Genomic DNA, 144179 nt, shown 5'->3' with positions numbered 1-144179 from the left:
ATGGTATTTTCATCCGACCTTGGGCTATTACATTTCTACTGGTCTTGTTTAAGGATGGAAACCGGTAGGGGTGTCAATTTAGGACCAGAACTGGAAACTGGAATCGATCTGGACCGACAGGAATCGGAATCGGACCACTCAATAGCTTATTGGCACAGATCTGGTCCTAGTGATATACTATCCATCTGGGTCAGTTCTGGTCGGGGTCTCCCAACGGTTCTAGAACCGATAGCCCATTAAGGATCCAGTAGCATCGGAACCGTTGGAACTGGATGATATGCAAACAAATTGAACGGAAAATTAGAAGTATAAAACCCTAAGGCTTTAAACCCTAATCTATTACTAATATTACATTGTTTGGGACTTTTAACTGACGTTCTTTTGTTGCTCTTTAAGTCGTTAGTATATGAGTTGAGTTTGAAACGAAAATTATGAACTTCTAAAGCTGTCTCTTTATTTATATATGCTTCAATGTCTTTATTTTGGGTTCTACAAGGCTATATCTATGTATGATTAAGCTCCCGTTTTCCTAGAGAAACTCTCATTGTCCTTGTTTAGGGCTCAATAATGTTTGAAATCGATTAGGAACCGGAACTAGACCACCCATTAGTTAACGGTCCTGGGTCTCAGATTTGGATCTGGTAAGTTTATTGGTCCACTTATGGTCTTGACACCTTAGAACTGGAACCGCTAAAAATCCGGGCCGATAATCAAGAACCGGACCAATTGACAACCCTAAAAACCGGTGAGTTTCCACAAAGGTTTTGCTCCTTGGCCTGATCTGCAGACCCTAACTTTCTTGAACCTCAACCAGAAACTGACCCACCAACAAGTGGTACTAGGAGCGAAAGCTTGCTACGGCAGGTTGGGCTGATGCGGGAAGTAGCATTAATAATGGGGAAAAAAATGGAGTGCAGATTGTATCAATCTAATGGTGCAGTCAGTTCATGACTTGCAACCTACAAACAAATTTTTTTTTTTTGCTTGAAAGAAATTATCGATTTTTTTTGGGTGAATGGAAAATGCATTAAAGAGAAGAGAATATATAATACTTTTTTTTGATTAAAAAAAAAAATGCTAACAAAGGGGACAATTACCCCAAGGAGAAAACAAAACAAATTATAGAAGACAGATTTGAAGACCCAAACAAGAAAAAATATGCCGGTTGGCATATGATGAAATCAAAGCTCTCTACGGATAAGAAGTAATGGTGTTCGAATAGTATCAAGATGTAACCTCTACCTTGGGGCTTCAGAGAGCTCTTTTCATAATTTTTTGGAGTGCCCTTTCTCAAAAACTTTATGGCAACAATTTTGATCTCTTCAAGATTTGTTTTGGATAAGTAAAATCCTTTATTGAGAAAAAGAAGAAGAAACATATAGGGAAGGGAGATCGAACTCTAGAAACTACTGGAGGGCCCCCCCAGAAAACAACAGCCCAAAGGCTTACACAAAAGAAGGACCAATGGACACTCTAGACAATATTAGGGGTGTCAATCAATTGGGCTCGATCAGGTTTAACCAAGCTTGAAGCTTGCACCGTGACCGCCATTTAAATAATCAGGCCAGGCCTGGCTATTATCGGGTACTAGAACCGGGCCGTAATCAGGTTTACGGGGCTATGGGTCTGTTTAAATCTAGACGGTCTTTAAACAGGCTTTAAATGGTGCAGCCCTAAAGGGTTGGGCTAGCCTCAGAATTGAAAAAAAATTATTGGAAAATCAGAAAAAAAGAAAAGAAAATTAGTTCTTTGCTTACCCAAAAAAAAACCATAGAGCATGTACTTGATAGCGAGTCGTGACTCAAAAAGGAATATTCACTCAAAGTTTCAGAAACAACGTCACTAGGTGCCTAGTAATTTATATAAAAAGGTTAGGGGAAGGAATTCATACATGGGAGATTCTCCCATCAACTCCATCAAATAAGGGGGTTAGGAGTTTTTATGTCATTTCGAATTTGTATTTATGCCAATCTGACTACATTTAATTCAGGTCGTGCACATGCACAACCGTGCATGAAAACTTTTGCCAAAAGGTTATAAGGAACAACCTTTAACATTTAAAGCTCTCAATTCAAACTACCCTCTGCTGGTCTGCTGGGAGATAACTCCAAAAGAGCAAAATCGATTCCCAGAGACTTAGTTGAACTGGACTCTAGAGTCTAGACGAGGAGGGAAGATGTAGTTAAACGAAGAATGAATTTTTCAAAGCAAATACAAACAACTCTGATGGAATGAGAAAGGGAAAAGCCATGTAACTTGTACTGGTTAACTTAAATAAAATAATGCTATGTTGATCGATGGATAAAATAGCCTTAATATATGTTCATCCACAATATTAAAGGGTCGAGATGTAACCGCGTGGGCTATGTCGGGCCTGGAATTGGTCGGTTCGGTTGGGCACCCGATGGGCTAGGACCCCACACCGGGACTGCTTGATTATTAAACGTGTCAGGCTTAAGCATGGCGGACTTTAACCGGGCGGGCTCGGTTGATCCTACCGGGCTAGGCCTAGAAATGACACCCCTAGAGAATAACATCCATGACCTGCTCGAACAATCACAACTAACATTACGAATTTAAAACATCCAAGAGAGTAAGGTATTGTAAGCATAGAGACCCCCCATTTTTTCCATCAATCTAAAATTCCGATGATATTTCTTGCCTTTGAAGCAGATTTAGCAACATTTATCAATCAAAACAGTTTTGATATCCTTGATAATAGCTGGTCTTGTTCTTGTTTTATTTTGAAAGTCTACCATTCCTCTTCCAAGCAGCTACATGGGTCCATGATTTGGGAGAAACCCCTAATGTCATAATTTTTGTTTGAAGACAAATATGAGTAGTATCCCCATTTGGGGCAATTTTCATGAAGACCCTTTCTAGGCTTGTAAGATATTGGGATGAAGACGAGCCACCTAGTACGGTTTTGGAAGGAGCCCAATATGCTTGGTTGGATATTAATTAGGATCTTAATAGCCCTTTGGCCGAATCCTATAGTTCTTCCCCTTTAGGTTTTTTTGGGTTGTATTTTCTTGACAATATGATCTTAAAATTAGTTTCTTTTTAATTGTCGTTAATCAGCCGTAGATTAGAGTTTTGGATTTCTATAAATTGGAGGAGCTTTGCCCATTGTAATGAGTGAAGAAGTTAGATAAAAGTGAAACTAATTAGTCTTTGGATCTCAAGAGAGTATCCCCCTTGCAATTGACTCTTCGTGTTCGATTGATCAACTCCGTGACACAATGAATCATTCTTGATTCTTCCAATCAGTAGCTTCCACCAAGCTATTCCAAGTGGTATCAGAGCCTTGGAGGAGGATGAGATACTGTAATGGCGCCAAGGCAATGGGGTGCTCGTACCGTCCCTATCGAGGATATCAATGCAAGAGATGAACTTTGCATGTTCAACAAGAACTTACTGACCGACGCCTCAAGAATGAACTTTTACGTGCTCGACAAGAACTTGCCGAACTATTTCTCGAGAATGAATGTTTGAGGAAAGCTTTGCAACGTCCGAGTCCGAATGAAGAGACTTCTGTTGCTTACTCTTCGTCTTCAAAGAGTCGAAAATCTGTTCAAATGATGAGTACTCATTGACACAAATTCCCAATTGCACTCCACCAATATGGGATATGAGCTTCAACGACAATAAACTAGAAATTTCAAGTTCGGATTCCCAAGTCGACATTGAAGGTGATCACGTTAACAAGGTTGGTTTGAAAAACCCCCAGTCTCCGATAAGTATGTCGATGAACACGGCGATTTTGAAAGCCTTGAACCTAATTGTGATTCAAAAGCACAACGCGTTGAACCAGTGTGATTTAATGTAAGTGATTGTTTTTCTTGCAACAAAATAATCCCAACGACGACCGATTCTTCCCATCGAGTAGATTACCTCTCAAATCTTTGATTTGGTTCCATCATGCATATCATATTCTGTTTCTTAAGATTTCTTCGTGAAGGAAACGTTGAACATGACAACATATTGAAATCCATATTTGGAGCCATTGCAAGTGCACCACTTTCTTTATTTATTTGTCAATGATGTAGCAGGAAAGATAAATGGAGACACGTTCCAATGGATCGACATTACCAGTACATATGATGATCCGTATTTGGCTGTTATTTCTTTTTCGTCTCTATTTCAAATTGTTCAAGATATAAGCATCATAAACAAGTCATATTTTAATAACTCATTTATTCAAGTTGCAAACACCTCAATTGCTATCATCAGCAAAGCTCAAGTTGAGTTACAAATTCTGTTATATTCAATTGGAGATATCACCAATGACTTTGCTTGCTTTCCATTCCACCCAGTGGGCGACAAACATCATTGATCGGGGCGAAAGTTCAAAGATGAACTCTTGTTAAACCTAGAGGGTATGATGCAAGCCAGCTTTGCATCTTCTATTGTGGGAAGTTCCTATCGGCCATCTCAGTAGTACCCTATAGTAATTGGAACGGGATTTTAATTACAAAAACCTTGATTTACATAGTTTCCTATTTGAAGTGGTTCTTATTATGGATACTTGGGACTGGACGCGAAGGAGATGTTACCTATTTGGCGAAGGTGACTTGGCTTGGAAGCATGGAAGCTCCTAAGAACTTGTTTGCCAATGGGATGATGATCTATATTAGGCAAGTCTTAATGCTGGAAATTATAGTAGGGTATATAACATATGGAGATCAACAACTTCTACTTTAATTTGGAGGATAACTCAATCCTCGCAGCCACAATGGTCCACGATTTGGGGGAACCCCCACTTATCATAATTTTGGTATGAAGCCCAATATGGACAGAATCCCCACTTGGAAACTTGGGGAGATTTCATGAAGACCCCTTTCCATGCTTGTACGATATTGGAATGACGTCCAACTACCCTGCATAGTCTTGAAAGGAGCCCAATTTGGTTAGCCGAATTTGTCATAATTCCATTGCATGAATGGCTTGAAAGAAACATTGTAGAGTTTATATAGGTCTTTTTCTACTCCATAAATTGTTTCGGAAAAACCATGCAAGACATAATATGAAACAAGTAACTCCTGTTTAACGAGACATAGGTCTAATTAATGCAAGTCAATCTTGAGGATAACTGAGGGGAAAGAGTTCTTTTAAGACATCTCTCTAGCCACATCATGACAAACTTGGAGGTTATCACTTATAGATCTCCTCTAATAAAAGCTCAACAGTTGTGGGATACAAAATGGTCAACCACACTTTGGAGTCTGTCGGCTAGAACTTAGAGATAAACTTATAGAGCAGAGTACATAAAGCTATTGGCCTCTAACCACTAAACCCCACAAGATGTCTAGACTTAGGAATGAGACAAATGAAGGTAGAATTAATTGAATGGGACATATATGCATGAGGGAAAAAAAAACCATTATACAATAGTGAAATGATCTGACCAATGCTATCCCAAGAAGACTTATAGAAGTGAGAATTGAAGCCAACAGAATTGGTGAGATCGGTTATTTCAGGTATGCTGGTCCATAATTTCTCTGTTTATTGGTGGCCTGATTCTGTGATTTCTTTGCTTGAAAAGTGGATGAGGAAGTTTATCTGGACAGGGGAGGTTGACTTTGTTAAGAAGATTACTGTGAAGTGGGACGATGTTTGTAAGCCTTTTTCTAAAGATGGCCTAGGCATTCGACGGATGCGTGATGTCAACAAAGCTTGCCTGAGTAAGTTGACTTGGCAAATCAAACATGGTGACTCAGTTATGAGTAAGTTCTTTCGGGCAAGATTTGTTCTCAAATATGGTTCCTTGAAGACTGCTTATAAATCTTCTTTGGTCTGGCCGGGAATTAAGAGGATGTGGGACTTTGTATGTTGCAATGAACGATGGTCGGTAGGTGATGGTCGAAAAATAAACTTTTGATCAAATAGGTGGTTGGGAGAATTTTCTATTTTAGAAAAAATAAAATTTGGACCCGGGTATTTTTGAGTATTTTTCTGGTCGAGTTGCTGACTTTATTACAGGCTCCTTTGATGTTAAACACTTGTATCCTTTTCATTCTTTATTAAAATCTTGCTGACCTTCAACAACAAAAAGTGTAAATGACTAGCCTAACAATTCTCATAATTAATGGTTCAAAAAATGAAATGGTTTTTTTTTTCTCCTAATGAACAAAAGTGAACCCTAGATCTTTTTTTTATTGTTTTTTTTTTTTTTTGTGGCTAAATGGATTCATTGAAAAGAAGAGAAGAAACAAAGAAATCCCGTAATAGCTATAAGGATGTGACTATATAGGTATCTTAGAAACTTTATTGAAACTTGGAGGGATTAATACTTATTGTCTTTGGTAAGATTTGTAATGGTAGAGGTTCTGGTCCTTTGTGTGGAACATATATAAGGGTTAGAAAAATAACATTTTATTTTATCTATGTTGTGCAGTTTTTTCTAGATCCAACTCGAACACTCGAATTCAGATCAAGAAAGTTCGTTCTTGAATATCTAAAGGAAAATAGGCAGTAAAATTTGAAGGAGTGAATGTGAGTGATGATTCCTTTGTATGGAAATTTTACATTCTCTAATCATTTATCTATTCCGATTGGTTCATCATGGTTTGAAGGATAGGTGTTTAATTGATCATGTCACTCAATTTGGATCAATTTTTAGAGGCGCATATCTGATCTATAATTTATAATGGTTTGGACCATATCAGGTGTATCAACCAGTCTGTACTGGGGATCAGCCCAGACAAAATTGGAATAAGGTAAAAAGAATCATGTCCCCGGGTGTGGCTCCTACGCCCGGACACATGATGAAATGACCTCCCCGCCCTCATAAAAGTTAAAAATCCCACCCCTGTTGATGTTTTCTTGTACATTCCTTTCCATTGACCCTCATGTTGGAGTGGGGCCGCGCTCTTTGACAGAGAATGCATTTCCAAAAATATCGGATGTCTTGGCCGGTCTGTGTCACGATCCGGAGTGTCTAGTCAGTCTTTAAGTCCTTCCATAGATCATGAGATCGTATTCCAATTGGATTAATTTATATGGTTTTTTCTATTTTCTCATCTTCTTTTTCATTCTTGCATCAGGGCTTCAGCTGAGCTTTCATATATAGGGGCGTTGTGCTTAAGAAGGCCATCTCTCTCTTTTTGGAGAGGAATCTACTGCCTATACATTTATAGAAATTTATTTCGCTTTTCATTTGCATGACTTGGAGAATGTTGGTTGTCATTTAGGAATTTATTTGGTTTTAATTTGAACCTTTTGCAGAATGTTGATTTGATGTCATTACTTCTTCATGTAGGATAATAAAATGCACTTTTAAGGGTCTTTAATCTAGGAATGGTTCGGATTGTTGTGATTTGTTTTCAAAACAATGCAAAAGAAAATTGGGAAAAAGAACGTTGTTTGGTCGCGTGGTTCCTGTGCTATCTCATCCTACCCACTGTGAAATAAAAAAAACCCATCTTTGTCGAAGCCCCTGTGTGTACTCGGTGACCCGCTGGTGCAGGGGCTACACGACCAAGCAGCAATCTCTTGCCCAAAAAAAATTTAGGTAAAATCCTTGTGAATGGAATCACAATTCTTTTTTGGAAATGGTTTGGCACACTACCCATGTACTGTGAGCTAGCGCCTTCTATGTCTATCTCTCTCTTCCCGTCCCCCCACCCCACTCTTTGAAATGACCCCCTGTCCCTACTGTATGATGTCCTGTCCTGCGCCCCATTGGTGCCGCCTGTCAGCTTACTACATGCAGAAAGTTGTGTCTACCCTAGGCCAAGCAGTCCACAGAAATTTTATTAAAAATGGTAAATTACACTTGGGGTACTTAACATTTGGAGAAACTATGACTTGAATACCTCATGTTTAATATACAGCGTTTGAGGTACCTTTTTATATTTCCTCCCACCACCTGCAATGGAATGGACAGAGCCTTTTTGGCTAGAGAGGGTTTGATGCAGCTGCCGTCACCACCACCTCCAAAGAGTGGAGCTCCATTGGGCCTCCTCCCTATCTCCCTTGATAATCGGCTGCCACCCTCCGTATCCCTCGCTCACCGTCCTCTATTTCCTCCCACACCCTCACTCTCTTTCTCTCCTCTACTTGTTATCATAGAGTATTAAACAGAGGACACCCTGTTTCACACACACACACACACACACAAGAGAGAGAGAGAGAGAGAGAGAGAGGTACTTGGATTATGGCCCTTGCAACTCCCTGCTTGCTGACACCATCCACTCATCCCTCCACTCCTCCGACCTTTGTGGCATCTCTCGCTACACCTTGGAAACCAATGTTCCTAGGTGACTAAGAGCTGATGATGAAGGAGCTCCAATCTCTGCTGAAGTTTCAATATTATTCTGGAAAGATAGATGGCTTGGTGACACCTCCATTGTTGAACAAGCTCATTGAGAGGACATCATTTTCCAATTTGCCAATGCTCATGTGGCTGATTTCTTAGAAGGGTATGATTGAAGTTTCCCTATGGTTCAGTCAAGAATGTTATCTAATGTTATTGTTGCTGCCCATAAGGTAAATATCCCTCACTATGATATGTGGAGCCTTACACTGTCTGGTAAATTTAGTGTGCAATCAGCTTGGGAGGATATCAGGTTAAAATACCCTAAAGTCCCTTAGTCTATCCTGCTTTGGAGCAACAATCTTCAGCCCCACCAAACAACTTTTGGGTGGCGTTTATTGAATGGGAAGTTACCCACTGACGATCAAATCTGGTCTAAAGGTATTTATCTTGCCTCAAACTACAATTAGTTTGGAGAGGTTGGTGAATCCTTGACTCATATCTTCTTAGAATATAAATACTCGATCAACCTTTGGAACCTTTTCATAGCTTGCTTTGGAGCTTCATGGCGGCAGCTTGATTCGCTCTAGTGCATGATTTCATGGTGGATGAGGAAGGCTAGGGGTATAAGCCTTAAAGTCCTCTGGGCAACTGGTTTGATTTCGTTAGCTTCCAAGATATGGTGGGAAAGGAATAGGAGGTGACATGAGAATAAATTCAGATTTTTGAGATGACCAAAAGGGAGCTCAAAGAGATAAATCTAAGCTTAAAAGGTGTGGTCAAATCGGTGGAGGATCTGATGTGCTGTAGGAGGTTGAGACTACTAGTAATCCCTCCTCAGTCTAGACAAATTATTGAAGTGATTCGATGCAAACCACCGGGCCCCTGGATCAAGCTCAATGTTAACGAGAGTTGTTTAGGGAATCCCGGCAGGTCTGATGTTGACGGCGTGATGCGTGATCATGATGGTAAGGTGATCCTTTATTTCAAGATGTTCTTAGGGGCTAAGACTTTTTTTTAAAGCTGAGTTTGTGGGTCTCATGCATGGTATTCTTAAAGCGAAAGAATTAAATGTGCCTATCTTGTGGATTGAGTCAAACTCTGCATCTATGCATATGTGGTCCTCTCAATTTTTGAGATCCATTCTGTGGAAGATCAGTAGACGCTGAATTTTGGCACCTTGGAAGTGTGACTCGGCGATGATGATTAAAGCTCAACTGGCTTGCGTGGTGACCAAATGGTAGAAAATTACCAATTTACCCTTACCCCACTTTTTGTAACCAAACTGTCCCAAGTAGAGCCCAAATCTCTAGGATAGCCTTGTTTAACCATTTTAAGCCCACATGTGAAATTTCACTCCAATCTGACGCCTTTTTGTCAAAATGAGTGTCTTACCCCTGGGCTGGTTCTCGGTATCTGGACTGCCCGATTTGGCCCAAAACACTTTGGATGACCTTATTTGGTCATATTAAGCTTTCGCGAAAAGTTTTGGCCAAATCGGATAACTTTTATGAAAATGACCATTTTGCCCCTGGCATGGTTCTTGGTACCCAAGCCACCCGATGTGACTTGAAACCATTTGGATAACTTTATTTGGTCATATTGTGCTTACACATAAAATTTCATGTAATTCCGACATCATTTGGACATTGATTAGTGTGAAACATCATTTACGTGCTTTTCTCGATATTCGTGCCATTTTTAGGCAAAATCTGACCATATCTGCCACACGGATGGAAAGTACATATTGAGACCTTCGCAGCGATATGTGGCACATCAAAATCGGCCATTCGGATCAAAAGATATTGATGTTTGAATGTGGACCTTTAAAATGGAATCTCTAAAAGGAATTTATAAAAAAATAAAAATAAATAAAAAGTGGGGCAAACTGAGTTGACCCGAACCGGGTCAACCCAGTCTGACCCGGCCCAACTGGACTGTCAGCAGGGGACAAAGCCCCACCATTTAGGCTGAGCCACACAAGGCCCATCACCCATGCCCACCTGCCCAGCAGGCCTAAGCACACCCATGCCCAGGCTGCACAGCAAGCCTAGGCACACGCAAGCCCAGGCTACGCAGCAAGCCTGGCCACACGCAAGCCAGCCCATCACTCCTTGTCCTAGCCATTAAGGCCCCAGGGGTCTTTGAGACCTTTCCTCGAACAGTTTTTCCCCTATAAATAACAGGCCATTTGGAGAGTTTAGGGACAGAGAAAATTCATGAAAAAATTATCATTGTGAAGTTCGTTCTCCCCTCTGTCCATCCATTCCAGAGACATCTTCATATCATGCTTCCATAGACATATAAGATTCCTCAAATACCCCTTGTTCACCACTCTTGCCATTCGGGGCAAACACACTTGGAGTGGCTTTCGGTGCCTTCCGGCAATGATTCCGGTCATCCAAGGATATGTAGACTGAGCTCAGAAACTTCCACGCTTCAAGGGTAGGTTTTATATAGCTTTAATTAGTTTTTATGTATTTCTTTTGATTTTCTTTTGTTAAAAGAGGCTGTTTTCAGTTAAAAAATCTTCAAAAATAACACAAGAGTGGTAAATTTCTGAAAATTTTAGGGAATATGTTCCCCACTGTGCTTGATGTCCATTAATTTTTTCAAGCTCCAAATCATGGTTTTTGTGATATTTTTTCCCCTATGAAGGATTTCAGATTATGTAAAATCTGAACTTGTGGGTGGGGATTTGGACAAAATCATTATGACCATGTTAAATATCATGTTTTGATTAGTGGGTGTGGGCTCTGTTTTGATCCAATTCGGATCTGTGATGGGGATTTTGTATTTTTCTTTGTTTTCCCTTCTTTTTAGCATTTCAGAAAATATTAAAAATAGTATAAATGTATAAAAATTCACAAAAAAAATTATGGGATACATATTTCATCAGGATTGATTTTATGGGATCATTAATCACTGACATGAATGTTTGATCATTTTCATAGGTGTTCCTTACCATGTTAGGGATGTAGATGTCATTTTTCTATTTGTTGTGAAAATCCAAGAAAATCAAAAGAAATACATTTCTAAGCATTAAATTCTGTTTTAAGTTGTTTTAGAATGTTTTCATATGCATACATGCCCACCATGAATCATAACCATGCATAAAAAGTCACTTTTGCCCTCAGGGGTATTTTGGTCATTTTGCGACCAAATCATAGTTAGGGCCCTGGAAAGGTTTCTATCACTTTATTTGCATGTTTTAACTTTCATAAGCATGTTTTAAGTATAAGTTTGCATTTTCATGCATATTTGTATTTTTGTCTTAATAGGGGCATTTTGGTAATTTTACCACTTTGTAGCATTGTATATATTTTAATGATTCACATGCATGCCATTAATTATGTTTTAATCATTTCAGCATTTAAATGTGATTTCTTGCCTTTGTACATATTTTGGTCCTCTAGGGGCATTTTCATAATTTTGGCCATTTTGGCTCTACATAATCACCTAACTTAGGGGTAGTAATTAGGATTAAAACATTAATTTTAATTAGCCTAATTAGGTCCATAAATTTCAACAAAGATAATCAAAACACAAAAAATAAAATAGTTTAATTAGGTGCATAATACGCATAACACAACAATATACAATAGAGTTTGGTCTAGGAAGACCGGCCGTTGGCCGGGCGGTTGCTGGGTGCCTAACACCTTCCCAGCCCGTAACTGGACACCTACCCAGAGATCTGGAGCAAACCATCCATTGAGTCATTGGAGTTAATTAGCGCCCTTCTCTGAAGAACGGGCACCATTTGTGGGTCCTAGACCCTGATCTAGGTGGCGACTCCCTACACCATCAACAACAATCCCCGCACCGCTCTCACACTCGGGTGCACCACGCCAGAAAGAGGTCGCGGATCGATCTTCATCCGGTCGGCTAGGTCCTTTTTGCGGGTGGATTTTCCTTTGTTCCTCGTGTTCACCATTGTGTTCAGTTCGTCTTACTCTCTCTCAGAGCCACCCGGTGGGCACCAATTTGTTGCCGCCGAAAAGCCTCTTGATGTCGTGTGCAACCTGCAAGGGGAGAAAGGACAAAGAAGATCGAGACCCGGAGCGGACTCCGAGGGGGGACACTCCGATGCCTAAGTTAGTCCGGCACACAAATGAGTTAATTAGAGTGGTACAGAGAGAACAGTAAGTAAAAAAAATGTTAGAATCCCGTACCTGGGCCCCTCTTTCCCTTTTATACCTGATGTGGTTATCGAGGCGATTGTTATCTTCCCTATCTTCCATCTTTTGACATGTAGCGGTAGTGGGGTCGGTTATCTGCCTCAATGAGGGGGGATGTCCCATAATGAGAAACGAGATTCCCTCCTATGCGTCGTTGGCTTTAATGCCTCTTTGGATCGTGTTCTAAGTGGTTGCTTGCCCCCCAAGGCAAGCTTCATGACATGTGTCATATTGTCCTTCTAGGGGATTGTTTGATAAGATCCTACCATGTGTCAACTGCTTGTTGGCTGGCTATTTTTGGGCATATCACTCACCAATACAATAAAAGACTTGTTCAGAAAAAGGTATGGCATTGATTTATAGTTACCATGAATAGCATTTCATGAACAATCATTTATGAGAACTTCATCAACCGTTCATGACCCAAAACTTTTTCCTTTATTTTTTTCAATGAATAATAGGAACATCTCCTGGTGATATTCTCGGGCCATGCTATCCTACACACAGCCATTTGATTGGATTATCGGTGCATTAGCTGGAGCAAGCTGATTTGATCAACAAAAAGAAGATCAGGGATGTACCTTATCATGGTAAGTGCAAAACATAAGATCAATTCTCAGGTCCAAAGGACAATGAATACAATTTACCCTCCCTTAGTCTGAACAAGTTAAAAATACATGGCACATTTCAGTCAAACCTACCCCTCTCTCTCTCTCTCTCTCTCCAACCCTTTGAAGGTTTGGAACCATTAGACCCTAGTATCGCATAGGACGATATTGATGACTTCAGGAACGCGGAAGTATCTAAAGAAGTTGTGGCATCACCAATGGAAATGGAACCACGTCCAGCAGAGTAACTGCCGCCACCACCGTCACCTATGGTTGACAAAGAGATAGATGCGTCGGGTTCACAGTCAAGTAGGAAAAAACCAAAAAGGAAACAAAAATGGCCAGATTGGTTGCCCCATGATTGGGACATAGCGACAAAGAAAAGGAAATCAGGGCAGATTGATATGGTAATTGCCTGGTCTGAATTCTTTTGTCATGGATCTATAAAGTTTCAGATTGTTCCTTTACAGATCTATGACAAAAGAATTCAAACCAGGCAATTATCTTATCAATTTGTCCTGATTTCCTTTTCTTTGTTGCTATACGCCAGTCATGGGGCAACCAATTTGGCCATTTTTGTTTGCTTTTTGGCTTTTTGCTACTTGACTGTGAACCCGATGCATCTATCTCTTTGTCAACCACAGATGATGGTGGTGGCAGCAGTTGTTCTGCTGGAGGTGGTTCCATTTCCATTGGTGATGCCACAACTTCTTTAGATACTTCCGCGTTTCTGAAGTCATCAATGTCGTCCCATGCGATACTAGGGTCTAATGGTTCCAAACCTTCAAAAAACGTCGAGTTTCAAAGCTGTCATGCCAAGTTTATTTTTTGAGCTCTCCTAGGCATATTTGCTGCCCACTAAGTAAAGACATCAGAATTCTCCTCGAGGAACTAGATCAAAACTTCTCGGATGAAAGGTGAAAATTCCACCCCTGTTAATGCTTCCTTGTACATTCCCATTGGCCCTCATCCTGGTTCGGGGACATGTTCTCAGACAGAATGTATTTCAAAAAATATCGGATGTCTTGGCCGGTTTGTGTCAGAATCTGCAGTGTCCAGTCACTGTTTTTTAATCCTTTCATAGGTCAAGAGAGCTTATTCCAATTGGACTCAGCTGATAAATGGGTCGACCAGGATTATTCCATGTTTTATTAAATTCTCTCCCAAACCCAACCCAAAGAAAAGGAGGGGGGGGGGGGGTGGGGAGGGTAGTCCATAGAGTTATGGCATGAACTCAAAATGCATGTAACTTATTTTTTTTTATATGAATAAGTTATATTTATATTTTTCTGTGTCCTCATCTTCTTTTTGATTCTTGCATCTGGGCTTCTGTTGAGCATTTATATATAAAGGGCGTTGTGCTTGAGAAGCCCATTTATCTCTTCTTCGAGAGGAATCTGTTGCGTAGACATATATAGACATTTATTTCTTCTTCGATGAAGATATTTTGTAGGAACCAACTCACAATACTGGTTCTGTGTAGAGAACACTGAGCTGGGTGGTATTATTAAGCATAGTAGCTCCCCTTACGAGAATGTTTGACTCCAGTTGCGATAAAGAGCTTCCCTTATGAAAATGTTTTTTATTGCATTTGTAAATTCTAATCTGATTTTAATGAGAAATTAGCTTACAATGGATCTTATATATATATTTATATATTTGTGTGTGTGTGTGTGTGTGTGTGTGTGGAGATGACCAGACTACATAAGCGAGCGAACATGGAAAAATGGAGGGGGCCTCTCGCTACCATCAAGTGGTAGGGAGCTCTACTTCCCCTCCAGTAACCAGAAGTAAATACACAATGCACCCACACTCTGGAAATAAAACGTTTTAGAAGTGACCAGAACAGATCATTAGTATATAAAAACATACACTCTCTTTCATAAAAGTAACAATCTAGAGATGACCAGATCGGATCGTTAGTCCATAAAAACCTACTCATGCAGTGTTCAAAAAAGTAATGACCCGGAGATGACTAGATCGAATTATAAGTGTATAAAATTGGGGGAGGGAGATGCAAAGTGTATGCAAAATAGTTATCGTAATACTATCGTCAGACATACCCTGATTGTGACCCAAGTCAAGTAGTTACAATCATGAGCATGCCCATAGGGCTCTTCCAGTCATTTCCTCGAATAGATGGGAGCTAGAAATACCCCCTATTTGGAAGCCTTATAGAGGTCAAAATTTCGTGAAAAAAATTTCTTCTTGTAGCTCCCACTCCACTGTTTCAAGTGCCAGTTATAGCGTTCTGAAATTCTTTCCCAATATTTTATAAAATTTCTCAAATTCCCTTGGTTGACTGATTGTGCTATTTGGAGCAATCACACTTAGAGCATTTGTTGGTGGATTTTGGACAAAAATTCCGGTCATCCAAAGGTCCTTGGCTACACCGAGCTAAGATACTCTCATGCTTCAAGGGTAATGTTTTCTAATTTTATTTATTTTTTTGTATTTATTTTCATATTTTGTTTGGGTACACGATATTTTATTATTGATTAAGGCTATTTTGAGAAGAAAACTTCTTTAAAAAAATAGAATTTTTTTTATGTAAGATGTCCACCACTATGCTTGATGTTCACTAATTTTCTCGGATCCCAAATTCTTTTATTTTGGACAGTTTTGCCCTTATGAACATTGTAAAAAATCTATGGAGGGTTTTTTGAGTTTAAAATTTGTGCTAGGATTAAATGTCATTTTTTTTTATTACCATACTTGTGTTTTGATTTAGCCCAATTTTTCCTCTAAACTTAGATTTTGTATTTTTCTCTTTATGCTCCTGTTTTGGCATTTCAGAAAATAAAATAAATATTAGAAATATAAAGGTATATAAAAAAATATTGAATTATCCTTTCAATTTGTTTAATTTTATAGGCTCAATATCCAATATTTCTCATGTTGTCATGTTCCCCATCCCCCTAGGACATACGTGTCATTTCTAGATTTGATGCAAAAAAATGAGGAAAAAAAATAAAAATAAGAATTCACATGATGTTTTTGTGACTTTTAATCATGTATAGCACAAATCACTTTTTAACATGCATTTGTCATTTTTAGTGCATTTATTTTATGTTTTCCATAAATGGAGTAAAATGTATTATAAAATTATCAGGACAGGTGCACTTAAGAATCCAACCATCCACCCAACACTTAAAAGGATGAAAAGACATCACTGACCATATTTTTACGGTTAGATTCTTAAGTATGGTGCACTGAGTAGTGCACTGCACTTGAGATGATTAAAATCCCTAAATCTTAGGATTTTGCACCAGTGTTTATTGGGTTTGCTCTTTTCCTCTCTGATCATGGCATTGCCAAAGATAAAGGATTGAAGCAATTGTTTTGCATGTCTCGTCCAGGTGTCATACTCTCTGTATTCTTTACTCCATTTAATTTCATTTTGTTGACCATTACTATAAAAGATTTGTTCAGAAAAAGATATGGCATTGATCTATACTTACCATGAATAGCATTTCATGAACAGTCATTTATGTGAATTTCAGCAGATCCAGTACTTTTTCCATTTTTTTTTTCTTCCAATGAATAATTGGAAAATCTCATTGGTGATATTCTCGGGCCATGCTATCCTACACTCAACCATTTGGTTGGATTGTCGTTGCATTAGTTGGAGAAATCTGATTTCATCAACAAAAAGGAGATCACAGATGTACCTTATCATGGTAATCATGGTAAGTGCAAACATAAGATCAATTCTCAGCTCCAAAGGACAACGATTACAGTTTAAGTCTCGGCCCATTTGACAAACAGTGGAAAAATTCATGAATAAATGAAACTGAATAATTTACTCCAAAAATTTTTGATTTCAAAATTTTGATCCTTCCAAACAATTCGAGAATTAAATAACTGTCCAAAAATTAATGATTATTTATAAAACTCCAATGAAAAACTTAAGAAAATGGACCTTTTATTTGTTCTCGGAATTTTAGAACATTATTAAAATGAATCCAACTTTTTGCCATAGTTCATTTTTTAGGCTTAATATTTAAATCGAAAATGAAATTAAAATTGATTATCCGATCTCCTTCTAAATTATCCTTGATCCAAAATTGTCAACTATAGTTGTATGGTACCTAATAATATATAGATTAGCTAGCCACGGGGAAATACTCCTTCGAGCATGGATTTTAAAATTGGATCAGATCGGTTGATTCGGGCAAACCCTAAATCCGATCGATTAATTTGAATCAACCGAATTCTTGTACGACAACTAGGGTTATGGATCTATACACCGGCTACTTCAAACCAATTCTTAAAGAGTTGACAACCTAGGTTAGGGCCTAGGACCCTAAACAATTCCATACTTGACTCCAATGGGGACTAGTTAAATAATCGTTTGGGTATGTGTCAGGGTATATAGACACTGTATTTTGACACCTTGAGAGGACCTTCTAAAAATGATGATCAGGGCTCAACTCATTCCCATTGCGATCAAGTTGCCAAAATGACAGTTTTACCACTGGCTGACTGGCTTAATTCCTACACCCAAACCTTCCCAAATATAGCCAAAACTCCTAAAATAACTTTATTTAGCCATTTTAAACTTGTGTGCAAAAATTCACTCAAATTTAGTATCGTTTGCAAAAATAACCACTTTACCCCCAACCTTTTCAGGCCAAAATCCTGTGGATAACTTTATTTGGCTGTTTTAAGTTCATATGTAAAATTTTATTCAAATTCGATACTGTTTAGGACTCGATCGATGTGGAACATCATTTTTACAAATTCCTTATTTTTTGAGCTAGTTTTAAGTAAAATCTCCATGGTCGCCGCCATTAGATAAAAAGTACTCGAAAAGAGTTTTATGGCAAAATGTGACATGTCAAAATCGACCGCACATATTATTAGTATTTTAATTTTAGACCTTTATAATAGAATTAGGACTAAGGAGGCTTTGGCCAGTTTACTCTTTGTACCTTACATTTTTTTGTTTTTTATAAATACAAATGATCCTTTTAGCGGAAAAAAGGGACCAAGTACCATATTTGGAAATTGGGTGTCCGCTTGATAACCTTACGGGTGTTTCTGTTCTAGTTATGGGCTGAGAAACAACAAAACAGTTTTTTCATTTTCTGTGCTGAGAAACTGTTTTTGCCCCGCTTGATAAACCTATTCTTGGAAACAAGCAAAACCCTTTTTTTTTTTTTTTAAATATTAACAAAAAGATATGATTGGAACACTTTTCCAATTTTACAAAAGAGCATAGTGAACGAATATAGGAGTTTTTATCGAGCACACTTTTCCAATTTTCAACCAAGAAACTGTCAAAAGTCTTCCAAGGAGCATAAATTTTGATTTATGTTTCCAAGAATAGTCACAAAAAACACTTTGTTATCAAGCGATTTTAGGTGCTTTTCCGTTTCTCAAAACGAAAAAAACACAAAAAACTGTTTCTCGTAAGGTTATCAAGCGGGCTCTGGGTTTTGACTGATATGAATCATTTGAGTCAAATTGGAATTTTTGAACACTTGGGCACCGCTTGATAACCTTACCAGGTGTTTCTGTTCTGGAAATGTGCTGGGAAACACCAAAACATTTTTTTGTTTCTCAACACAGCTTTTTTCATTTTCTTTGCTGAGAAACCGTTTTTTACCCGCTTGGTAAACCTGTTTTGGAAATGTTTCCAGAAGACAATTGAAATAATTACAATAATGCCATTTCTTTGTCAATTATACCAAAAAAAGACTTGTAAAATCCTTTTCTTACCTACCTTAGCATAACATTAAAATATCTCATTAACATAACCAAAGTAAGTATAAAAATAACTGACTATGCTATGAATAGTTGAATAAAGAAAGCCCTGGTGGACTCGAACCACCATCCTCTTGGAACATGCTCATGTTCCAAGTGCTCTACCAATTTGAGCTAAGACCCATCAAGTAGTACTTTATCAGTGGAGCCACTAAAGTCATGCTTATCTACAACTTTTATGAATACCCAGATACTCCTAATTCCCTACTAAGCTCATATTCTAAGACAACTCAGCTAAGCTCCCTAACTTTGTTGAGCCATCCATTGTCCATAGCTACTACCCCTTTAAGCTGTTGTGGACTCTCTTTTTTACTCTCTTTGTCCAATGAAAGTGGTCATCTAACATGGAAGCTCATGTAATCACCCAAAAAAATACATGGAAGTTCATGTATCAGAATACAGTAGCAACAGAGAACTACAATGGGGAAGTCTAGAAGCGTCATCTTATATAAAGGCTGGGTTTTAGGAGAATATCAAACAACATAAAATAAATTGTAAATAGCAACAGCAGTATGGCTGGGTTTTGGAGAATATCAAACAACATAAAATAAATTGTAAATAGCAACAGTAGTATGTATCACATCCCATGTACATCATCAGAGGCCTCAATAAAGGCTTAGAAGCAGCACTCTTCCAACACACAGTAGCAACAGAGAGCAGCCAAACTAGAAAGTGAGAATAAATAAATCAGGTAAAACTAAAAGATATCCAAATGATGTTCACATCACTACTAATAACACCAAAGCCCAGTTCACAGACTTTGAGCTAATCTGAGACCATTGTGGCTTTGGAGTTTGGTAACAGAAAATACTGCAAGAATCACAGCATGCAGTTGGGTATGTAATGGGAGATCAGTATTTTGGAGCAAAAGCAAGCATTAATATATGTGTGGTCACCTTACGTAGCTAATCAGTACGAATTCAGTGTGTCCCAAATGTGGGTAATCTCTGGTTCATTTGGCAATGATCTTAACACTATTGAAGCTGGTTGGCAGGTAATGTACTAAAACTTTAAAAAAAAAAAAAACAATCTTGAATTCTTGATTAGTTAATTAATAATCCAAGAGATGGGCAAGAAGCATAAAAAAAAAACAGAGAATATGGATAAAGGAAGGAGACTTAGAAAGGTGTCTATTATTTTTTCTGGGTTTTTAGGGATTGGGGATCTCAGAATATTATAACACAGATTAGCCTAATAGCATGGTTTGAGTTGCAGCAGTCCTTGCAAATGGAAATGAGCTAGGCACTTAAAATACAACAAATAAATGATCAAGAACCCATTTATGAGAGAGAGAGAGAGAGAATAAAGAAATGGGATATATGGGTGATTGGAGGTTTTAAATATAAAGGATGGAGGAAAATTGAATGAATGAGAGGTCTAGCTAGGAGAAGAGGAAAATGCAATAACTAAGGGAGGGGATGGGGGTGTGTGGGGTTGGGGAGGGGGGGGTCATCAGTTGGTCTGGTGGAGGTGGGGAAATATGGGAAATGGGAGGGCGCCTGATTTAAAAGCACAATGTTTCCTATGCATACTACAATGGTGTCTGAGTGAGGAAGGATGGACTGAGCTACAAGGTGAGATAGGCTTTAAGCCCCACTGACTTGATATTAATCTGAAATGTACAAATCTGCAAAATTGACCACTGACTTCTTAGTCCGACAAATGCTCATTCAAACATTTTAAAAACCCAGCAGTACCCACAGAAAGCTTAGATCAATTGACTGAAGTTCATAAACACTTTTTTAAGGACAAAAATGCCTTAAAAACTGGTTGGCTCCATAAAAACTGAGCTTTATGGCCCTTAGATCATAGGGAAACAGAAAAAAAATCACCTAGAGGATTGGTTGACTAATACATGGATCTGCATCCATAAAAAAACTATAAATTAAGCACAACCCCCAGCCATCTGTTCATCAAACCCTTCAGTCCCAGTATACATCTGTTCCTTCTTCTCTTACATCTTTGATCAAACCCCCTCCCTCAGCCCTGTTCTCTCTTTTTTTCTTTCCGGCCAATGGAATCACCAGTAAACAAGAAAGGAGAGACTCCTCCTGCTCCTCAAGCAAGCCTTCTCCTTCAATAACAACTTAAAGATCTCCTGAAGAAACCAGTAGAAGGGTTCTCTGTGGGTCTAGTGAATGAAAACAATCTATACGAATGGAGTGTTAATATAATAGGACCTCTTGACACTCTTTACGAATGGGGTTCCTTTGATGCCATCATGAGTTTTCCAAAGGATTACCCATTCCATCCTCCATCGGTGAAGTCTGTTTCAGAGATGTGGCATCCAAACGTTTATCCAGATGGAATGGAATTTTATACGTAAAAAGACATTTACAGTAAAAAGAACTGAATTTTATAACCCTGAACCCAACTAGTTCCCAGCTCAGACAACTTCCAGTAAATAAAGGGGCCAAAGACATTTTTGAACTGGTTATGGCAGCCAAGCACAGCAACACCGATTTACAGTAAATTGGAATTCATGAAAGCAAAATATGGTAAACAAAATGGCATGGCAGAAGATACAAGTTTTAAAAAAACTGAATTACAGTAATACAAAGCCAGAGAGAGCGAGAGACATGGATTAAAAAGATTTAAACAAGAAAAAGAAAACCAAAGCATACCTGCCAGGAGATTTCAACGACAGGGTACTAAAATTTGTGGGAGACCACAAAGGGCAACTGGAAAGATGCTCTCCCTCTGTTCAATCTTCCAAATAAAACCCAGATCAATGCAAGACGAAGCCAGAGAGAGCGAGAGAGCACGATGGGGCGAGAGAGAAAGACAGAGAGAGCGAGAGAGATGTTGTGTTAGGGTTCTCGCTGAACTGAAGAAAGACGAAAGAGGAGTTGTGTTTGAAGACGCTAGGTTTAGATTGGTATTTTTTTGGTAGATTTGTGCTGAGCAATGAGAGAACATGTTGGACATGTTCTGTCAAAAGTCTTATGGGGAATAGAAATTTTGATTTATCCACAAAAGAACAATTTCTATGGAACAATGTTTAACAAACACTTTTTAGATGTTTGTCTGTTTCTCAGAATAAAAAAAAACCAGAAACAGTTTTTGGGAAGGTTATCAAGCGGTGCCCTGGTCTTTTCATGTGAGTCGCAATAAATTTGACGAGTTCGATTATTAAAAAAAAATCCATTCAATTATTCCACCTGAGTAAAATAGAAAATACCCGCTTTTAAATATTTTATAGTAGAATAGCTTGCCCTAAAAAAGTCTCTCCGCCTAGTGCGTGCTCTCCTCTCCGGTTATTGCCGTGTTCTTCCTTTCCCACTTTTCTACAGCAATTCACCATGGAAGGCTACTCTTCTACGGCGAAGTCTACTCCAAAACCCAACTTGCTCCCTTCTCTTGCACCACACACTCCTCGCCCACCTGAATCATCATCGCACCCATTCCTGCCTCCAGACCCTTCTTACTCACCTGAACCACCACCATACCCACTACCACCAAACCCTTCAACGCACCCCTATCGACAGTACCCTACTGCAACTTCTGAAGGTGAGTTGGATGAGGACGATGACTCCCTACTTCTGGATGATACGCTGGACACCAACCTCAGCCATAATCGGGAGTATAGTGTTATTGGTCAAGTGATCCCGAGTAAACCTTATCGCCAGCAGGCAGTTTCAGAGGCCTTACCGAATGCATGGAATCTTTGTTACCCAATTACGGTTATTCCACTGCATGGGAATCGTTTCCTGTTTCAATTCCAACACCCTATTGACGTCTCTAATGTGCTCACTGAAGGGCCATGGTCGGTGGGGGGGGGATCTGATTATCTTGGAGAGGTGGAATCCCAGGGAAGATTGGACCTTCAATCAAGTAGAATTCTGGGTGCAGTTTCACGACGTTCCATTGGAACTTATGACTCTGGAGATAGCCAATTAGCTTGCTGCAAAGGTGGGTATGCCTAGTCAAGTCATGATTTTCCAAGGAGTCCAATCTGGGGCTAGGGTGCAGTTTCTTAGATGTCGTGTTAATATTGACATCACTAAGCCTCTCCGAAGTTCAGTGAAGATTAAGAGGAGAATGGGATCCCAGGTTAAAGTCTCTCTCAAATATGAGAGGTTGCAGACCTTCTGTTATCACTGTGGAATGGTGGATCATGAAATCAAACGATGTGTTGGCCGGCCTGTTCGATGCGGAGATCCTACATTGTAAGATGCATGGTTGTTCGATAGCCTCGAAATACCCAGAATTTCCAGTCAGCCGCTTCGGCCCTGATCTACAAGGAGTTGTTCCAGACCAGCGTCAATTGGAGAAGTTTCAAGTTGTGCTGGTATCGTCAAGGAGACACCCTGCTGCACCAGCCCCTGCACATCAGCATGCTCAGCCTTCCATGGCCTTGCAGTTACCGTCGGCCCATACCGGCGTCGGCGTTGGAGTTGATCAATGGCAGGCAAGCCATTCTCTCCTGGCAGTTCCACCAACCGTCCATACGGTTTGTCCACCTAGCATCCAGTCTGTGCATGCAACTACCCCACTCTCTCCCCACGATCACCCCACCACTCATGGCCTCCACCAACCCAACTCTCCACGTAACTATATGCCTAAGCCCCATCACCCTGCATCACTCTTGACTGGCTCCACGTTTCCTACCAATAACCCGAAAATGACCAACCTTTTACAGAATCCTAATGTCACAAACCTTCTTGTGGCACTGCTCCCACATTTATCGGGTATTAACCTTGCACCCCACCAGCCTCCCATCACTTCCCTCCCACGTAATCATAACCAACAACCGAGTGTGGCCCACATGTCTCACATTCCCTCCCCCACATTATCTGCTCTCTCTCCTCCACCATCTCCACCCCTTCTATTGCCATCTCATGCCACCACCTACATGGATACCTCTAAAATTCATGTGTCCAAGGCCTTCGGTTCCCAACCCAATCTGCAACCTACCCATGACATGCCAGCTCCCAAGGACAAACAAAAGCGGCCCAAACTGGAATCATTGGATGGGGATAGTCATAATCATGTGAACTCATCATCTCTGCAATCGGTGTCTTTTTTAGAATCCAAACCCGTGGAAGCTGGGGAATTGCAGCTCCACGGGGACAAATGAAGATCATTAGTTGGAATTGTCGAGGTTTAGGGAGGTCCCCGACAATTCGATCACTTCTCAACCTCTCTCATACGGTAAGGCCAGACATTATTTTCCTTATTGAAACAAAATGTGGAGCACATAAGATGGAGCAGATTCGGCACCGATTAGGTATGCATGCTTGTTTTTTAGTTGATTCCCAAGGTGCATCAGGAGGCTTAGCTCTGATTTGGCAACACTATATCAATGTTGAGGTCCTTCACTCCAGCCGGCATTATGTGGACTCTATGGTTCAGCTTGATAATGGGACAGAGTTCTACTTAACATCTGTGTATGGAGATCCTATTAAAGAGAATAGGCAGCAGCTTTTGGCTGAGCTTACTCACCTGGGTAAGGGGAGACAAATGAACTGGATCTGTCATGGAGACTTTAATTCCTTTCTCTCATAGAAGGAGAAAGAGGGGGGCAACCGTCCGGCTTCTAGGGAGATTACCCAATTTAGAAGCATGGTGGAGTCTTGTGAACTCATTGACCTTCCCACGCATGGGCCGCAATTCACATGGAGTAATAAGCGGCAAGGGGGAGCTAATATTACAATCAAGCTCGATAGAGCACTCGCAAACCATGCTTGGAGGACCACCTTTCCTGATACTGCTGTGTTGGTTCAGGCAGCTTTAAACTCAGATCACTGTCCGCTTATTATTGATTCTGAAGGTGGGAAATTTAAGGGCCAGAGACCCTTCAGGTTCAAATCCATTTGGTTCCGTCACCTTGAATGCAAGCAAACGGCAATGACGGCCTGGGCTCCTGTGGCTACAACTGATGCTACTCCTATTCTTTTTAAGAAGATGCAGAGATGCAAGCTTATTTTCAAGCGTTGGAATAAAGAAGTATTTGGTCATGTTCAAACAAAAATCCAAAATTTGAAAGGTGAGCTTGAGGATCTTCAAGGAGGACCTATCTTCGATGGTTATTATAGTAAGGAGCAGGAACTTTCTATGTTGCTTAATGAGGAGCTGGAAAAGGAAGAGGAGCTTTGGAGGCAGAAGTCTAGGGTTACCTGGCTTAAACAAGGTGACAGAAACATGAGGTTTTTTCACCAATCCACCATTCAAAGAAGAGGATAGAATCAGATTCTCAGGCTCCGAAAGGCAAATGGTGAGTGGACACAATCTGATGAACAAGTCTATGATCTTATGCAGGCCTATTATAGCAATATTTTTCAGTTTGAAGGAATCGACCATGATGCACTTCAACTTGTGTTAGAGTCAATTCAGCCGCAGATCTCACCCGAGGTGAATGAGGCACTTTGTGGCATTCCAATACTTGAGGAGATGCAAGCAGCACTCACAGCTATGGCACCGTTGAAAGCACTTGGTCCAAATGGACTCCCCCCTGCCTTTTTTCAGAAATTTTGGGATTTCACCCATTCTGATGTTTATGATTTTGTTTGTAATTTCTTTAGTTCTGGCACTCTTCCATTACACTGTAATGACACTTATTTATGTCTTGTACCAAAGTGCTCTAATCCAGAAAGTGCAGATCAATATAGGCCTATCAGTCTCTGTGCTGTCGCAGTTAAGATCATTTCCAAAATTATGGCGAACAAGTTGAAAGAAGCCTTGGAAATTCTGATTTCACCAGCCCAGTCTGCATTCATCCCTGGCCGCTCTATCTCCGATAATATTTTTGTGGCACATGAAGTCTTCAACTATATTATTCGGAAGAAGAAGGGGAAGCAGAAGTTCCTGGCGCTTAAATTGGATATGCGGAAGGCTTACGATCTTGTGGAATGGGAGTTCATCGAACAACTTCTCCTTCGTTTTGGTTTTGCTAGTCATTGGGTGAACATGGTGATGGCCTGCTTGCGTTCGGTGACTTACAGGCTTGTTATTAATGGAGCTGTTCGGGGTTGTGTTATACCTTCAAGGGGTATTCGTCAGGGCGATCAGTTGTCCCCAGCTCTTTTTATCCTTTGCTCCCAAGCGTTGAGTAGTGTTGTATTATAGGTAGAGGCATCTGGTCTTATCAAGGGTATCTAGGTTCGTACCTGTACGGCACCCATTACACATATTCTTTTCGCAGATGACTGTTTGCTGTTTTCACAAGTGAAGTTGGAGGAGGTCTACCATCTGAAGCAATGCCTGGAGGTCTATTGTAATGCAAGTGGGCAAGCTATTAATCTTAAGAAGTCTACACTTTCTTTCATCCCAAATGTGCATGTTCGTTTTAGGCGTTGGTTCTCTCGGGTCCTCAAGATCCCCTATGGGAAAGGTCCTAGTAAGTACCTGGGCTTGCCTACTATTTTTGGTACTTCTAAGGCTGAGTTGTTTCATGATATTACTGATAAGGCAGGGAAGCGTTTCAATGGTTGGAAGAATAGGCTTTTATCTCATGTAGGTAAGGAGACCCTTCTGAAATCGGTGGGTTTTTCATTAGCAAACTATGCGGCATCACACTTTAAACTTCCTGCTTCACATCACGACCACATCTAGAGAGAAGCCACCAGGTTCTTCTGGGGAGATGGGTCAGATAAGCACAAGATTCACTGGATCTTATGGCTCCGCTTATGCCAATCCAAGGATCGTGGTGGACTTGGCTTTCATGAACCCTCTTTACACAACAGAGCCTTGCTATCCAAGGTTGCATGGAAGCTCTGGAGTGAGCCAGGAAATTTTTGGGCCAAATTCTTGAAGGCTATCTACTTCCCACACTGTGGTTTCATGGAGGTGAAGTTGGGGGCAAACCCATTGTGGGCATGGAGGAGTATTTTGGAAGGTAGACGGGTTCTTAAGGCTGGACTGTTATGGAGGGTCGGCACAGGTGATAATGTGGATATTTGGAATGATAATTGGTTACCCAACCTGCCAAATTATAAACTTCAGCACCCACCCTTGGAGGATTGCCCTTATAGGCGAGTTTCAGATCTCATTGATAATAATAATCGACGTTGGAATGAGGCCATCATCAACTGATACATCCATCCTAAGGATAGGCAGGCCATTTATCAACTTCAGTTCAGTCTCTTTGCCGCACATGATCGGCAGGTTTGGGGGCCTTCAAAGGTTGGGAGTTTTAGTGTCAAGAGTGCTTACCATCTTCTCTATAATCAGTGGACAACTAAAGAACTGGGGAGACCTACTTTGTCGAGTTTGAACCGCTGCCTGAATGTCCCTTCATCAGTGTGGAAATCTATTTGGGGTTGTGTTACTCTACCGAAGTTAAAGAGTTTTTAATGGAGGGCATGCTCGGATGGTCTGGCCACGGCCTCAGTCCTTAACATGAGACAAATCCCAGTGGATATGCAATGCAGCAAGTGTGGAGTAGCACCCAAAACCATTGAGCATATCTTACTGTTCTGCCCTTTTGTGAAGGCAGTGTGGTTCGGTGCCAGCCTTGCAAATCTTATTCCAAGGGAGGAGGGGGCTAAGGTTCATCATTGGATTCAGAATTAGCGGTCTTTCAGTGCACTGGATAAGCAAGCGGCGAGGGGCTTCACTACGCTGTGCTCTTTCATTGCATGGGCAATTTGGTGCTCATGGAATGATCTTTTGTTTGGACGAATAATCTCTACCCCAATTAAAGTTTTGCACTCTGCTCAGAGAACTTGTCACAAGTTTCTCTCAGACAATCGACCTCCATCTGGGAATTGCTCACCACCCAGTGGGTTGTGCAATACTGCACTTCCGACCACCGTCGCACTAGGTCTGGTCACCTCCCCCTCTTGGCTTCTTCAAGTTGAATTGTGATGTGAGTTTTGTTCAAGGTAAGGAGAGGGGTGGAATTGGTTTCCTTTTGCGCAATCATTTGGGGCAGCTTCGGCTTGCAGTTTCAAGCCATCATAGATTCAGTTTCGTTATCGAAGGAGAAGCAATTGCAGTTCGGGAAGGACTCCTTGAGGCCATTTTGGAAGGTACTTATTGTGTTATGGTGGAGAGTGATAATAGGGAGTTCGTCTCGTATCACCAGGATTGCTCCAAGCAGCGGCCTTTATCCATTTGCCCAATTGTTGAGGATATTAGGCATATTGCCACGTACTTGGATGTTTGCCAGTTTCTTTTTATTCCAAGGGATGCTAATGTTGTAGCAGATTCCCTAGCCAGGAGGGCCCAGTCTATTGCGAATAGAACTGTTTGGCCCAATTCCGATCCTTGTATATCTGTAGATGCTGTTACAGAAGACTTGAGTTTAATCCGTTAATCAATTGATTGCTTTTCTACCCAAAAAAAAAAAAAAAAAAATAGAAAATACCCTTGCATCCTCTACAATTCTATTTTGGATATACATTTGAATATTTATATTCTCATCAATAGTATTGAGAGTATATTGTGTTGAACCAAATTTAGGCTTGGTAATACTTAGTCTTGTTTACCAAAAAAAAACGTATTTAGTCTTGTTCATGTTGGACAAGTGTGTGTCCATCAAACCCGGTTCGGTCCGGTTCAACCCGGTTCACCTTTGTATTGAACATTTATACATTTTAGTTTAATATTGTCACATGCGATATAAACTTTTTGAGCATTATGTGTCTATAAGTTATACTTAAAATGGTAGTCACGACTAGGGTTTGGGCTGGGCACCCTTATCATATGGTCGTCGCATTGGGTATGCCTAGACATGTGATGTCAGGGTACGAATGCGAGTGCTCACATGTTTGATGTGTGCATTGGTGAAGAATCTACTTTGTCGATTCCCTCATGTAGTACTGCCCAGATGTAGGAAGGGATAGACATGTGTCACCAACACCCTGTACCTGAGGGAACCCTGTCACTGCAAAGTGTGATCGCATTCTTTGGTTCATCAATGACTGAGACTCAAGCGAGTCAAAGTCGGTGTTCTGGGAATGCGTGAACACTTTGTGAGTGAAGGAGTTATCCAACACGGTCACCACTGCCCGATTGGGGAACACCAAGATAGAGACTGCTCAGGCATGGTCGGATCGAACTGGATCCATCTTCGTTTTGGAAATGGTTTTGCAAAATTTATTTTACATAAAATGATACATTATTTATAGTTATTTCAAATAAAGTGTTTTATCGAGTTTTGCGGGACCCGATCGGATGCACAGACGCTCTTATATGGACATGTACTATGGATTGGGGTTTGGCAGTACATGTGTACATGCCCTAGATTCCATAATGATGGTGTTGATTAGTGGGGGGGTTGTATATGATAAATTGTTATCATATAAGGAGTTATTTGGAATTTGCTAATTTAATTGTCTCTTTATTTAATTAATGGATTTGGTGCTAATTGTAATTATCCATTAATAATTAAATAAAGAATCTAATTAATACTTTCCCTATTAGATTCTCGCTTCTTCACCGTAGCACTTTGAGTTTAAACAGAATCGCAGATCGAGAGAGAGAGAGTCGACTCTCACTAGGGCTCTATTAAATCTATCCAGGATTTAATTAAACCCTATTATTATAAATAGGGGACCAAAAATACGCAGTAAGAGGAGCTCTCCATGTTTTTGGAGCAGACACTCTCTCTCCTACGTTTTTGGTTTCTCTCTCTCCCTCTTGTGATCTCTCTTCTTCTTCTTGCTTCTCTCACTGTGTTTGAGAGTTAGGGTTTGTGAAACCCTAGATCTGTGCCGAGGAGTTTGAGGGCATCCGGGATTGGCGTGTAGAACCTTGGTAGCACCATTGGAGGTTCGGATCTGTTTGCTTGGAGCGCTCATTGGAGGAAGAACCACTGTCTATTGGAGGAGCAACACTTGAGGCTCACCAGGTTAGCGTTCTTTATTAATTCCTTCTGTCATTGATTATTAATATTTATGGGATGCGAAAGAAACTCGAATCGATTATTTTTCGCTGCGCATTCGAGTATGGGATGGATCCCTCTTGCCATGTGATGGACTAGAGACGAGTTTCTCCGTCCCTATTGTAATAATTAATTTTATGGAATGTAATAGGGAAGGAGAAACCCTAATAGGGATGCACCAGGGTTCCCATGGGCGACCATGGGAAACCCTAAAATTAAAATGGGGCACCCATGGGACACCATGGGCTAACCCAGGACGTGCAAAACCCTAAAGATAAATATCTTGGTCTCCTTAGGGAACCATGGTTTGACCCCTGGACCGTTGTTTAGCCAACAGTGTGGTATCAGAGACACCTTTCCCACCTATGAATATTAGATAATTAATGGTTAATATGATTATCGTGAGTGGGATGCAAGTTGGAACATGGGTGGTTAAGATATGGTTGTTGTAACAACCTTCCCATGTGCACATAGGTAGTTACAAGGTTGTTAGTGTAACAACCTACCCATGTGATGATGGATTTGGTTTGTTTTGTTTATTCCAATTATTGAAGCATGTATCCAATTAGGTTGTGATTACTAATTTTTATTTTAAAATTTTTTAATCATGTTCTATATGTGGGGGGGAGCGCACGCTGCCAAACCTCTGTGCACGCCCTTCCCCATGAACCTACCCTTGTGCGCATCCCTTGTGGGCTGCTGCTTGCGCAAGAGCTTGCGGGCTGCGAGCCCGCAGCCCTGTCCGTGGGCCTCGTGCCTATGGGCTGCGCAGGAGTGCTCGCACTGCGCAAGTGGGCTGCATGCACCCCCTTGTTTTCCCTCCGCTTAACAAAAAAAAAAAAAGATTTTTCAAAACATAATTTTATTATTTTGTTTTGTTTTTGGAGGATGATGATGGGTGAAGAGATTCCCTCTTTACCCACTTGCAATTAAAATGCGATTTTAATTTTATGGGCTTGGATACATGATATCACATGCGATGTGGTGGTTCAATAATTGAAGGAATCCATGTTTTAATTTTTGGTTCACTTGCTTTAATGCCCATGCATAAAATTATATTATGATGTGATTATGGGAATGGCATTCTAATAAATGGATGGATTGTTTATGTATGTGATACATGGGGTTATGGGTGGATGTGATGCTTCTCTCTCTTTTTCTCTCTCCCCCTTTCTTTTTTATAAACAAATGTACTCCACCCCATGGGCAACCCAAATGGTAGGTTGGTTTCTCCATGCGGGGTTTCTTTAGTATTATGAAAAGGAAAGTGTATAGAATTTTTCTAGGTTTCCATTGTAATTTTAGAGGAGTTAAGACTCCCAGGGCATGTAGATGGTGATCCACATGTGGTGCTAAATGCTTATGGAGATGCAAGTCACCTACTTTGAAGACGTGATCGGGCGGAGGAGATGATCGAGGCGTGGCATCCATGGCATGATAAATGCACCCAAAGTTATTAGTTTTATTTTTATTGGGAGGGTTCTTTAATTGCTTCTGATAAAAATGCCGTCATCCCATAATCACTTTTAATTAATGTTGATTAATTATGTTGTTTAAATCTATCCATGTATGTGAGAGTTAATTAATCCCTCTTTATTCACAATACATGTATGATATGGACTAGTCTTAATCGGTAGACATGTCCATGGCCTCTTATTGAAGATAAATGTAGAAAGTGTGTGACATGACCCCGCATAAGCCGACAGGACATTGCCAGGACCTCTGTCACACATTTATCTATATTTACCTTTATCTAGATACGTTAAGGTATGGATAGTGAGAGGGCACTCCGACAGTGGGCCATCTTTCATGATTTCATGATTCTAACTAATGCAATAGGTAAGTACATGACTTGGGTGTATGTCAGCCGACAGGATCTGGACATGACACCCAGGTGGCCGAAAATATTGGAAACCCATGAGGCGGACAGCTTAGTCCACACTACCATAGTGTGTATAATGACTCCCGACAGGGTAAGTTATGCATGCAAGGGTTGTAGGTATCCAATTCATCTTTTGGGTTATGAGGGAAACCCAAATCATGAAAGACCATTGATGTGTGTGTACTCAATTTATTATTTTTAATGGTCATTAATTAGCATGTGGTTATTTACTTGTGCATGTGTAGATTAATATACGATAGCTGCCGTTAATTTCAACCTCGTTAACACTCATTAGCGCATACAAACTTAATGGTACAAACTATGTCGATTGGTACCGGAGCATTAAGTTGCTCCGATTGTAAGGATCGTACATACGCTTCTAGATGAACAAGTTCCTCCTCAACCCGACCCGAACGATTTTGAGGCAAATGAAGAGATGCAAGGGTTCCTCATGAGGGATTCCAAGGCATCACTCTATATCCTAGGATCGTTGGAAAAATCAGTTGTAGACTCAGTCAAGGATATACGCACTGCTGGGGGTGAAATGGATAAGCTTGCTGAATTGTTCAACAGGCAGTTGACACACGCACATTCTGATGCGGTGAATCAAATTCATAACTCCAAGATGTCTCAAGGGACTCCAGTGATGGATCATGTAATGAAAATGATCAATCTGTTTGAAAAATTGGAATCCATGGGGACTGATTTCAGCCTGCGATACAAGACTGATGTGATCTTAGCGTCACTCACTTCTGCCTACGCACCTTTTAGGATGTCTTATAAGATGTCCGAGAAGGAGATGGATCTCACCGAGCTTGCTAATGTACTGGTAGAGGCTGAAGCGTCCTTGAAAAAGGACAAGGCTGAGGTCAATGCAACTGAGGTAAAGCCTTCTTCAAATGGGAAGAAGAAGAAAAAGGGAAGTAAGGGCAAGACCCAGAAAGCCAAGGGTGGGAAGTCTGGCAATAAAGGCAAAGGCAAGTGCTTCTATTGCAAGAAGGAGGGTCACTAGAAAAGAAACTGCCGTGCTTACCTGGCAACTTTGAAAGATAAGAAGCCGGATGAAACAAAGGCTGCTAAAGAAGGTACATGTGATGTTCACGTTCTTTATGAATCTAATTTATCTTTTGAACCAACCAATTCTTGGTTGGTGGATAGTGGATCCACTGTTCACATTTGCAATGATTTGCAGGGGTTCAAGGAGATAAGGAACCTGGAAAGAAATGAAGTGCGTCTTCGGATGGGCACTGGAGCTGAGACCATGGCGTTGGCTGTGGGAACTTTTATTTTAAATTTTAGTTCTGCTAGTTTAGTTTTAAAGGATTGCTATTATGTACCCTCTTTCAAGAGGAAGATAATTTCAGTTTCAAAACTTGTTTTGGACGGATATAGTTTTTCCTTTAATTCTAAATTGATTATTCGTTTTAATAATTCCTTTGTGGCATCCGGATATATGCAAAGTGGTTTGTATTTTCTAGATTGCCCTATTAGAATGAATGTTGTTTCAAATGTTGATTTGAAACGGAAAGCAGCTCCAGTGAACTCAACATATCTGTGGCATCTAAGATTGGGTCACATTAATGTGGACCGAATCACTAGATTGGTGAGGGATGGGTCCTTAGAGAGTCTGAGGGTGGAACCATTCCCCACCTGTGAGTCATGCCTTCAGGGCAAAATGACCAAGAAATCCTTTAGCAATAAAGGTGCTAGAGCCACAGATCTGTTGGAGTTGATACACACTGACGTGTGTGGACCCATAAACATACAAGCAAGATATGGGTATGAGTACTTTATCACGTTCACCGATGATTACTCTAGATATTGTTACATATACTTGATGCGTAGGAAATCGGAAGCCTTTGATAAATTCAAAGAATTCCAAGCCGAGGTCGAAAGACAGCTCGATAAACGCGTCAAGTCCTTACGATTAGATCGTGGAGGGGAGTATCTATCGGATGAGTTTAAAGAACATCTCATATCCCAAGGGATAGTTAGTCAACTAACTAATCCAGGCATACCACAACAAAATGGTGTATCCGAACGACGCAATCGGACCCTATTGGATATGGTCAGGACGATGCTCACTTATAGTGAGCTGCCTCTTTCTTTCTGAGGGTACGCTTTAGAGACGGCGATATATATCTTGAATAGGGTTCCATCTAAGTCTGTAGCCAAGACACCCTTTGAGTTGTGGAAAGGGTGAAAGCCCAGTATTCAACACCTTAGGGTATGGGGTTGCATAGCACATGTGCGAAAGCAACAGACAGACAAGTTAGAATCCAGGACTTCAAGATGCTATTTCTTAGGCTACCCCAAAGGCACGATAGGCTATTATTTCTATGACCCAGTTGACCAAAAGGTCATTGTAAGTAAACATGTCACATTTTGGAGGAAGAAATGATGACCCAGAGGTCCGAACCCTTAGTCATAAAAGAGCTATCAGATGGCTCAGAAACGTCACTTCCAGAAGTGAGACCAACTGACATACCCGCTGAAATACCAACACCTGAGGAACCTCGACGCAGTGGGAGGACTGTTAGACCACCCACCAGGCTAACTCTTCTAACCGAAGAGGAAACAATGGAAGAGTTCCACATGGTATCGGTTGAATCGGATGATGATCCGATGACATACTTTGAGGCTCTAAAGGATGTTGATGCCACTAGGTGGCTGGGAGCAATGCGCTCTGAAATCGATTCGATGCATTCCAACAAGGTCTGGACTCTAGTCGATCCACCACTTGGCGTCAAGCCGATTGGATGTAAATGGATCTTCAAGAGGAAGAAGGGCGCAGATGGAAAGGTCGAGAGATTCAAAGCGAGACTGGTGGCAAAGGGTTATACCCAGAAAGAGGGTATAGACTATGAGGAAACCTTTTCACCAGTAGCGATGATGAAATCCATCAGGATTTTATTGGCTATCGCAGCACACTTTGATTATGAGATCTGGCAGATGGATGTGCAGACTGCATTTCTAAATGGGTTCCTTCAAGAGGAAATCTACATGGAACAGCCAGAGGGGTTCTCTTCCTTGGAGGAAGAAAGAAAGGTGTGCAAATTGCAGAGGTCCATTTATGGGCTGAAGCAGGCTTCCAGGAGCTAGAACATCAGGTTTGATCAATCAATCAAATCATTTGGTTTTGATCAAAACATGGATGAACCATGCATTTACAAGAAGATCAGTGGGAGGGCAGTATGTTTTCTTGTTTTATACATAGATGACATATTGTTGATTGGTAACGATGTAGGATTCCTTTCATCAGTAAAACAGTGGTTATCCACAACGTTTTCGATGAAAGACCTTGGTGAAGCTAGCTATATCCTTGGGATCAAACTCGTAAGAGATCGCCAGAAAAGGATGCTAGGCTTGTCACAGGCTACCTATATAGACAAAGTCCTGGCCAGATTTAGTATGGAGAACTCCAAGAGGGGAAGTGTTCCCTTCAGACATGGAGTCAGTCTTTCCAGATCTCAATGTCCTCAGTCTCAGACAGACATTGAAGAGATGAAGAGGATTCCCTATGCCTCAGCAGTAGGGAGTCTTATGTACGCCATGTTGTGTACGAGGCCGAATATTTGCTATGCAGTAGACATGGTAAGTCGTTATCAATCTAACCCTGGACGCGAGCATTGTAGTGCTGTTAAGAATATCCTCAAGTACTTGAGAAGGACTAAGGAATATTTCTTGGTTTTTGGATCTGATCAGTTGTCAGTATTGGGATACACAGATTCAGATTTTCAAACTGACAAGGATGACAGAAAATCCACGTCCAGGATGGTATATCTAATGGGTGGAGGTGCCATTGTGTGCGGAGTGCGAAACAAAAGTATACACGATTCTACTACCGGGAATACCTTGCGACTTGTGATGCAGAAAAAGAAGGTGTTTGGTGAGAAAATTCCTATCGATTTGGAAGTAGTCCCCGATCTTGTCAAGGGCTCTATTCCCCTGTTATGTGACAACAGAGGGGCCATTGCACAAGCTAAGGAGCCTAGGGCTCATCGAGGAACAAGCACGTGCAATGAAGTATCACCTCATCGGAGAGATTATCCAACAGGGTGACGTGAGTATCTCCAAAGTGGACACAACTGAAAATGTGTCTAATGCCATGACAAAGGGTTTGTCACCAGGAGTGTTTGAGAAACACATGGAGGGCATGGGTTTAAAATGTATGGGGAATTGGCTTTGATGTACAAGTGGGAGATTGTTGGACAAGTGTGTGTCCATCAAACCCGATTCGGTCCGGTTCAACCCGGTTCACCTTTGTATTGAACATTTATACATTTTAGTTTAATATTGTCACATGCGATATAAACTTTTTGAGCATTATGTGTCCGTAAGTTATACTTAAAATGGTAGTCACGACTAAGGTTTGGGCTGGGCACCCTTATCATATGGTCGTCCCATTGGGTATGCCTAGACATGTGATGTCAGGGTACGAATGCGAGTGCTCACATGTTTGATGTGTGCATTGGCGAAGAATCTACTTTGTCGATTCCCTTATGTATTCGCGATGTAGGAAGGGATAGACATGTGTCACCGACACACTCGAGGGAACCCTATCACGCAAAGTGTGATCGCATTCTTTGGTTCATCAATGATTGAGACTCAAGCGAGTCAAAGCCGGTGTTCGGGAATGCGTGAACACTTTGTGAGTGAAGGAGTTATCCAACACGGTCACCATTGCCCGATTGGGGAACACCAAGATAGAGACTGTCAGTGCATGGTCGGATCGAACTGGATCCAGATCTGTTTTGGAAATGGTTTTGCAAAATTTATTTTACATAAAATGATACATTATTTATAGTTATTTCAAATAAAGTGTTTTATCGAGTTTTTGCGGGACCCGATCGGATGCACAGACGCTCTTATATGGACATGTACTATGGATTGGGGTTTGGCAGTACATGTGTACATGCCCTAGATTCTATAATGATGGTGTTGATTAGTGGGGGGTTGTATATGATAAATTGTTATCATATAGGGAGTTATTTGGAATTTGCTAATTTAATTGTCTCTTTATTTAATTAATGGATTTGGTGCTAATTGTAATTATCCATTAATAATTAAATAAAGAATCTAATTAATACTTTCCCTATTAGATTCTGCTTCTTCACCTGTGTAGCACTTTGAGTTTAAATAGAACTGCCAGACTGAGAGAGAGAGAGTCAGACTCTCACTAGGGCTCTATTAAATCTATCTAGGATTTAATTAAACCCTATTATTATAAATAGGGGACCAAAAATACGCAGAAGAGGAGCTCTCCACGTTTTTGGAGCAGACACTCTCTCTCCTACGTTTTTGGTTTCTCTCTCTCCCTCTTGTGATCTCTCTTCTTCTTCTTGCTTCTCTCACTGTGTTTGAGAGTTAGGGTTTGTGAAACCTTAGATCTGTCTTGAGGAGTTTGAGGGCATCCGGGATTGGCGTGTAGAACCTTGGTAGCACCATTGGAGGTTCGATCGCTTTGCTTGGAGCGCTCATTGGAGGAAGAACCACTGTCTATTGGAGGAGCAACACTTGAGGCTCACCAGGTTAGCGATTCTTTATTAATTCCTTTTGTTCATTGATTATTAATATTTATGGATGCGAAAGAAACTCAAATCGATTATTTTTCGCTGCGCATTCGAGTATGGGATGGATCCCTCTTGCCATGTGATGGACTAGAGACGAGTTTCTCCGTCCCTATTGTGATAATTAATTTTATGGAATGCAATAGGGAAGGAGAAACCCTAATAGGGATGCACCAGGGTTCCCATGGGCGACCATGGGAAACCCTAAACTTAAAATGGGACACCCATGGGACACCATGGGCTAACCCATGGCGTGTAAAACCCTAAAGATAAATATCTTGGTCTCCCTAGGGAACCATGGTTTGATCCCTGGACCGTTGTTTAGCCAACAGTTCAAATGAGCCCAAAACCACCCCGGCACATGGGAGGAGAGATACTTCTTTTCAAGAGGTCATGTCCCTTATAATTCTCATAACTATTTATATACTTTATAAATATTTTAACTCTTATATAAGGTATAAACATTTTAACTCTTTCACTTTCAATGTGGGACTAAACATTTCCATACAAAATTATCTATCTCAAAAACAACACAAAAAGAAAAAAAACATGTGGGAAGGAAAACCCAAAACACCAAATTTCAAAAACCATAAAGATTTTTTTGAAACTTTTAAAACATTTCCAACACCTCTACTACAAGAAGAATACATTATCTATTTGATCAATAACATTGTTCCTCATGTATAAATCCCACCCCTTTTTTCAATGAGGGTGTAGGGGGAGGATTCCAATTCTATCTTTCCACTCATGAATCACTATACATTTAGGAAAAAAAATTAATACATACAAAAGAAGCTTACAGAAATTTCTATCAAACTTTTCAATGAAAGAACAATAAATTAATGGGATTTTGCCAAATGCCAATTTGTACAAATGCACCCCTACAACTTTACAATTTCTATATGCCCCCTACTTTTAAAACATTTGTACCATTTTAGTCCAGTCCATTAGTTCGGAACGTTAGACATTAGTTTTAGGGAATCTAATGACCAAAATGCCTGTATGATAAAAACCCATCAAAAGGTCTAAAATTAAAGAATGAAGTGACCAAATTGCCCTCATCTTCCCCAAATAGTTTAAGGTTTGAAAAATCATCCAAAAAAGATGCAGGAAAATCGCAAAGCTCCCTGAATCCTTTTTCTCCATTGGTATTCCAGAGAAGTCTGTAGAAGCTCCCGGTCCTGAACTCGTGACCTCGAAAGTCAAACTGATGTGGGGCTTTGCTGCTCCATCACGATTGTTGGTCCATCAGATCGTAGGATAGAAGGAAGGATGATGGTGAAATCAGGAATGGGATTTCAAAAAATGGGAAAGGGAGATGGGTTGAAGGGATTTAATGGAGAGATTTTTGTGGGCTAAGTTGGAATTTTAGAAAACACAAAAACCAAAAAAATTAGAAGTGATGGAGTAGAAGGTGGGTTTTGTTAGGTTGGTTTTAGCCAGTTGAAAGCATTACACCATTCTAGTTGGAATACGGCTGATATATAGAAAACAGTTTAGATGGAGGTTATATTAGAACATATAAAGGTATTCATAAATACCTACGTTGGGATATCAAATTGGAGAAAAACGAAGAATGGGATTAGAAGTTGAAGAAAATGGGTTTTGGTTAATGGAAGGGAAGGATGGGATTAGAGAATAATAAAAAAAAAATATGAATCAGATGAAAGAGGAGATTGGGAGTTAGTGGAGATTAAATGAGGAATGGGTTTCGGTGGATGGAGAAGAATGGGATCAGTGACCGAAGAAATGGAGGGAAAAAGATGGAGCTGGTGATGGTGAGGTAGCTATTTCAGAAGATGGAAGGAGAATGGAGGTGGTTCGCAGGTTGCAGGTGGTTTCAAGTTCGGCTAGATGGAAATGGGGAATAGGAAGAAGATAAAACAAACGGAAAAAAACAAAGCAATAATAAATGTCAAGTTTTCTAATGCTTATTCAATGTTGGGAAGAACTTTGCTTTTAATTGCAGATGTGAGATTGTGGCTCATGCATGAAAATCTCAATTGTTACGATTACTGATGCTTAAGAAAATTGTTCTTTCCCTTTGTTTACACCCTATTTTCGGTCTATTTCAGTCATTAAATAAATAGATTTTGATATATTTATGTGAAGATTGACATATTAGTAAGTGATCGAAAAACGATCAGTGATTGAAAACAATCAGACCGAAAACGGTCAGTTCAGTCAGAAACGATCATTGACCAAAAAATGTCAGAAAACGATCAATAACCAATAAACAGTCAGCGACTGACAAACGGTCAACAAAGTGGTTACAACCAACTCTCAAAGAAGTGGGTAGTTGTGAACTACCTGGTATGCCATGAAATGGGTTCCTTTAAATTTGAAAAACAAAGTGGGATGGTGGTGTAGGAGGTTATGAACAGTTACGTAACCACCTAAAGAGTTCAAATTCAAATTCAAAATGAGAGGTGAAAGTTGCTGGAACAACCCACAACTCAACATTCTGCAAGTCTAGTCTATATATAAGATTTTCATCTTTTACTTAAAGGAGGGAGGGGGGGAGATTGAACATTTGGAAGATGCATCATGTTCTTAACATCAGCAGGTTACTTGACATCATATTGACATCTGTAGGCCAGAAATGAAGACATCATGTTATAGCATCAGTAGGTCATGGCAATCATGTGATCTACTAACATTTGTAGGCCAGGGGCATCATGTTATCAACATCAGTAAGTTTGATACAAGGGCATCATGTTCAATATCAACAGGTCATTAGCACCATGTTATCAACATTAGCAGGCCAGGAATGGAATGTTGATCTACCATTTTCTTTTGTTATTTTTTTCTTTTGCTTTTTTAAACCAGTATTTTTCTATTTTCTTCTTCTTCTTCTATTGCAATTTTCACTTTTTAAAAGTCCTTGTATTACCAAGGCACTGGTACAATCCATCTTCGCCTGCAACAATTTCTTAATAGTTTCCTCATCTAAAAAGGGTCTCTAGACTGGAAGAAATTGGGGGAAACACCCTTCTTCGTATTGGTTTAGGAATCTAGATCACTGCTCCATTTTTTTGGATGATTTTCGGTTTCAAACCCTAAAAAATTTGGGGAAGATGAGGGCAATTTGGTCACTTCACTTTAATTTTGATGAGTTTTTATCATAAGGGCATTTTGGTCATTAGATTCCCTGAAACTAACGTCTAACGTCCCAAACTAACGGACTGGACTAAAGTGGTACAATGTTTTGAAAGTAAGGGGGCACTTAGAAATTGTAAAATTGTAAGCTGCATTTGTACAAATGGGCATTTTGAGGGGGGCATTTGGCAAAAACCCTAAATTAATTGATAAGTTTTTTTTCTGATGTTTTTATTTTTTTCTATATTTTTTTTATTGTTTACTAATTTATGTATACTTATTATTCTTAAAAATTAAAAATAATATATATGACTCACTGAGATTAGATTTGACTTAAGTCACCAGGTTTTTAGAGAGATGACTCAAGTCAGAAAACCTAGTTTTCCAACTATAACAAGGTTCTTACCAAAAAAAACTATGGCAAGAAACTCCATAGAATTAAAGGTAAGGATATTAATTATGGGGAAAAAAGTCGCAGCGCGACGGATAAACACAATGTTATACGAGCCGTTGAGATTTAACCGTCAATCTGAACCATTGAGTTTTCAACCTGCAACTGGCTCTCGCACGTCTTCTTCTTCAGCTATCGACCTGCAACCTAAAACCCATCTCCAAAGACAACCAAGGAATCACCACCTACAACCCAAAGACAAATAATTAGGAACCACCACCAACAACCCAAAACCCATCTCCTTGAAGCAATCCCTTGTAAACCTATTCTCTACAAACCCATAGATAATCAATTTACAACAAAAAAAAAACCATCCCTGTAACCCAAAACCCATCTCTTTGAAGCACTCCCCTGTAAATCTCTCTCTTTCCCTATAAATCTATTCTCTGCAAACCGAGAGAGACAATCAATTTACAAGGTAAAAAGAAGAAACCTGTTGTCACGGTGAGCAGATTTATAGTTTTTTTTATTCAACGACTACGATTAAAAGATAAAAAAATAAACACTTCAGATTAAACCATTGCGTTTAGTGTTATGTTTATCGAAAATACCCGTAGCGTCGAATTTTTTATCTACTGCTGTAAATGGAGCGTTGCTGTACGCATCGTGCAGCGCACTAGCGGCCATGTGTGCACAACGAGCCCCACTGTGCACACATGGCCACTGTTGCACCGCACAATGCGCACAGCGGCGCTCTAGTTACAATAGAGGATAAAAGTCCATAGCGTCGCTACCACTCACTCTATTAGAGGGAATTGAGAAAATTGACGGGCAGATAAATTGATGTGATATTTTCCCCCTTAAGTATGACATTTGATTTTCTTGTTTTTGGGTAGGGGCAAACTTTCTCTGGTTCAAAATGGCTTGACCAACTTCCATCGATTGTTCAATTGTCATATCATAGAGAAAAATACAAGTTCTTAGTTTCCGTTCTTCACGTGTTGGCCTTGACAATCATGTCCAACTTCCATCAATTGTGGATCATTATCCACTATTGTAACTGTAATGCTGCTATACTCATCGTGCGACGCTGCAAATGCCATGTGTATAGAACAGATTCCATATGATACACATGGCATCTACAATGTCGTACGATGAGTACAGCAATTCTTACAGATACAGCAGCAGATAAAAATCCATCAATTGTTCAATTCTCACATCATCGAGAAAAATACAAGTTCTTAGTTTTCGTTCTTCACGTGTTGGCCTTGATAAACATGTCCAACTTCCATCAATTGTTCAGTTGTCACATCATAGAGAAAAATACAAAGTTCTTAATTTCCGTTCTTCACGTGTTGGCCTTGACAAACATCTTGTATTCGACTACTTCCATTCATTCATAGATTCCACAACCGAAATTTGAATGATAAAGTAAACTTTTGAAATGCCCTTCAAAAATAATAAGAATTTCAGTTTAAAAAAAATTCTCCACCACATTTAATGTTTGCCACAACTATCACATCATATCATAGAAAAATATTCCAAATCCTTAGTTTTCCATCCTTGTCTGTAGGTTGTGACCACATTTACCAATGGTGAAATGGTGAACACTTTGACAGAGCAAACAACGTTTAGCTTAATAGTTGTAGGATTTTGTTTGTAATCAAATTAAAATTTTAAAAAAAATATACTTTGACATAAAATTGAACCTGGCCCATTTGACATAACATTGGACCTGACACAGACTCTTCCTTCCAAATTTAGCCGCATGTTTCATGAATCAAATAATCAAGTTGGAATCGAAAATAATTGGGATTTAGATGCGAGTGATCTGAAACTTTTATATCATTGAGTCGTTTTTACAACGCAATTAGAAGTGTGTCGTTTTGATTTACAATTTCGTATCACTGCAAAAGAAGAGTCAAAATGAAAAAAAATTCGGATTTTTTGAGGTGCTTTCTGTCAATTTTTCCTAAGATTTCATTTCTGGAGTGAAGCTCCCAACTATCGCGACCAGGGTGGCAAAGACATAATTGAAAAATAGTTTAAAATGACCAAGATAGGACCAAGATTCTGTTTTGGGAATTCTGGTTAGTTGGAGAACTGTATTATAGTAAGATCGGTTATAAGGTTTGAGCGGCTGAGATGCAGCCATGTAGCCTGATGTTAATCGGGTGGTCGAGAGTAAGTCCATGTAGGCGTGTGTTCGGTGATGAAACAGATTCAGTCTGCTGTGTTTGGGTTGGCCTGGTGTACAAAGATTTGTAGGCAATGTCGCATGAAATCGAAGACGCATTGGACCTTCTACGGTGTTTCTTTGAATTAAAGTACGTTGTGCGGAGATGCTCTTTCATACACTCGAGATGCCCTCATGCTTCGGTGACAATATAATTCGGATCGAACGATCATAATGAAGCATGTATGTTTGTATGATTTGACGGCTGATATATGTGTCGCCCGACTGTGTGCTACTGTGCTTTGCGGGTTCGTATTTTGATGTTGTGCATTGTTTGCGCATCAAAGAGGCATTATGGTGGCATTGCAAAGGGAATTTGGATCGTCTACGACCTGCCTGTCTGTAGCAACCTCCTAATGAGGCGCGGTGCAATGACCGTCTTACCCCTATTTGAACGCTTTGCCCAAGCAGGGTAAGGCGGTCATTGCACCACGCTTCATTAGGAGGCTGCTACGGGCAGCAGGGCCGTAGACGATCCTGATCCTTCAAAGGGTACGCATTCCAGATTTCAAAACCCTAGTTTACGTTAAAAAGGGTTTTTGATAATGTGTGCATTGAATTTCATAGCGCATTGGGTTAGATTTCTAAGCATTAGGGTAAGCATTCATCAACGGGATTATACAGGTTGAAATAATCTGCATTGTAAGTCCCTATTTTTATTGTCTAGGGTTTGGTTAATGTTGATTCTATTGATGTATTAGGGGGATTTGTTATTTTATGATTTTATATCGTAAACCTAGCACGTTGGGACTTGTCAGGGGTTTGGGATTGTAATCTTTGCCTTGTGATCAGCAAGGGTTGAAGCATGAGAGGGTGCCCCTGGGTTTTAAGGTGTTAAACCCAAACTGAAACTATGAAACTGTTAAATATATGGTTCGATTTTGGTTTCAAATTTAAGACTATTTAGTTAAGTGATTTAAACCGAACTGTTTAAACCAACAGTAAACCATTTCATACTGATTAATATATACATAGTAAGTTAATTTATTCATGGTTAAAATAAACAACTTTGGAAAGAAAAAAAAAACTTTATAATTTCCCTTTTGCTGTATAATTTTTTTCTGTAAAAAAGAAACTTGGTAAGAAAAAATAAATCCCATTAACAGATTAAGAGAAATTCAAACCTTTTGAATAAAATATTAAAACATATAAACAATTATAACCTTAAAATTATTGTAAGAAAACATATAACAATAACCAATTCACTTCAATGTTAAGTTTACATCTACTTCGATAAAATATTAAAAGAAAAAGAAGTTGCTTGAATAAAGAATTAAAAAAAAAAATCATTTAAATCTATTTAAAACCGAAACCATTGAAACGAAACCGTTTAAAATTAAAAAATATTGAAACTGTTTACACCGAAACCAAACCGTTTAACACCCTTACCTGGGTTGTTGTTACAATTAAAACACACCATTCGAGGTTTTAACCATTGCACTTGTGTAGGCAAGTGTTAAAACAAGATTAAGTGTTCTTCAGCTATCTTTGTAGTAAAAGATATTAGTTGATTGAGTACGAGAATGCCACTAATGGCAATACTTTATGGATGTAGGCATACTACGGCTAAACCACTTTAAAATTAGTTGTCCTTGTATTTGCATTTACTTGGATATTTTGAAATGCATGGTGATGATAAGATGGGTATGCACTATTTGGTAGACTTGACCAATTTGTAGTAGCAAGGTAGAAGTGCAAACAATCAGGTGTGTGACTGTGTTTTAGTGTGCAAGACTGGTAAACTTGGGATTGCCCCAACCAATCTAGTTTTATGGTTGTGCATCTGTGTGTGTGGGAAGTGAGACAACGTTATCGGTGCAAAAATCAACAAGGTGTGTTGTGAGTGTCTTGTCGTTAGTGTTGATTAAGATAGTGCCATTAGTGTTGGGAATACCAAGGTGTGTTGGTGATAATTTTGAAAGAATTTTTGTGACCTTGATTTACCCCCTCTTAGTGTCAATCTGGGAAGATCACTCCTACATATTTAAAGAGAAAATAAAACCCTAATTCTCTTGTCATAATATACTTTAATTCTATGATTAAAAAAATAAAAACCTAAATCCTATGGTTGAGAATTTATAATAAAAATAAACCTAGACTAGGAAACATTTACTAAGAAGATAGGTTACTTGATACAAAAGAAAACTAAAGATATAAATCAAATTAAAGGAGGAAGGAGATTTCACAGTTTGGCTAGGCTAGATGCTCCCTTGATTGCAATCTCCAACAAGTCAAAACTCTTTCCAAAAATAAGAATAGGGAAAGGTCTTTTTGCATCTTGGTTGTTCAAACTTAGATTGGCTTACATATATAAAAGGTGGAAATATTGTTATTTCTATAGACCAAAGATATAAAAGAATAATTGATGGGCTCCAATTTCAAAATAGGAAGATTTATGGATACCATAAATCTCCCACTATTGTATAATCCATATGGTCAACATAATAGCGAAGGAAATTAAGATCTACAGCCTTGCAATCAGTTGGAGCTGCTAATTTTGGCCTTTCTTCAGAGGGGGTGGTGGCAGGGACAAGGGAAGGGAGGGTGGGGGTTGGGGGTTTGGGGCGGAACAGAGGGAAGAGAAGAAGATGGGAAGTGATGGAATGGAGATTGGTTGCGAGGCAGGTGAGAGGGTGGCTTCTCTAAAAAAGGAGAAGAAGAATAAAAAATTGAGAAAAACAAAAACAAATGAGGTAAAGATCACTAGATGAGTCGTGTAATCCCTCCTTTAGTGCGGGGCCAATGAAAACATGCATTGAGGTATCAACATGGATGGATTTTTTAATTTCACAGGAGGCGAGACGGTAAATTCGCACACTCCAACATCTTGGCGAAGTAATCACGCTACCAAGCAACCATTATTTACTGAGAAATAAATAAATAAACAAGATAGGAAAAAAATAAATAAAAAGTGGGACCCACTTAGTTCTCCACAGGTTGGATCTCCAAGATTGCAGGACAATAACTACTCTCCTGGGCTTAGGAGATGTTCAGACTATTTAAAGGCTCTGCTTGATTTCCTCTCCTTATAAGGAGAACACCAATCTGCCTTGAGGTTTTGTTGCTTGGTGCCTCTTCTCATACCATCACAAATGTCTCCTTGGAACATTGCTGTTCTCATATTAGTTCTTGGAGTAGTATGGTGGTTTTCATGTCGCCGGAATTTAACCGGCGATCGCCGCCGACTACCACCTGGTCCTCAGGGACTACCAATTATCGGAAACCTCCACATGTTAGGCAAGCTCCCTCACCATAGCCTCCGTCAATTAGCCATTAAGTATGGACCCATCATGTTCATTCGTCTTGGCCAAGTACCAACCATCGTAATCTCATCCCCTAAGGCAGCTGAATTGTTTCTCAAAACCTATGATTCCATCTTTGCTAGTAGACCAGACAACATGGCAGCCAAACATTTGTGTTATGGTGGAAAAGGTATAGCCTTCACCCAGTACGGCCCTTACTGGAGCAAAATGCGTAGGCTATGCATAACTGAGTTCCTTGGGAACTCAAAGATTGAATTGTTCAAGTTGATGAGGGAAGAAGAGGTTGGTCACCTTGTTCAGTCACTCAAGAAAGATGCTGAGGTTGAAGCCATGGTGGATATCACTGCAAAGGTGGGATCACTCATCGAGCAGATGACTTACCTGATGGTGTTTGGTGAAAATGATGATAATTTCAACATCAAACCAGTTATTAAGGAAGCCCTAAGGCTTTCTGGTGCTTTCAACCTTGCTGATTATATTCCGTACATTGGTTTACTTGATATTCAGGTAAGTTTCTTTAACTTTCTTCAACCTTTAAGTTTCAGTGGTTTTATAATCAGAAAAACCTGGTGACTCGGTCTTGTCAAATCCAATCGAATATTATAAATTAGTAAACAAATCATAAAAATACAGAGAGAAAAAATATGCGAAACTAAAAAAAAAAAATCACAAGAATCACTTCATTGATCGGCATAAGGGAGTCGAGAAGTTGAGGATTTCTTTTTGTTTTAGAGTGTGGATTACTATTTTACTCAACTCAGTTTCTAAATGAATCAAGTTTATGAATTTTAAAAAAAAAAAAAATACGATTAAACTTGCTGAGTTTGCATGACTCGGGTAAAGATACCGAGTCCTATTTGACTTATACAATTTATGGTCCAATCTTATCATTTTTTTTCCTTAACTGGCCTAGTATACACCACTTTTGACCAAGTTTTTCAAAGATTTTGACTCGACTTAGGCAACTCGTCCTAGTTAAGACCCAGTTTTCAAATTATGATTCTTACAGACTTACTAAGAATTCATTGGCGAATTCAAATTGAGAAGGGGCCGAGGATTCGGTTTTGGTCGGTTTGCACTGTTCAATTTATGGTTTGATTTACCTAATTGTTGCAACCTTCTATGTCAATTGATGAGAGATGAGAGAACCCTCTCTCTAAAAATAATTAAGATTCAAGAAAAAGAATAAAAATAAACAAAGGGAAAAATAAATAGGCGATGGTTAAATATCAGGAGTTAATTGGTGTGCTGGTTAAGTTGGTGCTGCTCTCTTCTAACGAATTCTCGCTGCTTCGAGGTTCCATTGGCATTTAGGGTGTAATTGAATAACCGAAATCTCGTATCCGTTTAGCGCTATCTGAATTCATCCGAAAGTTAAACGGATGCGAATACGGATTGACTATAGCTATCCCAAAAGCTATATTTACACATAAATGGATAAAATATTTGATCTGTATCTGTGTCTGTATCCGTTTAGCACTATATGAATCTGTCCGATAGCTAATCGGATGCGGATGCGAATATAGCATTATCCGAGCTGAATCCAATCCATTTACAGCCCTAATTGGCATGCCTTAGCACAAGCAATCGTTTATCTACTAGACAGCTTTGCAGAAAACCATCAAATCCATAACTGGACTGAATGTGTCTGATCGGTATTAAAATCCTCCGCAGTATCGGCGGGGCGACAGTGCACATCTGACGGCACAACAAAGGCCATGTGTGCCATGTGTGCCACCTGGCCTCTGCTATGCCGTCGGATGTGGACTACCGCCCCACCGATACTGCAGAGGATCCTGGTCCCTCTGATCGTACCAGTTGGATCCATTTTTTCAAACTTTGTATGCATACCACAAAATTGTCAATAGTGTTGGCCACCAAACAAGAACATAGCATGGTGGTCAACATCGTTGTTGCTTGTACCACAAAATGATCAACAAATGCCATGAAAATCTGGATACATTACACTTGGGTGAGTGCATAAGATTTAGAGAAACTGTGTTAAAGGTCTGATTTGGTATGATTTCTATTTCAAAAATTGTTTGATTTGAAAACCTGGGTCACTTGGGTACCCATTTCTGCCCTCTCCCATCCCACGGTAAACCTATTCACCGTGGGTGAAGGGAAACTCGATTCTTTTAACAAATACAACTACAATTAAGTGAGGAAGGTTTCTCAACACAAGTTGGGAAACTTATCCTCTCAAGTGTAGGGCATAGAAAAGAATGCGTGAACCATACGTTTGATACTTACGTAGATTCTTAGCCAAATGTAAGGACCCACATAATCCACAAAAAAATTTATGTGGATTCTTGGCCAAATGCTAGGGTCTACTTTTAAGTACAAGGGCCTTCCAAATTGTGTTCCCTATTTATTCTGTCACATGGAGATGTTTTTTTTTTTTTTTTTGTTTATTCTGATGATGTGACTCATCAAATACTGTCTATGAATTATGGACGTTCAAGACCAATAATTCAAGTGAGCTACAGATCAATAATTCAATGTCATGTTCTAGAAAACGATTGTTCTTCTAACACATTAATTTTGAATCCTTGTATTAGGGTTTGATTAACCGTATGAAAGCTATTAGCAAGGTTGCTGATGAGTTGCTGGAGAAGCTCATAGACAATCACATGCACGTTACGAGAAACCACAAGGGCTTCATCGATACATTATTGTCAATGATGCTAAAATCCGATGGGAATAAACAGGAAAAACAGCAATACATGATGGATCGAACAAATATCAAAGCAGTCATGATTGATATGCTTGTGGGCTCTATGGACTCAACAACAACCACAATTGAATGGGCCTTTTCAGAACTCTTGAAACATCCAAGGGTGATGAAAAAACTCCAAGAAGAGCTGAATAATGTTGTTGGGATGGATAAGGTAGTGAAAGAAGAGGATTTAGTAAGGCTAGAATACTTGAATATGGTGATCAAGGAAAGCATGAGGCTTCATCCTCCTGGACCATTGCTTGTTCCTCGCGAATCAATGGACGACGTAACAATTGATGAATACTACATACCTAAGAAGTCTTGTGTCATTATAAATGCTTGGGCAATCGGTCGAGACCCTAATGTATGGTCGGAGAATGTCGAAGAATTCCTCCCGGAGAGATTTATCGGCAACAATGTTGACGTTCAAGGGCATGACTTCCAACTTATCCCATTTGGATCAGGTCGTAGAGTTTGCCCCGGTTTGCAATTGGGTCTAACTGTGGTTCGACTAGTTCTTGCGCAATTGGTGCATTGCTTCAATTGGGAGCTTCCGAATGGAATGTTACCTAGTGATCTAGACATGAATGAAATCTACGGCCTAACAGTGTCAAGGGCAAAGCCTCTGCTCGCTGTTCCAACTTATCGTCTTCATGTCTCTAAGTAACTGGGAGAGTCTACAAGCAATAGTAGTTAATGAATGCTTACAAGGCATTGTAGTTTATTTTTGCATAGCAACTATAGACTTTCTACTCACAAGTGTATGCATTTGGAAGTAGTTCCTCCCCCTTCTGTTCTAAGAGATCATATGTACGTACTACTTATTGAATTTGTGTGTCCATTAACTATGATTTTAGTAATTATTTTGCATCATATTATCGAGCATATGTTTGTACTTAGGTTTATACCTTAAACCGTTCGCAACTAAAGACAACATTAGACATTCTGTTCATATGTTTGTTGCATTGTGTGTTATTAAGAATGATTATTCTAAACACAAGTGCTAGTATAAATATAAGTGTATATTAAACTGGATCTCTTGAGACTCTTGAATGGATTACATCAATTGTATTTGGAGCAAGATTTTTAATAATAGTTTATGATTGATTTCCAAACCTGAGAGGTGCTTATCATTGTTGTTGAATATTTTGGACTATGGTGTGTTCTAACTATTTTTGCCAATAGGCTATATATATCAGTGCACTAGGTGTGTAATCTTGAGGTTCTCAATAAAGAATCTACTTCCATATTGGGAGAATATCAAGAGAGAGGTATCTAAAAAAACCACACCATCCAAGGGGGTAAGTCCGCAAAGGTGGTGGGATTCACCATCATCGGATTTAACCCTCCTTTTGGAGGTGAAGATAGCAGTAAGAAACATGGGAGTGATGCTGCCCATGGAGAGAGCACATGACCAAGTGAATACCCAGCTTAACCAGTCTACACAACTAAGGAGATTATTTCGTATTCAAACTAAAACCCATAAGGCCCATGAAGTACTCAAGCCCAAGTCTAGGAACCAGTTCGAACAAAGGTGGCCCCCTCTACCTTCCAAGTGGAAGATGATGTGGCATCCACTTTTGACTAGTCCCTTACTTCGAAAAGTATTTTTGGACAACTCAATTTTTGCCTTTTCCAAGAGTCTCTTTGGTGAATAAAAAAAATCGATCTTATGGAAGTATGTTCTTAGCCTATATTTAGAAGAAGAAATCCACCTAGAGTATTGAAGCAACCCTTAATCTTTGCACTCTCTTCTCGTAATTTGTTGTTTTCTTTAACAAGTTATTTTATAGGTCCATGTCATCACTTCACCATTGGACTTGGGACTTTTACTTTGGGTTATGTAATCAACATTGGGACTTATAGGGTAGGGTAGCTAAGTCATTTTTGCAACATTTGTAAGGCCTATAAATAGTGGTCAATTCTTATGTACTAGGAAATGAATTTTGATCAATTAAATTGTGATTCTCTGAGTGTTAGTTTCCTTTGAACCTAAAAGAGTTCTCCCTTAAAACCTTGAAGAAGTTTCATTCCATCGTAGAAGAGTTGGAATTAATTTTCTACTTCACTTGCATCCTAAAAGAGTTGTAAGACCTTGTTGGAACTGCAATCATTCTAGAGGAGTTGCATTTCTGCCCATGTCTGTCCATATTCATCTCTTTGCAATTATAGAATTTGTCCAATGCATATGCCTCTACTATAAGAATTTTTCAGAGATCCTACTATTGTTTTCTGAATGAGAGTTTATCAGCAAAGTTGTAGATCCATCAGTCCACGAACTTTTGGCTTTGGAACACCCCAAACCAATCTATATTAAGTAAGTTATCATCATTTTACTGAGATCGCGTATTTGTAGAGATTTCTGTATCCATGCTAATGGTGCTTTCTTTGGAGCTTGTATTATCTTCTCTCGATGCGAATTCGGCAATTTCCTTTGGAGGGGGGGGGGGTTTGCACGCATTAGGGGGTCATAGGGAAAATGGAGGAAAAGAAAATTGCAAAAGACAAAGATATAGAGGAGAGGTGTGGAGGGAAAGACAACAGGCTTTTTACCGTTGCTAAAGATTAATATTCAACGGTGGTTTATTTTTACCGCTACTAAATTTGTACTTTTAGTGGCACTATTACATTACTGCTATAAAAGAATATACATATAACAACAGTGAAAAAAATACCACCGGTAAATGTAAACATTCTACTATTAAAATATTAAATTCTTATAAACCCTTATATGTATTGTTATTAAAATACTCTTTAAATAGCAGCGGTAAACTGAAAACCATCACGAAGTGTCCACTTTAATACTTATATTATATTAAAATAAGGGAAGTAGTTTTTTGTCCAAAAATGTGGTCTACGCCAATATGCCCATGTGTCTATCTCTCTCCTCCTTAAAACAAAGGGTATAGTTGTCTTTACATATGGGAAAGAGAGATATAGACTCATGGTGGTGTGGACATAGGCCACACTCCCGAACAGAGTATGTTTTCCTTAAAATAATTTTTTTTTTTAAACTTTAATATAAGCTTTCATACATTTCAGCTTTAGGGTTACTATTACTTGATACGTATCGAGCGCATTAAGCCAATACGTTGAGTCAATACACCTTTTTGGTATTGGCTCAGGTATCAAACCTATATCGGTGGAGAAAATTCAAAAGAATCAGAAATCCTATAAATAATAAAATTAAATATTTTTTCAAAAATAATTAAAAGTAAATATTTATTGTGAAATATTGCGTAAAGATTTATAAATCCAGAAAAAACCCATATAATATAAAATTAAAACTGGAAATAAAATATAGATTTTTGTATTAAATTTGCATAAAATATTTATAATATTTGGATGGAACGAAATCGTTGGACATCTGAAGGTAAATGTAGGCCTTCTCTCACATTGTTTTAAAAATGATCTTGAGACTCATAAGTGATATTGGCTCTGGTTTTAAGCGGTCAGTTTCCTCAGTGGCAGATTTGAGGTGCTCTATAAATCTAGGGTAGTTTTCTCAGTTTCCCCCTTTAATTAGGTTATTATGATTCTCAAATCATCTTGCAGAAAAGAATCAAAATGGGAGAGTTTTCATATTGCTTAGGTCCTCTAGCTGTTGTTGCAATAAAAATTCACTAGTAGTCGAATCACATTAAAATTTTAGTTGTCCCTTATATTTGTAGTTACTGTATTTATTTATTAATATTTCTGGTTCCTTTAAAGTTTTGAGCATTTTATTTATACAAATGGAGTTTCTTCAAAATACAACAAGACAACAACAATTAACAGCCTAGTAGAATGAAACTGTATTGGAGAACCGAATTGGAACCATATTGCAAAACCGAATTAGATCCGTATTGAAAAAATGAATTAGAACTATGGCCAAATCGAATCAAACCGAACCAAGCAGGTTTGGATTCGGTTTCCACTTCCATAACTGAGTCGATTATCGGCTTGGTTTCGGTTCACACCATCAAGGCATGGAACCGAAACAGAACTGAATGACCGAAATCGAACTGATTGACACCCTTACTTCACCTATGGTGAAAAGAGAGAATGTCATGGAGATCTGAACTCCTTTAATTAACATGAGGAAGAGTATCTTCTGCTTGGTGGGAATTAATGATGATATAGGATTCCAATCACAACATTCTTTCTTCTCCATGGATGATGGTCGGATTTGGCCCTCCTCCAACTGTGGTGAGAACTGAAAGGTCCAGTCCAGCAAAATAAGGGGGTTTTGATCATTTTACTATAAGACGGCAAAAACAGGGGATGGTCATTTCACCGGGTGTCCCATTGTGAAAATGACCAAATCCGCGATGGCCGGAAATCCCTCCCACATGGCATATTGGGTAAATCATAAATAGGAAATCATCTCGATGTTAGTTTCAAAGAACCATTATTTGCATAACCCTCCCCAACTAACATACTCCACCTAGGGTTGTCAATGGGTTAGTCCTGATCGATTTCAGTCGGGCCTAATCAGCTCCCACTAATTTAAGGTCTTTTTTTGTTTTTTTTTTCTTTGGTAAACTCCACTACTTTAAGGCCACACATCGTTACTACACCTTTAGCTAAGCGGGCCTTGTGGAGTCAAGTTAGTTAGGCTAATCATTCTTAAAATAGGTTAATTGAGCTATAAACAGGTTGTAAACAAGGCATAAATGGGTTGATCAAGCTCCAAACAAGCTAATGGGGCTATGAACGAGCTATAAATAGTTGGTCTCGATCGGTATTGGTATTAGTCAATCTCAATTGAGTGCCCATTGAGTTACAACCAAGAACCGTGACCATAGAACATTCAAATAATAATCGGTTTAAGCTCAACATCAAATTAAATTATTTACTAATCAGTTGGTCTGGTTTTGAGCTTAACCTGTTTGTTCCAATCAGACCTATCGGCACAGGTCAACTTTTGACAACTCTATGCCTAAGGGTGTTGTTAAATTGTTTGATTTCGATTAAATTATTTAATTAAATGATCTTAATTTTAAAATCATAATCGAACCATTTATTTAATGGTTTCATAGTTTTCGATTTAAATGATTCAATAAAAATTTTCTATTTTATTTTGGCACATTTATATATATCCAAGAGTGTTAACGGTCTATTTCAATTAAACAGTTTAGTTTGGTTCTTAATTTTGAAACCATAACCCAACTATTTCAATAAACGATTTTTTTTGGATTTTGACATCCTTATCTACGCTATCTCATCGGATCGTTCCCCTTCCAATTTTTTGAAAAAAAAATGGAAAAGGTGTTTGCTGGAGAAAGATTACAAAGATCCGAGACACAGAAGATGGAGGGCCGGTTGGGAATTCCAACGGCTACTTTTCCTCGAATGGCACCGTCCTTGTCACTTCCTCTTTAATACCCGACAGAAGAGCAGGATATTATGCCTTAATGCCTTTCCTCAAGCCTTTTCGTTGTGTTCCAATACTTTAAAAACTACCTGGTTTGCTCATGAGCCTACCATTTCATTTGCTTTAACAAATCGATCTGGTCCATTCATACTTCCACACTCATCTTAGATAGTAATATCAAACGGTACTGATCATCCTATCATATTTCTATTATATGTGATCGGATACACAGAAAAGAATACCTTTTTAAGTAGGGCCCACGTACACCTCGTTTCTATCACTAAACAATCCTTCTTAATATGGGTTTCCACTGGAACTTTTTAATTACTTTCTCACTTTCCAGCTTCCCTCCTGATGACAAAGAAATTACTTCTTCAAGTAAAGAACAAAAGGTCTGCAACTTTAGGGAGAGAGAGAGAGAGAGAGAGGTTCTATAATGGCGTCGATGGAGGAGTCCTCTTCATGGATGATCGAACAGGCAAAGGAGGAGCTGCAGATTCTTGAAGCCCAACATCCAAATCGATTTGAGTTTCTAAAGATGGAACTCAGGAACTTCATCTATGGAGAAACTGATATATCGTCTTCCCCATATTTCCATAACAGTGTTCTTTTGTATGAAAAGGACTTCACTTCCACGCCTAACTCCTCTGCAACCACACAAGGTACTACTCCATTTTCCATGACTGTATTCGTTCCCTTCTATGTATATCTGTTCATGTTTCGGTGTTCGGTTGTGTAGGGTTGTCTTTCTGTTTTTGGATGAATCTAGACCGTTCATTTGGTTGATGCCATGGTCTTAGAGAAGAAGACCTGCTGATACAAAATCTTTTGCTCCTCACTCAAACAAAAAAAAAAAAAAGAAAAAAAGAAAAAAGAAAAAAAGAAAAAAGAAAGAAAGAAGAAGAAAAAAAAAAAAAAAAGGGAAAGAACGCTACCTGTCACATGACCCGTGTGACTCCTGCGTCTAGATATAGAAGCACAGAAAATACTGCACTACATTCATGGAAAGGCAGAAATCTCACCTATGACGATGCTCGTGCATGCGCTCGCATTGGCCTGTGCATATAGCCTCTAGACGCCCAGACAGCAATCTCTTTCCAACTCATGTTAAGCCAATGCCCATGCCAATTAGGAATGATGATCCAGCATTATTCCAATCTAACAATTGGGTGTACTCAAATATAACGGGATGTATTTTTGAGTCCGGCTCACCTCCTCGCACGAGGTCGCTCCTTGGCCATTGGCCTCCACTCAGATGAAATCCATTGGATGTCAAGTGGATTCCGTCTGAGTAGAGGTTGGGAGCCGACCTCGTATGAGGGGCTGAGCTCAACTCTGTATTTTTGGGGTGCAGTCCAACATTGGTTATTAGTCAACCTATGGTTATTAATAATCAACCTACGGCTATCCCCTTATACACTTGAGAGTCCTTTCACCATGGACAAGTCCAAAATTTTGAGTGGAAGGACTCCAACTTTGTAAGGGGAATTGTAGATTAAATAATAGTCGACGTGAGACTAAACTTCCTATTTGGTATCAGAGCAAAAACGTTGGACTACAATGTACTTGGAACTTAAATTGATTTAATTACTAAGTTAAAAGGGTCAATTTTTTTTCAGCTTCATCAAATGGAAAAAAGAGAAAAGTTTCTATGATTCGACAACCCGATCAAGCTAATCCACAGTCTACAAAGCAAAAATTTCCAAAGCTGAATCACTCAATGGAGATGCTTGATGCTGCCATCGAAAGGGCTGAAGAATGCCTACGAAAAATCCAAGAAATCAAAAGAAGTTTTGCTAATAATTAGTGACATATTATTGGGAAAAATGTATGGAATTGTGATCTCAAGTATAACAGATGTTTGGATTGGATCATGTTCTTGCTAATACTTTATTTTGTCTATAAGACCCACATAAAAACCAAAAAAACAAGGAGAGCAAAGCAAAGCAAATGTTTATGCACACATAAGGGAACTGTGGAAAAACAACATACATGTGTACTTCATATGAGTAGTTTCCGAGAAGATCGGCACCATAGATCATAGGACATCTGGAGATCTGGCCAGTCTGACCCAGAAATGATGAAGTCCTGAAGCCAATTAGTGAGGATTATCTCTTGATCTACAGTTGGTAAGGTTGAGATCACATTCTCTATCACTCTCTCCATCTCAGCTGTCTCAAATCCTGTTAGAATGGGGTAAGCTAACCCATTTCCTGCGTGGCAAAACAATGGCAGCCATAGTACCAGTTGCGGACTTCCATGTCACATCTAACAAGCTCTCGCATTAATATGGCTGTAGATCATAAGCAATCAGATTATTTGAAGTTTCAACTTTAAAGAAATATGCAATCTGGTTAACTAGTCTATGTCATGGACAGTAGACCAGTAGAAGAAAAAAAATCCCCTGCAATGCCTTAATCTTGCGATGCCTTGCAGTTCGGGTCTGAGAGCTTGACACGTGAAATATGCAACATCTATGTGGCCGCAACCCTAATTCTTGGAATTGAACCTTCCTCTTCTCCTTAGTTAGTTAAATTGTATTTAAATTTTTTTTTTTTGTGGTCTATTTTTTTAAAAATTAATCTCAATGGTGCAGGAAAACGGGAGGCCATAGTATAGCAAAAGTTAAAAACGTATTTGCCCTTTTTTTAGGGAAAAAGATCCCTGCTTGATCGTGCCCCCTACGCCCTCTCACAGGACATACCATGGAATGATGCCCTTACTCCCTAGGTGGATATTGAGGTATGCTCTAACATTGACCCACACATTGGTGTAGAGACCATGTGATCAAGCAGAGATCTCTTGCCCAATTTAATATTATATAACCTTCTGGCTTAGTGGGCGAGACTTGGCGCAATGGTTAAGTTGCACTGTTGCTAACTTGTTTAGACTTGGGAATAGTCTCTTCTGCAAAGCTCTACAAAGTAGCAGGTAAGGCTGCGTACATTTGCCCCTCTCATACCCTGCAGTAGTGGGATCCTCATCCTCATAGACTAGGATGCTCTTTTCTAAGCATCATGTAGAACAATCTAGCCGATGATCTACATAGAAGATAAGGTTTAAGAACCCAAAATCGGACAAAGGATCGACCTCCATCGGCCTAGAATCTGTTGGAATCAACCTGAACCTTAGAAATTGGATTAAGGAAGGACGTAAGTTTCATTGATTTTCTACAATTTTATGGGGAAATGGCCAAAAATGAAAATCGAAGTGCATTCATGGGCAATTTAAAAAAGGCTTCCTGGAATAAAACTTGATTAGCATCGGGTTGGTCGATTCCAATTTGAATTGGCTTATTCAACGGATTCGATTCTGAGCTTTGAAACCATTCTAAAGAGTCCATGAAATCTGTTGAATTGTGAATGAATCATCAGGTTTTTGTGGACAAAATCAATGAATGTCCTATTAGGCATATGTTTAGGGAGAGATGAGTTCTAAATTTAGAATTAAACTACATTTTAGCTACTCCCTGCAACATTGAATAAGTGGGTGGACCAAGGGGGGTTCTATGTTAGAGAAGACCCCACATTTATCTCAATCTTCCAATTTCACCCTAAAACAAGTATAAGAAGTGAGCAAAAAGTATATTTATTAGGTTGTGTTTGGTATGCATTCTTGGAATGCATTCTAGGTGGATTTCACATTCTCGGACAATAAAAACAACTATTTTTATAATGTTTAACCATAATAGAATCTTATGACATTTTTTGTTCACTTTTTATCACTTAAAAAGTTAAAACTCACTTTTGAGGCATTTTTCTTGGCCTGAAATTTGAGGATTCTAGATGCTCTATCCAGTATCATGTATGGCTGGTTTGTTTCAGCATAGACTAACTCAAGGACATCACCTTTAACATTTGGTGGTGCTCATACGTTCTCGGACAATAAATTGCATAGTTTATAATATACAAATAAACATGTGTGAGAGAGAGAGAGAGAGTGTATAAATTACATAATTTATAATATAAAAATACATCTTGTCAAGAAAGTGTGTAAAACCGTTTATAAATGATTTTGGTTTCACAATATGAAACATTTAATAAATGGTTCGATAAGAATCAAAATGAACGGTATAACCGTTTATAAACTATTCAACACTCTTACACTGTTGAGATAGGCAACGATGATGGTGGTACAAACGTTAGTTAGTAAATACGTGTATTATGTGTCTGATCCATATTGATGTTTTCCTAAAAAAGAGATTGAGACTAGTGGCACCTTTTTTTTTTATTGGGGATTGTTTTTTAAAGAATCATGGTTGCTGCACCTTTAGGTGCAAGGGTTGAATGTTTTTTCACCAACTCTTTGCGATTTGATTGAGTCCTTTATTCTCAATCCTTCTTTGTTAAAAGCTGATAAACATTGTCTTGTCTCTATCCTCACTTTTTACTTCCTTTGCATGAGTCGTAATGTTGCGATTTTTTGTCAATCAAGTCCTAACCTAATGAGGTTGATACGCGTGATTGATAAATGGATTCATGATCTTAAGCTTATTCCCATGAATTCTGATCAAACTTTGATCCCAAATTATGAGTCGTCTGTTCTAACTCTTGATGAGTAACAAAGGTTATCAGATGGGGAATCATATATCGTTTATATGTGATGGCAGTTATGAATCAAACGCGAGTATGGTAGAATGGGCTTCTATGTTATTATTACATGTTTAATTTGTCTATATGAATCATGGTTTTGTAGGAAATAGTCAAGAGTCTGAAATACGGGGACTATATCAGGGCTTGCAGGGAGTGTAAGAACAGGAGGTGGACACATGTAGAAATATGATGGATTGTCAGAAGGTGGTAGATTGGTTAATGCAGGGAACAAGCAAGAGATGGTCATGGGCAAATTTTAATTTACTTTATGACATTTCTCATCTTATGAAGTCTTTTTATGTCTGAATGTATTATGAAGAAGAATAGACAAGTGACCTCCATTCCCTCATATGTGGGTTATGAAGGCGAGGTTTAAAAGACTCTCGGTGAAAGGTGATATTGGAAACTTTTTTATTTTGTTAATATTTACTTTTTATTTTCAAAAAAAAAAAAAAAAAATGCATTTGGGATTGAGCTTGTGGCTCAATTGGTGCTAGTAGCTATGGTCTGGTGTTCGACTTTTTGTATCCGATTATATTTTGACGGATTTGAATAATAATTTATCCGTTGATATCTTTATTATTTTGTTAATGAGGGTTAAGGTTGAGACTTGAGAGTGTAACAACTACCCTTTTTTCTAATGTTCTTAATCTTTGATATTCGTATGTTTTCTACCTTAATTGAAGACAGACAAAAAGATACATTTCAGACATTTTATTATTGTCGGATTGTTAAACCAATCGAATAATAATGGGTCGGTCGGATAGGAGGATTATTATGTATTACTTTTCAGATAGATTTGAATTCTCCTAGACCGACGAACGTATATCGAATACGAATTTTTGAATATCTGTTGATATCCTTAAGTAGCTTTTAACTGTGATTCGCTAGTTAACTGTGATTGGAGGGATTCACAAATAGCAGTTGTTCATTAGGCTCTATAGAATCAGCTGTGAGCACCAGGTTATATTTCAGATTTCTGCTTTTTTTTTTGGTAAACGGTTATATTTCAGATTTCACCTTTAGGAGAGAGAGAGAGAGAGACCGAGAGAAGTCGTCGACTGTGTTGTCGAAGACGCTGGGAAGAAGGATGCAGATCACCGGTGAAACAGGTACCCACCACCTCCCTCCCTCCGCTCCTCTTCTTTCCTTCTCTCGGAGATAAACCAATTAAGGGTTTCAGTCTTGCGTTCAGCTCACTTGTTGAAGCTTTGAGATCAAGTGAGCTTTGCTCACTCACAGTCGTACTAATTCCATACTTGGTTTAGAATTATCATTAATATCAATTTAAAAAAATTAGAATTCAAGAATGTTTCTTTTAATCACAAATAAAATATCAATTGATAATGATTTATGGTTGTTAGATAACATGAGAAATTAGAGAAAAATTTAAAGATTTTATTGGAATTATATTGATTGTTGACAACTTGAAGATTTCTTTTGCGTTCAGTTGAGATTTGAGATTTCTTTTGTGTTGAGTTAAGATTCTTTGCAAATGAGACAATAGTTAGCTTCATTCACTTGCTTGTGTGGCTTAGATTTTGCTTCACTGTTGGCAGTTTGTGGTTTTAAGAGAGCCCCTGTTCGTTTAAAATAGGTTTCTGAATATGGTTTAATCATTATTTTTTATTTTTATTTTAATGGCTATCAATTTTGTTGGACATGTTTGATCAGCCATCTAGAACCCATTCAAACAATGGGTACTATGTCTGTGTTATGAAAGGCATATCGTTAGTGGTCTCAATATTTTGAATTTAAAATGCGGGGGAACCTTGAGGTTAGCAATTAGATTTTGGATTTCAGTAAACCAAACTGCAAATTGGTTTGTCAGTTCGCATATCGAAAGTATTCCCAATAAATTGTCTGTGAATTCAGGCACATTGGCTGCATCTACAGCCCAACGAGCTCTGTTCCATGGGTTCAGGCAGGGATTGGCTATGGGTATGTTAGTAGGTAGTTGGATTTTCCTCATTTTCCCCCAAAACTTAAGACATGGGATATGTATCAACAAATGGGTGTGGGTATGGGGACTCTGCAGCCTTATCTTTTTTAAATTTTATTAAAGGGAGTTAATCATCTTATTCGCAGCCTTGTCCAAGTGTTCGACTTATTGGTGTGTGTTGGAGACATATCCCAACATGACACAACAATTAATCTCTAAATTTAGTTAATTGTAAAACTTGAAGTTTGAATAAAGCTTCAAACATGATTGGTTGATGATATCCACCGTGAAGTTGGACAACATCAACTATTTGGATTGGGCTCACTCAGTGAAGCTATCTTTGCGAAGTCGGGGAAGTTTGGGTACATCACTGGTAACATCGAGGCTCCTCATTTAAGTGGTCCAATGTATCAGAAACGGGAGAACCGAGAATTCAACTGTTATGACCTGGTCATTTTTTTTTTTTATGAAACTTGATTGGTAGGAGATTTATGCGAAATGAGACAACCAAGGATAGTTGGGATAGTGTTTCTAATTGAGTGGGTGACTCAGCTAAGGTTTATCAACTCCTATAGAAGTTTATCACAATGAAGTAGGGAGACAGGACTATCTCTAGGTATTATAACACCGTTATTGGTCTCTAGGAGGAGTATGATCATTATAGGGACCTCCAGCTGTCCAATCGGGTTTTTTGTCATCATGACACAATGATTGATTTATGTGTCTATCTCTCTCCTCATGTTAAAAAAAAAAAATTTAATTTTTTCATTTCTTTTCTATCAATTTCTTGCCAACCAAACATAGCCTAAATCGATCAATTTTTCAATGACATTGATCAAGTCTTCACAATTGCTTTTCCCGGATTCAACAATAATCCAAGACTTTGGCTGGACCCTTAGATCCAAAGCAGAGGTATGGGTGGAACATACCATTGGAGGTGGGAGGCCACCAAACTTTGGTTGGATCCTTGGGACCCTGATGGGGTGCTCTTTAACCGGTATGGTGATCGTTATCTATTATGATTCAGACTCAAACAGCTATGCGCTGGTTCACTTGATCCTTAGTGATGGAAACTAGGACCCAGGCCCCCCAGCATCCAAGGTGCTTCTTGATATTTGGTCCCGGCTCACAAGTTTACAGAGACTTAGTATTTCTGGTTCGGATAAGGTACGTTGGAAACCTGCTTTGTCGGGGCAATTTTTTGCCAAATCAACTTGGATTCTATTAGATTTCAGGGCCCCAAAGTGGCATGGGGAAAAGTTGTTCCATGGTAATATCCCGAGACACTCTTCTACTACTTGCAGTTGTTTAGTTGATGCTTTACCCACAGTGGATCAATTGGAGAAGAGTAGCATTTTCAAACCCTCTCGTGTAGCTTTTGTTGGGCTGGTTTGGAAAGTCGGGATCATCTGTTTTTTTTCAGTGTCCATTTGGTGCCTCCATTTGGAAGGAACTTAGGGCCCTTTGCCCTGATAGCAGAAGGCCCATCACTACTGCCTTGCTTGAGGCAGGCTGGGTCTCTTATAAGTTTGGTTTGGACTCCATTGGTGCAACTATTGCTCACATTTGGCAAGAAAGAAACACTAGGATCTTTAACAACAAAACCAGAACCATTAGCTAGGTTGCATAATGATGTGGAGTTGCAATCTTTTGTCGGAAGTTGTTAGAGGTTCAAAATCGAGACTTTCGTTGTTTTGTAGCCTCCAAGTGTGATACCGTGCTAAGTCTCTGATGCAAACCTAAGGTGCCAGCAGCAGTACCAGAGGAGTAAGTCTCTGTTTCTGTCCTATATTTTCAAACCCTGAGATATCCTTTTTCTGGTCTTCTGTTAAAGTTAGACTGTTAGGAGATTAGAGTCCCATTAGCCACTTAGCCCCATTTGCAATATCATTAAAAGCAATTTAAAATGCAAAAAGAATTATTGTTTTTCAGCTGAATTATTTGTTGCACCTGCCCTCATACCCTTTCATTTACACCCATTTTTGCAACCATGATTTGTTTAACCACAAGTGGCTATGGTTGGGCTTTTAGTAATAATAGTAGCAAAAAGTTTTTGCATATATTCTTGATCTGGGTCATGAACCTGTAAAACTAAACTGGACATTGTAGATTTAATCTCTATAGTGGGGTGACCTGGATTGACACCATGATGCAGGTAATGTAGGAGGAAAAGATGAGGCTTCAGTTGCATCTGTCCGGGAAGTTTCAGAAGTGGCTGCTGTTCCCAATCCACAGGCCCAACTTGATGAAAATGGTAAGTATTTAGGTATTTTCCCTTATTTAGATGTTCTTAATATTCATTTATTTCCTATATAATCTTCATATTGGGAAGCTTCTTATCTGCTGCCTTTAGAAACATTCTTATTGCATATCTTGGTATCTGTTGTCAATACAGCATTTATAGTGCTTGCCTGCATCTATATTATTGCTGCTATGTGTATGAACTCCAAAAATTCTTAGGGGTGTTTATCTGCAGGAGCGGTTATTGGGATAAGATGAGTAATGTGCAACCCTAATGTAGAAGGGGTTCAAGTAAGAACCACTCTACAGTAGGATCGATGATAGGTTGCAGCAGAACATCAAAATAGCAATAAAATCAGAATTAGTAATATAGAGAAATAAAACCAAATCAGCTAGCAGAACTTCACCAGATTGGGATCGAGTGAAGGAGGAGTTGTGGAGGATCTGTGCTCCAAATCTTTGCCTATTTTCTGACAGCTAACAACTGAGATATGAGATGGAGTCAAAATTAGAAGTTGTAGCAGATCTTGCAAACCAGTGGAAACTGGGTCTTCAAACAATGGATCGAGTGGAGTTCCTCGTTGTGTGATTCAACCCTCCAAACCTCTGCTGAAACTGAGTTCTGGTTGCAGAGAAATTGAGGGTTGAAGTTTGCTGGAGAAATAGAGCAGAACAGCAGAGCAGCAAGGTATGTAGCAGCAGTCCTTGAGGTGATTGGAGATTGATTCAGGCCTTCAAGGAGTCTTCACATCTGTAAACTTCAAAATTTAAATATGTTGAGAAGGTCAACAACCGTTGGAGAGGTTCCATCTTCTAAGGATTATAACAATTCTAGATAATAGGAAGTGTTGGGCACAACGTGAACACGTTCCTTTGTAACTGTAAATCTTGTAACGTTGAAAGCAATATTATAAATACACTTTTATTACCATATGAGTTTTCATACCTACCCCATGACTAGGATTATTGATCCTTGCCTACCCTTGATTAGGATAATTGATCCTGTAACATATTCTTAGGAATAGATTTGGTCCTTTCCATATTTGTTGGGTGATTGACCCTTACACTCTCTTGTATATATACTGCTCATTACATTAATAATATACACAGAAAAATTCAATCCCATATTTTATGCTATCTCCTTAACATGGTATCAGCCTAACCGATTTTGTTTCTTCATTTTTTTCATCATGCCTGGAGATGATTCATCTTCAACCTCCACGGCCATACTTGCCGCACCCACCGCGGCCATTCCTGCTCATTCTCCATACTTTTTGCATTCATCGGATCAGCCTGGCACTCCTCTCGTCACCCCCATCCTTGATGGTGACAATTTTCCGACATGGCATCGTGCTATGGTCATGGCGCTGGAGGCTAAGAACAAGCTGCAGTTCCTCGATGGTTCTTTGCCTAAACCCGCTTCTGATTCTCCTGATCTCCCACACTGGACTCGCTGCAATAGCATGGTGAGATCTTGGATAGTTCATTCCATTGTTCCTAACATTGCTCACAGCATACTTTGGATCGACTCGGCTTGTGATGCCTGGCTCAATCTTCATGATCGATTTTCTCAAAAGAATGCACCCCAGATTTTTGAAATCCGCAGGTCCATCTCCACTTTGAATCAGGGCCTTGACTCCATTTCTGCATATTACACTAAGATGAAGAGCCTTCGTGATGAGCTTTCATCATACAGAGCCATGCCCACTTGCACTTGTGGCACTGCCGCCACTCTTCAAAGCCAGGTCGAGACTGATTCCTTAATGGATTTTTTACAAGGGCTCCATGAATCCTACTCCGCTGTTCGCAGCCAAATATTACTTATGGATCCATTGCCTACTATTGCCAAGGCATATTCTCTTTTACTGCAGGAAGAACGCCAACGGTCGATCCATTCCCTCCCATCTTCTCAGGTGGAACACGCCGCCATGGCTACAGGTTATTCTAAGGGCTCCACTGCACGTTCCAATAGGCCTGCTTATCATTGTGATTTTTGCAGTAAGGATGGTCATTCCGAGGCACGCTGTTTTAAAAAGCATGGGTACCCTGACAACCGCAATGGTCGTCCCACTCCTAAGAACACCACCACTACCGCACCCTGTAGCCCTGCACGCCCATCATCTCTGATTGCCGCGGCCTCCAGCTCTTCTGCACCAACCTTGTCCGCTGCCCAGATTGAACAGCTCTTGGCTCTCCTACCTGTTGGTAACCCTCATCCTCTCGCAAACCTTGCAGGTAACATTTGTATAGCATCCTCTTTTGCCTCTAATCCTTGGATAATTGACTCTGGCGCAACAGATCATATGTCCTCTGATTTATCCTTATTTTCCAATATTTCTAAGCCTATTTCTCCATTACCCATTACCTTATCCAATGGTACCCAAACACCTGTTGTTCATATTGGTACTATTATTTTATCTCCCAATTTAACTCTTGAAATTGTTCTCTACGTTCCTACTTTTCGGTTCAATTTAATTTCGATCCCTAAAATTACTTCTACCATTTCTTGTGAAGTTAAATTTTCTTCCACTTCTTGTGCTTTTTAGGATCCTCGCTCGAAGAGGATTTTTGCGATGGGTAAACGACATGGCGATCTCTACTACTTTGATGCTACTCCATGCCCGATTGTTGCAGCATCTGGATCCTCAAATGATTTATGGCATTGCCGCCTGGGTCACCCGGGTTCCTCTGTTCTCCCTTCTTTAAAACTTTTAGTTCCGGATATTTATTTTAATAATAATAAGCAATGCCCTTGTGCTATTTGTCCTCTTGCTAAGCAGCATCGTCTGCCATTTCCAAATAGCTCTATTTCTACCACTGCATGCTTTGATATGATTCACTTGGATGTTTGGGGACCATATCGTACCCCCTCTTTATCTGGAGCACGATATTTTTTAACTATTGTTGATGATTTTTCTCGCAGCACTTGGCTATACCTTATGCAAGCCAAAACCGAAGTTCCAACTTTGGTTTAGGCCTTTTTTGCCATGATTCAAAGACAATTTGGTGTCACAATAAAAATTATTCGCTCCGACCAAGGTACCGAATTCTTAAATCATCCCATTAACCAATTTTTTCAACATTTAGGGGTTATCCATCAATTGAGTTGTGTTTCCACCCCACAATAGAATGGGGTGGTGGAACGCAAGCATAGGCATCTTCTCACCGTTGCCCGGGCGCTACGTTTCCAAGCCCATTTACCATTACAATTTTGGGGCGACTGTGTGCTCACCGCTACACATCTCATCAATCGCCTACCCACCCCTGTGTTGCGTGGGAAGACCCCTCATGAATTATTGTTTGGTATAAAACCCAGTTTCTCTTACCTACGGGTGTTTGGTTGCCTTTGTATTGTCCGCAACACTACCGCCCAGCACAAATTTGATAAAAGAGCATCGCCCGGGGTATTTTTAGGATACCCATTTGGCCAAAAGGGTTATCGTATTTATGACTTGGATTCCAAAAAAATTCTGGTAACCCGTGACGTCACTTTTCATGAGAACATATTCCCATTCCAAAATGTTCCTTCTCCTACACCCCTGGTTTGCCCCAATGTGACAGTGGATGTTGATACGGATGATTTAGAACTTCTCGGTACCCCTTCTCCACTTCCATCCACTTCATCCCACCCCTCCTTGGCCGATTCCCCTCCTTTACCACCTACCCGTCCCCAACGACAACGGGTTCCACCCAAGCATCTCGATGATTATCATGTCTCATTTACTCCTTCGCAACTACCCTCTTCGGCATTGGTCCAAGGTACTTCTCACCCTCTCAACAGCTATTTACAACATAACTGTTTCTCCCACAAACGTGTTGCCTTCCTTTCCTCTCTTGCTAGCACAGGTGAACCTGCAACCTTTGCCGAGGCAATGAAATATCCGCAGTGGTGTGATGCGATGCAAGCTGAAATTGCAGCCCTATCTGAGAATAATACCTAGTCTCTGGTGCCTTTACCCTAGGGAAAAAAAACCAATTGGGTCAAAATGGGTATTCAAGATCAAGCGCCGCTCTGATAGCACCATCGAGCGTTATAAAGCTTGCCTCGTCGCCAAGGGGTACAATCAGGTGGAAGGCATTGATTATCATGATACTTTTGCGCCTGTTGCCAAGCTAGTGACAGTCTGCACTCTTATTGCTATGGCTTCTGTTCAGGGCTGGTTGTTACATCAAATGGACGTTCACAATGCGTTCTTACATGGGGACCTTGAGGGGGATGTCTATATGACACCTCCCCCCGGATATCGTCGCAAGGGGGAGAATATTGTTTGCAAGCTTACTAAGTCCTTATATGGTTTGAAACAGGCATCGCGCTAGTGGTTTTCCAAATTCTCAGGCGCCCTCATACAATTCGGATTCTCTCAGTCTCAGGCCGACCATTCTTTATTCATATTACAGAGGAATAATGAATGTGTCTATATTGTGTTTTATGTGGACGATATCATCATCACTGGCACTTCTGCTCAATTGATCAACTCCGTCAAAGATTTCCTATTTCAGAATTTCCGCATCAAGGATCTTGGTCCTTTAAAATATCTTTTGGGTATTGAGGTTGCCCGCTCTTCCAAAGGAATTTATCTTTCTCAACGGAAATACGTTTTGGACATCTTATCAGATTGTGGTCTCACTGGGAGCAAACCCGCGGACTCACCTATGGAATAGAATTTACGCCTTACAGATTCCAATGGGGATTTATTACCAGATCCGTCCCTTTATCGCCGTCTCATTGGGCACTATATTTACCTTACTGTCACCCGCCCTGAGATTGCTCATACAGTTCAATTTATGCATCAGCCCCGCCAACCACATTTGGATGCTGCGCATCGATTGCTTCGTTTCTTGAAAGCGTCACCAGGGCAAGGCATATTTTTTTCTTCAGCTACTTCGCTGCAGCTCTATGGTTACTGTGACTCTGATTGGGCCACATGTCCTATGACTCGCCGGTCCATAACTGGCTACTGCATCCTATTGGGTTCTAGCCCCATTTCGTGGAAGACAAAGAAGCAAACTACTGTGTCACGTTCCTCTGCGGAGGCCGAGTATCGGGCCATGGCCGTTGCAACTTGTGAGATATCTTGGTTGACTGCCCTGTTGACCGACTTAGGGATTCCTCCTACATCCCCCACACCTCTATATTGTGACAATCAGGCGGCCATTCATATAGCATCTAATCCCGTTTTTCATGAATGCACCAAGCACATTGAAATAGACTGCCATGTGGTTTGTGAGAAACTCCAATGAGGCCTTATACAACCTACTAAGGTCCCTAGTTCTGATCAGCTGGCCGACCTCTTCACCAAGTCACTTGGTCGGGAACCGTTTCATTACCTCAGCTCCAAGTTGGGCGTTTGTAACCTGCACGCTCCAACTTGAGGGGGAGTATTACTATATGAGTTTTCATACCTACCCTATGACTAGGATAATTGATCCTTACCTACCCTTGATTAGGATAATTGATCCTGTAACATATTCTTAGGAATAGATTAGGTCCTTTCCATATTTGTTGGGTGATTGACCCTTACACTCTCTTGTATATATACTGCTCATTACATTAATAATTGTTATAGCAAACACCAACAAAATCACGAAAAGAAACAAGAACTAAGCAAAAGAACACAGAGATATAACGTGGTTCACACACTAATATGGTGTGCTACATCCACGGGCGAAGACGAAAATGATTCACTATGCAAATCGGAGAAAAATTACAATGGAAACTCTCAAGAACACCCAAATCACTGTTGCTGCTCTCTCTCAGAAACCCTAGAACGAAAACCCCAAAATCTTCCTCTCTTTACAATAAAGCGGGTAAGGAACATCAATACTCCTCCATCGGATCCGGGTCGATCCATCGGGTCGGGTCGAACCGTACCGCCCCCACACCCCCAACAAGATCAGTGATGGGCTCCGGGCTTGGGCCGCTCTGCTACCATCACAGATCTCAGAAAAAGTTCCATTGGGGTCGCCACCAAAAATGTCGGAGCGGGTCATTCTTCGAAACGGGTCCAAGAATTCGAGTCATACATAACAATAATATACACAGAAAAATTCAATCCCATATTTTATGCTGTCTCCTTAACAACTTTATCCTATCACATGCAATGATAAGGGGAAGAATCAAATTCAAATTGAATATCTAACTACAGCAATTGTATTGAGCAGCAGAGAACAGCAACAGCACAAGGATCGATTGTAAGGGTAGAGAAAATAGAGAAGATAAGAAAATATAAAATAGGGGGATAATGGGTTTAGGCTCTCTCAGCCAGGCTCTTAATGGCCCTTCATGTCACTCGTAAGGGACAAGAGAATCTCTGCATTCAAAGCAAACTTTTCATTCCACTCATAAAATTGTTCTGAGGCTTCTAAAAGCCTTTACAATAAATACAGGGCTTATACTTGCTCCTCAAGAAGCTAACTTGACTGGTGGAAAATAGAAACTAAATCTTGCAACATAAAAGTAGAACCTAATTGAAAATAGCAACTACTTAGGATTTATAGAATCAACCTCCTAAACAAGCAAGGAAATAAAAATAGAAACAAACTGAAATTAGAAACTACCTAATATACTTTCTAAAACTGAAAATAGAACCTAAACTATGGCAGCATTAGGATAGAATCTTTCTCCACTTGATGGTGTTAGGTTTTAGAGGAGAAAGAGAAGAGAGAAGAAAAGCTCCAAGGGAGGCAAAGTTCAAACACGATTTGGTGTAATCTGTTATGTCTCTCAACTTGAGGCAAACAGCCTTATATTGAGAAGAATATCTAATTACACTCAGGCCCTTAGCCTAATACAAATAGCACATAAAATACATAAGTAAGTGTCTAAGTACAAATATACCCCTGAAACTAAGTACTCTTAACAGATGGGCCCACAAAATCTTCTAAAAAATATCTCCACACAAGGAAAATACGGGCTGTGACACAATTCACGTGAACAGTGCTTTGGCCTCTTCTTCTTCTTCTTCATGTGTTGTCCTACATCAAACCCATTGTTTGGTTTCCAGGAGAAACAGGTGATGAGGGAATAACTTCCATTTTTGTAGAAGTTGTGTTCCACAGAAACAAAGAACCTGTTTTCTGATAATAAAGATGAGGAGATGTTTCTTTAAGAATACTGCGGCCAATCACACCTTAAGTTGTGATTTCAGAGTCAACACTTCATTTAAATGAGATGGTGCTTCTGTTATCATTGTGCTCATTGTTTAAAATTTTAAATGCAAGTTGATCTTCCTCCTCTAGTGATACAGGAGTCAATTTTTTTTACATAATTCAATTGAAAACACTATTTTTATTTATACAAGAACTGATATGAAATATTAAAAAGGGGAGTCGACCCAATAAGCATAGCCTCATTTCAAATTGGGTTTTGAAAGCAATCTAGCTGTACATGCAGTGAAGCTCGTGCAATATCATGTTTGCATCCTACATTACCAGAATGACCAGCCTGCTTGAAATTCTTAAACTGAAGAAATTTACTACCAGTGGAAATGAATTTTCTTTATCACGCACATATGAACTGTAATGGTCCACATTGTTATTCACCATCAAGATCATAATTACTATATGCCTTCTGAGTCTTCAATCAGTGAGAAGTGATGTTTTATCCATATTGAACCAAAGACACCATTGAGCCAATTTTGGACATAATCGCAGGCCAATAAGGCCTGTGCTATGGTTGTCTTATGTGTGTTTTTTCTTATTATCGCAGAAAGGAAGCCCAGGTTAATGCTGTATGGGAACAACTAAATAAGGGTGTATCAATTAAGAATCCTCAGTTATTTACAAATCAGCCTCCTTCAACTATTAAAAAGATGGAGCAAAAGACTTCCCATGTGAGATAGCTCTGTTTATCCTACTGTAGATAGCTGTTCTAAAGCACTGTTGAAGTAATTAATAGCTAGGACCTTGTTTGACCTTCATCTTATTTTGTAGAGCTGGATGACTGCTCTTAGACCGATACCCAAGAAGACTGGATCACCTGGGCAAGATTCTCCACAGAAGAGACCTACTGTTTCACAAAATTGTACTAGCGAGGAGGCCAAGAAACTTGCTGCTGCTGCCTTAATGGCTGTCAAGGATGCTACTGCTGCTGCTGCCAATGCTGCCATGAACAGAGAGAAGATAGAGGTAAATGCATTTGTTCATTGGTTCAGCTGTAGTGACTATGGGTGTCTAATTCTTTCTTTAATGGTTCATTTAGGTCTATCTGAAATAGCCTTTGGTATGAACTATATGAAGGAATTCCTGTAAAAAAGTTTTAGATTTCAAAGAAAATTTGTTAAACATCCAATTTATTAGACGTTTTGTAATTTGACTGGTTTAGGTTAGGCATAAACAAACTTTTTGGATGAAATCTTTGGAAAAGTTAAAAAAGTTATAGGATTTCATTTTGATTTTTACCTAGAGTGAATGTGATGTGAATCTTGAGATTTAAACCATCTTATGTTCTATTGCTGTCTGACCGAATTTCCAATAATTGAATTATAGTCGAACCAAGTTTTGTTTACATTAAATTTCTATATTTGTTGAAGTTTGAAATTCAGAGTTTGTTTTTATTTCGCAAATCTTGAAACAATGCCAAAACTGAGGTATAATGATGAATATTAAACCGTGTGAGAGATAATGCCAGTCTGGCTGAACTGGTCATGATATTGTTGTGAGATCATGCCCCAGTAAGGAGGAGTGATATGATTCCGATCGAAGGAGCTAAAAGAGTTAGGGGCAGGCCTAAAATGACCATGGGAGAAGTGGTGAGGAAGGACATGTATTGTCTGGGTGTTGCATCAAGTATGACCTCGGATTGAGCCTATTGGAGGGCGAGGATCCATGTTGTAGACTCCATTTAGCTGAGATTCTCCTGACTTGCTGGGCTGTGCCTCCTGCCTCTTACTTTCATCCTTCATTTTGCTGTTATTTTCCATCTTTCATTTTCCATCTTTCATTTTATTTCATTTCTCATCTCATCTCATCCCCCATTCCTCTTTTCCCATCTCGTTATCCCCTTTTTTCTTGTTTGATTTCATTTTTCCCGACTTCGTTTTGTTGGATCCATGTAGCCGACCCCATTAAGTTGGGATAAGGCTGAGTTACCAATTGTGCTTCTTCGGTGGTCCTTGCTGGTATATCTACATGATAATTTTTAGGCATCAGGTAGCTTGGGATCCCTTGTTGCATTAGAATACAGTTTTGCAATCTTTGTTTTTTGAGCTTTGGGAAATTGAAATTATCCATGTCTATTGAAAATTACAAAGAAATTTGAAATTGGATCATATTTTAGAGACTGCCAGATCATTTAGTATGATGAATTGCCAGTTTATTTTAGCTTTTCATAATTATTGGTGTGCTTCTATCTTCGTATTTAATTTGAGAACTCTTCAATTTTCAAAATATTGTCAGATATATATATATGTTCATTGCGGCCTGTCCGTCATGAAGGTGATTATAATTTGTTCTTACAAATATCTTGTTCCATGTCACAGATCAAGGAGGTCTGAGACTTTGCTGGTCAGGAAATTGAAGTGAAGAAGCTTATTGATTCTGACTCAAACGAGACAGCTGAAAAAGCCAAAGCTTCAGCTGGACCAGTCTCTGCTGTTGATGCTGTTCTTGAACAGATCAAGAAGAAACTGAAGCTCACCGTTCTTGACAAGACGAAAAAAGACTGGGGAGAGTTCAAAGAAGAGAACAAGGAACTGGAAGAGGAGTTGGGAGCCTACATGAAGAGTTCAATCCAATATCTGGATAAGGTATCCTTTCTGCAGAGGACCGACTACCGGGAATTTGAGCGGGAACGGGGTACTCGTCTGGCCATGCAGGCCAAGAGGAGAGTGGATATGTGAGAGGAACCATAGCTTTCTGACTCCAGAATGCCAGATTCTATTTGTTGCTCTTTGATGAAGTGCTAGTTTTGCTTCAAAGTAACTCAACAGGGCTACTAACAGTCCCGGAAATGACGCGAGGTTGCAGATTATTACATGGAGTGCATGGGAATCCCTTTAACGTTGTTTTTGTTCTCCTAAGTCCACTTTCGGCTCCTAGGGCTTGTACATTCTTCTTGTTCTTTTACCGTTCTTGTGAATAAATTTGATATTGCCTATTAAAAAAAAAAGTTGCAAAATTTTTACTGTTTTGCATTTTCAGAAAGGGTGGAAATGGAATGCTGGTTAAATTGGTAGAGAAATTGACTCTAAAATAGATAGTATTTCTACTAGGGCCCTGTTTCTTTGGGTGCAATTTTTCTAGCAAATTGTTTTTTAAAATGTTTTTGTTTCTCAATGTCAATTTTATTATTTATTGTGAAATATCCTATATTACAAGAGAACTTGTATTCAGTCATTTTTACATGGAAACAAATGGAGCCATAAAAATGGGAAATTAGGGATAGGAGCGAGAGAATGAAACCAGCTTGAAAAATTAAACAGGTAAGGGGTTTGGTTTGATCTTTCCAAGTGGTTGTACTTTAAAAGGGTTTAAAATGATTTTAAGATGAAAATACCTCTATATTTTACATACATGGTTTTGACTTACGTGCATGGATTTAACTATTTAAACTCAAAGAAGAAGCGGCGGTCGATGGTCGGTTGTTCGGCTGAGCTGAATCTAGACGAACTTTCCCCAAGGGGGGTATATGCTGGTTTGGTGATGGTCGAACGACACCTTCCCTCAATAAATAGAGGACGAATTGGCTATTAGTACATGAATAATTATCACCTCCAATTTCTCTAATAGGGGGGAGTGGATTCCACCCTGGGCAGTATTTTTAGGCAGGGATAGGGTGATCATTTCCGCCTCATGTGAGGAATTGAAGGAATTGGAGGGGACAATTGATTCAGTAGTAGACATCTTTGAATGTGGACCTTTATCCACTGCAGTTACAGCAGCGCTGCTGTGCCCAGTGAGTGCAACATATGTTGGTAGGACCTAAAATGGCTGTTGTATCTGGGAGATCAAATTATAAGGACACATTATTTCACTATAGAGGATGATTACGAACTTAAGGAGAGAGACCGGTGGCACGACTCAACCCTACCATCATTCTAATCTCCTTTTTTTTTTTTTTTTTTTTTTTTTTAAAGCATGAGAAAAACCACTAAGCAGAAATAAAAGATACTACAACATCATCTAATATTGTCCTACAGACTTTCCATCCTGCCCTCGAAGCAAGCTTATGGGCCAAGGAAACCACACGATGTTCCTGTTTTAAAACATTCACAATATCAAAGTCCTTACTGCCTTGCTTCTTGAAGTCCTTTGAGCATTCTCCTTGCTTCTGCTTCTTGTGCGCTCCCTTCATATCCAAAGTCCAAAGTAACAATCACAAGTTTTTTTAACAACAACTATAACTGATGTCCACTCTGCTTCACTAGGATCATTGGAATAACTACCATCACAGAATATAATGAATGCATAATTATGATAAGAGCAGTTCATCATACCAGTAAGGGCCATAAAATCTGATTTTAGGATTTAACTCAACATGCATGGAGTAAAAGGACTGGAATAGGCCTAAATCTCCTATCCATCAATTAATGTTATTCAAGATGCTTATAGGGTTAATGTTACGCTTGGATATTAAACAATAATTTCGAGCATTCCACAAGAAATAACAGGTTATGGAGAAAACTGAAATTATAAAGGCACATCAGATTTTGTTATAGAATGTAAATTAACAAGGTTGTTTAACAACATTGGTAATGATATGGAGCTTGGAGGTACTCATATCTTGCTCAAATCCAGTCTTCTTGTCAATGTACTTGACAGATAAGGCAAATGTCATCTACATTCATTGACCGATACAACTTATCCCTAGTGGCAATCCAATTTCTCAACAATTTTCACATGAACATTTTGTATTTTTGAATGATTCTTAAAATTCCAAAGACGTGATCAAATTGAAGACAAATGTCATCTACATTCATTGACCGATACAACTTATCCCTAGTGGCAATCCAATGTCTCAACAATTTCCACATGAACATTTTGTATTTTTGGATGATTCTTAAATTTCTAAAGACATGATCAAATTGTATTATTATCCCTTCCATTGCCATCATATCATGATAAGAATTATCAATACATTCAGAGTTTTGAGAAAGAAATTTTGCGGTCACTTTGATTGGTAACATTTTCATTTCTGTGCCATGTTTCTATTCCAAAAATAACTTTTGAAATTTCTATTTCAAAGTCAATTTTTAGATAAAAAACGCATTTGATAACACATAGTAATTTCTGTTTCTGAAACTTATATGAATTTACAAAAATGTCATATCTTATTTGGCAGCTTTCTAAACCTACTGCCCATTTGCACTAGAGGTTAACATCTCACTATCCATTAAGTTGATGAACCCAATACTTTATAAAATTTTCAACATAATCAAACACGGCAAGGGACTTTTATGTGAATCTAGACGTGGAAAAATTCAGGATTCTTTGTCTCCTTTCTATTCTTTCTTTCTTGTGGACCCGAGAGTTTATTGCTTTTAGTCAAAGACAATGGTAGGTTTACTTAATCAGGATTTCATACTTTTCTGTTGTGCCACCAATAATAGCTTAAGATTCGATCACTTGCAATTCCATCCATATTAAGACTTCTTGATCGAGAGGGAAGTCGAAGGGAAACTCTTGCAGAAGAAACCAATGAATTAGTGGGGGAGATGATCTCTGCAAGATTTTTTTTTGGGTGCTAGGCCCCACACTGGGGGCAGACTAGACCCACTAGGGCCAACAAGGGGACCCACTGGGCCACCTACAATCACTATCCTCCACCTAAAGAGACAAAGATAGAGCTATTGTTTATCACATGGTTTTTATCTCTATATATATGAACGTTGGCACTTTCAATTTCTTTCATACCTTTACTCAATTGATTTCAAGGACTTGATGCGATTGGTAAACTTGTTTTTTGTGCTTTTATGTATCATATTTGATATGAGAGAAATCTGAGAAGGTGAACGTTCAAGTCCAGATCAAACCAGCTCATTTGGAATGTGATTGGTTTTGAGTAAAGGAGTGTCTTCGGTTCTAGATTCCCTGGTATCCCAGCCTCTGCTAGGAATAGGCACCTTGCTGTTTGTTGGCAATTGCCTAGTTCCTTTGCTATTCCAGTGTAATCTCCTTGTTGTGACGGCCTATCTTCAGGGGTCTTGTTGCTCGGTCTTCATATTTCTTCGCCTTAACTATCCCCACAATCGTCCTAACTTCGTTCCTGGCATCATAATACCCCTTTTTATCCTCTGTTTTTTTAGTCCTTTCCCAAACCTTAGTATTCTTTGAAGTTCCTTGAATAAATTTTATATTCACAAAAAAAAAAGAAAAGAAAGAAAAAGGTGATTATAAGACACAGAAAACCAGTTATGAATTCTCTTCTTCAGTCCCTCATGGTTGGTTTCTTCCTCCATTTACTTGTATTTCTTTACTACCTCCGAAAATGGAGGCGAAAAGACCCTAGTACCAACACTAGTACTACAAGGGTTGCACCTGAAGCAGCCGGGGCATGGCCAATTATTGGTCACCTTCATCTATTAGGAAAGAACTCAGTTCCTCACATCACTTTGGGAGCAATGGCTGACAAATATGGACCAGCATTCACAGTCCGGCTAGGTATGCATTATGCATTGGTGGTGAGTAGTTGGGAAGTAGCAAAGGAGTGTTTCACTATAAATGATAGAGCTCTAGCTACTCGACCCAAGTCCATTGCCACTAAGTACATGGGCTATAACTATGCCTTATTTGGATTCAGCCATTATGGACCATATTGGCGTGAGGTTCGCAAGATAGCTACACTTGAGCTTCTCTCGAATCATCGGCTTGAGATGTTCAAACATGTTCGAATCTCAGAGGTTGAAACATCCATAAGAGAGTTGTATGAGATGTGGGCAGAGAAGAATAACTCTGCATGCAGGGTTTGGGTAGATATGAAGAAGTGGCTTGGGGATTTGGCACTCAATATTATTGTTCGAATGGTTGCTGGAAAGAGATATTTTGGGAATGATACTAAGTGCAATATGGAGGAAAGGTTGATGTGCCAAGAAGGAATTAGAGATTGTCTTCATTGTTTTGGCATATTTATCATGTCTGATAATCTCCCCTTTCTTGAGGAATTGGATGTGCAAGGATATGAGAAACATATGAAGAGGTTGGCTAAGAACATGGACTTTATACTCCAAGGATGGCTGGATGAGCATAGGCGAGAAAGATCATCCACGAGCAGCAACAAGATGAGGATTGAACAAGACTTCATGGATGTTATGATATCCATCATGGAAGACTCTAAGTTTGATTATGATGCGGATACGGTCATCAAGGCGACTTGCTTAGTAAGTATTGTTGAGCCCTATTAGTTTTCTCTTGTAAAGGTTTTAATTGATGGACCTTTAGTTCTGTTTCTATAAACTTACATAATGATAGCACTAAAATTATATATGCACTTTTTTATTTAGTCATCATTAATTCTTAGTTGTCATTTTGAGACGCTTATATTTGATCTTAAGGAGTTTGAAGAAGTAAAACCATGAATTTATCATAGTTTTGTATTCTAAGTTGCTTTGTAAAGTAAGGGATACCTTGGACCTCACAATTGTGAATAGATCCACAACACTAATAATGGATTGATCTCATCAGGAAGTAGGGCTACAACAGGGTCGAGTTGAGTTGGGCTTTTTAAAAGCCCCGCCCAATAGGGGTGTCAATAAAGCCTAGCTGGCCCGCACCCACCCTGAGCCTAGCCCTGACCCGACCCTGATTTTTCAACCCTGAGGGCGGGTTTAGGTTTAGTTATAGTTTGGCCCTGGCAGGGTCGGGTCGGGTCAGGGTTTAGATCCCAGCCTTAGCCCGGCCCGGCCCAACCCGACCATGTATTAATTATAAGTATATATATATATATATATATTTTGGTCTAATATTTATTTATATATATAGCCTAATAAAAAAATTAAAAAGCAAAAGACAAAAAAAGCCCTAAAGGCACATGGGATTACAGACAAAATCAAGGTCAGCGTCAGGGTCAAGATAGGGTCAATCAGGGCCAACTTGACCCTGCCCGACCCTATCAGGGTCAATCAGGGGCGGGTCGGGTCAGGAAAAACCTTGGCAGGGTCGGGACTGGGTTGAGGGTTTCTTGGCCCTGGCAGGGTCTGGTCGAGTCAAGGTTTAGGTTAAGGCCTCTAGGGTTGGGTTAGGGTTTAGGGCAGGCCCGGCCCAACCCGACCCATTGACACCCCTAGCGCTCGACCCTGAGTCCCCTTAGCTGGGTCAAGGCCCGGCCCAACCTGACCCGAACCGACCTTGACTCAGGGCCTAGAAAATTCAACCCTGACCCACCCTCAAGGTCGGGCCGAGCTGACCTTGATTGGCTCTGATCATAGAGTGTGGGAAGGGAGAGATGCATGGACTGGACTGAGTTAGGTTGGGTTGGGGAGAAAATTATCAATTTTACATAAAATAATAGATATAATAAATATTGTATCACTTATTGTCTTTATATATAATATATTATAAAACAAAGTACGTGTGACATTTAAAGTTTCTAATATATATAGTATAACAATATATATTTTATAGTATAACTTAAATAGGGTCGGACTGGGCCGGACCGGACTCAACCCAAGGCATTAATCCTAGCCGACCCGACCCTGACTCAGGGCTTGAAATTTCCAGCCCTGACCTGCCCTCAAGGCCATGTATCTTAGTCCAAGCCTTGTTCGGGCTCGGGGCGAGCCAAGGCGGGTTCGGGCCGATAGAGCCAAATTTGCACCCCTATCAGGAACCATTAAAGTTCTATTCATTTTTCTACAGTGCGTAGAATCGTCTAGGAACAGTATGGTACCGTCGTCTCATTAATAATTTGGACCGGGACCTAAGTTTGGTCCCATTAATTGAAAGGGATAGTTTCGGATCAGAATTGACCTCTTTGGCACTGATACCATACAGACGCGTCCCGAATATTGGGAACCGTCCGAATTGAAGCAATTGAAACCCTTACTAGTGAGTTTGCATGACTCATCTAGAAATAAAAAATAAAATAAATTAAAAAAGCTATGAGGGGATTAGTCAGATTACAAATAGACACGGGAGGTACTAGCGTACATTACACAGCATGACAACATTCTTTTTCTCTCATGTTAATTATTTTATTGCTGCTAAAATATGCCAACTTGACAATTATGTTGGTTAAGAAAGAGATTGAAGGGACACTAGCTCACTAGTAATAGGGTTATTGGGCCAAAGGCAATAACAGCCCATTTAATACTTGTGTGTTTGTGCACTGATCAGATCTGTTCAGAATTGGTTTTCATGTTCAAAATTTCTTCTTTGTTCTAATATATAAATTGAGATTTGCAGAATATGATTATAGGAGCCAATGACACTACTGTGGTGACTTTTACATGGGCTCTTTCACTATTACTCAACAATCGTCATGTACTGAAAAATGCACAAGAGGAGTAGGACATGCATATCGGCAAGGACAGAAAGGTAGATGAATCAGATATCATTAAATTGGATTATCTCCAAGCCATTGTCAAGGAAACATTGAGGCTATACCCTGCAGCTCCATTATCTGGACGACATGAAGCCATGGAAGAGTGCACTATAGCTGGTTATCGGGTCCTGGCCGGGACCCGTATAGTGACAAATCTATGGAAGATCCATCGAGATCCACGTATATGGTCCGACCCAGATGAATTTTGGCCAGAGAGATTTCTTACAAGCCACAAAGGCATTGATGTTCGGGGTCAAAATTTTGAATTAATACCGTTTGGGTCTGGCAGGAGAATGTGTCCTGGGGTTTCTTTTGCTACTCAAGTTGTGCACTTGATTCTTGCTCGTTTGCTTCAAGGGTTTGAGCTTGCAACCCCTTCAGATGTACCTGTGGATATGACAGAGAGCTCTGGGTTAACCAATCTCAAGGCAACCCCACTTGAAATCCTTCTCATCCCTCGTCTTCCTCGCAAGCTTTATCAATGAATGAGATGAAGCAGGAAGGTTAAGATGGGTAGGAAATCCCCTAGGAACCTCTACCTAGCTCAAAAATGGGGTGTTCATCCAATCTGGATTGAAAGGCATATACCCCCGGAGATCTGATCCCAATGGGTTTTCCTTGACTTATGGGTGCTTTTGGTTTGGTCTTTGTGAGCCGTTCCGGTCTTGTGGTTCTAAGAGTTTTCTTAGTTTTGGAGGCTTTTTTCTTCTTATAATCTGCCTTTGAGTTGTAATTGTTTTCTTGATAGTACCTATAAAATAAATAAATAAATAAATGAAGCATATCCATCAATGTTAAGTTTTGTGAATCTTAAGAATCAAATATGATGTAAGTTTTGTTGGGGCGCACCTCTATTTGCGGGGTTGGGCTGTGATAGACTAGTAGGCAGATTAAGATGGGATGAGTTGTGAAAATATTATTTTGTTGATGGCAATGCCGAAGGTGGGGTAGTGGCTCACTGGAATTTCAGGATCAGGACCGTCTCCAGGGAGCAGGGAACGCCCACAGTGTTGCCAGCCGTTGGGCTGGGCTGCACACATCCCTTGGGATTCGCCGAGATGCGTACGGCACAGCTCAACCGCTGGATGCCCCCTGGCAGCACCTTGGACGCACGCCTCCTTGGAGACGAGCTAAATTCGATTTTCATTGTATTGTATCATTACTTTTCAATAGTTTAATATATTCTCTTGCTGACTTCTAGCTAAAAATATGCTAAATTTACTTGGCCTGGAATTCTTGACCAGTTATAGAAATACTGGTAAAGTTTTGTTAGAAAATTTGACATATGATAATTGCATGTTTTATGACAACAAATCTTGATTCAATTATTTTATTGGCTTTTAATAAATCTGTAGAATCATCAATAGAATTTTTAAATTTCAGCAGGGCTTGGTGACTTCTCAGATTTGGGAATCGTTGTGGGAGGACAAGAATTCTCTTGATTCGCATCTTTTTATGTTTGATAACACATATATCCAAAAAATAAATAAATAAATAAAGGGCAAATTAGAATTGAGGTTCCTAAGGTTAAGAAAAATTATACTTGGGATATACCGCGGTTGATGTATTATGTTTGGATACCTTAGTCTCATAGATGTTATGTTTGAGGTATCTTCTTTTTTTCACATTTTCAAGTTTACTTTATCTCTCACACTCTTTTCTCTTTCTTTGGTGTGGAGGAAAGACAACAAGGAGCTTTCGAAGTAGGCATTGGCCTATATAAATCATCATTGGTAGCTTGCCCCTTGGATACTTGACATACCCTAAATCGCATCACAAAATGTTAAACACCCATTTCAAATGGGGCTAAAAATAACGAATTGTCATCAACTGAATGATCTTTTCAAGACCAAAGTGTCCCTCATTATGCTTCAGTAATAATCTTCAAACAAAGGGAAGAACCTGGCACACAGTCGATTTGCTTATAGAGAAATCCATCACAAAGGGTGAATTCAACATTGGTTTTGGTACACACCTCCAAGAAATGTGAAAAATATGGATCTTCCCAATTTGATACCTTCGAAACAATATGTATTTCGACATATGTTTAGTTTTGGTCCGACCTTGACTAGTTGGTCATTTTTGGGCTCTAGGGGTATTTTTGTACTTTCTAGGTTAGGGCTTCTCTATATATTATTCTTTTCTCTGGGAGGGCTGACAGAGAGGGTTTGTAACATTTTTATAGATAGTGAAAACTTGTTCTATTGCTCTGCCATGGACGTAGCTTCCCATCTTGGGGGTAAACCACATAAATCCTTTGTGTTGTGCGTTGTGTGTTGTCTCTTTTCTTTCTTATTTCGGTTTCTTCTGCAAATCGCCACTTCTAAGGGTGTTGTTTTCTTAACAATGCTCTAATTGGAAGGGTTAATTTTTGATTGGCGTCTCTCGATGATTTGCGGAAGGAAGCGAAGGACAAGTGAAATCTAAAAGAAGGAGTGATCATGCACATGTTGGGGAAGGGGTTTGTGATTTTCCAGTTCACTTCTGAGGGGGATATTGCGGAGGTTTGGAGGTGTAGTTCGGTGTGTTTCAAAGGTTAATCAATCAGGTTTCAGTGCTGGAAGCCTAATTTTAATATTCATGAGGAGTAGGTTCAATCCCTCTTGAATATTGGCATTTGTGAGACAACAAAAACCAATGAAAACGCAACTACGCAACTCAACAAATGAAGCATCAAAGGTTGTAATAAATGGGTGTGAACTACAATTGAGCAGGTGGGAAAAAGACAATGAGTGACAATGAATTTAGACTGGTTCAATAACTTGCCTACATCCACTACCAAGAGATTCCACCCTTGGACTTTCCACTAAATCGATCAATTTCCATGGCATTGATCAAGTCTTCACAATTGCTTTTTCAGGATTCAACAATAACCCAAGACTTTGATAGGACCCTTCTTAGATCCAAAGCAGAGATATGGGTGGAACCTACCATTGGAGGTGGGAGGCCACCAAACTTTGGCTGGACCCTTTGTCCCTGTTGGGGTGCTCTTGAACCAGTATGGTGATCGTTATCCGTTATGTTTCAGATTCAGACTCAGATAGGTATGCCTTGGTGCACTTGATCCTCAATGATGGAAACTGGGACCCAGCCCCCCCCAGCATCCAAGGTGCTTCTTGATATTTGGTCCAGGTTCACAAGTTTACGGAGACTTCGTGTTTCTGTTTCGGATAAGGTACGTTGGAAACCTGGTTTGTCAAGGCAATTTTTTGCCAAATCAGGTTGGGATTCTATTAGATTTCATGGCCCCAAAGTGGCATGGGGAAAAGTTGTTTGGTTTCATGGTAATTTCCCAAGACACTCTTTTGCTGTAGGTCAAACTACGGTCCATGGGATCAAGTCATGCTTCCCTAGGGAAACCAATTATAAACCAATTAGGGTATTGCACGCCCTGGGTTAGCCCATGATTGCCCATGGGCGCCCTATTTAAATTTTAGGGTTTACCATGGTCACTCATGGGAACCCTAGTGCATCCCATTTAGGGTTTGGTCTGTCAAACCAATGCCCTGCCCTACTTTTTTGTGTCCCATGCAATTAAGGAACCCAAAATAGATGGAGAAAATTCATCTTTAATCCATCACATGGAAAGAGGGATCCATCCCATACCCGAATGCGCAGCGAAAATAAATCGATTCGGGTTTCTTTCGCATCCCATGAATAATCAATAATTAAATCAAGAGGAATTCACGAAGAATTGCTAACCTGGTGAGCATCAAGTGTTGTTCCTCCAATAGACAATGGTGCTTCCTCCAATGAGCGCTCCAAGTAAACAGATCTGAACCTCCAGTGATGCTACCAAGGTTCTTCAAGCCAATCCCAGATGCTCTCCAATTCTTCAAGCACAGATCTGGGTTTCTCAAACCCTAACTCTCAATTGCAGTAGAGAGAAACTAGAAGAAGAAGAAGAGAGATCACAAGAGGGAGAGAGAGAGAGAGAGAGACCAAAAAGCAGACTAGAGGGGGCCAGGCAGAAAACGTGGAGCAGTGCCCCCTCTGCATTTTTTGGTCCCCTTATATAGAGACAAGGTTTAATTAAAAACCCTGATAGGATTAGGATTAATCCTTGTGAGAGTCTAACTCTCTCTCTCTCTCTTTGTTTGGTAGTTCTGTTTAAACTTAAAGTGCTTCAAAAAAGTGAAGAAGTAGAATCTAATAGGGAAAGTTTTAATTAATTACTTTATTTAAATTTATGGATGATTATAATTAGCACCATATCCATTAATTAAATAAGGAACTAATTAATTTAGTAAATTCTAAATAACTCCCTACATGATAACAATTTATCATTTACAACCCCCCCACTAATCAACACCATCATTATGGAATCTAGGGCATGTACACTTGAACTGCCAAACCCCAATCCATAGTACATGTCCATATGAGAGTGTCTGAGCATCTGATCGGGTCCCGCAAAACTCGATAAAACACTTTGTTCAAATAATCATATATAATCTATTATTTTATGTAAAATAGATTTTTGCAAAACCATTTCCAAAACAACACTGGATCTAGATTCCGATCCGACCATACACAGACAGTCTCAATCTTGGTGTTCCCCAATCGGGCAATGGTGACCATGTTGAGTAACTCCTTCACTCACAAAGTGTTCTCGCATTCCCAGAACACCGACTTTGACTTGCTTGAGTCTCAGTCATTGATGAACCAAAGAATGCGATCACACTTTGCAGCGACAGGGTTCCCTCAGGCAAAGGGTGTCGGCGACACATGTCTATCCCTTCCTACATCTGGCAGTAATACATGAGGGAATCGACAAAGTAGATTCTTCGCCAATACACACATCAAACATGTGAGTACTCACATTCGTACCATGACATCATATGTCTAGGCATACCCAATGTGACGACCATATGATAAGGGTGCCCAGTCCAAACCCTAGTCGTGACTACCATTTTAAGTAAAACTTACGGACACATAATGCTTAAAAAGTTTATATCGTATGTGATAATATTAAACTAAAATATATAAAATTTCAATACAAAGTAAAACTGGGTTGAACCGGACTAAACCGGGTTTGATGGACACACAAGTCCAACATTTACTACTTGCAATTGTTTGGTTGATGCTTTACCTGCAGTGGATCAATTGGAGAAGAGTAGCATTTTCAAACCCCCTTTTGGTGCTTGTGTTGGGCTGGTTTGGAAAGTCAGGATCATCTATTTTTTCAGTGTCCATTTGCTGCCTCCATTTGGAAGGAATTAAGGCCCTTCGCTCTAATCGCAGAAGGCCCATCACGACTGGCTTGCTTGATCCTATAAGTTTTGTGGGGACTCCATTGGTGCAATTGCAAATATGGCCTTTGGGGCTACTAATGCTCACATTTGGCAAGAAAGAAACGCTAGGATCTTTAACAGCAAAACCAGAACCATTAGCTAGGTTGTATAATGATGTGGTTCATTTAAAGACTACAAAACAATGAAAGTCTCAATTTTGAACCTTTGACAACTTCCAACATAGATTTATAAAAAATGTGATAGCATGTCAAGTCTCTGATGCAAATCTAAGGGCGTGTTTGGTTTGGTGAACCAATTGGTGCTGCACCATTAGATTCATGATTCCGAATAAAAAAAATCGTTTGGTTCAACATGATGGTGAATTGATTCGGGTTCATGAATCTACCTGATTCACATTTTTCCTTGTAAACGTGAATTATATAGGTAGACCATATTAGATTCAAGGAAAAGAAACCCTAGTATAAATACCCTCTTATTTTGTGCACCAATCTTGATTGCTACCCATCGAGAACATTGAACGAAAGCCATGACTTGTTCGTCGTTGCCGAAGGGCGAAGAAGGCTAAAGAACGAAAGCCTTTTGTCGTTGCCGAGGGAGAAGTGGTCGAAGGGAGAAGAAGGCGAAGGGAGAAGAAGGCTGAAGAACGAAAGCCTTTTGTCGTTGCCGAGGGAGAAGTGGTCGAAGGGAGAAGAAGGCGAAGGGAGAAGAAGCTCGTCTTTGCCGAAGGAAGAAGAAGGCGACGGGAGCAACTGGAGAAGAAGGCGAAGCGAACTTGCAACTGGAACCTGCAATTGAGGTAGATCCAGATTCACCCAGATCTCTCTCTCTCACTCTCTCTCTCTCTCGTTATCTCTCTCTGTCTCTCTCTGCAAGAGAAGAAAGATCACTAGGGTTTTTGGTGCGGAGAAATTTTTGTTTTTTTTTTTTTTGGTAAATTGCTCGTAGGAGTTTTTGGATGGTTCTGGATCTGAAGTTAAACGCGTGTCAGATCAAGATCTTATCCCATTTTCCAAAATTTCTTTATTTATTTGCTGTTATTTGTGAGGTTTGGCGCTGCGATGCGTACATGTCTGCCATTCTCATTTCCTTTGTTGTTTAAGAGCTGAGTTATAGTTTGTTCTTTAATTTTTTGAAATTTCTGCATCTCTTGGCATAGCATACTGTAGTATAAAGGGGAATCTATCTTGAAAACCCTGTTTGCTCAAGTTGTTATAAAATCATCAGTGAATTAGTTTTCTGATAAGATCACAAGCATATGTAGATGAAGGAATACTCACCTTGGTTATAATTTACTGGAAATTTAAGTCTGGATTTGGTGTGCTTTTAACACTTCCCCACCCCCCCACCTGTTCTTAAAAGACACAAAAAAGAAATTTATCAGAGTCTGGAGACTCCAAAACTAACCCCTGCGAGTGTGGTTACTCTACTTGGTGTATTGTTGGTCTGTATCTTATACTATGCATTATATTGAATAAATTATCATTTTCAACCAAAAACAAAAAGACCCAGCTTCCCCTTGTGGCCTTTGTGGTGGGCTGACTTGGTTGTGTAGCTAACGACAATGGAAGATATTCCATCACAGGTGTATGGCTGATTAGTTCACTCTTATATTCATAATTTCATACTGAGTAGTCTCCTCATGTGGAAGAGTCACCTTATGTTCGTTTGCTTCTGTTAGAATATGCAAAGATACAAGGAGGGCTCCAATAATGAGGAATTGATTGTCCATTGATATAAAACACTGTCATCAATCCCGTCAATCTCCCTACTATATGATCAAATGTGTTATTGATGAGCATAATAGAATGGTTCAATAAATTATAGAAGAAGACACATATTACAAATTACAATCCAGACAGATGAGTTGGGAGTGAGGAATTAGAATTGTGGTTCTGATAGAGCAGACTGGTAATTACTGCCTATTTAGAACATTATATAGATTCAGATATTTTAAAATGTATGGAGTGAGATACTTGGAGATTTCAAGCTCTTCTGGAGGAGAGCATCCCACAAGCTTCAAATACATAATTATTACAAAACTGAACTCCCATATCTAGCTCTCATTTGGCAGTAAAGAGAGAGAGCTTCCTTATCTATCTACCATGGCTAAAAGACCCATGAGTTCTGAAGGTTGTTATCTGAAGGATCCCAATCTAAGGAAGATGAGAGAATCTGGGACAGAGACAAAAAGACATCAGGGATGGTTGGACGAGAATTCAGATCGTATGCCACACAATTCTCTGCAAGCTGGACCATGGAGAAGGCCAAATCCAGGGGGTACTCATTCCTCAAAGAAGGATCCATGAATCCCCTTAGTTTCTCTCTCACGTTTTCTCCTTTCAAGACCTGCTGTATACTTTCAGACAATAAGCTTTCTGTTTTCTTTTCCTCATCGAAGGCAGTTGCAGACTGATTTGGTGCTTTCATTATATCCATCATTTTGCTCTCTGTGTTCAAGGAGCAAATTAAGACATATATTGCTTAATTGGTAAATATGATGTTTCCAAATTATAATGAGATGGGAATGAATGATATTAGAATGAGCACGTATTAGGTTCTTCAGTACATGCATGCCGGCCATTCTTGGCCATTCTTAGGCTTCTGATGAATTGAGATTTTCCCCTTCAGACCATAATCAGCACTTTCTTAATTTATCTTTTTGCAAGTTGAAGATGACAAGGGAAGAGTCCATTTTGGCAAAGTCTGTGAAGTCCTGAACTTTGAGGGCGATGTGACTATGACAATGTGGAGCCCTTTTGAACTACCTCAATGGCTTACCTTCTCTCTTGACAGATGAGGAGATGATTTTCTTTCCTCTTCTCTTCTTTCCACCTAATTGGGTTTTTAATCTTATTTTTGTGGAGTGCAACAATGTGGAGATATTGATCTCTCTAGCTTGACACAGATTCCAAGACTTTCCAACCTTTTTGTATAGAGAAGAGAAGAGAAGAGAAGAGATGATACAATCCAAATTTAAAGTTGAACAAAAACTTCTTGTTTCTGAATAATGATCATGATTCATGACTCATGACATAGTATGTGGACTGTAAATTATGATCTCTCTAGCTTAATTTTTCTTCTTGTTTTGGCTCCTATTATGTGGACTGTAAATTATGATCATGATTCATGACTCAAGAGATATTTGGAAGTTCTCACTTACTAGTGGGTTTCCTTTCTTTTCCCTTAAATTAGGGTAAACTTTGGTGCTTATACTGTTGAAGTATGAATACGAACGAGATATTAGGTTCAGTTCCATTTGGGTACAGATATACTGGCCTTGAATGGCGCTCTTGATTTGATTTGAGATAAATTACATCAGGGTGACAGTTATTGGTTCATGAGTGAATAGTATTGGCATTGGTGACTTACTTTTAACACAGTAAATTAAATTTTTTTTTTGGTAAAACACAGTAAATTAATTAAGAATACTTTATCCTGTGTTCCCTAATCAATGAGTACTTGATGGGTCTTTAGCTCAAATTGGTAGAGCACTTGGAACATAAGCATGGTCCAAGGGGACGGTGGTTCGAATCCACCAAGGCCCAATTTTTATTCAACTGTTCATAGTATAGTCAGTTATGACACTAATCCACACAAGAACCCGATTTTAATGGCATTTTATAATTACTTTGGTAATGTTAAGCAAGGATGTTGGAGCAACATACAAGGAAGTTGGAGGACGTCCTTGATGCTGTCAAAAAACTTGACCTTAACAAGTGATGATGTCTAGGAGGAGGGAATAGGATGTCACAATAGTATAACAACTTTTTAAATCTATATTTTATTCCTGTAATGAATGACAATGACAACTGTTGGATAATAACTCTATTAACTCCCATTTTAATTCAAGTTTAAACATTAGTTGTATGCAAAATTCTTCATAATTGTTTCATTTTCTAGCCATAGAGTAGCCAATGTGATGACAGGATCTATCTGAACCAAACAATTTTTCATATAGATTCAATCTGAATCCAACTGACAGAATCAGTGAAACCAAACAATTTTTCATATAAATCCAAATAGAATCCAACTGACAGAGTCAGGGCAACCAAACAGTTTTTCAGGATGATTCAACTAACAGACTTAAGGTAACCAAACAGCTAATCTGTTAGGACAATGGATCCATTGGTGCAACACCAATTGGTTCCTCACCAATATCAATGCAACCACCAATTGGTTCACCGAACCAAACACGCCCTAAGGTACCAGCAGCAGTACCAGAGGAGTAAGTCTTTGTTTCTGTCCTATATTTCCAAACCCTGAGATATCCTTTTTCTGGTCTTTTGTTAAAGTTAGACTGTTAGGAGATTAGAATCCCATTAGTTCCACTTGTAATATCATTAAAAGCAATTTAAAATGCGAAAAGAATTATTGTTTTTCAGCTGAAATATTTGTTGCACCTGCCCTCATACCCTTGCATTCACACCTATTTTTGCAACCATGGTTTGTTTGACTACAAGAGACTATGGTTGGGCTTCTAGTAATAATAGTAGCAAAAAGTTTGTGTATATATTCTTGATCTGGGTCATGAACCTGTAAAACTAAACTGGACATTGTAGATTTAATCTCTATAGTGGGGTGACCTGGGTTGACACCATGATGCAGGTAATGTAGGAGGAAAAGATGAGGCTTAAGTTGCATCTGTCTGAGAAGTTTCAGAAGTTGCTCCTGCTCCCAATCCACAGGCCCAGCTTGAAGAAAATGGTAAGTATTTAGGTATTTTCCCTTATTTAGATGTTCTTAATATTCATTTATTTCCTATATAATCTTCATATTGGTAAGCTTCTTATCTGCTGCCTTTAGAAACATTCTTATTGCATATCTTGGTATCTGTTGTCAATACAACATTTATACTGCTCACCTGCATCTATATTATTGCTGCTATGTGTATGAACTCCAAAAATTCTAAGGGGTGTTTGGCTGCAGGAGAGCTTATCCTTGGGATAAGATGAGTAATGTGCAACCCATTGTTTGGTTTCCAGGAGGAACAGGTGATGAGGGAATGGCTTCCATTTTTGTAGAAGTTGTGTTCCATGAAAACAAAGAACCTGTTTTCTGATAATAAAGACGAGGAGGTGTTCCTTTAAGAATAACCTACTGTTTCACAAAATTGTACTAGCAAGGAGGCCAAGAAACTTGCTGTTGCTGCCTTAATGGCTGTTAAGGATGCTACTGCTGCTGCTGCCAATGCTGCCATGAACAGAGGGAAGATAGAGGTAAATGCATTTGTTCACTGGTTCACCTGTAGTGACTATGGGTGTCTAATTCTTTCTTTAATGGTTCCTTTTGGTCTATCTGTGATAAACTAGAGAGAATAATGGTGTTTGTATTGATTGTTTATCCCAATTACAAGTGTTTACAATGGTGTATAAATACATGAACGACTGAGAAGATTCTCAGCTGATAACTTGCTATACATGTTTACAAGAAATAATAGGAAAGATATCAATGGTGATAACTTGCTGCATTTGTGCTCTCCACCTAAGGTAAATCCGGATATGAAAGATTCACAAGGATTCACAAGGCTATCACAAAGATTCACAAGGCTGGACCGAATATAGCTTGCCATTCGTGGCTTTGCTATATTCGGCTGATACACCCCCTCAAGCTGATGATACGATGGGTCGGATCTTGAGCTTGTCACTAAGGAACTTGAACCGGGTTGATGACAACCCCTTTGTAAAGATGTCCGCTAATTGGTCTGCCGTGGAGATGAACTGTACTGAAATCTCTCGTCGAGCAACCTTTTCACGGACAAAATGATAGTCGATCTCAATGTGTTTGGTCCGGGAGTGAAAAACCGGATTGGCTGATAGGTAGGTGGCTCCAATATTATCACACCAAAGCGTGGGAGGGTGTGGCACTGTAACCCCAAGTTCTTTGAATAATGCCACTAGCCATGTCAACTCGGCTGTAGCATCTGCCATAGCTTTATATTCGGCCTCTGTCGAAGACCGAGCCACGGTGCGCTGTTTGCGTGATGACCAAGATAGTAAATTGCTGCCAAGAAAAATAGCGAACCCACCCGTAGACCGTCGATCAGTGCTATCACCAGCCCAGTCAGCATTTGAATAGGCTTGAATATGTGTGCTGAGCCTCTTGTCTATGAAGAGACCATGAGACTTTGTACTTTTTAAATAGCATAGTATACGCTTGACCAGGGACCAATGCTCATCGATCGGGGCATGCATATGCTGACAGACCCTATTTACTGCATATGCAACATCTGGGCGGGTGAGTGTGACATACTATAGAGCTCCCACAGTGGAGCGATACAATGTGACATCATGAAATTGTGCACCCCCTGTCTTCGACGGCTTACTAGAGATTGGTACAGGTGTGAGGACTGGCTTGCAATTTGTCATGCCAGTCTTCTGCAATAGATCTGATACATATCTTTGTTGAGATAGGATAAGTCCCTGGGAATGTGGTACGGCCTCAATGCCCAAAACATAGTGTAGCGGGCCTAGATCTTTTATAGAGAATTCCCTGGGCAATTGATCAAGCAGGGCTGATATATGGGTGGAATGGCTGCTTGTGACCAAGATGTCATCCACATAGACCAAAACATAGGTCGTAGTCCCATTGTCAAGATATATAAACAGGGACGGATCAGTTTGAGATGCCCGAAAACCTGTGTGAATAAGAAATTGGGACAGCCTATGGAACTAGGCACGGGGTGCTTGCTTTAGCCCATATAGAGATCGATGTAACCGACATACATAACCAGGGCAAGTGGGGTCCTCAAACCCAGGTGGCTGGACCATGTGCACCTCCTCAGATAAATTGCCATGTAAAAACGCATTGCTTACGTCTAGCTGGCATATGGGCCAGCCACTTGTTACAGCCAAGGAAAGAACCGTCCGGATAGTTGTGGGTTTCACCACTGGACTAAATGTTTCATTGTAGTCAATTCCTTGCTGTTGATGGGAGCCCTTTGCAACAAGACGGGCCTTGTAGCGCTCGACTGACCCATCCGCTTTCCTTTTTATCTTGTACACCCACTTATAGCCAACACATTAAATTTGGGGTTGGGGGGAACAAGGGACCAAGTTCCATTTCGAATCAATGCATTAAACTCATCTGCCATAGCAGCCCGCCAGGCAAGGCTGCGTTTGGCCTGACTGTGACAAGTTGGTTCAGCATCTTCGGTTTGGGTTGTAGTAGAAAAAGCCTGTGGGCTAGAGGGCTGTGGGTATGGAATGGGTTGGGTTGCTGCATAAAGGTCCGATATGGTTCTGGTTTTGGGGCCTGGTCGGGGAGCCACATGGGGATGTGGCAGACTGGTTGGTGGAGTTGGATTGGGGCTGATCGGCTGTGTTGGTGTAGGGTGTGGTGATGTTGAAAGTGGGCCTTGTGGGTGTGCCTGGTTTTGTGGTTGTGGTGATGTAGGATTTAATGATGGTGTGGTGGGCTTTGTTGGGTGGAAGGGTCCAGTTGGGTGATGCGTAATTGGTACCAACGCCCATGGTGGTGATGGTACGGTCGTGGGAACTGGGCCAAGTATAGACGGTTTAGAAGAAGAAAAAGGAAATACCGTCTCATTAAAGTGCACATGTCGTGCAATATATATTTTATGGGTGACAATGTCCATGCAACGGTATCCTGAATGAGAGGGGTTGTACCCCAAAAACACACATGGAGTGGATCGAAACTCCATTTTGTAAGAATTGTAAGGTCTTAAATTTGGAAAGCACAAGCAACCAAAGACACGCAAAAAAGTGTAATTAGGAGAACGATGATGTAGGAGTTCAAAAGCAGATTTACCTCTAGTAGCACAAGATGGCATTCGATTTATAAGGTAAACCGCCGTCTCAAATGTAAAATGCCAATAGTGGTGAGGCACCATTCGTTGGGCAAGCAATGTCAACCTTGTTTCAACAATGTGGCGATGACACCTTTCTACGGTGCCCTGTTGCTCATGGGTGTGAGGACAAGCAACTCGGTGTTGAATCCCTAGGGTAGCCAAAAAATTGGAAAAGGAACGAAACTCCCCACCCCAATCTGATGGGACGACTTTAATTTTTATGGAAAACAAGCGCTCTACAAGGGCTTGGAATTTTTTAAACACATCCAAGGCTTCAGAGCGACGCACTAACGGGTAATACCAGATATAACGGGTATGGTCATCAACAAATATAATGAAGTACCGAAAACCATTAACAGAAATAAAATGTGAAGGGCCCCAAATGTCCATAAAAATTACATCTAAAGGAAAAGAACTGCGAAATGTAGATGAATGTAAAGTTAGCTTGCTCGATTTCCCAAGCTGACAGGCCATACAAAGTGGGTTCAAGGTGGAATTAGAAATAGGTAAATTATGTTTGCTAATAATATTTTTAAATACTTGGGCATGAGGATGGCCAAGGCGACGATGCCACCCATCAGAAGAGGTACGCTTAGCAATATTGGCAAGAGGCACTGAATGTGCTGCTGGAAGCATGTATAGTCCATTATTGCTCAGACCGGAAAGAAGTGTGCGCTTGGTTTTCTGATCCTTCACAAAAAAAGAAGACGGGTGAAACTCAAAAAAGGCATTATTATCACGAGCAAAACGTTGAACAGAAATTAAAGATTTTTGCATTTCAGGAACACAAAGAACATTTGAAAGACGTAAAGAACCAGTAGCAGAAGGAATTGAAGAACTACCAGTATGTGTAATGGAGAGACCCTTACCATTCCCAACATGGAGTTGATCAGTACCTGAATACGCATCATAGGATGACAGGGCCTGCAGGTCTGGTGTAACATGGTGAGTAGCACCAGTGTCAGGGTACCAGGTGGCATGAGATGGTGGTGACATGGAAGGGTAAGATGTGTAGGACGGTGGGGAAGGATGGGTAATATTCGGCCAGGGCTGTGAAGGCTGATATGCATATGGCAGTGGTGGTGGGTAATAGGTGTGGTATGCGGATGGATGTGTGGGCGATTGTTGAGGTTTCGAGTAGCAGTTGGCTGTATTGTGTGTGTTGCGATTGCAAAAAGTGCACCACAACCGTCCCTGTTTTTTGGAACGATAGCCACGGCCACGACCACCGCGACCACGCCCACTTCTCCCTCCCCTAGAGACACCACGATCAGATGGGGCACGGTTTGGCTGATTGGATGAAGATGCATCACGGGTGGCAATATTGGCAGTAGGAGGCGTGGTGGTGCTGCTGGCATCAACAAGAGACAATTTTTTCAAAGAAGAGAGGTGCAAAAACTCATGAGTCACAAGCTGAGAATGCAAATCATCATAAGATATAGGGGTCAAACGCCCTGCAAGTGTAGGTATGATATCACGAAGGTCTGATCTCAGGGATCTGAAAATTTGTATATTAAAATCCGTAGTTGAAATCGGTGCCTGGCAGCGGCAAGATCATCGGCAATGGCTTTAGCACGTTGTAAAAAGGAAGCAACAGATTCTTTTGGCTGATGCACAAGATCTTGGAGGGCAAGATGCAAAGAGAGGATTCTGGTAGCAGATGCAGAAGCGTAGGCTGTGGTGAGGGCGTCCCAAATATCCCTGCTCGTGGTCTTCCCAATGATAAGGGGAAAGACTTCCTCTGTGAGAGAGGAGAGAAGAAGACTGCGGAGAACCGCATCCTATTGACGCCAAGTTGCTGCACTTAATGGATTGGCAGGGCAGGGATTGGTGCCATCGAGGAACCCAAAGAGATTCTGTCCTTGAAGGAAGGCTTCAATTTGTGTACGCCAATATAAAATTTTTTTGGGTGAAAGCTTAATGGATATGTAATGGTGGGCATTGGGCACGGATGGAGATAACTACTGGTTAAGGCTGATAATGGGATCTGTTATATTGGAAGTATGATTTAGCAATGGAAAAGGTGAAGAAACCATAGGGGTTATGGAGGTGGAGGCTTGCAGCAGATCGGTGGTGCTTGAAGAAGATTGTGTGGATGTATTGGGGTCCCCCATGGCAACGACTGAGGAAGAGAAAAAAAAGAGTAAACTCGTTGGAGATATTAGGCTGGCTCTGATACCATGATAAACTAGAGAGAATAATGGTGTTTGTATTGATTGTATATCCCAATTACAAGTGTTTACAATGGTGTATAAATACATGAACGACTGAGATACATGTTTACAAGAAATAATAGGAAAGATATCAATGGTGATAACTTGCTGCATTTGTGCTCTCCACCTAAGGTAAATCTGGATATAGAAGATTCACAAGGATTCACAAGGCTGTCACAAAGATTCACAGGGCTGGACCGAATATAGCTTGCCATTCGTGGCTTTGCTATATTCGGCTGATAATCTGAAATAGCCTTTGGTATGAACTATGTGAAGAAATTCCTGTCAAAAGTTTTAGATTTCAAAGAAAATTTGTTAAACATCCAATTTATTAGACGTTTTGTAATTTGGCCGGTTTAGGTTAGGCAAAAACAAACTTTTTGGATGAAATCTTTGGAAAAGTTAAAAAAGTAATAGGATTTCATTTTGCTTTTTACCTAGAGTGAATGCGATGTGAATCCTGAGATTAAAACCATCTTATGCTCTATCGCTGTCTGACCGAATTTCCAATAATTGAATTATGGTTGAACCAAGTTTTGTTTACATTAAATTTCTATATTTGTTGAAGTTTGAAATTCAGAGTTTGTTTTTATTTATCAAATCTTGAAACAATGCCAAAACTGAGGTATAATGATGAATATAAAACCGTGTGAGACATAATGCCAATCTGGCTGAACTGGCCATGATATTGTAAGATCACGCCCTAGTAAGGAGGAGTGATATGATTCCGATCGAAGGAGCTAAAAGAGTTAGGGGCAGGTCTAAAATGACCATAGGAAAAGTGGTGAGGAAGGACATGTATTGTCTGGGTGTTGCATCAAGTATATATGACATCGGATTGAGCCTGTTGGAGGGCGAGGATCCATTTTGTAGACTCCATTTAGCTGAGATTCTCCTGACTTGCTGGGCTGTGCCTCCTTCCTCTTACTTCCATCTTTTACTTTGCTGTTATTTTCCATCTTTCACTTGTGATTTCATTTTTTTTCATTTCTCATCTCATCTCCCATTCCTCTTTTCCCATCTCTTTATCCCTTTTTTTCTTGTTTGACTTTAGTTTTCCCGACTGCGTTTTGTTGGATCCATGTAGCCGACCCCATTAAGTTGGGATAAGGCTGAGTTACCAATTGTGCTTCTTTGGTGGTCCTTGCTGGTATATCAACATGATAATTTTTAGGCTTCAGATAGCTTGGGATCTCTTGTTGCATTAGAACAGTGTTTTGCAATCTTTGTTTTTTGAGCTTTGGGAAATTGAAATTATCCATGTCTATTGAAAATTACAAAGAAATTTGAAATTGGATCATATTTTTGAGACTGCCAGATCATTTAGTATAATGAATTGCCAGTTTATTTTAGCTCTTCATAATTATTGGTATGCTTCTATCTTCGTATTTAATTTGAGAACTCTTCAATTTTCAAAATATTGTCAGATACATGTGTTCATTGCGGCCTGTCCGTCATGAAGGTGATTATAATTTGTTCTTACAAATTTCTTGTTCCATGTCACAGATCAAGGAGGTCCGAGACTTTGCTGGTCAGGAAATTGAAGTGAAGAAGCTTATTGATGCTGACTCAAAGGAGGCAGCTGAAAAAGCCGAAGTGTCAGCTGGACCAGTCTCTACTGTTGATGCTGTTCTTGAACAGATCAAGCAGAAACTGAAACTCACCGTTCTTGACAAGACGAAAAAGGACTGGGGAGAGTTCAAGGAAGAGAACAAGGGACTAGAAGATGAGTTGGATGCCTACAAGAAGAGCTCAAATCAATATCTGGATAAGGTATCCTTTCTGCAGAGGACTGACTACCGGGAATTTGAGCGGGAACGGGATACTCGTCTGGCCATGCAGGCCAAGAGGAGAGTGGATATGTGAGAGGAACCATAGCTTTCTGACTCCAGAATGCCAGATTCTATTTGTTGCTCTTTGATGAAGTGCTAGTTTTGCTTTAAAGTAACTCAACAGGGCTAACAGTTGCGGAAATGAAGAGAGGTTGCAGATTATTATACGGAGGTTCATATTTTGGAGGAAGAAGACCCTCATATTATTGGTGGGGACTATCACATGGAGTGCATGGGAATCCCTTTAACATTGTTTTTGTTCTCCTAAGGCCACTTTTGGCTCCTAGGGCTTGTACATTCTTCTTCTTCTTTTACCGTTCTTGTGAATAAATTTGATATTGCCTATCAAAAAAAAAAAAAAAAAAAAAAAAAAATTGCAAAATGTTTACTGTTTTACATTTTCAGAAGGGTGGAAAGGAAATGCTGGTTAAATTGGTAGAGAAATTGACTCTAAAATAGATAGTATTTCTAATAGGGCCCTGTTTGTTTCGGTGTAATTTTTCTTACAAATTGTTTTTTAAAATGTTTTTGTTTCTCAATGTCAATTTTAGTATTTATTGTGAAATATCCTATATTACAAGAGAACTTGTATTCAGTCACTTTTACATGGAAACAAATGGAGCCATAACAATGGGAAATTAGGGATCGGAGAGAGAGAATGAAAGCGACTTGAAATATTAAACAGGCAAGGGGTTTGGTTTTGATCTTTCCAAGTGGTTGTACTTTAAAAGGGTTTAAAATGATTTTAAGATGAAAACACCTTTATATTTTACATACATGGTTTTGATCTACGTGCATGGATTTAACTATTTAAGCTCAAAGAAGAAGTGGTAGTCGATGGTCGGTTGTTCGGCGGAGTCTAAACGAAGTTTCCCTTGAATTCAGATCTGCTACCTACATGGGGACAGGTGGGGACAGGTGGAGATAGATCTGAACCCTCCATGGGGTGTGGGACCACACCCATGGAGGGGTCATATCTGTCCCCACCCGTCCCATGCAGGTAGCTGATCCGGATTCGTTTCCTGAAGGGGGTGTATGCTGGTTTTGTGATGGTCGAAAGACACCTTCCCTCAATAAATAGAGGACGAATTGGCTATTAGTAGACATCTTTGAATGCTCTCTTGCTCTCATATTGTCTCCAAATTGTCTCTCTATGTAGTGTTTCATCATTTTTGTGATTTTATTAGTTTTGGTAGCCCTTCCATTGATTTTTTGAACACGACTATTAAGAGTCTTAACGTAGCCCAGTGAGTGCAACATATGTTGGTAGGACCTAAAAAGACTGTTGTATCTTGGAGATCAATTTACAAGGACCCGTTATTTCATTATAGAGGATGATTACAATCTTAAGGAGAGAGACCGGTGGCACGACTCAACCCTATCATCATTGTAATCTCTTTTTTTTTTTTTTTTTGCATGAAAAAACCACTAAGCAGAAATGAAAGATACTACAACATCATCTATTGTCCTACAGACTTTCCATCCTGCCCTCTTTTTTTTTATTTTTTATTTTTTATTCAATGTTATTCAAGATGCTTAATTATAGGGTTAATGTTACACTTGAATATTAAACAATAATTTCGAGCATTCCACAAGAAATAACAGGTTATGGAGAAAACTGAAATTATAAAAGCACATCAGATTTTGTTATAGAATGTGAATTAACAAGGTTGTTTAACAACATTGGTAATGATGGAGCTTGGAAGTACTCATATCTTGCTCAAATCCAGTCTTCTTGTCAATGTACTTGACAGAAAAGGCAAATGTCATCTACATTCATTGACCGATACAACTTATCCCCAGTGGTAATCCAATTTCTCAACAATTTCCACATGAACATTTTGTACTTTTGAATGATTCTTAAATTTCCAAAGACGTGATTGGATGATTCTTAAATTTCCAAAGACGCGATCAAATTGAAGGCAAATATCATCTACATTCATTGACCGATACAGCTTATCCCTAGTGGCAATCCAATTTCTCAACAATTTCCACATGAACATTTTGTATTTTTAGATGATTCTTAAATTTCCAAAGATGTGATCAAATTGAAGACAAATGTCATTTACATTCATTTACCTATACAACTTATCCCTAGTGGCAATCCAATTTCTCAACAATTTGCACATGAACATTTTGTATTTTTGGATGATTCTTAAATTTTCAAAGATGTGATCAAATTGAAAGCAAATGCCATCTACAGTCATTAATCGATACAACTTAACCCTAGTGGCAAACCAATTTTTCAACAATTTCCACATGAACATTTTGTATTTTTAGATGATTCTTAAATTTCCAAAGACGTGATCAAATTGAAGGCAAATGTCATCTACATTCATTGACCGATACAACTTATCCCTAGTGGCAATCCAATTTCTCAACAATTTTCGCAAAAACATTTTGTATTTTTGGATGATTCTTAAATTTCCAAAGACGTGATCAAATTGAAAGCAAATGTCATCTACATTCATTAACCGATACAACTTATCCCTAGTGGCAAACTAATTTCTCAACAATTTCCACATAAACATTTTGTATTTTTGGATGATTCTTAAATTTTCAAAGACATGATCAAATTGTATTATTATCCCTTCCATTGCCATCATACCATGATAAGAATCATCAACACATTCAGAGTTTTGAGAAAGAAATCTTGCGGCCGCCTTGGTTGGTAACGCTTTCATTTCTGGACCATGTTTCTATTTCAAAAATAACTTTTGAAAATTTTGTTTCGAAGCCAATTTCTAGATAAACACATTCATAGTAATTTCTGTTTCTGAAACTTATATGAATTTTGCAAAAATGTCATATCTTATTTGACAGCTTTCTAAACCAACTGCCCATTTGCACTAGTGGTTAACATCTCACTATCCATTAAGTTGCTGAACCCAAAACTATATAAAATTTTCAATATAATCTAACACGGGACGGGTCATTGATGTGAATCTCCACGTGGAAAAATCCAAGATTCTTTGTCTGCTTTCTATTCTATCTTCCTTGTGGACTCGAGAGTTATGATAACACGTGGTCCTTTGTCGGCAGCCACCTTGACTTGAATGTCATTTCTTGAAGAGACAAAGATAAAGCTATTGCTTATCACAGGGTTTTTATATCTATATATATGAACGTAGGCAAGTTCGATTTCTTTCATACCTTTTGCTAAATTGATTTCTAGGACTTGATGCGATTGCTAAACTTGTTTTTTGTGCTTTTATGTATTATATTTGGTATGAGAGAAATCTGAGAAGGTGGTCGGTCAAGTCCAGATCGAATCAGCTCTTTTGGGGTGTGATTGGTTTTGAGTAAAGGAGTGTCCTCAGTTCTAGACTCCCTTGTACCCCAGCCTCTGCTAGGAATAGGCACCTTGCCGCTTGTTGGCAATTGCCTGGTTCCTTTGCAACTCCAGTGTAATCTTGCTGTGACGGTTTGTTTTTAGGGTCTTTTTGCTCCCTGGACCTTCCCTTTTCTCTTTCTCTTCCTCTCTCTCTTTCAGGTGTGGTTTTTTTTTTTTGTTGTGTGTTTAGATTGATATAGAGATCCTTATATTTCTTCGTCTTAGTCATCTTTACAGTCCTCATAGCTTCGTTCCTGGCATCATATTATCTCTTTTTATCCTCTATTTCCTTAATCTTTTGTCAAGCCTTAGTATTCTTTGGAGTTCCTTAAATAAATTTTATATTCACAAAAAAAAAAAACAAAAAAAAAAAAAGTGATTATAGGACAGAGAGAACCAGTTATGAATTCTCTTCTTCAGTCCCTCATGATTGCTTTCTTCCTCCCTTTCCTTGTATTTCTTTACTACCTCCGAAAATGGAGGCGAAAAAACCCTAGTACCAACACTAGTACTACAAGTGCACCTGAAGCAGCCGGGGCATGGCCAATTATTGGTCACCTTCATCTATTAGGAAAGAACTCAGTTCCTCACATCACTTTAGGAGCAATGGCTGACAAATATGGACCAACATTCACACTCCGGCTAGGTATGCATTATGCATTGGTGGTGAGTAGTTGGGAAGTAGCAAAGGAGTGTTTCACTGTAAATGATAGAGCTCTAGCTACTCGACCCAAGTCCATTGCCATTAAGTACATGGGCTATAACTATGCCATATTTGGATTCAGCCATTACGGACCATATTGGCGTGAGCTTCGCAAGATAGCTACACTTGAGCTTCTCTCGAATCATCGGCTTGAGATGTTCAAACATGTTCGAATCTCAGAGGTTGAAACATCCATAAGAGAGTTGTATGACATGTGGGTAGAGAAGAATAACTCTGCATGCACGGTTTGGGTAGATATGAAGACGTGGCTTGGGGACTTGGCACTCAATATTATTGTTCGAATGGTGGCTGGAAAGAGATATTTTGGGAATGATACTAAGTGCAATATGGAGGAAAGGTTGATGTGCCAAGAAGGAATTAGAGACTGTCTTCATTATTTTGGCATATTTATCATGTCTGATAATCTCCCCTTTCTTGAGGGATTGGATGTGCAAGGATATGAGAAACATATGAAGAGGTCGGCTAAGAATATGGACTCTATACTCGAAGGATGGCTGGATGAGCATAGGCGAGAGAGATCATCCACGAGCAGCAACAAGATGAGGATTGAACAAGACTTCATGGATGTTATGATATCCATCATGGAAGACTCTAAGTTTGATTATGATGCGGATACGGTCATCAAGGCGACATGCTTAGTAAGTATTGTTGAGCCCTATTAGTTTTCTCAAGTGAAAGTTTTAATTGATGGACCTTTAGTTCTGTTTCTATAAACTTACATAATGATGGCACTAAAATTATATATGCACTTCTTTATTTAGTCATCATTAATTCTTAGTTATCATTTTGAGATGCTTATATTGGATCTTAAGGAGTTTGAAGAAGTAAAACCATGAATTCATCATAGTTTTGTATTCTAAGTTGCTTTGTAAAGTAAGGGATACCTTGCATCTCATAATTGTGAATAGATCCACAACACTAATAATGGATTGATCTCATCAGGAACTAGGGCTGCAACAGGGTCGGATTGGTTTGGGCTTTTTAAAAGCCTAGCCCAACCCTGAGTCCCCTTAGCTGGGCCAAGGCCGGACCCTGACTCAGGGCCTAGAAGATCCAACCCTGACCCGCCCTCAATGTCGAGCTGAGCTGACCTTGATTGGCCCTGATCATGGAGCGTGGGAAGGGAGAGATGCATGGACTGGACTGAGTTGGGGAGAAAATTATCAATTTTACATAAAATAATAGATATAATAAATATTGTATCACTTATTGTCTTTATATATAATATATTATAAAAATAAATATGTGTGATATTTAAAGTGTATAATATATATAGTATAACAATATATATTTTATAGTATAACTTAAACAGGGTCGGACTGGGCCGGGCCGGTCTCAGCCCAAGGCCTCAATCCTAGCCGACCTGACCCTGACTCAGGGCTTGAAATTTCCAGCCCTGACCCGCCCTCAGGGTCATGTATCTCAGCCCAAGCCTTGTTCGGGCTCAGGGCGAGCCTAGGCAGGTTAGGGCCGACATGGCCAAACTTGCACCCCTATCAGGAACCATTAAAGTTCTATTCCCTTTTCTACAGTGCCTAGAATCGTCTAGGAACGGTATGGTACCGTCGTCTCATTAATAATTTGGACTGGGACCTAAGTTTGGTCCCATTAATTGAAAGGGACGGTTTGGAATCGGAATTGGCCTCTTTGGCATTGATGCCATACAGATCCATCCCGAATATTGGGAACCGTCCGAATTGAAGCAGTTGAAACCCTTACTAGTGAGTTTGCATGACCCATCTAGAAGTAAAAAATAAAATAAATTAAAAGAGTATGAGGGGATTAGTCAAATTACAAATAGACACGAGAGGTGCTAGCATACATTACACAGCCTGACATCGTTCTTTTTCTCTCATTTTAATTATTTGATTGCTATTAAAATATGCCAACTTGACAATTATGTTGGTTAAGAAAGAGATTGAAGGGACACTAGCTCCCAAAAGGATCCTGTGCAGCACCTTGCCCAGGCTACATTTGTAGCGCCAGACATAGCGAGGCGTGTAGAGACTGCCTTACCCCTACCCAAGCGCCTTGCCCAAGCAGGAGTGAGGCGGTCTTTTCACGCCTCGCTGTGTCCAGCACTGCACGTGCAGCCTGGGCAGGGTGCTGCACAGTAGCCGAGTCCCACTAGCTCACTAGTAATAGGTTTATTGGGCCAAAGGCACTAACAGCCCATTTAATACTTGTGTGTTTGTGCACTGATCAGATTTGTTCAAAATTGGTCTTCATGTTCAAAATTTCTTCTTTGTTCTAATATATAAATTGTGATTTGCAGAATATGATTATAGCAGCCAATGACACTACTGTGGTGACTCTTACATGGGCTCTTTCACTATTACTCAACAATCGTCATGTACTGAAAAAAGCACAAGAGGAGTTGGACATGCATATCGGCAAGGACAGAAAGGTTGATGAATCAGATATCATTAAATTGGAATATCTCCAAGCCATTGTCAAGGAAACATTGAGACTATACCCTGCAGCTCCATTATCTGGACCACATGAAGCCATGGAAGAGTGCACTATAGCTGGTTATCGGGTCCCGGCCGAGACCCGTATAGTGACAAATCTATGGAAGATCCATCGAGATCCACGTATATGGTCCGACCCAGATGAATTTCGGCCAGAGAGAGTTTTTTTACAAGCCACAAAGGCATTGATGTTCGGGGTCAAAATTTTGAATTAATACCGTTTGGGTCTGGCAGGAGAATGTGTCCTGGGGTTTCTTTTGCTACTCAAGTTGTGCACTTGATTCTTGCTCGTTTGCTTCAAGGGTTTGAGCTTTCAACCCCTGCAGATGTACCTATGGATATGACAGAGAGCTCTGGGTTAACCAATCTCAAGGCAACCCCACTTGAAGTCCTTCTCATCCCTCGTCTTCCTTGCAAGCTTTATCAATGAATGAGATGAAGCAGGGAGGTTAAGATGGGTAGGAAATCTCCTAGGAACCTCTACCTAGCTCAAAAATGGGGTGTTCATCTAATCTGGATTGAAAGGCATATACCCCCAGAGATCTGATCCCAATGGGTTTTCCTTGACTTTTGGGTGCTTTTGGTTTGGTCTTTGTGAGCCATTCCGGCCTTTTGGTTCTAAGAGTTTTCTTAGTCTTGGAGGCTTTTTCCTTCTTTTCTACCTTTGAGTTGTAATTGTTTTCTTGATAGTACCTATAAAATAAATAAATAAATGAAGCATATCCATTTTTTTGGTAAAACGCATTTCATTGAAGATCAGGAAAAGAACACTCAACGGAGGTACAACAGAGTTCCTCCAGCCAAGGAGTGGAAGTGGGCCATACTGTAGATTCTGGGATCGCCAGGGCCCTCCTTGCTAGAGAGTCTGTTACACAATTAGATTCCCTAGAAATAAAAGAAAAGTTACATTCCAAGAACCAAGGGGCAAGAAAACGAATGTCTGAGATGATTGCTTGCTCCTCGAGACTTCCCATCTGAGAGAGGTTTGAGATGAGGTCAATAGTTCCTTTACTGTCCTATTCGATCTCAATGAAATCCAGCCCCAGAGTCAGGGCTTCCAGCATACCTGATTGAATAGCCAAAGCCTCACCCTCCTTAACTTCCCCAAAGTGAGCTCTCTCCGACTTAGCAAATATGGGCCTTCCATCTGCCACACGAATAACTACCCCTATGCCATTGACATCACTTCCTTTCTTCCTGGAGGCATCGCAGTTTACTTTATAGAAGGGGTGCGCAGGAGCCATCCATGGTGGAGCTGAATGTGGTAGATTGTCTTGTTGATGGGGAAGGGATGCTTGACCCAGCATACTCAACTGGAAAAATTCCTGATATGCTGAAGTAGCAGCTTGGATGATCTCTCCTGGAGTCCACAGAGGATTCCCGAATGCCCCATCGTTCCTAGCAATCCAGAGAGTCCAAGAAATGAAGCTACAAAGGCTTTGTACAAGCTTCCTATCCCTGCGGTCCTTTCTAGCATTCTTCCTCCGAAACTCAATCCACCTAGCCAAAGTGATCGAACCCGAGGGGGAAAGTTTGATGGTTAACGGTGATCCAAACCAGACAGCCTTTGCTAATGGGCATTGGAAGAGAATATGGTCAATGGTCTTCACCGATTCCCCACACCTATGGCACTACGGATCCAAGTTGAAAGCTCTCATAGCACATGCTTCTCCTGTCGCTAGCCCTCTCGCACATGCTCTCCACAAGAAGGATCTGATTTTGGGGAGAGTGTGGCACTTCCAAATCTCTTTCCAAACTGACGAAGGGGTAGAGTTCCACCTACTTACTCTAGAGGAAGATGGAGACTCCCTGGACTGCCGGTCTTTCTCATTACACAGTAGATGGTATGCTGACTTCACTGAGTATCTTCCGTTCTTTGCTGCCCCCCAAGACTTGTTTATCTTCATATGGGAAGAGAGAGAGCCGAATTTTTAGATCGAATTGCCTTTACTTCCTCAGGCTGAAATAAGGAGTAGAGCAGATCAGCCTTCCACTGCCTACTGTCTCTATCAACCAAGTCCTCAACCTTTTCAATCTGAGCTACAGGAGATCTAGAAGACTGAATTTTGAAATGAGGTAAAGATGGCACCCACTTTTCATTCCAAATTTCAGTTTTGTCGCCAGTTCCTACATTCCATAATAACCCCAATAACAAAACTTTCTTATTCTCAATAATGCTTCTCCACCCCCATGAGGGGTTGCTACCCAGCCGAGCCTCCAAAAAATTACTTTTCGGGAATTAGATCCTTTTCGTAAAAACAGCCCAAGGCGAGTCAGGATTTTGGATTAAATTCCAAGCAGCCCGAGAGAGAAGAGCCTTGTTGTGCAATGAAGGCTCTCTAAAATCTAGTCTACCATTCTCTTTGGAATGACACAGTTTCTTCCACGAGATCCAAGGGGTTTTAGATTTTTCTTGAGTCCCTCCCCAATAGAATCGAGTTGCCTCTCTTTTGGTTCTGTCATGGGTAGCCATCGGGAGCTTGAAGTGTAGTGCTACGTAATTGGAGCTAGGAAGGATGCTGGACTTCAAAAGCACCTTGAGGCCTGCATGTGTTAGAAGCTGTTGAGCCCACCCCTGCATTCTCTTGGTTGCTCTATCATTGAGATCATGAAAAAGGGCTGCTTTGTTTACTCCACGTTTGACGGCAGCCCTAGATATTTAGATGGCCCTTCTCCATACTTCATTTTCAGAATTCTCGAAATCAATCTTTTAATCTTTGGAGGAGTAGAGGGACTAAAACAGAGCTCAGATTTGCCTTTATTGACATCCTGCCCACTGGCCTTGCAATAAGTTTCAACACATTCCTTCAGGTTATGGATCTCCTCTAGTTTAACTTCGTAGAACAGCAGACAATCATCCGCAAATAACAAGTGGGACAAAGGTTGCATGCTATTCCTGATTTTGATTCCCCTGATATTTCCAGTAGCTTCCTCCTGTCTTAGTAGACTACTCAGAGCCTGAGCACAAATGACAAATAGAGCTGGGGACAAGGGGTCCCCTTAACATAACCCCCTCTTGGGCTTCACCCTACAGCATTGAGCCCCATTCACCAAAATGGAATAGTGGACTGTAGTGATGCAGCTCATAATCAGAGAGATCATCCTCCCATGCATACCCATGTGCTGGAGCAGTTGCTCAATGAAGTGCCATTCAACCCTGTCAGATGCCCTTCTCATATCTATCTTCATGATCACAAATTTCTTCTTTCCCCCCTTCTTTTTCTTGATATAGTGGAATGCCTCATGTGCCATGAAGATGTTGTCAGAAATCTGGCGATCGGGTACAAAGGTTGATTGTGATGAGTCAACAATAGATGGAAGGATGGATTTGAGCCTTGTGGCCAAGATCTTGGTGATGACTTTGATTGCAACCCCGCAAAGACTAATAGGGCGATAGTGTTCAATGGCTTCCGGATTGCCCGCTTTAGGTTTAAGACACACCAATGTCTCATTGAATGAGGCAGGGATGGAACTTGAAGCAAAGGAACTAGCAACAAAAGAAAATAATTCTCCATGGGTTAGATCCCAAAATTTCTAGAAAAAAAGAGGAGGGAAACCATCCACACCTGGCGATTTGAGTGGCCCCATAGAAAAAACAGCTGCTTTCATTTCCTCGAGAGTGGGACACGCCCCCAATAAAGAGTTCTCTGCAGGGGTGATATAGGAATGAATAGACCCAAATACCTTGTGTAAAGCCTCCATGTCAACTCCTTCTGAGCTATAAATCTCCTGGTAATAACGATCAACCTCTCTATAGACCTCCATCTCTGATTCCGTCCAAGCACCATCAGCCATCCTCAATTTTAGTATCTGATTCTGTTGTCGCCTTTGGATCGTAGCAGCGTGATAGTAAGTAGTATTCAGGTCTCCACCTTGAATCCAATCCTTCCTTGATTTTTGATGCCAAAATTCTGCTTCACAAGAGAGAAGTTGATCAAGGCTTCCTGAAATGAGATTCTCTCTCTCTTGGGAATTAGCTGCCACAGGTAGACCTTGAAGGTGAGCCAGCTCCTCCTTAAGTTTTCGAATGGACAATTGCAGATGCCCAAAGGTTGTGTGATTCCACTCCTTAAGTCTTGCCTCGCAGTTTATCAACTTCTTCTCTAGAGCTAGGGAGGGATCTTTGCTGTTCTTGTCAGCCCACGTTTCTGCTACGACTTGCTTACAGGCCAAGTGCTTGATCCACATAGCCTGAAACCGAAAGGGTCTTGGGCCCCAGCTAGGTTTACTTTTCGTATCCACCACGATAGGACAATGGTCAGAGCCAACTGTAGGCTTGATGAACACCATTGTCTCCGAGAAATTTACCCTCCAAGCCACATTTGTAAAGGCCCTATCGAGACGGATTTGGATGTTTGCAACCCCTTTACGCTTATTGCTCCAGGTATACCTTGCTCCTTGTGCTCCCAGATCCATCAATTGGCAGGCCTCCACCATGTGTCTAAAATTGTGTATATCCCTGCTCCCCTTACAGTTCCCTCCATCCTTTTTATGCCATGCTAAGAAGGAATTAAAGTCTCCCAAGCATAACCAATTTCTGTCATGGCCCACGCTAATCTCACTAAGCTTGTCCCACACCTGCTGCCTATTGGCCTTGAGTAGATCACCATAAACTGCCGTGATAAAGAACACTTAGGTTTGATTTTTGGTAACCTTACAGTCGATAATTCTGTTGCTTGAGGATAGAATCTCCACCTTCAGTAGGTCATTCCACATCAAAACCAGTCCTCCAGCCGCCGTAGGAGATGGTGCCACTACAAAATGGTTGTTCATGTTCACCCTCTTAGCCGTCCTCTGCACTATCCTTTGCGAACACTTGGTCTCCATCAAAAACAAAAAATCTGGCCTTTCATTCTTGGAGAGGTTATGGAGTGCATGAACTGTTAGGGGTCTCCCCAGCCCCCTGTAGTTCCAGCTCAGAAATCTCATTGTGACCCATAGACTAGTTAGCCGACAGCACGGGGTTCTGCTTTAAAAAAATGCTCCTCTTCCAAGTCCTTTCCAACCTGTGAATTCCTAATTTGTTCCACACTCTTCCTCTTCTTTGCCCTCATTTTCATCTGTGTGGCTGAACTGGACAAACATTGCCTCAGAGATTTCGGAGGGTCCCCCAGGTTCCCCTTTGCCATTTCCTTCGCTGATCTTGTTCTTTTAGCAATGGATGTGTGAAGGGAAGAAGTCCCAGTAGCCCGAGGAGCAATGGTTATCTCAGAAGGGGGGGATCCCAATTATAATTGGGTAATGGGATGATAGGCTGCAAGGTTAATGGGGGTGTTGGGTTTATCTCCTGTTGTTGTGGGTGAGCTTCTGAGGTTGGGACAACTGGGTGTGGATTATTTTCAAGCGTGACTGGGCTTTGGTGGGTCATTCTAGCTGGGAAAAGGCCTGTTGTGCTTTGGGTGATAAAAGGTTGATGGTTCCTCGGCCCATTAAGAGAAATTTGGGCCAAGTGGGGCAAAATGGATAATAGGAGACTCGATAGATCAGATTGGGGTGGTGCATGGAACGAAGGGTTGTGATCTTGTGATGCCAGAAAATGGGAGAAGAGAGAGGCTAATTGTTGTGAATGAGCTGTCGCTTGTTGATGACCTGAAAGGACTGTGGTGTTTCTAGCCCATATGTTCTGTGTTGGGTTGTGGTCTGTTGGGATCGGGAAGGCCTGAGCGTGCCTTGGGAGAGCGATGCCAAATTGGTTCTGCTGGGACGCAAGATTGGTGGGTAGTGGACCGTACTGGTTTAGGCTTTGATTTAATTGGGACAAAGCATGTGTCAGGGGCACAACATTGCTTGTCGCTCCTTGCTCCGTGATGGCCTCTGTCTCCTCTCCGGTGCCTGCCGGTCTCTCTAAAGGGTTCCGATCAACTGTGCTAACTCTCCTGTTCCTTGAACAATCTAGCACATCTGGAGTATTCATGACCTATTGTCCCATAAATGTAGCAGAATATTGGGAGTCATTTAAACTTTACAACAGCTAACAGCTTCGTTCCTAACCTCCTCCTAATCGGTAAAGTTGCTCGGAGGGGTTTGTAAATGTCCACTTTGATTCTGCATTGCAAGTACTAAATCTGTTCTCCGTATTGGGTGCCTTATATGACCATGGCCCAACTTGGCATCCCCAGCATACCTGCAAGTTGATGAGCAAATTCCAGATTGCATAGATCATGTGGGATCTCATGAAACTGAACCCAAAACTCCATTTGATTAAAGTTCCAACCACCCTCCGCTCTTCATTTCTCCAATAGAAGTAGGTTACCGGACACTATCCAGGGCCCTTCCCTTAGCACATTTTGCAAATCCATAGGATGATGGAAGCGAAACAGAAAATGGTTCGTGTCCATAACAGAGACACTGACAGGACATCTAGGATTCCAGGCAGCTGGTAGCACCTCCGTCACCGCTTGTCTACGAAAAGGTTTACCTGGTAGGATGTAGCCTACAAGGGTATTCACTTCGGATATTTGCATCTCCTCCTCGAGATCATCATCAACCAGGAGTTCATCATCTTCAGAGGTAGGATTAGGCTCAGGGGAGTTCAACAGAGTTGCGATGGGGGTAGAGGATGATGTTGAAGAGGCATTCGACATCGACACATAGGCTTGTGGCTGTAGAACTTGGGGGCGTCGCAGCTCTGTACTCACTCCAGGGCAATTAGGTTGCACTGGTTGTAGGAGCTTCTGACTTCGGGGGCATTAAGTCTTGGGGCCATTATGGAGACCAAGGAGACTCAGGGGAAGAAACACCACCGGAGGTGTATGAACAGGGGATGATAGACTGGGTTTGTTAGAAAGGCGGGGATGTTGGTACTTTAGGAAAATGGTTGGTGGGTTTTGAGACAGTAAATGGGTGAAGGGGAAGGGCTTAGAGGATTCAAGACTGGTGAAAATCCCTGTATCAGGGAGATGGGCAGCTTAGAGGAGGTATTCTTGTAAGATTCCCATAAGGTGGGCTGGCATAGTCCCACTTTTATTTTATTAAAACTGGTTTAGTTGTGTTGATGGGAGCGGCCTTAATGGTATGAGTCCAGTTACTATGTGTGGACCTAAAGTATTGTTTCCTTAATGGGAAGGAAACCCTAGGCACCGCTTGATAACTTTCCCAGAAACTGTTTCTGGTGTTTTTTTATTCCGAGAAACACAAAAACACCTAAAAAGTGCTTGATAAACATTGTTCCATAGAAATTGTTCTCTGGTGGATAAATAAAAATTTCTGCTTCCCAGAAGACTTTTGACCGAACATGTCCAAGATGTTCTGTCATTGCTCAACACAAGTTTACACAACTTGTTCCCTCCCGATAATTTCCAAACACCATCGATCATGGAGACCCAACGAAGTTCCATCAAAGCTCCATTGAACTTCTTCCAACCTCTCCAAGCCCGATCGAAGCTCCACTGTACATCATCAGCGAACTCAGGTAAAAGCCATCGCCTTCTTTTGCTTCTTCATCTTCTTCTTCTTCTTCCTCTTCTTTTCCATTTTTCTCTTGCGATCTTACTGTCCTTGTGCGTAGTAAACTGCGAGATCTTCTTCTTCTAATCTTGTATTTTGTTGTTGCAGAAACCCTAAATCCAATTACCAGAGATTTTTCTAATCTCACAAACCCTTGAGTACAGCCGAAGGTTAGAACTGCGACCTATTCTTCTTCTTCCTTTGCTTATTCCTCTTCTTTTCCTTATTTTTATCTTCTTCTTTTAATTTTTTCTTGTGATTTAGCATTGTACTATGATTTTTACAGAAACCCTTAAAATCCAAGGCTTTGAACTCAACGAACGAAGGTCTACTCACAAGACCTGACCTCCCACATACCAGTCCAATCTCCAGAAGGTAAAACCCCTCTCTGCTTCTTCCTATTTATCAAAAATAAAAACCGATCAAAAATAAAAACCGACCCCTTTTGTTTGATTTTTTGTCTTCCGATCTGGTTCTCTGTTTTTTTTTTGGGTGCAATGTTAAAGAAAGTTGTGTAATGTTAATGGAAGTCTTTAGATCTGGTTCTCTGGTAGTTTTAGGCTTATATCGAGTCTTGTTTTCCTTATCTCCAATCCTTTCTCCTGATTACAGCTGATTTGGAAAATCTAAGGCCATGTTATAGTATGTTGTGCAGCTCTGTTCTGTTTATTCATACTTTCTTGTGGCAGCAAGAACCTGCAAATGCCCAGGTATCACTACTAATTGGGTCCTCACACTGAGAACCCAACATGATCAGTTTAATAGAATGGCAGACAAGGTTTCTCCATCTTTGTTATAAATTTTGAGTTTAATCATCTCAAGCCTAAATTAAGCTGAGGTGAAATTGCCAAGGTCAGAAATAGCAGCTGGTGTTTCTCCATCTTTGTTATCTTTGTTATAAATTTTGAGTTTAACTTTGTCTGCCAATAATATCAAAAGGAAAGTCTTCAAACAAGTTTTGAATAAGCTTAAAATCAAGGGAACCTGCAGATATGATGAGAACGTGCATTAGGTTTTAATTTTTTTGTCAAACTTTTTTTATCAGATAGAGTCATGGATGGTGGCAGGAAATCTTGTGGCACCGTGTGGATTCTAGTGATATTATTGTTTCTGTGGAGAGCAGTGTACATGGCTCTCTCTAAATTAAAGAGTGAATTTCACCTCAGCTGCTGCTTTGCAGAAAAGCCATTGTTGCCTTGTCATGTAAGCATGTATGTAGGTTGGATTTATTAATTCTTTTTGTATCATTCCAATTTTATCCAAAGGAAAGTCTTCAAACAAGTTGTGAATAAGCTTAAAATCATGGGATTTTGCAGATATGATGAGAACGTGCATTGGGTTTTAATTTTTTTGTCAAACTTTTTTTATCAGATAGAGTCATGGATGGTGGATGGTGGTTGCAATGATGGGGAGAGGCTGCTCTTCATAGCCTGTAGAGCCTCTTTGTACAAGTTTGTTTTCTGCCATACATGGCAGTTCAGTTGGCAATGAAACTTGTAGAAAACAATCCATTTCAGCCTTCACTAAGGCGAGAATGTGTGTGTCTGTTTGTAACTAGATTTTGCTTACCATTCTTGAATAAGTGTCTTAGTAGTTGTTCTGTAATAACTATGGTGAGTGATGTGGTGCATATTGTACACTTTTATGTTCTATTAGTGAATTTTTCTTGTTGTTCTTTAAAAAAGAAAAGAAAAAAAAATATAAGGGATATGATTTAATGACTTGAAGCAAGAAGGAGAGGGACTTGATGTGGCTGATTAAGATGGTTGTTGTAGTTGGTGATTGGATGGAGTTTAGAGCTCTTTCACTTGTTTAGGTTGTTGCATAAGGGTTTGAAACAAGGATGAGGGATCTACCTACCACCCGCATGAATTGACTCTTTCATGTCAAGCACACACATTTTGGCATTACAATTCAACATATCTTTGATCTGCCTATATCGTAGTAGTGTCCCAATTTGGCATTACAGTTCAACATATCTTTGTCAATGAAGAAACGGATTTGCCAAAATGGTTGTTGTCTCAGTCATTAAAATAGTTGAGTCTTTAGCTCAAACGGAAGAGCACGTGGGATTGCACCCATGGGATGGTGGTTCGATTCCACCAGGACTCGATAACAATTTTTCCTTTCATTAAAATAGGTGAGTCTTTAGCTCAAACAGAAAAGCCCTAACTTTTGAATTAAATGCTATCAATATTAATAATAATAAATGACAACTTCTATTATTTGGCTTGGAGTACCTTCACCACAGGACTAGCTCTAGACCCATTTGGATCTCATGACAACTTTTATTTGACTATAAAATTTTTAATTACAATGTTTATTTTAACCTTTATTATCTAAAGTACATTATTCAAGACAAATATTATTAAAATTGGTCACATTACATGTTCCTAGAAACAGATTTTATCAAGCACCAATGGTGTTCCAATTGTCTTCTGGAAACGTTTCCAGAACAGGTTTACCAAGCGGGTAAAAAATGGTTTCTCAGCAAAGAAAATAAAATAAACTGTGCTGAGAAACAAAAAAATGTTTTGGTGTTTCCCAGCACATTTCCAGAACAGAAACACCTGGTAAGGTTATCAAGCGGTGTCCTAGTTTCTATGCAGGGTTGGTCCCTACCCTCACCATTATAAATAGTTGTCACTAGCCCATTAAGTGATCTCTCTGAGAAAATCTAAAGTTGAGTGGAAGAGGGTAGACCAGACCAACGCAGTTCGTGTGCAAAAGGGATTGTCAAGGATTCGGTTTCCCCAACCATGGATCCAGATACGCCAAGAACACCTTTGTAATTTGTGTGCTCATTGATCTACATGAATGTTTCGCATGTTTTATTCCATCAATGGTATCAGAGTCTGATCATGGTTGTTCAATGTGGTTACAGTTCTTAATTTTATCATTATTGTGTGTGAATCGATCCAGCAGATATTTAAAAAAAAAAAAATAAAATTGCATGGGCCATTGCCGAAACCATGGCCATGGCTTTTATGCTTAGGAAACTGCAGGCCAAACACCTTGAATTCTATGTGTTTTCTTTTAGGGCATAATAAAAAATAAATTTTTTTTTTTGGCAGAGCTGGTTTGCCTTGCCGGAATGCCTTGCAGAGGCAGTTTTTAGTGGCTGTTGGGGTTTTACCGGCCATTGAGGCCCAGGTTATGCTCGCTGGATGTTGACGGTACTTTGCCCTCTGGTTTGGCCGCCACTAGGGGCGGTAGTGGCTGTTTTTTGAAAACCCAGTTTTTTTTTTTAGTATTAATGGTAGTTTTTTGGGTTTTACCGGCATTGGATACCGTGATTATGGTCGCGGGAGGACGGATGTTCACCGATTTCTTCCCTAGCCGTCGGTCCATCAATCTGCCACCGCAAGGGGCGGTAATAAGTTTTATTAAAAAAAAAAAATCAGACATTTTAAAATTTTTTTCGAAAATATTGGTTGATGGGTGGGGTTTTTTCATCATCTGACACCGGCATTGTGATCGTTGGAGGGAGGAGGTCCTTCGTCGGTGTCTGCCTGTGCCGTCGGTCCCCGGTTTGGCCACTGCGGCCGACAGTGGTGAGCGTTTTCATAAAACCGTACAAAGGTTTTCGGTTTTGCGTTTTTGGGGAAGAAGATGGGAGAATATTCCCCTGTCTGATTCCCCCCACCTTCTAATTAAAAAAAAAAAAAAAGTCATAAAGTCATAAAGTAAAGGGTTTGTTTGGTTGCATTAAGTATCTCTTTGGCCTTTTAAGGTGTTGTTTGGATACATAAAGTAAATTTTGGTGCATATTAGTTGTTTAATTGGTCAAACATTTATGCTTTGTTTTCCCTTATGCTATGTCACATACATGTACTTTTGCAACATCACTTTTGGACTGTTCTAAGTGTGGATTCAGTGCCATTAAGGTTGTGACATCTAAGTAAATCATAAGGCGGTAAGTAAAATCACACGTGTATTATAATACATAAGGAACTCGTGATATTTTGTATTGTCATGAGGTATTATAATCAGTGATGTACGCTTTTGGTTATTCGTGACATTTAGGAAAACACATTCTTTAATGTCTGATATTTACAAGTTTACCATTGAGGGGATATTGTTGCCACATGTTTCATCATTTTATATCCCATAAATTTATTTTAGACAATCTTATAAATATGTGAAAACATTGAAATTTTAATTTTTTGTAACTCCTGTACAAGATGGACATGATGATGCCCACATATAATTGAGGTTTTGGATCATTAAAGTAGTGAGCTTGGGCTTATAAAGTTACAGATTAAATACTTCCATTATTGTTTTAATGAAACCTACTTGAAAATCTTATAAATGGATTGACCATAAATTGCTTATAGAAGTGAACTAGAAATCCTACGGTTCAAGTTTGATCTAGAAATAATTTCCAAATTTCAGATATGACCTTATGATCATTGTGTTTGGCTTCATTCCTAGAAATCACTTCTGTTGATTGGTTCTATATATCATTTCTGGTCTTGAGTTATTGTTTTGGAACCTCTACAATGTCCTAATTATGAATCTATTGATTTGTTAGTCCTACTATTATGCACTGTTTTTTTGTCATCGTATTCCACTAATTTGGGTCGACTTTATAATCCGACCCGTCAACTTGTTTTTGGGCCAGTAGACCTGTTGCCAGTATGGTCTTTTGATTTTGACCGATTTTGGTCTTTTAGTTTAAGACAGAGATTCAAACAAGGTTGATTAGTTCAATAATGAACAAGTTTTAGATCTTATATGAAGTTTTCTTACGGTGTCACCATGGGAAGATAGAATTCTATCCTACTATAGGTGATGGATGTATTACCCATTGATTTATATGCATTACACTGGCCTTTCATGAATTTTTAGCCAATTTGATGTATTCTGACTGGCTCATCGGTGTTATACAGTCTGTGACATTCGGTTTCGTCACGAGGGATTATATATAGCCTATTCTTGATATTGACATCCTATGATAATTTTAAACGTCACGAAAAGAATAATTTAGGTGACATTTTTGTAAATATATTAGCTATATGTGTTTTATGATAAAAGTAATATTGATGGAGATTATTGAAATAAAATGGGCATTCAGTAGCAATCCAAGTCTATGGGGTTCATGATTTAAGTGATTATGCTTCCACTTAGTGGGCTAGTTACTTGGATTGTGGGATCATCATTGACTATTCGGATGGATTGCAGTCAGGGAAACCATATGGGGAATGATGTGCTCTTGCCACCATAGGTGAATCATCATTTGGTCGGTTTCGCTTGACGGTGTGAGGGTGACATTTTGGGCTTCGCTACTTTGGAGGTTCTTGTCTTGTCACCACAGGTGATGGAATCTTTAGAGCGGTGTTGTTTCAAACGTCTCACCTTGCATGTGAGAGATTTCACTGCGTGTTGGGAGATCTTGCCACCACAGGTGTGACCCTGATGACGCCAGATCTCTCCCTAGTTTATGTTTTCCTATAGTTACTGAAAATAAAACTGAGATAAATCTGATTAATACGCCCTAATTAATAAGTTCAATCATATTATTGGGATATTGATATGCCTTTAGTTATTGCATATTGTATGTTTTTGATAAAATTTTGTGTAATCATGTTTATCAGCTTTAACTTCCTAATTATCTTTCATCAAAATCTTGAATGGTTCCAATTTAGGGAATAGAACGAATTCTTTAATATTTTCTGTGGCTTCAATGAGAATGGATTTTGCCATTTTAGAATTGACAAACCTCCCAAGCCATTGGCTGACAGCTCCATTGAAGATAAATGTCTTTATGAAAAGCGGGAGGAGTCAAATCGGTTATGTCTGATAGTCATAATATACATTATGGACATAACCATCAAGAAAAATATCATTTTGAATGAGAGTGCTAAGGAACAGAAACTCATTATACCCATAAACAGAAGATTCATTGTTCATGATGGGCTTTAAAGGACACATGGATTTTGTGTTGTTTACATCCAGTTCTTATAATAATGTGAGTGTATTTGTGAATATATTATTAATTACTAATTATGTCATGCAAGTTGAGTTAAATGGAGATAAAATACTTGATAAGTTTTCTTGTATGGTATATTATTAATCTATTCTTGTCTTAGTTTGACAACATTTATTTGAGGATCAATGGGAGTTAGATAATATTTTCTTGTATTTTATGGTGATGATATTCTTGCTGCAGTTAATAATGTTATCCTTTTACTTGAGATAAAACAGTAGTAACCATTTTGATAAGAAAATCTTGGTGAAGCCTCTTATGTTTAGGAATTAAGATTCACCGTAATAGAACTATATGCATTCTTGGTTTGTCTCAAAAGACCTCTTATGAAAGAAAACAGATTTACCAATACTCAGTGAACTCAGGTGAATAATACTCTTTGTGCATCTAATGTTGGTAGTTTAATATAACCTTAAGAATACATATGGATTGATATTATTTATTTTATATTTGAATAATCTTGGAGTAGCACATTAGGTAATTACCAAGATGACCTAAAAGACCATATGTAGATATCTATTTTGTGATGACAGATGGTGCTATATGTTAGAAGAGTGTCTAACAGACACTGACTGCTTTTCCACATACAAGCAAGAGATTTGTGCCTATTATGATGTCACTGTTTATACTCTATAGCTGAGGAATTTTTAACTCAAGGAATTTTACATTTATGTTTCTTTGTTAGAGAGAAAGTATGTGAGTCACAAAACTCAGTAAGGTACATTACTACAGATAGTATGATTGTTGATCCTCTCACTAAGAACTTGACTCTAAAAGTTTTCAGGAGTATATCAGTAATAAGGAACTTATTAGTTCTTTTGATGCATTTTATTATTGGGAGTTTTGCTTACGTATATAATTACAACTGATTTCACATTCTTGTCCTTTTGTGGCATTTTATTCTCGAGAATATACATGCATTCTTTATTTTGGCCATTTGTTTATGTGTATACACTTGATTAATTGCCCCATAGAGAATCAATTGATGTCATATGTGGTGTATTTACCTCATTCGGTATACGAAGTTCTAGTCAATACACGCACATCCAGTTGTTAAGTTAATACATGTAGATTCTATTGTGTACACTTGATTATTTGTCTCCTTCAGATATTTGAGGCTGTGGTGTATTTGTCTCCTATGGTATCTGAGGCCTTCAGTAAATACACACATATTTTGTTCACTAGAAGAGCCTCTTTCGGTTTCGAGGACGTGTACTAGTATGTTAGGACATTTGGACCTAGTCCCAACGAGTTTCCTTATGTGAAGTGTTTGCGTTTGGGTGACGCTTATGGTAAATGAGACCTTCAGCATTTGTCACATGGGGTTCATTCAGTTTTCGAGCCTGGACCAACTTGGAAATTGGCATGTTGATCATTATATCATGCATTTTTCATACCACACTCTTATACTGTACAACCCAAGTCGGTTAGGCCATAAGCACTTTGAAGTGTTAGGTCTCATGTCTCTTTAGATGTGACGATCTGCACTGTTGGGTGTTTGTAGTTTCATTTGGACCAAGGCATCAGGTTTAAGACGTACTCCATTCAACACTATCTTTTGTGGCCACAATCAGTTTGTCTAAATCGGAGAGTCATTTTAAAAGGTTTTCAAAATCAAAACTTGTGACATATGCAGCCTAAGTGGGAGATTGTAAGATTCCCATAAGGTGGGCTGGCATAGTCCCACTTTTATTTTATTAAAACCGATTTAGTTGTATTGATGGGAGCTGCCTTAATGGTATGAGTCCAGTTACTATGTGTGGACCTAAAGTATTGTTTCCTTAATGGGAAGGAAATCCTAGTTTCTATGCAAGGTTGGTCACTACCCTCACCATTATAAATAGTTGTCACTGGCCTATTAAGTGCTCTCTCTGAGAAAATCTAAAGTTGAGTGAAAGAGGGTAGACCAGACCAACGCAGTTCATGTGCAAAAGGGATCGTCAAGGATTCAGTTTCCACAACCATGGATCCAAGTACGCCAAGAACACCTTTGTAATTTGTATGCTCATTGATCTCCATGAATGTTCCGCATGTTTTATTCCATCAATTCTAGGAGAAAAACAAGGGCTCCTAACATCTCGAGACAGTAGTGAGCGAAGAATAGAAGAGTGGGGAGGAGGTGCCTAAGCAGGGGTAGGAAAGGAGAAAACAAAGCAAGAACTTGTCATCGAAGTGCGTCATTAGGGAAACTGTAAGCAAGGAAAACAGATTCACAGAGGGGAGAGGCACAAAACCATGCTCACGGCGGAGAAATCATCACGCACACGGCGGAAAAACTTAAGTAATGAAGCATATCCAACAATGTTAAGTTTTGTGAATCTTAAGAATCAAATATAATGTAAGTTTTGTTGGGGCACACCTCTATTTGCAGGGTTGGGCTGGGATAGACTAGTAGGGAGATTAAGATGGGATGAGTTGTGAAAATGCTAAATTTATTTTGTTGATGGCAATGCCGAAGGTGGGGCAGTGGCTCACTGGAATTTTAGGATCAGGACCGTCTCCAGGGAGCAGGGAACGCCCACAGTGTTGCCAGCCGTTGGGCTGGGCCACACACATCCCTTGGGATGCGCCAAGATGTGTACGACACAGCTCAACCACTGGATGACCCCTGGCAGCACCCTGGGCGCACGCCTCCCTGGAGACGAGCTAAATTCGATTTTCATTGTATCGTATCATTACTTTTCGATAGTTTAATATATTCTCTTGCTGACTTCTAGCAAAAAAAAATGCTAAATTTACTTGGCCTGGAATTCAATGAAGCCCTCCATGTAACTTGACCAGTTATAGAAATACTGGTAACGGTTTGTTAGAAAATTTGACATATGATAATTGCATGTTTTATGACAATAAATCTTGATTCAATTATTTTATTGGCTTTTAATAAATCTGTAGAATCATCAATAGAATTTTTAAATTTCAGCAGGGCTTGGTGACTTCTCAGATTTGGGAATCATTGTGGGAGGACAAGTTTTCTCTTGATTCACATCTTTTTATGTTTGATAACACATATCCAAAAAATATATAAATAAATATAGGGCAAATTACAATTGAGGTTCCTAAGGTTAAGAAAAATTATACTTGGGGTATACCGCGGTTGATGTATTATGTTTGAATACCTTAGTCTCATAGATGTTATGTTTGAGGTATCTTCTTTTTTCACATTTTCAAGTTTACTTTATCTCTCATACTCTTTTCTCTTTCTTTGGTGTGGAGGAAAGACAACAAGGAGCTTTTGGAGTAGGCATTGGCCTATATAAAACATCATTGGTAGCTTGCCCCTTGGATACTTGACACACCCTAAATCGCATCACAAAATGTTAAACACCCATTTCAAATGGGGCTAAAAATAACGAACTGTCATCAACTGAATGATCTTTTCAAGACCAAAGTGTCCCTCATTATGCTTTAGTAATAATCTTCAAGCGAAGGGAAGAACCTGGCACACATAGTCGATTTGCTTACAGAGAAATCCATCACAAAGGGTGAATTCAACATTGGTTTTGGTACACACCTCCTCCAAGAAATGTTAAAAATATGGATCTTCCCAATTTGATACCTTCGAAACAATATGTATTTCGACATATGTTTAGTTTTGGTCCGACCCTAACTAGTTGGTCATTTTTGGGCTCTAGGGGTATTTTTGTACTTTCTGGGTTAGGGCTTCTCTATATATTATTCTGTTATCTGGGAGGGCTGACAGAGAGGGTTTGTAACATTTTTAGAGATAGTGAAAACTTGTTCTATTGCTTGGCCATGGACATAGCTTCCCATCTTGGGGGTAAACCACATAAATCCTTTATGTTGTGCATTGTGTGTTGTCTCTTCTCTTTCTTATTTCGGTTTCTTTTGCAAATCGCCACTTCTAAGGGCGTTGTTTTCTTAACAATGCTCTGATTGGAAGGGTTAATTTTTGATTGGCGTCTCTCGATGATTTGTGGAAGGAAGCGAAGGACAACTGAAATCTAAAAGGAGTGATCATGCACATGTTGGGGAAGGGGTTTGTGATTTTCCAGTTCGCTTCTGGGGGATATTGCGGAGGTTTGGAGGTGTAGTTCGGTGTGTTTCAAAGGTTAATCAATTAGGTTTCAGTGCTGGAAGCCTAATTTTAATATTCATGAGGAGTAGGTTCAATCCCTCTTGAATATTGGCATTTGTGAGACAATAAAAATCAATGAAAACGCAACTACGCAATTCAACAAATGAAGCATCAAAGGTTGTAATAAATGGGTGTGAACTACAATTGAGAAGGTGGGAAAAAGACAATGAGTGACAATGAATTTAGAGTGGTTCAATAACTTGCCTACATCCACTACCAAGAGATTCCACCCTTGGACTTTCCACTAAATCGATCAATTTCCCAATGGCATTGATCAAGTCTTCACAATTGCTTTTCCAGGATTCAACAATAACCCAAGACTTTGACAGGACCCTTAGGTCCAAAGCAAAGATATGGGTGGAACCTACCATTGGAGGTGGGAGGCCACCAAACTTTGGCTGGACCCTTTGTCCCTGTTGGGGTGCTCTTGAACCAGTATGGTGATCGTTATCCGTTATGTTTCAGATTCAGACTCAGATAGGTATGCCCTGGTGCACTTGATCCTCAGTGATGGAAACTGGGACCCAGGCCCCCCCAGCATCCAAGGTGCTTCTTGATATTTGGTACTGGCTCACAAGTTTATAGAGACTTTGTGTTTCTGTTTCAGATAAGGTACGTTGGAAACCTGCTTTGTAATTCTTGGTGGACTAGTGCAGCCCAGGAAAGCTTCGTGTTTCTGTTTCTCCAATTGATCCACTTCAGGTAAAGAATCTAATAGGGAAAGTTTTAATTAATTACTTTATTTAAATTTATGGATAATTACAATTAGCACAATATGCATTAATTAAATAAAGAACCAATTAATTTAATAAATTTCAAATAACTCCCTACATGATAACAATTTATCATGTAAATCCCCCCACTAATCAACACCATCATTATGGAATCTAGGGCATGTACACTTGTACTGCCAAACCCCAATCCATAGTACATGTCCATATAAGAGTGTTTGTGCATGTGATCGGGTCTCGCTCGATAAAACACTTTGTTCAAATAATCATATATAATCTATTATTTTATGTAAAATAGATTTTTGCAAAACCACTTTCAAAACGGCATTGGATCCAGATTCTGATCCGACCATACACAAACAGTCTCAATCTTGGTGTTCCCCAATCGGGCAGTGGTGATCATGTTGAGTAACTCCTTCACTCACAAAGTGTTCTCGCATTCCCAGAACACCGGCTTTGACTCGCTTGAGTCTCAGTCATTGATGAACCAAAGAATGCGATCACACTTTGCAGTGACAGGGTTTCCTCAGGCAAAGGGTGTCGGTGACACATGTCTATTCCTTCCTACATCTGGCAGTAATACATGAGGGAATCGACAAAGTAGATTCTTCGCCAATACACACATCAAACATGTGAGTACTCACATTCGTACCCTGACATCATAAGTCTAGGCATACCAAATGTGACGACCATATGATAAGGGTGCCTAGCCCAAACCCTAGTCGTGACTACCATTTTAAGTAAAACTTACGGATACATAATGCTCAAAAAGTTTATATCGCATGTGATAATATTAAACTAAAATGTATAAAAATTCAATACAAAGTAAAATTGGATTGAACCGGACCGAACCGGGTTTGATGGACACACAAGTCCAACATTTACTACTTGCAATTGTTTGGTTGATGCTTTACCCGCAGTGGATCAATTGGAGAAGAGTAGCATTTTCAAACCCCCTTTTTTCGCTTGTGTTGGGCTGGTTTGGAAAGTTGGGATCATCTGTTTTTTCAGTGTCCATTTGCTGCCTCCATTTGGAAGGAATTAGGGCCCTTTGCTCTAATAGCAGAAGGCCCATCACTACTGTCTTGCTTGATCCTATAAGTTTTGTGGGGACTTCATTGGTGCAATTGCAAATATGGCCTTTGGGGCTACTAATGCTCACATTTGGCAAGAAAGCAACGCTAGGATCTTTAACAACTAAACCAAAACTATTAGCTAGGTTGTATAATGATGTGGTTCATTTAGAGACTACAAAACAATGAAAGTCTCAATTTTGAACCTCTGACAACTTCCAACATAGATTTATAAAAAATGTGATAGCATGCCAAGTCTCTGATGCAAACCCTAAGGTACCAGCAGCAGTACCAGAGGAGTAAGTCTCTGTTTCTGTCCTATATTTCCAAACCCTGAGATATCCTTTTTCTGGTCTTCTGTTAAAGTTAGACTGCTAGGAGATTAGAATCCCATTAGTTCCACTTGTAATATCATTAAAAGCAATTTAAAATGCGAAAAGAATTATTGTTTTTCAGCTGAATTATTTGTTGCACCTGCCCTCATACCCTTTCATTCACACCCATTTTTGCAACCATGATTTGTTTGACTACTGGAGACTATGGTTGGACTTCTAGTAATAATAGTAGCAAAAAGTTTGTGTATATATTCTTGATCTGGGTCATGAACCTGTAAAACTAAACTGGACATTGTAGATTAATTTAATCTCTATAGTGGGGTGACCTGGGTTGACACCATGATGCAGGTAATGTAGGAGGAAAAGATGAGGCTTCAGTTGCATCTGTCCGAGAAGTTTCTGAAGTTGCTCCTGTTCCCAATCCACAGGCCCAGCTTGAAGAAAATGGTAAGTATTTAGGTATTTTCCCTTATTTAGATGTTCTTAATATTCATTTATCTCCTATATAATCTTCATATTGGTAAGCTTCTTTTCTGCTGCCTTTAGAAACCTTCTTATTGCATATCTTGGTATCTGTTGTCAATACAACATTTATGCTGCTCACCTGCATCTATATTATTGCTGCTATGTGTATGAACTCCAAAATTCTAAGGGGTGTTTGGCTGCAGGAGCTCTTATCCTTGGGAGAAGATGAGTAATGTGCAACCCATTGTTTGGTTTCCAGGAGGAACAGGTGAAGTTGTGTGTTCTTTGTTTTCTGATAATAAAGACGAGGAGGCGTGTCTTCCTCCTCTAGTGATACGGGAGTCAATTGTTTCACATAAATCAATTGAAAACACTATTTTTATTTATACAAGAACTGATATGAAATATTGAAAAGGGGAGTGGACCCAACAAGCATAGCCTCATATCAAAATGGGTTTCGAAAGCAATCTAGCTGCACATGCAATGAAGCTCGTGCAATATCGTGTTTACATTATTGAACTGAAGAAATTTACTACCAGTGGAAATGAAGTTTCTTTATCACGTACAAGTGAACTTTAATGTTCCACATTTTTTATTCACCATCAAGATCACAATTAATTACTATATTCCTTCTGAGTCTTCAATCAGTGAGAAGTGATGTTTTCTGCATATTGAACCAAAGACACCACTGAGCCAATTTTGGACATAATCCATTGCAGGCCATATAAGATCTGTGCTATGGTTGTCTTATGTGTGGTTATTCTTATTATCGCAGAAAGGAAAGCCCGAGTTAATGCTGTATGGGAACAACTAAATAAGGGTGTATCAATTAAGAATCTTCAGTTATTTACAAAGCAGCCTGCTTCAACTATTAAAAATATGGAGCAAAAGAGTTCCCATGTGAGAGAGCTCTGTTTATCCTACTGTAGATAGCTGTTCTAAAGCACTTTTGAAGTAATTACCATGGCTAGGACCTTGTTTGACCTTCATCTTATTTTGTAGAGCTGGATGACTGCTCTTGGACCGATACCCAAGATGACTGGATCACCTGGGCAAGATTCTCCACAGAAGAGACCTACTGTTTCACAAAATTGTACTAGCGAGGAGGCCAAGAAACTTGCTGCTGCTGCCAATGCTGCCATGGACAGAGGGAAGATAGAGGTAAATGCATTTGTTCACTGGTTCAACTGTAGTGACTATGGGTGTCTAATTCTTTCTTTAATGGTTCATTTAGGTCTATCCAAAGGAATTCCTGTCAAAAGTTTTTAGATTTCAAAGAAAATTTGTTAAACATCCAATTTATTAGACGTTTTGTAATTTGGCTGGTTTAGGTTAAGCATAAATAAACTTTTTGGATTAAATCTTTGGAAAAGTTAAAAAAGTTAAAGGATTTCATTTTGCTTTTTACCTAGAGTGAATGCGATGTGAATCTGAGATTAAAACCATCTTATGCTCTATTGCTGTCTGACCGAATTTCCAATAATTGAAATATGGTTGAACCAAGTTTTGTTTACATTAAATTTCTATATTTGTTGAAGTTTGAAATTCAGAGTTTGTTTTTATTTCACAAACCTTGAAACAATGCCAAAACTGAGGTATAATGATGTGATGAGGCATAAAACACCCCACCAATCAGAGGCTGCCACGTGGCCGACCTGAGGTCAGTCCAAGAATCGAACTGAGCTGAGCAGGAAATCGGGCCGACCCGGTCTCCGATAGGTCACCTGACAGAGCCGAGCTCACACAAGTCAGCCGGGGCTGAGGCCGAACTCTGAGCTGAGCCCACACAAGTCAGCCATAAACTCCTGACCGAGCATACATAGGACAGCCTAGGACGAGCTGACTGCCGAGACCAACCCCTCGGGCCGACCTCCCAGGCCGACCTACCAGGCTGACCTCCTAAGCCGACCTCCGAGGCCGAGCCCTCCTCCACAGAAGCTACCATAGCGCCCCACCGGGGATCGCAGGGCCACGCCAGCACATCCCGAGAATCACGGGATAAGGATCGAGCCACGAACCTAGCGCAATACGAAATCACACTTTACATGGACTCTTACCTTAATAAGAGGCAGACCCCAAAAATAGCTCTCCACTCCGCTCTATGCGAGAGAGCCTTCCAAAAGAAGGACTCCTACCATACTAGGACTCTCCCAACCGCCTCATCTCATCCTCACTCCATAAATACCCAGGTATGGAGCACCATTCCTCATCCCGCTTTTTACTAGCTGTTACGCTGTTGCACTGGTGATCTAACTTGAGCATCGGAGAGTCCTAGGCCGGAGCCACACTGGCCCTCTTGTGCTCATCACTTGGTCCTTGCAGGCTCATCCGTGGGCGAACCAAGCGTCAGAGATTTCCACACGCAACAGATTTGGCGCCGTCTGTGGGAACGACATCAGCAGGTCATCGTCGTTTCTACCAACTTCAAGAGCAACAATAATGGTGCACACGAGATCAGGGCAGCATGGCTCGACTTCCCGTGCGGATGAACCACAACCCGTTGTGCAGGCGAGGCGATCACCGCCCCCTGAAGCCTCACAGCAGGGTGTGAACGGAAGACCCCCTCGGGCAGGGGGTGCGCAGCCCATCACGGGCACCACGATCAATCCCATTCCCCCACCAGAGGGTGGAAATGGGGGAGTTGTGCTAGCTACAGCCGCGACTGATTGGGTACAGGCCGAGCCAAACTTGAGCGGGATGGGCCTGCCAGCGCCGCCGCCCTTACCGAAGAATTTGGACCCCCAAGCCCCGGCAAATAATCGGCAAGTTATGGACTTGCAGCTGCAGATGCTCCACACAAACGAGATGCTGCATACCTTCATGAACCAGATGGCCTGGGGCGGGCTGATGGGTCAACCACTGGTCGCGCCCCCTCCAGCCCTGGGCCGCACAGAGAGAAACTTACAGCAAAATGGTGGCCGGCGTAGGGCTGAGCCTAGCCGAGCCGCGTCCTCACACCCGTCTCGTCAGAAGACTCCTCCTCCGCGCCTTAGCAGAGGCGCTCGACTGGATAATCAAGAGCATCACCGAAGCCCTGGAACAGGGCAGAAAATCGAACCAGCAGGCTCGGTAGCGAGGAGGTCGGTGTTTTTTGGATGGCTCGGAGAGGACAGGCAGCCGAGGGGAGTCTAAGAACAGGGGAATGAGCCAAATGGGAGATGTGTTGCGAGACTAGGAGAAGGATCTCATCATAACCCCCGACGTCAAAGCTCGCCTCCCCGAGAAGAACAACAAGGGAGCCCCCGTGGGTCCAACTTCCAGGTGGAAAGAAGAATAAGGAGGGATGGTGCTGATCGAGCTGACCAGAACGGCCGACCACAACGGGACGACCGAGCCTATCGGCCTCGGGCTGAGGAGCCAAATGGTCGACCTAGGCCGAGTGAGCAAAACAATTTGTACCGGGTGGATGAGCCGAGCGGCCGACCACCTGAAACTGAGCTAGAGAGGTGGCTACGAGACTTGGCAGAGCAAGTGGAGGGGTTGAAACAATAGGTGACCCCGGACGCCTATTCGTTGGTCGGGCGTCACTCTTATCCTCCTGAGATCATGACGGCGCCACTGTCGATCGGGTTCAAACCTCCCCCCTTCGACTGCTATGACAGGACGATCGACCCGACAGATCACATCAAATACTTTAATGCGATGATGACCATGTATGGGGGAATCGAGATTGTTTCTTGTCGGGCTTTCCCTGCATTTCTCAAGGGTGCGGCGACCTCATGGTTCTCCTGGTTGCCGCCGAACTCCATAACAAGCTTCGCTCAACTCTGTCGAGCTCAACTCTGTCGAGCCTTCGTCACACGCTTCCAGAGTAGTATGAAACACAAGAAGACAATGGTCAACCTCCTCAGCGTGAAGCAAAGGTCCAACGAGTTGATCCGAGCATTCGTCTCCGGCTTCAACAAGGACTTGGTCCGGAAGCAGACCAGAAACCTTACCGAGCTCTTGGAGAGGTGTAATGAATTTGTAAATATGGCCGAGGTTCTACAAGCCTAGAAGGAAAATGAAGGCCAAGCCGATAAGAAAAAAGGCCGACAACCGATGATCGCAAGGAAGACAAATGACCCAGGACGGTGGGTACATCCGTCAGCCCCGATTACACCCCGTTGAATACCTCGTGCAAGGAGATTTTGATGCAAATACAGGATGGTGGATACATCCGCCGGCCCCGACCTATGCAAGCTGGATCATCTCGGAATCCCAACAAGTATTGTCACTTCTACAAGGACACCGGTCACGACACCGAGGATTGTTATCAGCTGAAAAGAGAAATCGAAGAGCTAATAAAAGCGGGTCACTTGAAGTGATATGTCAAAGGAGGCCGTGAAGAGCGTGGGGGTCGGTGACCTGAAGAGCACGATAAAAAAAGAACCGAGCCGAGGCCCAAAAATAGGCGAATCGAGAGAGATGAAGATAAAGCCCGAGCTGAGAAGAAAGAGGACGGGTCCGCGCCGAGCAGTGACAAGGGAGCTCCCATATACACTATCCTCGGAGGTCCCGGACAAGAGACTACTCGGAAGGCCAAGGCAAATGTACGGTTCGTCAGAGTCGTCGAGATGCACGCCAAGAAGCTCAAGCCAGCGGCGACGATCTCCTTCACTGAGGCCGACCTCGAAGGTATAAGTTTACCTCATGATGATGCTTTAGTGGTGTAGGTAGAAATTGCGAAGAGCCCATCCATCGAGTATTGGTCGATCCCCCTCAGTGAAGAGGACCCAGTAAAGGTGGTCCAACTCGGATCATTGCTGAATGAAGATCAAAGGAATCAGCTCGGAATTTTCTTAAGGGCGAACGCCGATGTCTTTGCCTGGTCGGCTGTCGACATGTCGGGCATACCAAGGCATATAGCTGAGCACCGACTCCACATAGATCCGAGCCAAAAACCAATCCGGCAGAAGAGAAGGAAGTATGCCCTTGATCGGCAAACCGCGATCAAAGATGAGGTGGAGAAGCTCTGTAGATCAGGGTTCATCCGAGAAGAAAAATTCCCAACCTGGCTGTCTAACGTGGTAATGGTCCCCAAGCCGAACGGGAAGTGGAGAATGTGTGTCGACTACACCGACCTCAACAAGGCTTATCCAAAAGATGAGTACCCGCTACCTCGGATCGACCTCTTGATCGACGCCACGGTAGGTCACGAGATGCTGAGTTTCATGGATGCATATTTCGGCTACAACCAAATCATAATGCATGAGGAGGACGAGCCATACATGGCATTCCGAACTGACCAAGAAAATTTTTGCTACAAGGTCATGCCGTTCGGATTGAAAAACACCGGAGCGACATACCAGCGGCTCGTGAACTATATATTCCATGAGCAGATCAGAAGAAACATGGAAGTCTACGTGGACGACATGTTAGTGAAGAGCTTGAAGGCCGAACACCACTTGGCCGACCTGGAAGAAGCCTTTGGTGTATTGAGGAAGAACCAAATGAAGTTGAATGCCGCCAAGTGTGCATTCGACGTGACCTCAGGAAAGTTCCTCGGCTTCATGGTCTCTGTCAGAGGCATCGAAGTCAATCCAGAAAAAATCAGGGCCATCCAAGAGATGAGCCCTCCAAGGACGATCCGAGAAGTACAAAGGCTGAACGAGCGAGTAGCGGCGTTGGCATGAATCATGTCAAGGTCGGGCGATAACTGTCTGCCATTCTTTAAGGCCCTCAAGAACATCCAGAACCCGAAGGACTTTGTTCGGTCGGACGAATGCCAGCAAGCTTTTGAAGAGCTGAAGAAATACTTGGAGAACCCGCCTCTTCTCAGCCAACCCGAGCCGAAAGAGGAGCTTCAAGTTTACTTAGCCGCTACCCTGGTAGCGGTCAGCGCGGTGTTGATTAGGGAAGAAAGTCGAACTCAAAAACCCATATACTACATCAGCCACGTTCTTGTCGACGCCGAGACAAGATACTCCGGGTTCGAGAAAGTAGCATTCGCTCTTGTTACGGCCACAAGGAAGCTAAGGCCGTACATCCAAGCTCATCCGATCGCGGTACTGACCGACCAGCCACTCAAGAAGATATTACACAAACCCGAAGTTTCGGGATGGCTGATCACCTGGGCGGTTGAGCTGAGTGAGTACGATATAAGCTACCATCTAAGGACAGCGATAAAAGGACAAGTCCTTGCCGACTTCATCGTCGAATGCACAGGTCCTGACCTCGAAGTCAGGGAAAAAAAGACAGTAGAAGAGGCTGGGGCTATGGCCGACCCGACCTGGACCATGAATGTCGATGGTTCAAGCAACTCCGGAGGAAGCGGGGCTGACCTGATCCTGGTGAGCCTCGAGGGGTTTCTGATCCAATATGCCCTGAGGTTCAAGTTCCCCGCCTCGAATAATGAGGCCGAGTATGAAGCCCTCCTAGCCAGACTTCGAGTCAGCAAGGCAATGGGCGTAAAGCGGTTGAAGGTGCGAGGAGACTCCCAACTCGTGGTCAACCAGGTCAATGGAGACTATGAGGCAAAAGACGAAAGGATGATAGCTTACTTGAGCCGAGCACGAGATCTAATATTCAAACTTGAGCACTTTGAGATGACTCGAACACCGAGAAAAGAGACTGCCATGGCTGACTCCTTGTCAAAGTTGGCTGAGGTCGACCTCCAATATCTGAGCCGAGCAGTAAACATAGAGATCTTGGAGAAGCCATCCTTGCAAGAAGAAAGCGTAAAGTACATTGAAGAGAACGGGCCAACCTGGTTGGACCCCATTGTCAACTACTTGGAGAATGACCTGCTCCCGGAGAACCGAGACGAAGCAAGAAAGGTCAGGATCCGAGCTGCCAAGTACACCATGATCGACGGAGTGCTCTACAAAAGAGCAATCTCGGCCCCTCTTCTCCGATGCCTTGGACCGAAGGGAGCCGAGTACGCCTTGGTCGAGGTGCATGAGGGAATATGCGGGAGTCACATGGGTGGCCGAGCTCTCGCATATAAAGTACTTGGGCAAGGATTCTATTGGCCAAGAATGCAAGAAGAGGCCATGAGGTATGTGAAGACGTGCGAGAAGTGCCAGCTGTTTGCACCAATCCCAAGCCAACCAGCAACGAAGCTGACCTTAATGCTGAGCCCAATCCCTTTCGCTATGTGGGGAATGGATATTCTCGGAGATTTCACCCCGACATCGGGAAATAAGAAGTATGTGGTAGTGCCGATCGATTACTTCACTAAATGGGTCGAGGCCGAGCCCCTTGCAACCATCACCGAGAAGGACATGGAGAAATTCTTCCGAGATAAGGTCATCTACCGGTTCGGACAACCGAAAGTGCTCATCACAGATAATGGCATGTAATTCAACAACCCGGCCTTCCGAGAGTTTTGTGAACACTTCTACATTGACTTCCAACTCGTCTCAGTAGCTCATCCACAAGCAAATGGACAAGTAGAAGTGTCCAACCGAACATTACTCGCCGACATTAAGAGAAGGTTAGATGAGGCCAAGGGAAGATGGGTGGAAGAGCTCCCAAGTGTCCTATGGGCATATAGGATGACGGTAAGAACACCAACCGGGGAGAGCCCTTTTTGCCTCGCTTATGGGACCGAAGCCCTCGCCCTGGTCAAAATTATGGCATCGTCGTACCGAGTGCTCAACTTCGATGAGAAGACCTATGAAGATAGGCTGAGAGCCAACCTTGACTTCCTCGACGAAGTTCGAGAAAATGCCCTACTCCGAAACACGGCATACTAACAGAGGACGGCAAAGTACTATGACTCAAGAGTAAAAGAACGGCGCTTCCATCAAGGGGACCTTGTCCTCAGAAAGCTCAGCGCATCCCAGCCAAGACAGCAAGGAAAGTTAGCACCAAATTGGGAAGGCCCGTACATAGTCTCCAAGTAAATTCGCCCCAGGACATATCGCTTACAGACTCCGGGAGGCAAGAAGGTACCGAGACCTTGGAACTCAAAAAATTTGAAGAAATTTTTTCAGTAACTTCCATAAGTATTCTGCTTGGCAAGGTTTTTGACGAGCATGTTTGTATTCGGCTTCAGCCTCGACGTTTGATTCAATTAAACAAAGTCTTTCTCCACCACTTAACGTATTTGCAAGCTCCTAAATCAAAGTCGTAAGACCGGTCCTCATAGACCTGGCCAACCTCAAAGACCCATAGGTCGGCAACCAAGTCGTAAGAACGGTCCTCATAGACCTGGCCAACCTCAAAGACCGACCCTCATAGGTCGGCAACCAAGTCGTAAGACCGGTCCTCATAGACCTGGCCGACCTCAAAGACCGACCCTCATAGGTCGGCAATCAAGTTGTAAGACCGGTCCTCATAGACCTGGCTGACCTCAAGGACCGACCCTCATAGGTCGGCAATCAAGTTGTAAGACCGGTCCTCATAGACCTGGCCGACCTCAAGGACCGACCCTCATAGGTCGACAATCAAGTCACAAGACTAGCCCACAAAGACTGGCCGACGTTTGAACCAACAAGAGCAAACTCTCCCCTTGGCCGAGCTGAACAAAGTTTGAAACTAAGCTAAGGCATTACGCTCAGCCAGGGAGGCTGCTCGGCCACACATCCGCTCATATGGTAACCGGTCTGATCTGACCGCTGGGAACAACGAATTAATTAACCAAGGCAAAAATCATCCTGACCTCGGATATGGCATGGCCGAACCGACGACCCCATGAAGCATGGATTAAAAACAGCCAAGTCCTTAAGCTCGGCTAACGGAATGGGTCGTCAGCTCGGCCACAACATCAAATGGAACAACATACATAAGGAAGAGAAGGCTAAGAATGCCGAGCTAAAACACTTGGACAAATTCTGACAAAAATAGATTTTCATTCAGTATAGGCCGACTGCTCGGTAGGGTTACAAGGTGGGCAATTCGGCCCCAAAAAAAAAAAAAAAAAAAAAAAAAAATTATTATTACATCTCAATCTCCTCGGCAGAAGATTTGGAGGCGACCTCGGCGACATCCACGGTGGTATGCTCTGTAAGGGGGTCTTGGGGTTCAACGTCAAGGGCGAAGAGGTTGGCCTACGTAGGTTCCTCAATGGGTAGAACCTGGGTGACCTCGGCTCCCTCCTCATCTCCCAACTCCTCTGCAAAAGTAGTCGCATCATCGTCAAAACGTGAGAGATTGAGATCGGGATAGGCCGCCTTGATCTCGGCCAAGAGATCAACCCGGCCTGCCTCAAAACCCTCGGCGTAAGGAGGCTTCCTGATCTCATGGCACACGTCAGCGTGCTCCTTCGATTGGAGGTAGTCGCTGATCGCCTCCTCCCGAGCCAGGGCCAGGTCCTCCTTGGCCTTCTCCCTCACCTCGGTGAGCTGGGCCTACAGAGCCCAGACCTTCTCCTTCTACCTGATCACCTCGGCCTTAGAGCTCTCCACTTCGGCCTCGGTGGCAGTAAGCTTCTCTTGAGTCTCCAGACGCCTCTAAACGGCGTCCTGGGCATCCTGGTAGGCCTTTTTGCAGTGAACGCCCAAGGAGTGGTTCTCGGTCAAGAGCCACTCAAAATGAAGCATGGTCTCCACTGCCTTGGCGAAGCCCTGCAAGAAAGCATTAGAACAAATGTTAGGTTAGGATACACTGGTCGGACCTAATCACAAGAGCCGAACAGGAAACTTACCATATTGAAGTCTTGAAACAAGGTGGAGAGGAGCTCCGGGTCAGACAGCGCCTAGAGCTTCTACCTGTCAGTCGGGAGCCGACCTGCATCCAGCCATTCCTTGGCATGCGTGGCTGACGTCAATACCGAGTCCCCTGAGAAGAGGCGCCAGGTCGGCCTCACCAGAGCGTTGCTGGCCCAGGCCCTCCCCAAGACATATCAAGAGATGTTGGGGGGCGAGGCCACGGGCGAAAGGCCACCACTCGTCAGATTGACCGAGAGCTTCTGACGCTTGGTATCTTTCGGTGGGCTCCTCTCGCCTTTCCGGCCCTTCCCTTTCCTCTGGGACCCCACTGGGTTAGCACCCTTCTCGGCCTCAAGGCTGACCACTGCGTCGGGAGGGCTCGGCAGCACGACCTTGCCCTTGGAGGCCTTGGAGGACTCACCCCGGGACTTCTTCTCCGCATTTTTCTTCCTTCAGTCCGCAAGGGTCTTGGCCCTTACCCGAGCTGTATCCATTGGGGGAATATGGCCGACCACTGAAAGAGAAACAAAACGTCAGAAAAAAATCAAAGAAGAAAAGAAGACCAAGTAAAGGGGTCAGCTCGGGCTGCAGAAACAGGCCCTGGCTCGGGCTCCTACCAGGGGTCATATGCCACCTTTGAAGAAACCTCATCTTGAAGCTGGAGGACATCGAGGGGCAGACGCTAGGGGATCAAGTCAAACGAGGTCAGCTCATTCTTGGTCAGGGGCAGTACCTTGTTGACGTAGTTCAAATGGATCTCCTTCCACTCGGCTCGGAGAGGGCTGTTTGGAATCGAAGCAAAGAAAAAGTGGGGCTTCCAATGCTTATTGTAGCTTGGCGTGCCGACCAAAAACTTGTGGCCGCCCAGGGACACACTCTTCCCAGATCGGAGGCTAAAATAGTACCACCCCTTCTCTGGAGACTTCTTCAAGAAGAAGAGCCGAGAGAAAAGCACCACGCTTGCGCCTCGGCCCATCTCGCAAAATAAGGCGTAGAAGTCGTACACGGCCAACCAAGAGTTCGGCACCAGCTGACCCGGGGACAGGTGGAAATGGTCCAAGATCTGGTCCACCAGGCCGAGGACGAGGAACTTAAACGCATACTTGAAGGGCAGCCCATACAAAGCCACCTCGTCGGGCCTGATGTAGCAGGCCATCTCCTCAGGGTTAGGAGCTCGGAGCTGGATGTCCTCGGGGATGGCATAGGTCGTCCTCAGATAGTCAAGGTCGGCATCCGTGATCGTGCTCGGAATGGTGCCGACACTCCCTTCTTCGAGCTCAGGGGCGTCAGCGGACGAGCTGACCGAACCAACCCCCACTTCGGAAGAATCTCCCTCACTTGACTCCTCATCGAACGAGGACGACCCAGAGTTCTCGGTTCGGTCTGTGATAATTGGTTGGGCCGTGTGGCCGAACTCCATGAGCAACGGAGGCTCGGCCACCTCGGCTTGATGAGGCTCCACTACATCGGGCTCGTCCAAAGTCGAGCCCAACAAGTCTATGGTGGGAGAACGAGCGGAGAGCTCTCGGCTCGGACTCACACCCTCTGCCACCCTGGCGAACAGCTCGCCCATGGGACTACTACCAACTGACATACGGGGCGAAGAGGACTTATTGGTTGAAGAAGAGTTGAGGACAAGCTGAACACGAACGAAGCAAAAGCCGAGCTGATCACAAACCAGAAAGCACCGAGCGCTGCAGAGATGAGAAATCCGAGCTTGCCGAGAAGTCAATAACTTGGAGCAGTGAAGAATGAATAGTTAGGAGTCGTCTATTTATAACTCTTGGGTTGAATTGATCCAACGGTCGAGGAGAGCTCAGCATAATTCAACGGTCCAGATCAAAAGACGTTTCAAATTCCTGAGCCTACCATAATGACTCTGCTGATGTGGCACTGACGCCCAACCGTCAGACCGTGCAACATCAAATCCATGGCAAAAAATAAGCTCGGCTCGGCCGCAAAAATCTTTCAGACAAGCAGACCTGGAAACTTCACTCATCAGTGCCGAGCCGACCCCGATGAGTGGGGGGGCCTGTGATGAGGCATAAAACACCCCACCAATCAGAGGCTGCCACGTGGCCGACCTGAGGTTAGTCCAAGAACCGAACTGAGCTGAGCAGGAAATCGGGCCGACCCGGTCTTCGATAGGCCACCTGACAGAGCCGAGCTCACACAAGTCAGCCGGGGCTGAGGCCGAGCTCTGAGCCGAGCCCACACAAGTCAGCCATAAACTCCTGACCGAGCATACACAGGACAGCCTAGGCCGAGCTGACTGCTGAGACCAACCCCTTGGGCCGACCTCCTAGGCCGAGGTGACTGCCAAGGCCAACCTACCAGGCCGACTTCCTAAGCCGACCTCCGAGGCCGAGCCCTCCTCCACAAAAGCTATCATAGCGCCCCACCGGGGATCGCAGGGCCACGTCAGCACATCCCGAGAATCACGGGATAAGGATCGAGCCACAATCCCAGCGCAATACAAAATCACACTTTACATGGACTCTTACCTTAATAAGAGTCTGACCCCAAAAATAGCTCTCCACTCCGCTCTATGCGAGAGAGCCTTCCAAAAAAAGGACTCCTACCATACTAGGACTCTCCCAACCGCCTCATCTCATCCTCACTCTATAAATACCCAGGTATGGAGCACCATTCCTCATCTCGCTTTTTACTAGCTGTTACGCTGTTGCACTGGTGGTCTAACTTGAGCATCGGAGAGTCCTAGGCCGGAGCCACACCGGCCCTCTTGTGCTCCTTACTTGGTCCTTGCAGGCTCATCCGTGGGCGAACCAAGCGTCGGAGATTTTCACACGCAACATGATGAATATAAAACCGTGTGAGACATAATGCCAATCTGGCTGAACTGCCCATGATATTATAAGATCACGCCCCAGTAAGGAGGAGTGATATGATTCCGATCGAAGGAGCTAAAAGAGTTAGGGGCAGGCCTAAAATGACCATAGGAAAAGTGGTGAGGAAGGACATGTATTGTCTTGGTGTTGCATCAAGTATATGTGACCTCGGATTGAGCCTGTTGGAGGGCGAGGATCCATTTTGTAGACTCCATTTAGCTGAGATTCTCCTGACTTGTTGGGCTGTGCCTCCTTCCTCTTACTTCCATATTTTACTTTGCTGTTATTTTTCATCTTTCACTTGTGATTTCATTTTTTTTCATATCTCATCTCATCTTCCATTCCTCTTTTCCCTTCTCTTTATCTCCTTTTTTCTTGTTTGACTTCAGTTTTCCCGACTTCGTTTTGTTGGATCCATGTAGCCGACCCCATTAAGTTGGGATAAGGCTGAGTTACCAATTGTGCTTCTTCGGTGGTCCTTGCTGGTATATCAACATGATAATTTTTAGGCTTCAGATAGCTTGGGATCCCTTGTTGCATTAGAACAGTGTTTTACAATCTTTGTTTTTTGGGCTTTGGGAAATTGAAATTATCCAGTCTATTGAAAATTACAAAGAAATTTGAAATTGGATCATATCTTAGAGACTGCCAGATCATTTAGTATGATGAATTGCCAGGTTATTTTAGCTTTTCAAAATAATTGGTGTGCTTCTATCTTCGTATTTAATTTGAGGACTCTTCGAAGTTCAAAATATTGTCAGATATATATATGTTCATTGTGGCCTGTCCATCATGAAGGTGATTATAATTTGTTCTTACAAATATCTTGTTCCATGTCACAGATCAAGGAGGTCCGAGACTTTGCTGGTCAGGAAATTGAAGTGAAGAAGTTTATTGATGCTGACTCAAAGGAGGCAGCTGAAAAAGCCGAAGCTTCAGCTGGACCAGTCTCTGCTGTTGATGCTGTTCTTGAACAGATCAAGAAGAAACCGAAACTCACCGTTCTTGACAAGACGAAAAAGGACTGGGGAGAGTTCAAGGAAGAGAACAAGGGGTTGGAAGAGGAGTTGGATGCCTACAAGAAGAGTTCAAATCAATATCTGGCTAGTAATTTCTGGTTCTGAAACTTATATGAATTTACAAAAATTTCATATCTTATTTGGCAGCTTTCTAACCAACTGCCCATTTGCACTAGTGGTTAACATCTCACTATCCATTAAGTTGATGAACCCAAAACTACATAAAATTTTCAATATAATCTAACACGGCAAGGGACTTTTATGTGAATCTCGATGTGGAAAAAATCCAGGATTCTTTGTCTCCTTTCTATTCTATCTTCCTTGTGGACCTAAGAGTTTATTGCTTTTAGTCAAAGATAATGGTCCATTTTTATGTCTGGATTTCATACTTTTCTGTTGTGTCACCAATAATAGCTTAAGATTCGATCACTTGCAATTCCACCCATATTAAGACTTCTTGATCGAGAGGGAAGTCGAAGGGAACTCTTGCAGAAGAAACCAATGAATTAGTGGACGGGAGAGGATTTGTGCAAGATTTTTTTTTGGGTTCTAGGCCCGACACTGGGGCAGAGCCAACAAGGGGACCCACTAGGCCACTTATAATCACTATACTACTATTATTTCAAGAAAGGTTAAGGGTGGGGTTGGAATAGTCGAACTATAGCAATCCACAATATAATCTAACACGGCAAGGGACTTTTATGTGCATCTCGACATGAAAAAATTCAGAATTCTTTGTCTACTTTCTATTCTAACTTCCTTGTGGACTTGAGAGTTTATTGTTTTTAATCAAAGATAATGGTCCGTTTTTACGTTTGGATTTCATACTTTTCTGTTGTGCCACCAATAATAGCTTAAGATTCGATCACTTGCAATTCCACCCATATTAAGACTTCTTGATCAAGTGGGAAGTTGAAGGGAACTCTTGCAAAGAAACCAATGAATTAGTGGTTGGGAGAGGATCTGTGCAAGATTTTTTTTTGGGTGCTAGGCCCCACACTGGTGGCAAAGCCAACAACGGGACCCACTGGGCCACTTATAATCACTATATTACTATTATTTCAAGAAAGTTTATGGGTGGGGTTGGAATGGTCGAACTTGTAATGTTCCTTGGACTTATGGTAGATCCAATTGTCTAGTCACCTGCCACTGAGCCAAAAGCTCATCCCCATGCAAGATATATGTTGAACTTTGTGTGTCCAATTTAGTAGTTAAATATGATTGTCATGCTGTTGCCGCTGGAATCTGATCTGATGACGTGGATGACTTGCACAATAAGAACCACACAAGAGAGACCCGAAATGGACTCCAAGAGGGGGGGGGGGCTCTCTGATGCTTAAGTCAAATCTGTGTAACAACAGTGAGATGAGAGGGTATAGAAAGAGAAATAGATGGTTACATGTCCAATGGGTGGATTGAAGAAAATATTTTGTCGTGATAATTTGGCAATGTAGATGGTGCATGTGGATATTGAAATAAACCAATATCGTTTAACCTTTGTTATAAAGCATAAGAAAATTAGGATGATATGATGTTCAAATAGATCGAAGAGAAAAGACAAGATTTGTCCTCCGCACCCCAAAAGAAACAAACAAAAAAAAAAGGGTAAATTATGAAACACCCCTTGAAATTGGAACGAATCTCAAGTCACCCCCTTTTATTGGAAAATACTTATTCATCCTCCTCTGCAATAACGGTGTTGTTTCAAAAAAGGATAAATTATACGTCACCTTGGTTTTCAAACGATACTCAAATCACCCTTTGGTTTTTGACAAATTTCTGTGAAGTGGTGGTATGTGATTTATATGAATCATTAATGTTCCTTTCCATGGAGCCTTTCTATTATTCATATAGTTCCTAAAATATGAAACCATAAAAATCATTTAAGCGTTATATCCTCACCAAGTGCTATTTTTACCCAAGAGTTTGTCACTTGGGGTCTTTTAACTAAACTATAGCAATCCACAATATTGGTACCTGCTTTAAAAGCCCAGTGATTAATGATGCACGTAAGTATGATGGTTAAGACTGCATACATTATAACCTTTCATTGATACATCTTAGGGAGGTGCATGACATGTAATACATATAAGGACGGCTATAGGGCAGGGCAGATTTGATACAGTTTTTGCAAATACTATACCTGACCCCACTTAAAATACGGTTCAATCCAGAACTCGCTTGTCCCATGAAATTTTTTACAAGGAAATAGGGTGGACCGGGGTTGGGCTTTGGCCTACTTTTCCTTCCCACTCTTAGTCATAGCATCCAATGTCATTTTGCTAAGCCAGGGCGTATCAGGATCATCTCCAGGGAGCCCAGCGCCCAGGGTGCTGTGAGGAGACATCCATCGTTTGAGCTGTGCCATACACATCTCGATGTACATCTAGGAATATGTACGATACAATCCAACGGTTGGCAACACCCTGGGCGTGCTGGGCTCCCTGGAGAAGAGCTAAATTTCTTTAATTGTATCATGCAAAGTGAAAGATCAGAATCGATTCCACTTGGCCAATTGATGAAGACACATGGCAGTGAACACCAACGGAAATCACCATTTGTCAACTTTCCACAATCGATTGACACATTTTTTCTTGGTCAGGATAAATCCTACGAGACTTCTACTTTGAATTATGATAACAAGTGGTCCTTTTTCGGCAGCCACCTTGACTTGAATGTCATTTCTTGACTTAGTCTTATAAAAATTATCCTCCACCAAAAGAGACAAAGATAGAGCTATTGCTTATCACAGGGTTTTTATCTCTTTATATATGAACGTAGGCACCTTCAATTTCTTTCATACCTTCTTTGCTCAATTGATTTCAAGGACTTGATGCGATTGGTAAACTTGTTTTTTGTGCTTTTATGTATCATATTTGGTATGAGAGAAATCTGAGAAGGTGAACGTTCAAGTCCAGATCGAACCAGCTCATAGGGTGTGATTGGTTTTGAGTATCCCAGCCTCTGCTAGGAATAGGCACCTTGCTGTTTGTTGGCTATTTGCTGGTTCTTTGCAACTCCAGTGTAATCTCTTTGTTGTGATGGCCTGTCTTCAGGGGTCTTGTCGCTCCGTCTCCCTCTCTCCCTCTCTCCCTTTTGGCTGTTGCTTTTTCTTCTTCTTTTGTGTTTAGGTTGATATAGAGATCTTCATATTTCTTGGCTTTAGCTATCTCTATAATCCTCCTAACTTTGTTCCTGGCATCATAATACTTCTTTTAATCCTCTGTTTTCTTAGTCCTTTGCTTCTTAGTATTCTTTGAAATTCCTTGAATAAATTTTATATTCACAAAAAAAAAAAAAAAGAAAAAAAAAAGTGATTATAAGACAAAGAGAAAACCAGTTATGAATTCTCTTCTTCAGTCCCTCATGGTTGGTTTCTTCCTCCCTTTCCTTGTATTTCTTTACTACCTCCGAAAATGGAGGCAAAAAAACCCTAGTACTGACACTAGTACTACAAGGGTTGCACCTGAGGCAGCCGGGGCATGGCCAATTATTGGTCACCTTCATCTATTAGGAAAGAACTCAGTTCCTCACATCACTTTGGGAGCAATGGCTGACAAATATGGACCAGCATTCACAATCCGGCTAGGTATGCATTATGCATTGGTGGTGAGTAGTTGGGAAGTAGCAAAGGAGTGTTTCACTATAAATGATAGAGCTCTAGCTACTCGACCCAAGTCCATTGCCATTAAGTACATGGGCTATAACTATGCCATATTTGGATTCAGCCATTACGGATCATATTGGCGTGAGGTTCGCAAGATAGCTACACTTGAGCTTCTCTCGAATCATCGGCTTGAGATGTTCAAGCATGTTCGAATCTCAGAGGTTGAAACATCCATAAGAGAGTTGTATGAGATGTGGGCAGAGAAGAATAGCTCTGCATGCACGGTTTGGGTAGATATGAAGAAGTGGCTTGCGGACTTGGCACTCAATATTATTGTTCGAATGGTGGCTGGAAAGAGATATTTTGGGAACGATACTGCGTGCAATATGGAGGAAAGGTTGTTGTGCCAAGAAGGAATTAGAGATTGTCTTCATTATTTTGGCATATTTATCATGTCTGATAATCTCCCCTTTCTTGAGGGATTGGATGTGCAAGGATATGAGAAACATATGAAGAGGTCAGCTAAGAACATGGACTTTATACTCCAAGGATGGCTAGATGAGCATAGGCGAGAGAGATCATCCACGAGCAGCAACAAGATGAGGACTGAACAAGACTTCATGGATGTTATGATATCCAGCATGGAAGACTCTAAGTTTGATTATGATGCGGATACGGTCATCAAGGCGACTTGCTTAGTAAGTATTGTTGAGCCCTATTAGTTTTCTCAAGTGAAAGTTTTTATTGATGGACCTTTAGTTCTGTTTCTATAAACTTACATAATGATGGCATTAAAATTATATATGCACTTTTTTATTTAGTCATCATTAATTCTTAGTTGTCATTTTGAGACGCTTATATTTGATCTCAAGGAGTTTGAAGAAGTAAAACCATGAATTCATCATAGTTTTGTATTCTAAGTTGCTTTGTAAAGTAAGGGATACCTTGGATCTCATAATTGTGAATAGATCCACAACACTAATAATGGATTGATCTCATCAGGAACTAGGGCTACAACAGGGTCGGATTGGTTTGGGCTTTTTAAAAGCCCAGCCCAACCCTGAGTCCCCTTAGCTGGGCCAAGACCCGACACAACCCGACCCGACCCTGACTCAGGGCCTCAAAAATCCAACCCTGGCCTGACCCGCCCTCAGGGTCGGGCCGAGCTGACCCTGATTGGTCCTGATCATGGAGTGTGGGAAGGGAGAGATGCATGGACTGGACTGAGTTGGATTGGGTCAGGGAGAACATTATCAATTTTACATAAATAATAGATATAATAAATATTGTATTACTTATTGTCTTTATATATAATATATTATAAAACAAAATATGTGTGACATTTAAAGTTTATAATATATATAGTATAACAATATATATTTTACAGTATAACTTAAACGGGGCCAGACTGAGGTGGGCTGGGCCGGGCTTAGCCCAAGGCCTCAGTCCTAGCCGACCTAACCCTGACTCAGGGCTTGAAATTTCCAGCCCTGACCCGACCTCAGGGCTATGTATCTCAGCCCAAGCCATGTTCAGGCTCAGGGCGAGCCAAGGCAGGTTCGGGCCGACATGGCCAAACTTGCACCCCTATCAAGAACCATTAAAGTTCTATTCCCTTTTCTACAGTGCCTAGAATCTTCTAGGAACGGTATGGTACCGTTGTCTCATTAATAATTTGGACCGGGACCTAAGTTTGGTCCCATTAATTGAAAGAGACGGTTTGGGATCGGAATTGGCCTCTTTGGCACTGATGCCATACAGATCCGTCTAGAATATTGGGCACCGTCCGAATTGAAGCAATTGAAACCCTTACTAGTGAGTTTGCATGACCCATCTAGAAGTAAAAAATAAAATAAATTAAAAGTGCTATGAGGGGATTAGTCAGAATACAGATAGACACGGGAGGTGCTAGCGTACATTACACAGCCTGACAACATTCTTTTTTTCTCATTTTAAATATTTTATTGCTGTTAAAATATGCCAACTTGACAATTATGTTGGTAATTGAGAGGATCAAAATTCTCTCACTAGTGATAGGGTTATTGGGCCAAAGGCACTAACAGCCCATTTAATACTTGTGTGTTTGTGCACTGATCAGATTTGTTCAAAATTGGTCTTCATGTTCAAAATTTCTTCTTTGTTCTAATATATAAATTGAGATTTGCAGAATATAATTATAGGAGCCAATGACACTACTCTGGTGACTCTTACATGGGCTCTTTCACTATTACTCAACAATCGTCATGTACTGAAAAAAGCACAAGAGGAGTTGGGCATGCATATCAGCAAGGACAGAAAAGTAGATGAATCAGATATCATTAAATTGGAATATCTCCAAGCCATTGTCAAGGAAACATTGAGACTATACCCTGCAGCTCCATTATCTGGACCACATGAAGCCATGGAAGAGTGCACTATAGCTGGTTATCGGGTCACAGCCGGGACCCGTATAGTGACAAATCTATGGAAGATCCATCGAGATCCGTGTATATGATCCGACCCATATGAATTTCGGCCAGAGAGATTTCTTACAAGCCACAAAGGCATTGATGTTCGGGGTCAAAATTTTGAATTCTTACCGTTTGGGTCTAGTAGGAGAATGTGTCCTGGGGTTTCTTTTGCTACTCAAGTTGTGCACTTGATTCTAGCTCGTTTGCTTCAAGGGTTTGAGCTTGGAACCCCTTTAGATGTACCTGTGGATATGACAGAGAGCTCTGGGTTAACCAATCTCAAGGCAACCCCACTTGAAGTCCTTCTCATCCCTCGTCTTCCTTGCAAGCTTTATCAATGAATGAGATGAAGCAGGGAGGTTAAGATGGGTAGGAAATCTCCTAGGAACCTCTACCTAGCTCAAAAATGGGGTGTTCATCTAATCTGGATTGAAAGGCATATAGCCCCGGAGATCTGATCCCAATGGGTTTTCCTTGACTTTTGGGTGCTTTTGGTTTGGTCTTTGTGAGCCGTTCCGGCCTTTTGGTTCTAGGAGTTTTCTTAGTCTTGGAGGTTTTTCCCTTCTTAGCTGCCTTTGAGTTGTAATTGTTTTTTTGATAGTACCCATAAAAAAAATAAATAAATAAATAAAAGAAACATATCCATCAATGTTAAGTTTTGTGAATCTTAAGAATCAAATATAATGTAAGTTTTGTTGGGGTACACCTCTATTTGCGGGGTTGGGTTGGGCTAGACTAGTAGGCAGATTAAGATGGGATGAGTTGTGAAAATGCTAAATTTACTTTGTTGATGGCAATGTCGAAGGTGGGGCAGTGCCTCAATAGATTTTCATTGTATTGTATCATTATTTTTTGATAGTTTAATATATTTTCTTGTTGATTTCTAGCAAAAAAATGCTAAATTTACTTGGCCTGGAATTCTATGAACCCCTCCATGTAACTTGACTAGTTATAGAAATACTGGTAAAGGTTTGTAAGAAAATTTGACATATGATAATTGCATGTTTTATGACAACAAATCTTGATTCAATTATTTTATTGGCTTTTAATAAATCTGTAGAATCATCAATAGAATTTTTAAATTTCAGCAGGGCTTGGTGACTTCTCAGATTTGGGAATCGTTGTGGGAGGACAAGTTTTCTCTTGATTCGCATCTTTTTATGTTTGAAAACACATATATCCAAAAAATAAATAAATAAATAAAGGGCAAATTACAATTGAGGTTCCTAAGGTTAAGAAAAATTATACTTGGGGTATACCGTGGTTGATGTATTATGTTTGGATACCTTTGTCTCATAGATGTTATGTTTGAGGTATCTTTTTTTTTCACATTTTCAAGTTTACTTTATCTCTCATACTCTTTTCTTTTTCTTTGGTATGGAGGAAAGACAACAAGGAGCTTTCGGAGTAGGCATTGGCCTATATAAAACATCATTGGTAGCTTGCCCCTTGGATACTTGACACACTCTAAATCGCATCACAAAATGTTGAACTCCCATTTTT

At 40.7% G+C, this 144179-nt stretch overlaps 5 protein-coding genes and 2 pseudogenes across 6 annotated transcripts; all 7 read left to right on the top strand.

Moving 5' to 3' along the window:
• The first annotated feature begins 22884 nt into the window (after positions 1-22884).
• Positions 22885-28071, top strand: LOC122665818. Its single transcript, XM_043861952.1, has 5 exons — positions 22885-23265; positions 24321-24926; positions 25074-25871; positions 25986-26271; positions 27638-28071. The coding sequence occupies exons 1-5, from the start codon at positions 22885-22887 to the stop codon at positions 28069-28071; spliced, it is 2505 nt and encodes an 834-aa protein (XP_043717887.1).
• A 9876-nt stretch (positions 28072-37947) lies between these two features.
• On the top strand, positions 37948-71167 carry LOC122665015 (cytochrome P450 CYP736A12-like). 2 transcript variants are annotated; one of them, XM_043861069.1, is made up of 4 exons: positions 37948-37961; positions 45980-46588; positions 48643-49492; positions 71147-71167. In XM_043861069.1, the coding sequence occupies exons 1-3, from the start codon at positions 37950-37952 to the stop codon at positions 49465-49467; spliced, it is 1446 nt and encodes a 481-aa protein (XP_043717004.1). In that variant the 5' UTR covers positions 37948-37949; the 3' UTR covers positions 49468-49492; positions 71147-71167. The 2 variants fall into 2 exon arrangements, with proteins under 2 accessions (XP_043717004.1, XP_043717003.1); XM_043861068.1 differs by lacking the exon at positions 37948-37961 and having other exon boundaries at positions 45882-46588.
• Positions 54593-136724, top strand: LOC122665817 (craniofacial development protein 1-like). Its single transcript, XM_043861951.1, has 6 exons — positions 54593-54818; positions 60624-60689; positions 62834-62944; positions 123952-124076; positions 124179-124337; positions 136443-136724. The coding sequence occupies exons 1-6, from the start codon at positions 54593-54595 to the stop codon at positions 136722-136724; spliced, it is 969 nt and encodes a 322-aa protein (XP_043717886.1).
• LOC122665017 (craniofacial development protein 1-like) lies at positions 70796-108596 on the top strand. Its single transcript, XM_043861070.1, has 5 exons — positions 70796-70965; positions 89784-89876; positions 96187-96611; positions 101383-101394; positions 108585-108596. Exons 1-3 carry the CDS (start codon positions 70870-70872, stop codon positions 96544-96546), a joined length of 549 nt encoding a protein of 182 aa, XP_043717005.1. The 5' UTR covers positions 70796-70869; the 3' UTR covers positions 96547-96611; positions 101383-101394; positions 108585-108596.
• On the top strand, positions 76274-79893 carry LOC122665014 (annotated as a pseudogene).
• On the top strand, positions 100237-103477 carry LOC122665018 (annotated as a pseudogene).
• A 3224-nt stretch (positions 136725-139948) lies between the features above and the next one.
• On the top strand, positions 139949-143023 carry LOC122665079 (demethylepipodophyllotoxin synthase-like). Its single transcript, XM_043861142.1, has 2 exons — positions 139949-140924; positions 142394-143023. Exons 1-2 carry the CDS (start codon positions 139962-139964, stop codon positions 142718-142720), a joined length of 1290 nt encoding a protein of 429 aa, XP_043717077.1. The 5' UTR covers positions 139949-139961; the 3' UTR covers positions 142721-143023.
• Positions 143024-144179: the final 1156 nt, after the last annotated feature.

This window comes from Telopea speciosissima, chromosome 6, assembly GCF_018873765.1.
Source record: "Telopea speciosissima isolate NSW1024214 ecotype Mountain lineage chromosome 6, Tspe_v1, whole genome shotgun sequence".
Lineage (NCBI taxonomy): Eukaryota > Viridiplantae > Streptophyta > Magnoliopsida > Proteales > Proteaceae > Telopea > Telopea speciosissima.
Note: the sequence above shows the minus strand (reverse complement) of the source record. Positions and strands in the feature narration are given on the sequence as shown.

Excerpts from the sequence above, each read along its gene's own strand:
- LOC122665818 (XM_043861952.1), top strand. The coding sequence starts at position 22,885 with ATGAGAGGTTGCAGACCTTCTGTTATCACTGTGGAATGGTGGATCATG. Across the intron at positions 25,872-25,985 it reads CCCAAGCGTTGAGTAGTGTT|TTGGAGGAGGTCTACCATCT; the intron begins GTATTATAGGTA and ends TCACAAGTGAAG. Across the intron at positions 26,272-27,637 it reads TAGGCTTTTATCTCATGTAG|GTAAGGAGAGGGGTGGAATT; the intron begins GTAAGGAGACCC and ends GTTTTGTTCAAG.
- LOC122665015 (XM_043861068.1), top strand. The coding sequence starts at position 45,911 with ATGTCTCCTTGGAACATTGCTGTTCTCATATTAGTTCTTGGAGTAGTA. Across the intron at positions 46,589-48,642 it reads TTGGTTTACTTGATATTCAG|GGTTTGATTAACCGTATGAA; the intron begins GTAAGTTTCTTT and ends TCCTTGTATTAG.
- LOC122665017 (XM_043861070.1), top strand. The coding sequence starts at position 70,870 with ATGACTGCTCTTAGACCGATACCCAAGAAGACTGGATCACCTGGGCAA. Across the intron at positions 70,966-89,783 it reads CACAAAATTGTACTAGCGAG|GAGGCCAAGAAACTTGCTGT; the intron begins GAGGCCAAGAAA and ends TGTACTAGCAAG. Across the intron at positions 89,877-96,186 it reads TGAACAGAGGGAAGATAGAG|ATCAAGGAGGTCCGAGACTT; the intron begins GTAAATGCATTT and ends TCCATGTCACAG.
- LOC122665817 (XM_043861951.1), top strand. The coding sequence starts at position 54,593 with ATGGCGTCGATGGAGGAGTCCTCTTCATGGATGATCGAACAGGCAAAG. Across the intron at positions 60,690-62,833 it reads CAGGCAGGGATTGGCTATGG|ACCATGATGCAGGTAATGTA; the intron begins GTATGTTAGTAG and ends ACCTGGATTGAC. Across the intron at positions 62,945-123,951 it reads GGCCCAACTTGATGAAAATG|AAAGGAAAGCCCGAGTTAAT; the intron begins GTAAGTATTTAG and ends TTATTATCGCAG.
- LOC122665079 (XM_043861142.1), top strand. The coding sequence starts at position 139,962 with ATGAATTCTCTTCTTCAGTCCCTCATGGTTGGTTTCTTCCTCCCTTTC. Across the intron at positions 140,925-142,393 it reads TCATCAAGGCGACTTGCTTA|AATATAATTATAGGAGCCAA; the intron begins GTAAGTATTGTT and ends TGAGATTTGCAG.